This window comes from Mastigoproctus giganteus, chromosome 6, assembly GCF_048544385.1.
Source record: "Mastigoproctus giganteus isolate SK-2022 chromosome 6, ASM4854438v1, whole genome shotgun sequence".
NCBI classification, from domain to species: Eukaryota; Metazoa; Arthropoda; class Arachnida; order Uropygi; family Thelyphonidae; genus Mastigoproctus; species Mastigoproctus giganteus.
Window position 1 is genome coordinate 227,766,515 of NC_143580.1, and position 108,243 is coordinate 227,874,757.

The 108,243-nt window shown below is 37.6% G+C and overlaps 1 protein-coding gene across 1 annotated transcript; it reads left to right on the forward strand.

Annotated features, from left to right (window-relative positions):
* Positions 1-36,820: 36,820 nt before the first annotated feature.
* Positions 36,821-95,203, forward strand: LOC150085058 (selenoprotein N-like). The gene is made up of 9 exons (XM_090376451.1): positions 36,821-36,973; positions 56,780-56,965; positions 71,005-71,121; positions 72,633-72,973; positions 73,912-74,063; positions 79,490-79,725; positions 84,126-84,335; positions 87,769-87,947; positions 95,098-95,203. The coding sequence occupies exons 1-9, from the start codon at positions 36,821-36,823 to the stop codon at positions 95,201-95,203; spliced, it is 1,680 nt and encodes a 559-aa protein (XP_090232577.1).
* The last annotated feature ends 13,040 nt before the right edge of the window (positions 95,204-108,243 follow it).

Here is a 108,243-nt window from a genome sequence, read left to right on the forward strand (position 1 = left end):
CTGGAAATCCAGTTTTGTGTCACAGAGGAAGTTCTTAAGATTCTTAACTACCTCTTTGGCCATACCAATTCTGTTTATGATTTCTGTGCCTTGGTCATTATTATTTGTAAAGATCTTCCCTAAATATTTAAAACTACTCACTTGTTCAATGCGAGAGTTATCACAGCGTATTTTGATTCTAGGCAAGGTGTTTTTGCTTATGACCATAGCTTTGGTCTTTTTTTGACATTGATTGTTAAACGTATGTGGCTCATACCACTTACTTAATTACTTATAATCATTTATATACGAGGTGTGGCAATAAAATTCCCTGACTGATGCAATAAAAATAAGTCAAGCAGCTCAAAAATGGTTTTATTTTATGCAAAATAATCACCACCTGATTGAATCCACTTATTACACCTTTCTAAAAGGTTCCGAAAAATCTCAGCGTAGGCGTCCAAAGAAATGATATTCAGTTCGATGGTTACGTTTTTCCTTGTGTCCTTAACATCTTTAAATCTCTTTCCTTTGGCAGCAGTTGTCACCTGTTAAAAAAACACTTTTTTTTTTTTTTTGTCAACCAGTTATTTTTTCTCTTCCTTTTTTTAACCAGCACCACTGCCTTTTTTTCTTTTCATTTATTTATTTATTATTATTATTTATCCTAACTAGCACCAATGTTTTTTTTTTCTTTTAACAAACACTACTGACTTTTATTTTTAGTTATTTTTTAATTCTCTTTTCTTTCATAACTAGCACCATGTGTTGGGTTTCTTTTTTTGTTTTGTTTTTTATTTCTCTCTCTCTCTCTCTCTCTCTCTCTCTCTCTCTCTCTCTCTCTCTCTCTCTCTCTCTCTCTCTTTTCTTCTGGAATGGGTCCCCCAGAGGATCCTGGCCCACCTTTTGGCAACACTAGGTTGGTCAGAATCTCTTTTGAGACAATAACTGCTCTACTGGAACTGGCCTACCTTCCCGAGTACCCAGAATCATCTGTCCGGGTGACTGATGTTTCTGGGTAACCAAGAGCCCAAGAGGCCAGAACAACAGAACAACAGAACAGACACAGAATACACACCTTTTTACAGTTGATTCTGTTCTTCACAGAGACACGAGGCGGAGTTGAACAGACGTTCCAGATGCTGCCCTATACATATATGGCAGCATCTGGAACACGTGCAACATTCACCTTAAGAAAGGGGAAGCAGCCCTCTGGTACTAGATCGGAAGAGCTGGGATATAATTCGTCAGTATAGTGCCGTGTTTCGTGAGAAATGTCTTCACAACAAGTGGGGAACGTACGTGGGAATTGTCATGCAATAAGGACCAGCTGCCGTTTTTTTCGAAATTGCAGCCTCACCGGGAAGGGCACTTCGATAGTCTATGAAGCACCTGTATGTCGAAAGCAGCATTGACTCTCTCCAAATTCCTTGTGAATCACACCCTGTTTTTCGTAAAACGTGATCAGCATCGTCTTAATCCTGAACTTATGTAAACTAAACTTTTTCTGCCATGGTGATGATTTTGAAGTTCACTGCATGCTCTGACGTTTTGTCTCTAAGTCGTAGTGAAACACACAACTCTCATCTCCAGTGTCAGTACAGTCGAGGAAATTAGGATTGTCTTGAAAAGTCTGCATGAAGTCTTCGCACGATGACACTCTTCGTTGCATCTACTCATGCGTGAGGCTGTACGGCACAAATTTTACAACACCATTCTTTTTCCTAAATCTTCATGCAGAATTTGACAAATCGTCTCCTAATTCATATCCAAATCATCACCCATCATTCTGAAGGTCAAACGACGATCTGTTGCCAAAATTTCCCAAACTTTTGCAACTCTGTCGTCATAGTTAGATGAACGCTCACTTCTTAGGCCATCGGGAACATCTTCATGTCCGTCTTTGAACCACTTATAACATTCAAACACTGATACAACTTCGTCACCATAAACAATTTTTAACATTTCATACTGTTTCTGTTGCAGATTTTCCTAGTTTAAAGCAAAATTTTTAATCGTTCCTTGCTCAACTGCAAATTAGTGACGAGTTTACAGCTAATAACGAATTTGGTTGTTACTTGCAACCTGTCAGCTTACGGGACAATTTCTGTGCCACTATCTATTGAAGTACGTTGGAACAATAACATATTACTTCCGGTTATTTTAAAACTAGGCAAACGTGATTGCAATAGCACAACTATTGGAATATTTTTGTCATAAAGAACATAGACGTAATAAAGCTGCAATTGTCCCGATACGGCCAAAAGCTAGGGGCTCACATCAGAGTATATGCAGAGATCAAATGATGCTGGTAAACAAGATTATACCTAATTCCACAATACTAGATGTAAGTTTTTTCCAACAATCAACTATCCTCTGATTGGAAGCAAATTACCGCACATTTATTCTACAACCATCCTCAATTTAACTTTATATTCTCTGATGTCTGTTTCTGAGCAAGAGTAAAGATGCCATCAACATTTAGCTTACTCAGTACATTCAAAGCCTTAGATACCTTATTCCGATCTCCTCGTAGCTGTTTAGTTTCCAGAGGTTACATTTTGCTCCCCTTATTAATTGCTTCTTTACACCCGTTCCAAAAGATCCACGTCCTTCCTAAAACGAGTTTTGCAGACCTGTAAAAGATGTGGTCTAAACATTGCTTATAAAACCGAATAATCATCTTCTTATCCCAACTGCGAAAATCCCTGTATACCATTGACAAAATACCACGAGCTCTCCTAGCAGCTCGTCTGTACTGCTCAGGGAATTTTATGTCTGTCTGTCTATACAATTACCCATTCTTTTCCCTTCTCCTCTACCTTAAGTACAGTACAACATTGTTGGCACGTCAATCTCGGATTACTGGTACCCGTTGTGCAGTACTTTGCATTTATCAAAGTTGCCATTTCTCATCCCATTTACCTAATTTTTGTAGATCCTGTTGCAGTAGCATACGATCATTACTGTCATTAACCACCCTGCCAACCTTTGTATCATCTGCAAACTTAAACATTAAGTCTGATGTACCTTCATGAATATCATTATAAATATGGAAAACAATAATGGACCAGCCACTGAACCTTGGGGGACTTCATTAATAACATTAGCCCACAAAGAGCGGTGTCCATTAATAACCACTCTCTGTCTTCTCCCACTCAACCATCCCATTATCCACTGCAGTAAAGTGCCCTTAATGCTACACTGCTCCAATTTGTACAGCAGTCTTTTATGTGAAACAGTATCAAAAGCTTTTCTGAAACCAAGTATATGATATCATATAGAAAATGGCGCATCATGGTCTAAGTCGCTGGCTTCCCTAAAAAACCCAACAACAACAACTTCCACACATAACATTTCAAATCGTCGCCTTTGACCTTACCACACCACCTGTCTTCGAGGGTGGCACAATGATTATAATCACTGTCCTCCCCACAACGGGTGGAAGAGGCGCTGGCTCTAATCTTCAATGACGCGAGCTAGTTTTATGGGCGTTTTTCACTCCATGGCTGAGTTAGGCGCTTCAGACCACGATAGCAAGGTACCTTCCCGGAAATTCGGATTTGTCGGGGGAAAACAAATTGCATGTGTTCTCTGGTAGATTTTCCAGCAAAACAGGCAGACCGATCAAAGAACACTTGCAATTTATTGACGAAATACGCACAGGTAGATGAGACAATTCTCGGGTGAGCCTAATATGACAGTTTACCATTCCACCTCCTGGTGTTATGTAATTTGTAAATGTTTCCTCAATCATGTCACAGAGGAAATTGCCAAACTCTGTTGTCCAGTTTATTGAACTGACTTCTTTGATATTTACTACAGGAGCGGTTAAGCTTATCAGAGGAGAATTGTCATAAGGGCCATTTGGTCTGGATCACAAGCTCCAAGGAGCCTTATATAGTTTTTAAAATAATTTTTTTTCCAACTAATGAGTGCATTTTCGAGTAAAAAAGTCTAGAAAAGTATTCGTTGAATAAAAAATCTCTGTGGTGTGTTAGTCGGTCTCAGGCATAGATAGCAAGTTCTCCCCCCCACACACAGAAACTGGAATTTTTTGTCTAGCAAAACAGGCAAATCGACACAATACGCATGGGTATATGAATTAACTTTCCGGGTGACTCTAATGTAATAGTTTGTTTGTTTTGTCCTTTCTGTATGGTTTTTTTTTTTTTTTTTTTTTGTAGTCACCCGGATTTGGGCAGCCTGGGTACAGGATTTTGCTGGCTACTACTGCTGTGGAAGCGGGATTTTGTGCATTGCTCACAGTCAGTTTAAAAGGCCAATGGTTACGACAGTATGGTGTTCAGGACTAGGGAACTGTGTACGGGGTCAATACTTCCAGTGGATGCAATAAGATACAGGAAACAGGTCCAGCCCCACGTGCCGAGGACGGGCACCGGGAGCAGTTAGTCTAGGTGATGGCAGCTCCCTGGTAGCAAAGAGGCCTGACTCTCCCAACACATACTACAGAACATTTATTAACACTTCACATACATTCATTGAACACAAGTCAGGCCCGTTTTAAAGAGTTTCTGTATTTCATCACAGTGGTACTAGGTGGAGATGGACATTATTCTGAGTGCCATCATAGACAGGGAACAGATACATAGTCTATAAGCGTCTGTGTCCATCAAGATTATTTATTTAACGAATTAACACTAAATTCAAAACAGCTGCAGTGACAATACCCTGAGGAATCTGTAATGGAAGCTGATACCCTCCCTCTCCCTATAGTCGAGATTTCGCTACTTTTATTTTTTTGTTTACGTTGTTTAATGAATGTTGTTTATTAAAAAAACAAATATTGTTGATGTAGTAGGGTTTTAGGAGCATCCGCACCTAAGGCTACATTGCTCCATGTACACTGTCTATAAATCCTGTGGTCGATTTTCTGTTTGCTGGACGAAAAACTAGAGTTTCCGGGAGAAAAAACCATGCTACCCTTGCCTGAGGCCAACCAACTCAGCCACGTTGCGAAAAAGACCCATAAAAATTCCTCGTCATCTACTGGATTCGAACTCAGATATTTTCCACCCGATGTGGGAGGACAGCGATCCTACCAACTGTGCTGCCCACGAGGATCTATCTGACACCTGAACAAATTTAATACAATATAGAATTTTTAGCATAAAAATTCTAGCAATCCTATCCGACATTTCAGAACAAAACGCATCTGATTTTAATGTTCACTCTCAAACTGGATAGCTGAGCGAGACAATTCGACACCTTTTCTATATAACATCTTACAAGAACCTTGGGATACCCACATGCCTTTAAATGCGACTCAATTCAAAGTGCTCCTTTTCCCCTTTCCTCATTGTCTGTTTTTTGGATAACAGAACGCAATGATGCAATAGGGCAGGCTTTATGTGATCATTCTGCAATTGTTAACACGTTATGGGGAAGATTTGCGTCATTTCATCCATAGTGATGCCCAGATTGTAGGGAAAGAACATAGGTGGCAACACAGAAAATGGTTAAAAAGTATGGTAATTAGAGATACGAAATACACTATAAGTAGGTTGGAAGCAGTTTCCACATCCTGCATGGAGAAACGGAATATAACAACATTGCTATTTCTGGACATCAGAAGTAGAGCGGACGGACAGCAAGAAGGAGAGCTATGCGACTGATGGAAACTGTGGCATGGGGTGGGATAGAGAGACAGTATTTCAGCAGCATCGGGCTGAATTTAAGTAGGATCAGGCTGAATTAGTTTTAAGATGCCATTGAAGACCACCACTTGAGTGGACGAATTTTTTAGCGTTCCCATAAAAATTTCTCGCATCATCGACGAGATTGGAACTCAGGTCTGTTTCACCCGACTTTTGGAGGACGGTGATGATACCAACTGTGCTACTCACGAGGGAAACGTTATTGTATTAAGGTGTCTGTTGTAGTATATTGCAGAAAACAATCAATTCAACCTGCAGAATAGTTGAATTTTTTGCTGCATTCTTTTCTAAAATGTATTTGTTTAATTGAACTCCAGGGAATCGAAAGAATCTGATAATAAGCACCCATTGAAAAAATTAAAATATACAGCTGAATCTGTTTATAGTGCCTAAACCACTTCTTCCTGGTATTGAAGCGAACACAACCTACGAAGTTTGTAAGTCTGCGATGGGTTTGAACAATTATTTATCCCCAATTAACCCTTCTGTGGGATGCAGTTTTGTAAAAATCGATTTTTAAAAGTCCGACGTTCAAATCCCCCCGATGATAGAGCAACATTACTTGCTGAGGATGAGCAAACAAGTGCACTTTAAAGAATTGCGTATAAGAACACCCAATTACCTGTCATCCCAACCCAAGATATCTTAATTGGCTATGGAGATAAGACACCACTGGGTGAATTACGTCATCTGTTTGGAATGTTCAGGTCTGTTATCTTTCAGAATTTCGGGAAATGAACTGAGCGATACTGAGAAGCGGTTGGGAGTCTCTGATGAATATACCGTTAAGGTTCACGGCTTACCTTGACCGTAACGGGAAAGCCCACGCGTTCAAGTGCCAGAAACCCGCAAGCATAGTACACGCGTAACACACAAAACATGAGCATGCGCAATTCGCATCGCCACGCACTGGTTGTCTGGCCTAGAGCGTTCGGGTAGACTGAACTTCCGTCTCTCTCCGCATAGTGTTTGTAGAGTATCCCCCGAAAGGCATTTCAACCATCTGTGGTGTTCCACGAACCCACTTACGGATCTTTTTATCACGTGACAAAGGCAACTACTGGACTTTCCCAATACAATGAAAAATAACGCTGTGAACCTTGTCACTAGACACAGACAGTCTTCCTGAATTATAACAGAGTTATATAATATTTCATAATAATCTTATGTAAAAATTGAGAATTGTTCTGCTTTCCAGAATAAACATTTCCAGAATTTAGTTGAGTTGGGCTTTTTAGAACACCCATGTAGCAACCATGGTCATAAAGATGAAGTACAATCTGTGAATTGCGTTTTTGCAGTGGCATATTTGTGGGATGAAAACCCGAGTTTTGGGGAGGTATGAGCACCCGAGAAAAACTATTACGGATTACAAAACTCAGAACCTACTCCTGTCCACTGAAATCGAGTCCAATCCCAAGGTGTCTTTTTTTGACATCTCCTGGATTCCTGTGGGCAATATCATATATAAGTACATGTGCTTTGAGTGACAGGGGTTCAAGCCAGTGACTGCCAAATACGGTGCTGTTTCTTGTATTCTCTGTATCTTGTAAACCTCTCTGACTGTGTGGCCAGAGAAGGTTGCAGATATACTACGGCTGTTTGAATTTTAAAAAATTGCTCTAGTTTTCTATGAAACAACCTACTATTTTTAAAGTTATTTCTTTCGCATTTTTATATAAAAATCAACATCAACATTAAGATAATTGAGGTTGAAATGTTTCAGTTTAATTTTCTTAAAAGTAAGATCAGCGAAGGAAAATTTATTAATTTATTTTCCCTAAATTGATTTCCTCGAAAATGGTTCCATAAGCAAATTATAAAGTACTGATTTATTGTAAATTGTTATTAATCAACACTCAATTAACAAAATATAAACTCTTGTGTGTACCATAGTTAGTAGAGTCGCCTTTCTCCCCACACCGGGTGGAAAAGACCAGAGTTCGAGTCCAGTCTATAACATGAAGAGTTTTTCCGGACCTTTATCACAACGTGGCTGTGTCAGTCGGTCTCAGACAAGGCTAGCATGGTTTTTTTCTCCAGGAAAATTGGGGGTTTTCATCCAGAAAACAGAAAATAAACCACAGAACGCACGCAATTTACAGACAGTATAGATGGAGTAATATGGGGTTAGCTGCTGATGTCCTAAAACCCTACAACAACAACAAAATACGTATTAGCAAGAAACACAGAAAAGTCATTCAGCATGACTCAATTTTGTTTTTTCTGGATGAGAGGATCTGTATTTAATGCATATATTAATGAATTTTCCAATCGGTTTTCATAACGTGAAACCCAATATTGATTTTGATCAAAATCAGACTCTTCTTATATCTGAATTTCTATTTAAAAATTTGCCATAAGTATTCAAGGTAGTCATCCCTATCACAGACAAGGATATCCAGATACATTCAGATTTTCGTTTACCACCTCTTTTAAACACAGCTGAAATTTGGGCGTCGGCCGCTCCCTCTACAATTAAACCAATCTTTGAATTGGAATTCTGACTGATCAAATGGGCTATTTGAAAGAACAAACTTCCTTCCCAGTGCAGAACACAGCAATGACTCAAACCCTGCCAAAGGCTACCAACAATTATCAACCTATGCAGGCTCGCAGCCATGGTTAAGGTGCTTATTGACAAAATTTCCACGCCATCCTTCTGGGATATGTATTATTGACGAGTCCCGCCACCAGCTCTTAAGCTTTGCTACCATAAAACTCGACTTCAGCTTTCAGATAATTTTCTGCCAGCTCAGATCCATCCACTTGCCCAAGGTTTGGATGCCGACTTCAACATATTTGTGGAGAACAAAATGCTGTATATGGAAAACTCATCCTGTATCGCGATTTTCTTGAAGAGGGTCCTCCTTAATCGTTGGTTGCCACCAGCTGTGCCATTTTCATGGGTCAGATATTTTTCTCAACATACACAATGTTATCATTTGTGGACCTACAAGAAGATGAAACGTCGCCGATCGACTCAATTCGAGGCAGTGTAATTCTCTCGCGATGTCGACTTCCTTATCATAATATGGGGCTCCATCTTACTATTTCTCATAAAACCCGTGACCTTTTGGCTGTGAAGTGTCGAATTGCTAACTACTAATTAACCCCTAAGAAGATGATGGTTTGTCGAAGTTTCTTGAGTCATCGAAGTAACATGCACATAAGCAAAAGGGTAGGGGGAAAAACTGTCATATTAGGGCTATCCGTGAAGAACACATCCACCCATGTGTATTATGTCCATAAATTTAGTGGATTCTATGGTCCAGCCGCCTGATTTTCTGTACAAAAAAAAGAACAGTTTCCGGAAAAAACCCTTACTGTCTACGCTTGAGACCAGTTAACTCTGCCACGGACTAGAAAGTTCCTTCCGTTATTGAGGGAATTCGAACTCGTGCCTTTTCCACCCGGCCTGAGGAGGATGGTGAGTATAATCACTGAGTTACCTACCTGCGAAGACTGCAGGAAGGTACAGCCATCGCGAGGAGCACTGTGGATATAATCACAGTCCTCCCGAACTGGGTAGAAAATTCCAGGTTTGCATCACATCAATGACACTAGGATCTTCTATGGCCTTTTATTCACGAAGTGACTGAGTTAATCAGTCTCAAATGAGTGTTGCATAGTTCTCAAGGAAACTCAATTTTTCGTCCAGAAAACAAGACAAAGGACCATACAATAGACGCAATTTAGAGACAGAATGTACGTAGTGGTTCAGGGGGTTCCATGAACTTTCACCACTGGGTGGGCGGCGAAGGTTTCTCCACAGAGCAAAAGAAAGTAAAATTAAAACATTTCTGTCTTACACCCACCGTGTATGTTGTTGTTGTAGTAGGGTTTTAGGAGTATCAGTGACTAAGGCCATATTGCTCCATATATACTGTCTATAAATTGCATGTGTTCTGAGGTCAATTTTCTGTTTTGTTGGATGAAAGACCACAGCACTCTCTCCTGAGACCGACTAACTCAGCCACGTTGTGAAAAAGGCCCGTAAAAATTGCTCTCGTCATCGACGGGACTCGAAGTCTTTTTAACCCGATGTGGGGAGGACAGCGATCCTACCAACTGTGGCCCATCTGTTTGTTGGAACGCGACAGAAATTACAATTCGAATTTGCCAAAATTATCAAGCTCCACACTTCAAAAGAAAAAGAAAAAAGAAAAGCAGATGACTTACCCTGCTCATAGCTGTTCTGTCGACGATCAACGACCCTAGACAGGGAGGTGGGGAGAGAAAAAAATATCCCCGTTCACACAGAAACACACACATACATAAAATATTCCTCTGCCACTTCAGCTGGCTGGAAGAACACACAGTAATATTGAAGCGCACGTGCGACCGACTACGCGTCTCAGAGTACTGTCGGAGGTTAGGCGACCAGGAAGCAAAACTGCATGTCGTCCGCTACTCGGGTGCAAGTTTTATTTCTCCGTCCGCATGACGACCGTTACCTTGCTGCCCTACTTGCAGATCGGCTATCGTCAGATGGCGCTTCGAACACAGTCAGTCGGAAATGATAAAAATAAAATAAAAGGAGGGAAAAAGCGACTCGGAGTGAGTGACCTGTGAAGGAAAGTTACGTAGCTCGTAAAGCGCTCGATCTGTGTCTGTAGTCAGTCCAGTGATCCGTCGTTTGGGGGTTCTTGACTCTGTCCGAGCCATGTGACCCACTTCATGTACAGACCCCTTCTCTCTTTCTCTCTAATCGCTCAGAGTTCATTATACAGTCCCTCTGTTAAACACCCTCCTGTATCTTAATTCTCGGGACGATTGACGTGGGGTGTTTCTTAGGGAAGGATTCTAAAAAAAATTGAAAATGGAGGTAAAAAAAAAGAAGCAAAATCACTCAAAGGTGGAAAATGTAGTAGAGGATATATTGATGAATTCTTTTTACGATATTATTCAGATGAGAGATTTACAATATTATCCAAGGTTCCAAACAAGGAGGCATCTAGTAAGATGCCTTCTTGTTTGGAAGTGATTCCAGGCCAATTCGATTGCGAATCTGTTGGAAGAATTTTTAGGCCATCGCATTATTTCAAAAATCTCCACCGAATAGATGGATGGCCATGGGAACCTCATAGATCTCAAGGTCATCCATGCAGTTTGCTTTTCCCAGTCGGCATGGTGTGAGATACTGACACTGGCCATTTGTGGGACTACGATGTCTGATGCGGACTCCATACCATAGGGATCCTTTCCCTTGTTCTTTCATTCCTATCACCAGAGGTGGTTGTGTTTCTTTCCCCCACTATGGTGGTCCCTATCCCAAATTCGCCTGGTGGCTGACCCCACCATTTTCTGAGCTCTTCCAGGAAGGCTTCGCTATTTCAAAAAGATTATAGCCCCCACGTTTTCTCCGATTTTCCACCTCTGGATTATTTTGTTCCGGGGAAAGTTAAGTATGATTGTGAACTGTGCAAGGGGATCACGTGAGACACAACAGTCATAATGTGGACAGAAGAGGCCAACCTGTTTGCCAAGGACATCCGTCGGATACCTCGATCCTGTCTATCGCGATGTTTCTGGAAGGCTCCGTACCAAGTCTTAGAGCATATATGGCTTCCTCTTCTCCCTGAGTCCGACATCCATAAACTATATACCCCTCGCCAAACTCGTTCAGAATAACATTCCAGCGTATCATTCACCGACTATCCATCATCTCTCGAAGTCCATCAGTAGGACAAAAAATAATAATTTCTTTCACTGTAGAATCTATTTACAAATAACGTTATATCTCATTTAATTCTAATCGGAAAAATTCCCTGAAAATTTATTCTTATATATTTCCGCATAGTCAGCTGATGGACTTGGAGAGAGGATGGATAGTCAGTGACGAGAGAGTGGAATGTCCAAAATATTGTTGAACGAGGTGAAAACTTTCGAAGTCTAAGACCAAATAATAATTTTGGACTAAAAATAAAGTTCGATTATTACTATACTGTTGTCCAAAAGTATAACAACCATAAGGTCTATGATACCAATAAATAAATGTACTCAATATTAATATTCGTAATGTGCTTATACAAACACCATGAGCACTATAAGCATATTCAATTCAATAAAAATCGAACCGGTTTCATTTAGTATCCAACAGCATTTCAATAGATGTTTTCATATTGCCAATGCTTCCATCACTTTCCTGTTCAATTAAACTTCAACACGGTCGTTAACGTTTTCCCGGGAAACATTTCTCGCTGTCCCAGTAGGTCGCACGTAGGTCATCACTGCGTTCCATATTGATATGAGACAAGAGAAAAAGTAACGGCGATTTTCCTGCCTTTCTCTGCAATATTTCTAACCTTGGCTGCAACAGGCGTCCAGCTTTCGTCTGAAAAACGGGGAGAGTCTAACCTAAATAGCCTGTCCTACTTTTCGACCCCCCCTTCTCCTCCCAGCAAACAACTATATTTAGCACTCCTACGTGATTTCATAACACACACTTCTCTTCAGTCCGGAATAACTCTCTTTAAGAATGATGTATGCTGCATCCAAAGATGAAAGGACCATTAATAAAATATAGAGGACGCCTAAGGACACTTCCTTCTGGGTATCAATGCTTAAATATAACCTCTCTTGGAAAGATATCAAGTGAAAATATTTCTACATTTAAAAACTGCAGAACAATATTATGTGACATCCTATCCATTCTTTTAAAATATAATTCGATATATATATTACTTCGAGGGAGGTCCCTTGCTAAGCCATATTCCTATTCCAGCAGTTCTGACATGATTGAGGCATTTCTTGAATCCCTGCAGAGTACTGTTACGTTTTCATCCTGAGGAATTGTATGACCTTACTTGGAAGTGCATAAAACGGGGAGTCCAGAAACTTGAGTAGTACTTCTTAAGTTGTTGTTGTTATTGTAGTAAGGTTTTAGGAGCATCAGCAACTAAGGCCACATTGCTTCGTGCATATTGGCTGTAAATTGCGGGTGTTCTGAGATCGATCTTCTGTTTGATGGACAAAAAAAATCCGAGTTTCCGGGAGAAAAAACCATCCTACTCTCGTCTGAGATCGATTAAATAGTTGCACAGAGAGAGAGAGATGAGTGGATGGGTTTCCTGGTTTGATTTATCATGATACAGCCATCAATTCTCCAGCGCGCCATTTTCCTGGATAGTTTTTCTTGGATTTTCTGTTTGTTCATCAAACAGAAAATCCAGGTTTCCGGGAGAGAAAACCATGTTACCCTTGCCTGAGACCGACGAACCATGCATTGTGCAAAAAGGTCCATAAAATTCCTCCGGTCCTCGACTGGACTCGAATGCAGGTCTTTTCCACGTGGTGTTGATAGCGATCCTACCAACTGCACTACACATGAGGGCCCACATCCTGTAATATTTAAGATAATTCCTTATGAAAGCTCAAATTGAAAAAAGAGAAATATGTCCGAGGACAATATTTCTCACCTGGATTTCAAGTAATTTCCATAACATTGTAACTTACTTGCTATACAAACTTTGATGACGTTGTTAATGATTTTTTTAACAAAAAAGTTGAAGAAATAATTTATCTTCGAAATGTGTGTTCCAAAATTAGTTTGTAGGATTTTATGGTTTGAATAAAATAGTTGCATTCTGTTTTTTCGCAGGCCCTAGGCACAGTTTCTATAGTGACCAATGAGGGAAAAAAACTGCCCTAATCAAGATATTACGAGCTGAAAGTTATTTTTTAGCTAGAAAGATATTTTGCATCTTTCTCTCTCTCTCTCAATTTTCTTATCAGACTGGTTTCTCAGTACCACTGGTGGATTGGTTTAGAATTTTTGTGCAAATTCTAAAACAGCCGAACCCAATCAGCTCTCAATTTCTGAAGTCTAATGAGGTAAAAAACTGCATCCATAATCGCATGTGACTGATTCTACATAAAAATAAGTTAAACCATATTAATGGTTTAACTTGTCTGAACAGTTAATTACTCTTAATTATCAAGCTGACAATTCTGAAGATTTTCACTTCTTCAAAAGAATGCAGAATGCGAATGTTTGCTCTGAATGTGTCATCATTACATGAAAACCTTCTTTGTTTTTCATCACAGGTATCCCAAAACATCTTTCTTCTGTTTGCATGAGGGATTGAACCATTCAAAGATCCGTAACCCGGGGCTCATAAAGAGCCTCGGGGCTCTTCAAGTCCCAGTTTTGTAACGGCATTTATCGTCTCCTCCGAGAAGCCAGCTGAACGACATCAGCAGCGTGAGACTAAGCTTCAGAGTGAGGATGACCTACATTTGCGGCTAGGTCATTGCCACAGGCACGTTGTCGGAACGCTACGCACTGCGGAGGACTGTGAAAACACAACGGGAGAAGTTGACGGTATGCCTTTACTACGGCGACAGGTGAGGCGTAGCCTTAGTAGCCTTTAGGGGCAAAGGAGATCCATCAGGTGTTTACACTTCCGGTAGCCTAACATTGTTCGCGCGTCAGAGAACTCTAGTTGCATTGCCCTTTAGTCGGAGACTAAAAGGTTCACTCTATCGGGAAGTCAGTGTCGTTTCAATTACTTCCTCCCTCACCGCATATTTAACACACCATGTTTGTTGAAACTGTGGGATGGCTTCCATGAACAGGAGCAAATTTATACACAGGCGCTAGGATTGGCAGAACGTGGAAAACTGCCAAGGGAATAGTTCGAAAACAACTTAAGGAGACATTTAGAGAAGAACACCTATTGGCCTTTGCGCTTCCAGACCATTTTTTTGTCTCAGCCAGGTTCGGTTCAAATTTTTCTCAAGTGGTTCGGTTCAGTCAACTATATCGTCTGAAATAATTCGCATAGTTTCTTAGTTCTTTACATAAAAGTAAATTAAATTAATATGTCCTCCATTAACCTTGAGCCTAAACAACTCCTCTTATCAGTCAAAGTGACCTTTAATGTCGAAAAGGATCTTTCTACACTTGCAGGAACTGCCAAGATTACTTTGGCTAGCTGATAAAGCTCTGGGTGACTAAACTCTTTTGCTTTCCAATATCCTAAGACGCTTGTTTTTGTTGGTACCCTTTCGATATCGTCAAAATTGTTCAGATGAGCCATTAAGTCGAATTTCTTTGTTTCCACTATCTGTCTCTTTTTCATTTGTTTCAAATAACAGCTTTTCGATGTCATCCATCATGGTTTCATCCGTTACAGTAATATGGTGCAATTTCATCTGAACTTTTCTTTTCAGGATTTTTTTTTTCTGTGGACTCTAAAGCATAAGAGGCGAGGCTGAAGAAGATTCGAAATGGAAGAAATACCGCGCTTAGCAGATTGGTCCGTCCTGGCAAACAAAGATGCTAAGTAGAAATTTTCTAAAGGAAGTTCCTCTAACTATTGTCCTGAGGAATAATAATAATTTGCTAAAAAGAATCCCTTAAGAGGCAATCGGTGTTCCTAAAAACCCTTGACTTTGTACAAAATAGTAATTAAAAATGGAATGAGTACTCTATGGTGATTGTAAGAGCGGTCCCTAGACCATAAATGAATAGAAATTTTGTTGTGTGGTGAATAATAGCTTGGATTTACTAAGAATAATTGCTCGTATAATTTTAGATCTTCCATTAGCAGTCAGAGGCCCTAAATCAAACACTGATTAAGGTAGGAAATATTGGCTTTAGCTAACTAAATTTTTAGCAATAGTCTTTAGCAGAGAGAAAAAGAGAACGCCTACACTAGTAAATTATTATATAAGTTTTGGAACCCGTTAGGGTAGCATACATTTGCATGCTACCCTAACGGGTTCCAAAACTTCTATAATATTTTCAATCTTTTGCCACACACACTGGCTGACAAATGCAATTCCTTTATGGGCACAGATAAATCGATGCAAAAATTTTTTAGCTCCACAAGATGTTGTAACATATTAACATGGAATTCCATCTGGTTTCGTAGTCAATTATTGGTTTCCTACACTTTTCTTTTTTAATGTATATAAGGATAGAAGAAGTTCGCAGCTTTTTCACCACTGCTCGTGCTTTAGCCAAGGGAAGTTTCAATTCATCAAGTTTCAGAACATCTTTAACAGCACAACGAACCGATACCATAATACCATGAACACGTACATCATGGAAATTTTCTTTACATACATTTGTATCACTAGAGTCTATAATCTCAGATTTTTCAATATCTTCAGTATCATTATCTTCCTATGGCAGATATAAACTAGTCTGTAATTAAGTCACAAAGGAGGTTAGACAGGCGAAGGCAGATTACGAGAAATCCTTGGCAAAGGATGCAAAGAAAAACAGCAAAGAGTTCTTTACTTATGTAAACTCTAGAAGGAAAGGGATGAATGAGATTGGACCACTTAACATAGATGGGTTGACTATTGATGACCATGCTCAGGTAGCTGATAAACTGAATGAGCACTTAAAAAAACTCAAACTCCTCGAATAGGCGACCCTTCCCCAGTAGAGAAGACTGTTGTTATATATCCTTGGAACCTCCAGGCAGCATAAGGTTCCCCTGGTGACCGTTTCAGGGATATTTGGCCCTCCTTCACAGAGAAGATACCCTGGTCATGCGATGATGGCAAAACAGTTATGAAATATAACTCCACAATATGAGAAATGCCTGATGGTGTATAAAGTGAATTAGACTGAAGCACTATATTAAGATTAAGCATGCTTAGATATACTGAAGATTCTCTGTAATTCAGTGTATGAGTTTCTCATCATTACGAAATAAAATAAAAATTCATCCGATACAAATGAGAATTTCCAGGAGTTATTATAATTTAATTAATAAGTAAAGGTTACAATATAATAGATAGAGGCCTCCGTAGCCAAGTGGTCAGGAGCGGGGTGCAGTAGCACACGCTCTTTGAGTAGACCGGGGTTCAAGCTCCCTGAATACGGTCGACCTGCCAACTCGCACTGGACCAGAGATTATGGTCCATTTATCTCAGCATGAATTATTGAGGAGGCTTCCATCCTGCAGTGGGTTGATAATGGCTGCACCTTACCTTTTATTTGATACATATACACTTACCGAAGACGCTTCTTTTGGGAATCCTTCCTCCAATTCTTCCAGCCGAAGTGCACTATGCCAGAGCGGAAACAGGAATGATGAACCCTCAGGATAAAACCTCAGAAACTAAACATGATAATCTTTTCAAAGAAAAACGCTAATGAGTGATTCTCAGTACTACGCCATTTCACTTCCTTATCACTGATTTGATCGGTGGTCTTCTGCATCGAGATCGTCCCTTCTCACGCACCCCACTACAGAGCTTCTATTCATATAGCTCAGCAGGGACCCATTTCTTCATCAAAGCGAAAAAAATTCTTTCCCTACCCCTGAGATGGGCTGCTGCTCTGATGGAGTGCTTTTCACGTCTTCTTAGTAATCATTCTAGAAGCCTAGCCATGAACAATGGAAAAAGAAAGAGGAAGGAGTATATGTTTCCTACTCATTGGATTTCCCTATTTTCCCGTAGGCAGTAGTCGATGTTTGAACCAAAAACTGAACCACTTTTACAAAAATTGTTGTTCGGTTCGCAGTTCAGAAAAAAATCTGTTCAGTGGTTTCGGTTCGATTCACGGTTCAGAAAAATGGGTGCGATTCGGTTCGCGGTAAGTGTAAGTGTAAGTGTAAGTGTGTGTTGTTGTCTTACGGCACCAGGGGTTTCCCCCATCTCCGCGTTGCTTTCATTGTGGTGAACCAGTTCACTGGGAAATGCCAGAGATTTAAAAGTGTGTGGGAAGTGTTCATGTGTTGTGTTCTGTACCGTTGTTCATCTGGTCATTTAGCCGTTGGACCCCTATTGAGGCCCAACGTTGTCCCACTTACGCCCCGTGGAGGCAGACCAGGAACCCAGTAGCTGTAGATTCACTCTGGCGGTATGGTTCGGTTCGGTTTGCAGCTCTGCGTATGGCCCATGCAGCTAGCCTGGCACAGTGGCTACGATCACTATACCATTTCTTCACGAGGAGATGGGGGAAACCCCTGGTACCGCTTGACCCTAAACACACTTTACACTTTACACCATTTCTTCAACCGCCTGTGAAAGAAGCCTGGGTTTGAACCTTTTAAGAATTTTTATGGTTTTATTCTCGATAACTCGAGTTTTTCATCCATCAAAAGAAACAAATCAATCATAGAATATACACAATTTAATAACCTAATGCTTTCTATTTTATGTTACTAATATTTTAACGTCATCACCAGTAAAATGCTTATTATATATAATAAGTATTCTAGTAAACAAAAAAAAATAATAAAATAGAACATTATACTTCTTTTTCCAAATATTAAAGTTAAAATTTGGAGTCTCTCAGTATAGGTAATACCTCCCGTTTTACAAAAGGGGCAATCTACTCCCTCATTATATAACGCTTATCTAAGGGCTTGTATTATTTAAGGAAGTAATGCATGTCATAAGAACGTTTGAACTTCCTTGACCTTCTCGATGTCAGGCGGAAATCGCTGTCTAATGTTCACAAACCCTTAGTAACACATATATGTGTCTATATCCGGTTAGAAGAGAAGAATTTGAATACAGAAAGAAGGGAGAAAGGAAGCAGAAAAAAAATTGAGACCTCAAAATCAGCAGAAGTCTGGAAAACTTTCCAGATATTACAACGCCTGGTGTCACAAGTGATGAGCATCGCAATATGAATTTTATTTAATCACCGAGAATCTCACCAAGTTTTGTCGGGAGCAGAAATTTTGAACCGAGTTGCGAATGACTTCATTACCATTTTTTCACGGATACAATTGGAACTTCCAATAACTACCTTCGATCCCTTCCTGCCTTAACTACTAATGAAGTTTTTAAAACAAATAACCACTCTCTGCAAACAGAATCTGCATTGTTTAGCATATAGTCAGTGTCAGTTCTATACGATAGTGGGTCCAATTTCTTTCACACAGATCAACAAATAACAATTCCACCTCTTGGAAAAAAGTCCCTTTCCATCTTGGTTGCCTGACGAATGCCAATTTGGCTACGTTAAGAGATACCTTTCTCCCAATCTCAACTTCAGATATAGCAGAGCAATATAGACTTAGTCGCTGATGTTCCTAAAATCCTACAACAACAACAACAGCATTCAGATTTAGTGGAAGACTGATCGAAACCCTTTTTTTCGTATAAAGATGTGTGAAATTAACCTATAAATGATATATTAAGGATATATTGCTCGGTGTATATTGTCTGTGGTCAATTTTCGTGTTCTGTGGTCAATTTTCTGTTTCCTGGACGAAAAACTCAAGTTTTCAGGCACGTTATACCCTTATGGGACTCAAGGCAAAATGGAATTTGGGGGCCCCATCTAAAGAAAAAACTAAAAAAGACATTTTCGATTTCATTTTATTGTGACTACAAAACAAATTATATGACATAAAAACTAAATATAAAATTTCATCAAAATTGGTAAGACCATTTTTGAAGAAAAAAAATCGTATTTTCAAATTAATCTTCGAGTAAAATTCAATTGACCTTGAAAGATAGAAAGTTCAGTTTCGATGAAAATCACTTAAAAAATTAGTAAACAACAGAAAATAAAATCAAATCGAATTATTATACAGTGGCGGACAAAAAAACTGCATCACCTTAAAAAAAGTAACATTTGTATTGAAACGTATAAGATATTATTTGATTATAGTCATTTTGTTTGTCGCAAAGCAAAGGTATTGCGCCAGATAACGCTTCTATTGCATCAGACAGAAATTGCAAGCTATTGCATCAGCCGTTTCTATAAATACGGTGTCGGAAGGGTATACACACTCATTAGTATCCTGTTTTGCAGAGGTGTAAGCATGGCTCCATATGTTCAGTTGACACTAAGAAAAAAAAGTGTAGCTGTTGCTCTATCCCAGGAAGGGCTTTCTATGCGTGCTATCGCTGATAAAATAGGCTGCCACCAGTCAACAGTATCCCGGATGCTGAAATTAAAGCGTGATGTGAAGAGAAGACCTGGATGAGGCCGTAAGAGAGTGACTACGCCTTCCCAAGATCGATATTTGAAACAGCTATGCCTTCGTAATCGCCATGCTAATGCTCCTGATCTAAAACTGGACTTTCAGATGGCCTCCGGTGTTGTTGCACTAGTTTGAACACCAGGTAGCCTCTGGTGTTGAAACAAGTGCACGAACTATCAAAGACGAATGTGGTCTGCATGCCTATCGGTCGAAGAAGAAGCCTTTGTTCACCCAACAAATGAGGAAAAGCGACTTGCTTGGGCTAAAACGCATGTTTCATGAACAAAAGAGCAATGGGACACCGTAATCTTTTCTGATGAATCGAAATTCAACCTGCATGGCTCGGATGGGAAGCGATATGTCAGAAGACAAAAATCGGAGGCATACCATCCTGACTGCATAACACCGCCTGTTAAGTTCTCCGCCGGTCAGATGGTCTGGAAATGCATAACAAGCAAAGGGGTGGGGCGAATTAAGTTTATTAACGGAACAGTGAATGCAGAAACCTACATTGCTATATTGGAGGAGTGCCTGAAATCTGTTATTAGGGATCACTACACAGACGTTCAAAACTGCATTTTTTAACAGGACTTAACACCTTGCCACACAGAAAAATTGGTAGGTTTTATACTATTTAGATTTAATGATGAGTTTGTCTTCTTGTCTCACAAGGCTTAAAACATATTTCTAAATAGGCCTACAAGGCTGGGACAATTCATATTGAACAATTAGACTTTACACCAGCCGGTATTCAAATAAACAAATTCCAATTCTGCAACTAAAACACTTTATTTACAATAAAATAAAATACGAGAGTAGAAAATGAAATAAAATATATAGTAGTCTAAAACTGATGTGATTTAATTTACAATAAAATACAAAAATATAAAATATAATGATAAAAGCGATAAAAACAATTAATAAAATACTATAACAACTGTAGCTTTCGGAGATAGCGATCTCCTTTCTCAACAGCATATTTCTGCTGTGTGGCACATCCTTAAATAGCAGATCCACGGCACTCGTCACATGGTTCCTCGGGAGTAAGGCCGGAATTTCCCATTTATGCACCGAACCGGAAATGGCTCGGGAGCGCGCTAGCTGAAACTGTTCATCTCGCCCAAGAACCACGGTTTCCAAGAGGGGATGTAAGCGTGCACCCTTGTCTCTATTAATGGAATTGCTAGCTGCCGCAATACGTAAACTCTCAAGCCATTTACGGTCCCAGAACCCCTGTGCATGATCCGTGATGACAGCATCCTCCGGGAGATTTGATGTTGCTTCTCCCAAAAATATTCTGCCACGGCAGACTTCCCATAATTTGCGGACTTTATTGCATTCATATGCTCCCCCAGACGGTCTTTCAGTCGTCGCCCCGTCTCACCTACATAACACACCCCACAATCCGGGCATTTAATCTCGTATACCACCCCACTGTTGGCTTCTTTCGTTATGGGGTCTTTGGCACAAGATATCACTGTGAACAACCTCCGTCCCGGGAGTTGCACACAGCGTATCTGGCACCCCCGAATTACTCGTGCAATGTGGTCTGAAAGGTCCGGATAGTAGGGAATGTATGCAGTGCTCACAGGAGCGAACGGCTCAGTACGGGTGGACTCCGCTCCTCTAATAATTCTGTCCAACACCCTCTGGGGGTAGCCGCATTTCTTGAGGTCTGCCGTGACACGAATAATTTCATTATCTCTGTCCTCAGAAGTGCTACAGTGGGAACACACCCTATCTACTAAAGCCTTGACAACACTACCCTTGTGTTGGCTGGCTTCTGCCGAGGTATAATGAGTATATTGACCTCGGCACATGGGCTTTCTAAACACCTTGGTCTTGAACCTACAACCATCCCTAATAACCAACACGTCAAGGAATGGTAGGGTTCCCTCTGCTTCCACCCCCGAAGTAAATTTAATAAAAGGGGAGAAGCTATTAAGTACTTAATGTACTTAATAGCTATTAAGTACTTGATTTAATAAAAGAGGAGAAGCTATTAAGTACTTGATGTACTTAATAGCTATTAAGTACTTGATTTAATAAAAGAGGAGAAGCTATTAAGTACTTGATGTACTTAATAGCTATTAAGTACTTGATTTAATAAAAGAGGAGAAGCTATTAAGTACTTGATGTACTTAATAGCTATTAAGTACATCAAGTACTTAATAGCTTCTCCCCTTTTATTAAATTTACTTCGGAGGTGGAAGCAGAGGGAACCCTACCATTCCTTAACGTGTTGATTATTGTTGGTTCGCTTCTTCTGTTGCTCAGAAGAAGCGAACAAGTAAGATTCAGCTGCAGGAGAGCATTGTAACGGCGTGGTACCACGAAATTAGGCAACCGTATATCCAGAAGTTGATTAACTCTATGCCACATCGTTGCAAGGCTGTAATTGCAGCTCGAGGAGGAACAACAAAATATTCAGGACTTATTTTGCTGATTTACAGTACACAATACTGTTACGTTAATTTGTCATTTCAGTTTGTACACGTAAATGCAATAAAATTTATGTTTGGTTGTCATGACTGCCATTTGAATGATTTCTCATATTTCCATTAATTATGCATATTGCCCTTTGGGAAGATATTTATGGCAATTAGGTGTATCAGGTGGAGTATTTTATTGAATTTCATTCACAGAGATATATATCCCATCTAACAAATGCATTTCGAACATTTCTGCAACCCACAATGCAGCGCAAAACACATTATTTGCAAAATTCACAAGTGATGCAGTTTTTTGTCCGCCACTGCATTAGGGGAACCATAATTGATTACATTAACCGTATTTGTAGCTGTAAATTGCGTGTGTTCTCTGGTCGATTTGCCTGTTTTGCTAGACGAAAAAAACCCAGTTTCTGGTGAAAAAAACCTTACTATCTACACCTGAGACCGACTAACGCAGCTACGGAGTGAAAAAAGCCCATTGAAGTTCCCCGTCATCGACGGGATGGGAACTCGGGCCTTTTCCACCCGGTGTGGAGAGGACGGTGACGATACCACTGTGCTACCCGCTCAGACAGCAATGACTTTTTGAAACAGTGATTTTGACCACCCCCTTCTCTATGATCGGGTCCTAGGCAGATGTCTTATTTGCTTATAATGTGCCGCTGCTCATTATAAGCAAAAAATACCCATGCTCATATACCCATGCCACCCTCGCCTGAGACCGACTAACTCAGCCACGTACCAGATATTAATGGTTATGGCATCATGGGGCATTAAAGTGTGTTCTTGTAGGTAGCACGATGGTTATAATCATCACCCTCCCACACCAGGAAGAAAAAGCTTGTACAAATCCCATTAGTGACGTGAAGAATTTTCATGGAGTTATATCATGACGTGGCTGAGTTAGTCGGTCTCAGGCAAGGGTAGCATGATTTTTTCCTTCGGGAAACTCGGATTTTCATTCCAGAAAATGGCTGACCGAAGAATACATACATTTGCAGGCATAATATAAGGACGCAAATTAACCTTATTTTCTTTGGCGCTAAGCACACACCTAACAGCATTTAGGTGTGGTTGTCCCGAAACTTTGATTTGTCACCCCTATCTTCCTAATTTCTCTCTGTAGGGGAGAATTGAAATCTTCTTTTTACTAAAGCAGAGCTTGTGCTGTTAGTTAATCGAAAGATAACATTCGTAGAATGCAGGAATTAAACGCTTCAGCAAATAACTCTTAGTTTGGACATGTGAACAAACATGTATAAATGATTACCAAGAATTTAGTTAAAAAATTAACGTAAACATTGTATCCAAGTTAATCTGTAATTAAATTAAGTTCCACACGGTAAATTAACTTTCCTATGGTACATCCTTTGTAACGCCCTGTTTGATAAATTAGTTTTTACTACATAACGTCAATGAGGCTTCCCTCACACCAGGAAGTATTCAGAGTGAGGTCGCATAACTCAAATAAGGAAGCCGAAGACAGGAATGTGGGTGTACGAGAAATTGTTTGGAACAAATCCGCGATAACGTTAGGTTTATATCAGACTCACTTGTTTGGGCTGAAGTTTAAAATTAATCTGTAAGGTAGTCGCCATTACTCTTTCATTATGGCGAATAACAGGTATTCGCCATAACGAAAGAATTTATTAATAGCTTTTAAAAGCTCTAAGACAGAGCTTTCAAAGCTGTTAATAAATGAATAAATTAATATAAGTAAATAAATAAAATTATAAAAAATAATAAACAAATTTAAATTAATTAATTAAAATTCTACATATGGCCTTACTGTTAATAAACGGAAATTTATTTGCTTATTTATTTAAAATCAAATTAGAGGAAAATTTATTTTCGTTTAATATAATTTTATATAAATAAGAAACAAACGCAAAAACTCGTTTATTATCATTATTATTATTATTATTATTATTATTATTAAATTTATTATTTATTTATTTAAACTTAAATTACTGGCCAGCGAATATTACAATCACGGCAAAACACACAGTGTCACACAGTGTTGTCAGCACCATCTCTTGACGAGGAATTTAACTAGCTCTAAACACATACATCTTTAGGTTGATAGCCGTAGCCAGTAAATAATTACAAAGCTGTTTTTATTAACTAAATGAATGAAGTTAAAATTAATAATGTATAATTTTGTTAATATAACGTGGTAAACACAAGAACATTTTACATAAAACGTTGTGGTGCGTGAAAGTCGTAATAAGGACTCAATATAAACTTATTGACATCGTGTGGTACGCTTTTCGTGCCTATGAGCAAGCAAGCAAAGTAAGCCTTTTATAATTATTAATTAATTAATAAAATAGAGTATAAAATATTTTATTTTCACCCCATTATAAGGAACAACATTCAAAGTTGAATGCACAATATGCATATTTTAAAATAGTGGATCAACCCTTATGCGTTCCATGTATTGATTCAACATTTTGAGATTGTAATCTTTATTTCACCATGCATTGTAATTAATGTTATGGAGAAATAAAAAAAAAAAAACATTGTAATAAAAGTACACATTAAATTACGAAGATATAAAAATACAATGAGTATGTGGTAAATACTGTACAAAGAGAGACTAAGAGACTACAGCAATTTGTAACAATTTAAATTTAAATAAATTTTTTAAAATTTGAAGTAAAATTTTTTTAAATTTATAGTAGTGTACTATAAAATTTAAATTTTATAGTACACTACTATAAAATTTAAATAGCTATTTAACATTTTTTATGAGAATTAAGAAATGATTAGACTGAAAGTAGTCAACCTACCATGCATTTGCAGGTGACCGTACCAAAACTGGGGAGTTATCAGGTTCACAAACTCGCAACATCCGGTTTCGTTTATACGCAACTTCCGGTTTCGCGTATTTGCTCAATTACTGCAAAGTGCTGTTTTCAAAGTTTAAAGCAATAAAGTGCAATGCTTATTTTTAACATTAACAAATGTTGATGTTAAATATTATACCAATAATAAAATTAGTTATTATTAGACTTCGGACCCATTTCAACTGGTTACCTGGTTATATAATCAAACTTGAAACGTAGACTTTTTTTGAGCAGCTCAATTGGAGAGATGAAAAAAGCTGAATTACAAATTTAAACCATGCTTGGAGGCATAGAAGAAAAAAATACGAAGACCATACAATAATGTTTTAGAAAAGTACTCAGGATTTCATACTTTAAGGAAAATAGATGAATTTATAAATGGGAGAGGATTTATAAATGGGACCTAGTGCGTATTTTAGTCATATTTGACCTAGTGCATATAACCTGATGTCTAGTTATTACCAAACTCTAATACTACATCGTACTGTATTTTTTTTACTTTTAGACTGATGCAAATGACGAGCAGGTTGGCAGATGGAAATCAAGACGTAAAGAAGGTCTATAAAAAAAGTGTCTTCATAAATTTCTATTAAAAATCTGCATTGCTCATAGAACTTCATATTCGATTGCACAATTACCTCCAGGTCTTTTTCATTTTCCACTACCCTGAGTGTAATACCACACACTTGGTTTATTACTCTGGGGTTACTGCTACCCATATGCAATACTCTGCATTTGTCAATGTTAAACTTCAATTAAATAATATTCATTAATTATGTAATTTTATTATGCTTTCTTTCATTAGATAAATATTGGGATTTTAGTAATTTTAAGAAATAAATTACAAAATACCCATTTTTCATTTATCATTCCATATAAGTCGATTTTACTTGCGATGAATATTCATTGCAACGCTGAGCTGAAGTCCCCCAGCTTTAGATTTTCGCAAACTATATCAGTAAAATAAGAACTAAATGTGCCTGTTATGTTATTATTCTAGTTATTTCCATAAATGCACTTCAGTCCATCGGTTCGTTCTGTTTCCATTACCCCGACCCGGTATATAATTAATTCACCACACCCACAGATTATAGAGCGTGACCGGTGTCGAATCTCGAAAACTTACTTCAGAATTGCTCATTTGCTGGAACAAATTTAAGATAAAAATGCCTTGTGTATTCGATTTTAACTGTTTTGCTAATGCGGTTGCCTCATTAGCCAGATTTTGATAAAATTAACCAATTCGTAGCATGATTATCGAACCGTTACTTCATGATTTAACCGCTTTAGTAAGCTTCGTTGGAAATAGAACACAAGTAGAAACTATTTAGATAAAATATACGTATTTCATAATGTATTGCTAAGGTAGAAACAACAAAATCTGTATTATGTCGCATACAGCGACCTCTGAGAAAAAGTAAAGAATAAGGCACTTAGTATTAGCAATGGCCACAGGTTGCAAGGAAGCCTATGTCTTATGCTGCACCAGCCAAAATAAATAAATAAATATACAAAATAAATAAAGAAGAAAATTTTAAAAAATAATCGATAAAAGAAAAGGGAATAGACAATCTATGCGTTTCCCTCCTCCCGTAGGTAAATCCAGCTGACCTTTGAATTTCCCCAAACTGTCAGCCTCTATCACCCATGTAGGTAACTTATTCCATAATTTAAACTCGCGCTAAAATAAAACTTCCTTCAATTCAGTATGCCTCTCAGAGCCTTAAACACCTCAATAAAGTCTCCTCTGAGGTGCCTAGTTTCCAAGCTCTGCAATTCACATATTCGAAGTCTTGCCTCATATGGACGCCTTTTTGCCGATCTCACCAGGCGAGTTATCTGGCTTTGGACCCTTTCAAGAAGCTTGATGTCTTTCTTTAGGTGCGGTCTCCATACCTGAATACAGTATTCCAAGTGTGGTCTGACGATAGTCTTATTTAATGGGATTATGACGTCCTTATCTTTACTAGCAAATATTCAATAACTCATCGATAGGACACCTTGCAACCTCTCTGCAATGCTCGGAGAACTTCATGTCTGACCATATCGTAACTCCAAGTCCCTTTCTTCCACTACTGGTTTTAATTCGACCCCACCAAGTGCATAAGTTGGAATTACTGTTTCCCAGGTGTAATACTTTACACTTTTCTACATTAAAGCATAGCTACCATTTTTCTGACCATCCCTGAAGTCTGTCTAGGTCACTCTGAAGAAGCTCTGCTTGGCGGTGATCATTAACTACTCTACCAATCTTTACATAATCTGCAAATTTAGACATCACGCCCTCTATCCCTTCATCGATGTCATTTATGAAAATCAAAAACAACAGTGGTTCTAATACTGATCCTTGGGGAACCCCACCTTCTTACATCAACCCAATCTGAGGAATAACCATTTATCAGAACCCTCTACCTCATGCCCTGAAGCCATCCTGCTATCCATCTAAGGATTTATCCTGTGATTCCAATCTGTTCCAGCTTATAAAGTAACCGCTCATGTCATCAAAAACTTTGTAAATAAAAATGCAAAAAAAAGTGAAATTAATAAAAACCAAAACAAAAAAAAATTCCAATCTTTTCATTTTATTCCACTTATAAATCATCTTATAAAATCATAATTAATTACTGGGACAATAATTTAAGTACGGAAATATAAATGTACCAAAAATAATAAATAAAATAAAAGCTAATCTTTTATTTTGTGATTTTTTTGTCCCTAATAAAATTTTAACGCGAAAACTTTCTTATGGATTCAGTGCTACATCCTTTCAAAAATAGTTTAAACTAACAACCGGTAGCGCCATCTACCTTTGAAAATAAACTGTACACTTACTAATCATGAAAATGAGTATAAAATGCTAATCTTAAACAAGAAAAATTATAAAATAAAATAAAATATAGGCGATAAAATCACAGAACAGGTTTCACAACTCGGGCGATTAATTTAAGCAATAATGTTTTTGTTTTGTTTTTTTGTGACCCAGCTAGTATTTATTTATTTTTTTATGGAAGTTTTTTTTTTGCTACATCCACTACAGAATTGCTTATATTTTTCATAATGTATGACCAATTATTTTCAGTGAAAAATTCTCTTCTTTATGACAATAAACTTGGTGTTTCTTCCAGTCGATAAAGGTCGACGCACTGTTATTTTAAATAGAGCACATTATGACTGCAAAGCTCTTTATCTCCTCGAAGATCAATCCGTTTATGCAAGGGTGGACGAACAGCGTGTAAAATCTTTTAAAAAACTAGATAATGGAGTTAACGAACTACTGCTCACATGGTTGAACCTAAAGAAGATTGATACTGTTCTGTCTGCCCACTTAATGCGAAGGAGTAATGACTTCCGCAATTCTATGCATTTCTTAAACTTCATAAACTGGGATTTCCATTAAGATCTGTTGTGGCCTCTGTGACATCCCCATTTTTTTTTTTTTATGAAAACCCCAAACACGAGAGGTTTTAGAACCTATAGTACTTAGTACCGTGCATGGGCTGAAGGTTCAGAAGATGAAAGAAGATACTTGTTGACATTAAGCTTGAATTTCTATAGATTGTAATTTTCAGGAAATATTTATGACGGAAGGGTGCTTCAGAAAACTGAAATTGAATGAATGAGGAAGAAGAAAAGTTGGTTCTGTGAGTTTGAAGTTGGACAGTAAAAGTACATTGATTGATTGCGGCATGTGTTCGGACTGCTTTGGAAGAGAGAGCGGGAATTGCAGAAGCCAATTCAGAAGAACAGTGCCCATCGAAGAATCTATAGAAAAGAAATGCAGCAGAAACAGAGCGTCTATGAGACAAAGTGGAGAAACTGGATTAGAGATTAGTCATTAATTAGTCTAACTACCCAATTTTGAATGGAATCTAGAAGTATGAGAAAGGTTTTGGGAACAGTGTTCCACGGTAGGGCCGGTTTGCGATTTTTACAAAATGAACAGCTCTTTGGAAGAAAAGTAACGTCGAGAAAACCCAGTTTTTTTAGATGCAAGGGAAGAAATATTTCCCAAGAGAGAGATTAGAAGTCAGGGTAACCCCCAATAGAGTTATATGACCATGCCTGGAAACCGGAGTGTCATCGAAGATAAGCATAAGAGCAGAAGTATCCTTTTTGCGAAATATAAGATAGGACTGAATTTTAGAAGGATTGAAGTCAACGAAGTTATTTTTAAGGCCTCCGTAGCCGAGTGGTCATGAGCGGCTGTGCAGTAGCACACGCTCCTTAAGTAGACCGGGGTTCAAGCCCCTGACTGCTAAATATGGTCGATCTGCCAACCCGCACTGGACCAGCGTGGCAGATTATGGTTCCATTTTCCCTCAACATGAATTGTTGAGGGAAAATGGAATCCTGCAGTGGGTTGATAATGGCTGCAGTTTACCTTTTTTAAGTTATTTTTGCCCCACTGGAGAATTACCTGAAGATCAGCATTTAAGGAATTGGTAGCGGATATTCGAGAAGTTGAAGCGTCTGTGCAGGGCAAGGTTTCTTAAACTAGAAGAAATGTGATATAAACAGCAAAACTAAGGATAGGATTTTCGGTCAATGGAAGAAGGTCATTAATATACAAGAGGAAAAGAATGGGAGAAAGAACTGAACCGTGGGGAACACCAGAATTAATGGAGAAGTTAGAAGACAGAGCCATCTACCATCACACTCAGTGAGCGATGGACGTCTTCCGACGTCTAGTGGAGTCAATGCCTAGGCGAATAGTGGCTTTATCTATGCGAACAGTGGCCCAACATGATATTACGAAGGTGGTCATAATTCATCGATCACCCAGTGTAAATATTAGCTTTGTATTAAAAGGGGAAAATCTCACACACTGAACTATAACTATTGTTTTGCTTAAGGAAATCAGGGAATGTAAGGTGCAGGTAAGAACTGCTATGAGTACAAAGAAGTGTTTGTTAATGATAAGAAGAAAAGCTGCTTATAGGAAAAGCAGTATCAAAGTTTCGGAAATAGTATATTGAGAGATGCTGATTACTGATATCCTTATGTCTGTATTCCTAACTTGTTTTTAGCTTCACAGATGCTTTCATGTTTTTAGCATTTCCTTCTTCCTAGACACCTGTTTTTTACTTCCTTATCTTTAGGCATCTCTAATCCTTCCCCTGTTACAGAAATCTGCTGCTCATTATAATTTGCTTTGAGCTAGACACAGTATTGATTAATGTTTTCTCCAGATGCTGATTACTGATATCCTTATGTCTGTATTCCTAACTTGTTTTTAGTTTCACAGATGCTTTCATGTTTTTAGCATTTCCTTCTTCCTACACACCTGTTTTCTACTTCCTGAACTTTAGGCATCTCTAATCCTTCCACTGTTACAGAAATTTGCTGCTAATTATAATTTTCTTTGAGCTAGACACAGTATTGATTAATGTTTTCTCCAGCCATAAAACTTCAAATTCACCTTTCTTTACGTGTTAAGTAAATTTAGCTTGTTACTTGAACTTCAGATTCTTTTTGGTGCAGCTGATGTGATTTTAGCTTCGTGTTATTACAGAGGCTTACTACTAAAAGGAACTTGTTTTATCTACAGAGGTATAACATCTAAGAGCATATCGGAATAACTGAAATGAGAACCCAAAAGAACTCTAATTTTACCTAAAGGATATCCAATTTTGGTTGGAAGACAGAGAAGAGTAATTATACAAATCTTTAAACACAATTTATTTATAATTTAGAGATATATTTAGTCAATGAATATATTAACCAATGACAATTTCCTCGAACATAAAGCTAAACTTAAAAGACTGGAGTGTTTTGAAGAATATTTCGAAATGAAGTCTATTTTTATCATGGCATTATGTAACTAAAAGGAACTTCGACACTTGCAAAACGAAACAGTCTAATAACCTTTCTAACTGTGAGTAGATAGCAATTCCAGTTACATCTGTATTTGTGCATGTTGGGTCAGTTTAGGATAAGCGTATGTGCTAAGCGCCAAGGCAGCTAACGATATGAGGTGTCAGTGTATTGTGTCTGCAATTGCACGTATGTTTCAGTCGATTTGCTGTGTGTAGGATGAATAATAGAAAATCCTCTTCTTTATCTCCTTTTCCTCAAAATCTCCATATTGTATTCTTCACCCTCATAGGGCAAAGAATTTTCCTTTGAACCTTGACCTTTTCCATTATATGGAAAAGGTCAAGGTTCAAAAAAAAAAAAAAAAACTCCCGCATTTTAAGAAATGTGGTCCTCAAGCTTCTTTTAAGATCCATTGATATGTAACTTATCCAACGATCCCGGCAGCATACCTAGAAGACCAGAATATGGAACAGGAACCTTAACTGGGACCTCTTGATTGACCAAAGCTGCCTACCAGTAAGCAGAACACCTAATACAGTTATTGATAGGAGAGACTGCTTCTACAGGGATGGGACACACTTAAATAGAATGTATGCAAGGAGATTTCCTGATGTATCGAGACATCGTTAGGAAGGTCAGAAAATTGCTAGCTTGGAGGGACTACACAGACTAATAAATTAACTAGAGCTGCAAGCAGAGATAAAAGTGATTCTTGCATGGCTTCTATTGGAACATGCTGTTGTTGGTGTTGTGATAGGATTTTAGGAGCATCGGCAACTAAGGCCATATTGCCCTGTGTGTATTGTTTGTAAATTGCGCGTATTCTGAGGTCGATTTTCTGCTTACTGGATGAAAAACCAGAGTTTCAGGCAGAAAAAAAATCATGTTACTCTCGCTTGAGACTGACTAACTCAGCCACGTTGTTAAAAATGTCCGTAAAAATTCCTCACGTCATCGATGGAGCTCAAACTCAAGTCTTTTTCATCCGGTGTGGGGAAGACTGCAATTGTGCTACCCACGAGGGCATTGGAATATGCGACAGTCTGGAAAGCAAGGTATCGGAGATTTCAATGCCTGTTGTGCTTCATCATGGAACAAGTAAATACATGGGTTGTGTTAGAGTAACTACACTGGTGTGCAATTTTTAAGGACCAGTCAGGTTTTTACCTATAGCTTCTCATAGGAGTGGCCTGGATATGAGAAAGGCATAGAAACTTTATTTATTTAGATGCAGAGTTTGAATATGAAGAGTACAATATGCACAAAAAAGGACAATAAAAGTGTCATATTACAGTTACCCGAAAACAAATTCATCTTCCCATGGGTTTTATATCAATAGATTTTTATCTCCTATTGCTGGTCGGTTTGCCTGTTTTACTGTGTTAAAAATCCGAGTTTTGCCCTTGCAGTTAGCACAACTGATATAATCACAGTCCTCTCCACACTCAGTGGATAAATAAAAACGAAAAATTAACAAAAATATAAAGATTATACATTTTATTGATTTCTCTTTTTTATTTTATGCCATTCCTGTGTATTTTTATCTCCTTTATTTCTTATTTTTATGGATGTATGTTTAGTAATAATAGTAGTAGCGGCAAATGATGCAAGAAAGCAAGCTTATACACTGAGTGATCACTGAATTATGACCACCTACCTAATACCTCGTAGGTCCTCCTTTTGCCCTCAATACAGTAGCTATCCGACGTGGCATTGATTCAACAAGATGTCGGAAGCGTTCGGGAGGTATAGCCAATCAAGCTGTGTGTAATGCGGTTAGCAATGCAGGTGTGGAGGTGAAGGTGTATCCAGACGCCTGATATCAATATCAATCCCAGAAGTGGGATTGATATTGAGGGAGTTCGGAGGCCAATCGATATGCTGGAAGTCAGAACTGTGTTCCTCAAACCATTCCTGCACAACAAGTGCCTGATGGCTCGGCGCATTGTCATCTTGGAAGACACCATCGCTATTCGGGAAGAAGTGTAACATAGCGGGATGTACACAGTCAGCAAGCAGTTGACGATAGCGGAGACCACTGATACGTTGTTCCACATGCACCAGGGGTCCAAGTTGTTCCTGCCAGTGAAACGTGCCCCACACCATACAACTGCCTCCACCGACCTGCACTTTTGATACCATGCATGATGGATCAAGAGTCTCATGTTGTTCACGCAAAATCTGTACACGACCATCCACGGTGTGGAGTAAATGACGTGACTCATCCGACCAGCACACCTTCCAGTCTTCTAACGTCCAACTTGCATGCTCTTTGCACCAGGCGAGTCTTTTACGCCGATGAACCTTGGTTAGAGAGGATGCTGTAGGGGTTGTCTGCTGGTATAGCCCATACGTGTGAGCGTGCCACGCATGGTCATGCCAGATATTCTTCCACATTGACCCATGTTGTATTTGGTAGTCAACTCTTCAACAGTGCTGCTCCTATTCGCCTGTACGAGTCGTCGTACCCGACGCTCACCTCTGTCATCAACCTTTCGCTGACCTTTGCAGTTTTGACGTCAGGTCGTAGTTTGACCATTTTGACGCCAGTCCTGGTACACTTTAACTACAGCTGCTCTCGAACACCCTACCAGTTCAGCCGTTTGGAAATCGATGCACCAGCTCGTCGAGCACCCACAATCTGTCCTTTATCAAAGTCCGATAAATCCTTCCTTTTACCCATCACGCTCGGAATTTTACTACACACTGAACCACTGACACGTTATCTATGCTACGTAGGTCGACTAACTGCGCACGCTCATATCTCACGTGGTCAACGGGTCGCATTCAGTTTTCATAGGGGTGATCATAATTCAGTGATCACTCAGTGTATATCGTCAGCCAAAAAAAAAAAAAAAAACACTTCAGACTTCGCCCATCCTTGCTCTCCAAGATGTGAGCCTGGAGTGACATACCTTGATCAATATTGATAAATATTGGTCAAGATATGTCAAGTATATCAATTGATCAGGTGATCAGCACTGAACCCTGGGAAACTCCACTGATAACATTAGACTACGAAGAGCAGTGCCTATTGATAACTACTCTTTATCTCCTTTCACTTAAACATCTCTTTATCTATATCAGTAACTTGCCCTTAATGCCGCATTGCTCGAGTTTGTACAACAGTCTTTTATGTGCAATAGTATCAAAAACCCTCCTGAAATCAAAGTATATGATGTCAAAATTAATTTTTGCAGCATAGCAACCAATCAGATTGGATAAACAAGACTGTCCCTTAAATATCCATACTGTGATTACGGTATAATTGCATGCCTCTACAGTCTACAGATGGTCCTGTATTACTTCTTTAACCAATGATTCCATTATTTTCACTGTAACAGATGTTAAGATAAGAGGTCTGTAATTGCTTTTGTCACCTTTTGATATTGAGGATACATTCCCATTTGAATTGAGGATACTTTCCCACATTTCCAGTCGATAGCGACCTCCCCCAGTCCAAAGATGCTCTCATTATTATGGTTAAAGGTTTTCTTACCTCCTTTGCCGCCTCCCTTAATATAATTAGATCGATTCCGTCAACCCCAGCTACCTTTTTTTTATCCATCTTCAAGGTTTTCTCCTCCACTCTCCTTTCAGTTATCACAAAGTCACTTACCGTTGGAGTTTGATAAACTTCTGACCACCCCTTCCCCAAAGAATTCCTTATGTATGAATGTAGATGAAAAATATCTATTGCAATGTTATATGTTGTTTTTAACTAATTATTTCTTTTACTTAATCAGTGTGACTTAGTGTAAGAGTTTTATTATGATACTGTGATTCTTGACACTCAAGGTCTTTTGGGTAATTACAAAAATCATTACGCTGTCAGCATACGTTACAGGTTATTAGAAAACATACTTTTATCAGCTCTAATGATTATTTTTACCGAAAGTTCTGACTATGCATAATGCTATCTATAACCTTCGTTTTTCCTAGAAATTATGCAATTTTATTTTATGATATGTATTAGGCAACCTAGTAATAACTTCTGGTGTCAGGTCAGTGAGGTACCTTGTTTATTACCATTTCTAAGATATAAGGATAAAATAAGGATACTATAAGGATAAAATTCTACTAACATTCATAATAAATATAGACATTAACTGTCTATATTTGTTACTGTAAATTTTTGTGTCTTGAGTAAGTTCATTTTATGACATCCCAGCCGAAATGCTCAAATACCTGGGAACAAGAGGAAAACAACAGCTCCTCAATATTTTCAATAATATCCTCAATGAAGGGAAACTACTAGTTGACTTTCAGAGATCCATCTTTATTCCCATACGAAAACGGCAAGAGCAGCAAAATGTGTAGACCACCGTACAATAAGCCTCATAAGTCACTCCATGAAAGTCCTCTCGAAGGTGATTCTGCGCAGAATTGAAGGCAAGATTCAAGAACAAATTGGAAAAGACTAGATGGGTTTTAAAAAGGGGGTTAGCACAAGAGAAGCAATATTTGCTCTGAATATACTGGCAGTAAGAACAATTGAACACCAGCAGAAGCTGTTTGTCTGCTTCATTGACTTTATCAAAGCATTCGATTGATTGAAACATGATATCCTCTTCCAGCTCTTGAACGATCTCAACATCAATCCCAAGTAACTAAGGTTACTACGGTTACTATACCTTGAGCAAGAAGCGACAATCACTGTAGAGGGAGAAAACACATACTAGGTACAAATTCAGAAAGGATTGAGGCAAGGATGTGTGTTGACTCCTATGGTGTATAATCTCTATGCTGAAATCATTATAGATCTAATACAAGGTTCTGAAGAAGGAATTACTGTTAATGGTCCAGTTATCAGTAACTGCAATACGCAGACGATACTGCCCTCATTGCAACATCAGACGAAAAGCTAGAAACACTCCTCAACAAAGTGGTAACAGCCAGCGAACAGATAAGCTTAATAATTAATGCCAAAAAGACCAAAACTATGGTCATAAGCAAAAACACTTTGCCTGGAATCAAAATACGGTGCGGCAACTCCCCCGTCTGCGCGAATAGCACAGTGGTATCGTCATCGTCCTTCCCACACCGGGTAAAAAAGGCCCGGGTTCGAATCCAGTCGATGACGCGAGGAACTTTAATGGGCTTTTTCGCTCAGTGGTTGAGTTAGTTGGTCTCAGGCGTAGATAGCAAGATCCCCCCCAAAAAACTGGGGTTTTTCGTCCAGCAAAACAGGCAAATCGATCAGAAAACATACGCAATTTACAGACACAAATACGGGTTTATGTAATCAATTACGGATAATCCTAATATAATAATTTGGTTTGATTTATGGAAACTCCCCCATCGAACAAGAGAGTAGCTTTAAATATCTAGGGAAGATCTTTACAAATAATAATGACCAAGGCGCAGACATTAGAAGCAGAATCGGTATGGCCAAAGAGGTAGTTAAGAATCTTAAGAACTTCCTCTGTGACACGAACATGTATTTCCAGAAAAGATATCAAATGGCCAAATGCTACACATGGAGCACTCTCCTATGTGGATGTGAGCCCTGGGTCATGCGGAAGGCAGAAATCAGGAAACTGGAAGTTTTCGAGATGTGGACGCTCAGAAAAATGCTCAAAATTCTGTGGACGGATCAGGTCACCAATGAGCAGATCCTTAAGAGGGCAACCACAATGACACTACTAACTACAATTGCAAAGAGAAAGGCTGCCTACCTCTGGCATATAAGAGGCCCACAATATGACCTGCAGAGACTAATCCTGAAAGGGAGGATTAAAGGCAAAAGAGCAAAAAGAAGACAAAGAAAAAAGTGGCTTGATAACATCAAAGAAGGGACAAGGGTCTTACGACAAAAAACCCTACTAAACTATTATTTTTAGGCCACACGAATAAGTTCATCTGCCGTGCTGTGTGTCTTATGTCTGTTAATTGCGTGCATTCTATGGTCGATTTGGAGGACGGTGACGATACCACTGTGCACCCCGCGCAGACACTACTTTTCACACCAGAAAGTTCTTGAAGGTTCTCATGAATGGCGCAGCGAAGTTTGACTCTGAGAATAAAGAAGCATACTCTCAGAGTCAAACTTCGCTGCGCCATTCGTGAGAAATGCATTGTCTTGATGGAGAAACCACTTCACATTGAAAAGTCCTTGACGTTTCTCACGAATGGCGCGGCGAAGTTTGACTCAGAATAAGGAAGCATACTCTGAGGTTTTCAGAATCAAACTTCGCCACACCGTTCGTGAGAAAGGTCAAGAACTTTCCGATGTGGAGTGGTTTCTCGATCAAGTCAACGCCAAGCACCATACGGCTAATATTGTACAAGAAGTGATCACTGCCATAGGTGCCAAGCTTTTGCCATATTCTCCTTATTCACCGAACTTAGTCCCTTGTGATTTCTTCCTGTTTCCAGGTCTGAAAAAAGCTCTGAGAGGCAAGCGTTTAACGTCCGACAACGATGTTCGCGAAGCCACAACGGAAGCACTTCGCAGGCTTTCGAAAAATGGCTTGCGAGAAGCGTTTAATGCGCGGGTACGACGGATTGCGAAACTGTGTAAAGTTAAATGGAGAGTATTTCGAGAAGGAAAAATGCACAGAAGATTAAGATAAGATCTTGCACCTGTCCGCGAATTAAATGATCGCCCCTTAAATATTTTAAATTGCTATACAAAGGAAGTGAAGATATCCCTGAATGAGGAAAATATTGAATTTGGACGAATTATGGACATTATCTCCATTATTGAGGTACGAAACCGTGGAAAATATTAGGCATGAGAAGGTCTCAGGTGTAGATAAAATTATACCCAAAATCCCAATATTGGATGGAAACTAATCTCGTGGTGGCTGTTTCACATTATCCAGAAGTTGTTTTTCATCCTTATGGATAGCACAGTTGGTATAATCACTATCATCCTCACACTGGGTGGAAAAGACCTGAGATCGAATTCCGTCAATGACGTGAGGAATTTTTATGGACCTTTTATTGACTGAATTAGTCAGTCTCAGACGAGGGTTGCTTGGTTTTTCATATTGAACTTGGGTTTTTCATCCAGTAAATAGGAAATTGATCACAGAACACGCAATTTACTGTCATATTTTATATACTCAATATGGCCTAAGTTCCCGATGCGCCTAAAATCCTAGGACTAGTCGTTTTCCCCAAGGACAAATTCCAGATGTTGTAAAGGATTTTAGGAGCATCGGCGACCAAAGCCACATTTCTCCGTGTATACTGTCTATAAATTGTGTGTGTTCAGTGGTCGATTTTCTGTTTGCTGGACGAAAAACCGGAGTTTCTGGGAGAAATAAACATGCTACCCTCGCCTGAGACCGACTAACTCAGTCATATTTTGAAAAAGGCATATAAAATGTTTTCCCTCACTGACGGGGCTCCAACTCAGGTATTTTCCACCCGGTGCGGGGAGGGCGGCGATCCTACCAACTGTGCTACCACGAGGGTGAGGGCTAGCCAAGTTCCAGAAGATTGCTGCAAGACATTTTTGTCAAAATATAAAAGGGAGATAAAAATTTTGGAAATTGGCCTGGAATTTCAATCCGTGGTATACCATATGAAATCTGTGCAACTTAGAGAAGAGGTTTAGATGTATTGCTAACTGTAACTTTGGGGAAGAACATTTCTAATTTTAGTCCAAACACAGAATGTAACAATCATATATTCACACTAAAACAAATCATAGAACAGTCATTGGAACATAATAAGAAATTCTAGGAATTTGTCGATTTTAAACAAGATATGCTACAAGGCGTATAAATGTTTCCAAATTTTAAGAAAATGGTGCATGAAGGATAAACTTTTAAGGGGAGTGAGCATAGGAAAAGAGTTTCAGATTAAATTTGGTGACTTAAAATTTAACCGTTGACAGAAAGAAGATTTTTTTTCTGTATCAGCCAAATAAAAATAATAAAGTAGAATTCCGTATTATTCCCATCCCTACGAGGTAGCCATCCAGTTACACTTTAAACTTCGTCAGACTCACTAGTTCTGGCACTTTGGGAGGAAACTTGTTCTAGTGATCAAATGTTCATTGCGAATTTCATGAGAACCGGTCTTCTGTTATTCTCTGAGATTTTATATTTTTGATTGAAATTTTATGTTGTAGGTGAGACAAGAAAGTTATTGTCTCACCTACAGAGAACAGACCTTCCTCATTCATTTTAATTATCTCTTCAGTGCCTTACACATCTCAATCAGATCTCCTCTTAGATGTCTATTTGTCAAACTTTGCAGTCGTCCTTCATATGTGCAACCATTTGCACTCATCACTAACCATGTAGCTCTTTGTACCCTCTCCAGAAGCTCCGTGTGTTTTTTTTCAGATGCAGTCTCCAAACAAAGCAATATTCCAAATGCGGTGTAATAATTGACTTGTATAGATGGATAATAATATCCTTCTCCTTGCTAGCAAAGGTCTTATAAATCATGGACCAAACACAATGTGCCCATCTAACCGCTTGTTTACACTGCATGCAAAATTTCATATCAGATAGAATCGTAATACTTAAGTCTTTATAAAGTCTAAGTCTACATAAGTCTAGATCTTAAACCAATTCTACTTCCTCTCCCTAGATTACTATTATTCACTTATTGTCCACTTGGAATATGAATAAATAATAAGAAGAATCAGCATTGCTTATCCGTGTGAGTAGCATAGTTGGTATAATCACTCTCCTTCCCACACCAGATGGAAAAGAACTGAGTTCGAATCACATTAATGACAGGAGGAATTTTTATGAGTCTTTTCACAACGTGGCTGATTTACTCTGTTTCAGGCAAGGCTAGTGTGGTTTTTTCTCCCGGAAACTACTGTTCTTCATCCATAAAAACAGCATCGATCATAGAACACACAATTTGCAGACATATTATATTCGGCTCAATGTGGCCTAAAATGGTACAATTACAACTACAGCATTGCCTGAAAGAATCTGGAGAAACAGAATTGCAGAATCCTTTAGGCGTTAATTTCAGCAAGAAAGATACAGAAGTACTTACTCTGGAACGAATACCTGAAATCAGTTGTTAACAAATCATCAGCAATAGCGTAGGAAAACCCTGGATCCTTCTAATCTATCGGGTAAGCCAGCACGTTTCATCAATTTACTCGTATAGTAGATGGAAGTTTTCTGAAATGTTTTTACTGTAGGTCTATATAACAACATGTGAACTAAATAAATACCCGTACGTTGTGATAAATTCTTGAAAATAGTCTTGATTATACAACGTTCAGCTATCTAGGATTTGCAGAGCAATAAAATCCATCCTCGATTTTGATGGAGAAGGAACTGGTTTTGGAGTATTTAAAAATACAAATAAAGATAGTTTTATTATTTTCACTATAACTTTAAGAGGAAATTGCATACTTATATTATTATTATTTTTTTTTCAATAATAACACACTTATGGGAGTACAACAGGCTAGTTCATTTAGGATGCAGTGTGCTGGTAGTCGATGCCGTTAATGGGTGCTACAGACTGGTAAACCGAAGATAACAAAAACTTTTTAAAAATAATATTTAATGGTAAAATTAAATGAGTTTAATGCCCAAATCATGGAGGACGTCATACAAGATCCTCTAATCCATATCAACACAAATTGTGGATTAATGTCAACTGCTAGTCAACATGAATCATGGTTCTACTGACTGATAATTAACTCACATTGATATGAGTATAAAATAATTGTCAGATTAAAACCACCAAAGACCGAACTTATAAGCCCATATGTATTATGTGTTGCGGAGCAACGGACCACCTTTATTTTCTTTTAACATAAATCCTAATTTCGACTAGTTATGAAAGACATTAATGGAACGTAAAACCTGCTGTATAAAAATTCGTGCTCAAAGTAACCTCAAGGTAGTAGCATTAGCATTAGCATTAGCATTAGTAGAGGCATTTGATGCAAGAAAGCAAGCTTATGCAGCATCAGCCAAAAAAAAAAAAGAAAAAAAAAGTAACATAAATAAATAAAAATAACCACTTCCACTTCACCCCTCTGTTCGTTCGAAATACCTGTCCAGCTGAGCCTTAAACTTATTTAGGCTATCAACTTCCACGACAAGGGATGGAAGTCTGTTCCACCCACCAACCACCCGCTGGCTAAAGGCAAATTTCCGCACATCTATCCTACATCTGTCTTTCCTCAATTTGAATTTATGCCCTCTCAGGTGATTTTTCTGAGCTAGAGGAAGAATCCCATCAGCATTGAGCATGCTCAAACCATTCAAGGCTTTGTACACCTCTATCAGATCACCCCGCTGGTGCCTAGTTTCCAGACACTGTAATTTGCAAAACTTAAGCCTTTCTTCGTAAGAGAACCCCTTTGTCCCATTCACCAATCTAGTTGCCCTTCTCTGTACTCGTTCCAGCAGCTCTACATCCTTCCTGAAATGAGGCCTCCAGGCCTGTATACAGTACTCTAGGTGTGGCCTGACCATTGCCTTATACAAGGGAATAATCACCTCCTTATCCCTGCTAGAAAAATTCCTATATATCATTGACAATACACCATGAGCTACTCTTGCAGCTCGTCTGCACTGCTCAGAGAACTTCATATCTGCCTGCACCACCACCCCCAGGTCCCTTTCATTCTCTACCACTGTCAGTGTAGTACCACAGAGTTGATACGTTGCTCTGGGGTTGCTGTTTCCCATATGTAGTACTTTACATTTGTCAATGTTAAACTTCATTTGCCACCTCGAAGCCCATCTGCTCAACCTTTCCAGATCCTATTGCAGCAGCATAGTGTCAGTAGTGTCCTTGACAACCCTGCCAACCTTCGTATCGTCTGCAAACTTGGACATTAAGCCTGATATACCATCATCAATATCATTTATAAATACAGAAAACAATAAAGGCCCCAATACTGAACCCTGAGGGACTCCACTAATAACATTAGTCCACGATGAGCAGTGTCCATTGATTACCACTCTCTGTCTTCTCCCCCTCAACCACCCCTTTATCCATAGCAGCAACTTGCCTCCAATGCCACACTGCTCCAATTTGTGCAGCAGTCTTCCATGTGCAACAGTATCAAAAGCCTTTCTAAGATCCAAGTATATAATATCAAAGTTATTCCCTGCATCCAGTTCTTTTGTGACTGCATCATAGTATCCAATCAAATTGGTCAGGCAAGACTTCCCCTTAACAAAACCATGCTGTGTCCTAGCTATAACTGAAGTCTTGTCTAGATGATCCTGCAGTGCTTCTTTCACCAGTGCCTCCATTAATTTTCCGGGAACAGAAGTTAAACTCACAGGTCTATAATTACTTGTGTCAGCCTTTGATCCCCCTTTGTGAATTGGGGTCACATTTGCACATCTCCAGTCAATGGGTACCTCCCCTGAGTCCAAGGAAGCTCTCATAATTATGGCTAAGGGTTTGCTTACCTCCTTTGCTGCCTCCTTTAATATAACTGGATAGATCCCATCCACCCCAGGTGCCTTTCTTGTGTTTATCTTCAACAATTTCTCCTCCACTTTGCTCTCAGTTATTACAAGATTCTCTAGCTTACTGCTAGAGTTGAATACACCTCTGGCATTCCCCTCGCTGAATAACTCCTCATGTGTGAATGTCGATGCAAAATATTCATTTAGTTTGTTAGCTACCCGAGCAGGGTCATCAACAGTTGACCCATCGATCTCAAGTGGACCAATCTGATTCATCCCCTTCCTTCTAGAGTTTACATAAGTAAAGAACTCTTTGCTGTTTTTCTTCGCATCCCTTGCCAAGGATCTCTCGTAATCTGCCTTCGCCTGCCTAACCTCCTTTGTAACTTGGTTACAGATCAACTTGTATCTATCATAGGCGTCCGTGTCACGTGTTAATTTGTATGTATCCCATGCATTTTTCTTCTCTGCCATATGCCTCATTAGTTCATCTGACAACCATTTAGGCCTAAACCTTGAACAATATTTCTTAGTTGGTATGTAAAGCCTAGTAGCTTCCACGATAAGTTCTTTGAATGCTTCCCATTTTGAATTTGCTGTTGGCAATATCATCAGTTGATCCCACTGTATAGAATTTAAATACTGTCTCAGTCCATTGTAGTCGCCTTTACGAAAGCAATACCCCTTCCCTTTACCCCTAATGGTAGTTACCTCTTTGAGTAACTCCCACTTCAGCACACTGTGATCACTGCCACCAAGTGGTTCATTTATCTGCAGATTCTTAATGCATGAAGAATCACTACTGATAATCAAATCAAGAGTATTACTCCCTCTAGTTGCCTCCCGAACATGCTGATGTAGAAAACAATCATCCAATAAATCCACAAAAGCCTTGCTACTGTGTGAGTGACCAGCCCCCAAATTCCAGTCAATATCTGGGAAATTAAAATCCCCCATTATAAGACTCTCTGATTTACTGGCCCACTCTATTTCTCCGAACAGTTTCTTATTATACTCATCAGAGTCATTAGGCCTATAGCACACTCCTACTCTCAATTTTGATCTCCCAATGCTTATGTCACACCAAACTGACTCGACACTGCACTGTCCAGCGATGTCGACTGGCTTCACTTCCTTGGATTTTATGTGTTTTTTAACTAATAGCATAACCCCTCCTCCCTTCCTATCCTGTCTATCCTTTCTGTAGACATTGTACTCCCCAAATTCCAGTTCTGCATTTCTTATATCTGTGTGACACCACGTCTCTGAAATCCCCACAATATCTGCCTTTGATGTTTTGAGCAATACCTCAAATTCATCAAATTTATTTACTAAACTCCTAGCATTGGTGTACACACAAGTATACATGCACCTGTTCTTTTTCTTAGCTACCCTAACACAACCCATGTGTTTACTTGTACCCCAATGATTCCCAGCAGTCTCTGAAATATCCTGCATCTTATTTTCCAGGCTGCGGCTCATTCCAATAGAAGCAGTGCAAGAATCACTTTCACCTCTGCCAGTGGCTACTGTTAATCTATTAGGCCTTGTATCCCCCCAATCTAGCAGTTTTCCGACCCACCTAACATTGCCTCGATAGCATCAGCAAACATTCTTGCACCCTTTCTATTTAAGTGTATCCCATCCCTGTAGAAGCAGTCTCTCCTGTTAACAAATACAGACCAGGCTGAAAAAAATTCTACCCCTTGAGCCCTGCACAATCTTTCCAGGGCCGAATTGATTGACAGGGCTCTCATCATATACTCCCTCCTATCGTGTCTGGGCAGAATTGCAGACACTTTCAATTTCAACCCTAATTCACGGCTTTTTTTCATCAGTGACCTGTACTTGTCAAGTAATTCCGCCGGTCTCCTACTCTTAATGTCATTAGTAATCAGTATTTCACTGATTTTAGTTCTCCCTTTTCAAAATTCTTGGTGTATCGCGTTTCCCATTGAAGATTCAGTCAGCGTAAGGAATGAGATCAAATCCCGTCGATGACGTGAGGAATTTTTATGGGTCTTTTTCATAACGTGGCCTCTCTGTGTACTTCCTTAGTTAATATCCGACTGCTAGTAAAGGAATGCAACCATGAATAAGGTTAATGAATACAAATAAGGTCAGGATCTATCTGAAAGAAGACAGTAATAAGAACATTTAGATTTTTTGGGTATTTGTGGGGCCTAGGGTTCGAACGGGGAAGAACCACTTCGGGCGGTAAAGCAACACAAACACACCTTAAAGATCCGACTCCGCAAGGAAGGGGTTCACTCTTCTAATAGGGAGGGGATCCGTCCTTCATTCCACTGTGAATTCACTAGCACCTAATTACGGATATGGTCACACTTCAAGCTTAGCCAAGCATGCCACCTATCGCATTGGTCGTAAAAGCAATAATTACACCCCAGTACCTGTAACATATGTCCATAAATTGTGTGTGTGTTCTTTGGTTAATTTATCTGTTTCGCTGGACGAAAAACCATAGTTTCATGGATTAAAACCTTGCTGTCCACGCCTGAGACCAACTAACTCAGCGACGGAATGAAAAAAGTCGATAAAAATTCCTCGTGTTATTGACAGGATTCGAATACGGGCCTTTTCCACCCTGTGTGGGGATGATAGTGATTATAAACTGTGCTACTCCCGCGAACTAATGGTAGTAATGATACAGAATATCAGGCAGCAATGATTTCCAGTGGTTCAGGGAAGCACTTCTAAATTCATGGAATGGTTCTGGAACCCACTGGAGATAATCAATACTCAGTCTTGAAGAGCAGGGTGTTAATTGACTTGCACTAAAAAGGAAACGAAAGTGGTGTACTACAGACCATACGATTCTGAGGAATGTGACAATAATTTCTTTAGGCCATCTGTATGGGAAAGCAGGTGTGATTGTCTCGTTATGGGCGACTTCAAACTGAATTATCTCTTATAGATTGTAAATACTGAGTGGCTGTGTACCATGTGGAAACAGTATTTTGAACCAGCAGATTATTACTCATTCTAGCATGTCAGAGAAAGTACAAGGGGCCTTAAATCCTTGGCTCAGTTCTCATCAAGGATACAAACACTTTAAAAACTTCACAGTGATGAAATCAATAGTGGATAGGGACCACAATGTCAAAAAATAGGTAGTGTCCAAAGAAGTTTCTGTTGTCAAAGGAAAAAGTTCTGGCTTCACTTTCAACAAAAGGAACTGATGTGCACCGGAGGTATTTCTTGGACTGTATTAACCGGGAAGTATTCAAAGGATTTATGGATGTTACTTAATAGAGTTACCCGAGAGAACCAGCTCATTCTCCCCAGCAATCTCATTGGACACTGTCCATATTTTGACATTGTAGTCACTACTCGATATCGGTTACTACACCGTGATGTTTTTGATGGCGTTTAGATCTTTGTTGAGAACTGGGCCATGGATATTCAAGTCCCTTGTATTATGTCTGTATATTGCGTGTAACCAAAGAGCCATTTCAGAATGCAAAATTCGCAGTATCTTGTCACATATTGGGTATTATCGCAGCTGATGATCAAATCCGGATCAGCTGACAGGAGGATCTTTAATGGGCATTTTTCACTCGTGACTGAGTTAGTTCTCCCCAGAAACAGGTTTTTTTGTCCAGCCAAGCAGGTAAATTGACCAGAGAACAATTTACAGACACAATACACATAACTGAGGTAATCAGTTACGAGTAACCCTAATAAATAATTTTTTTGTTGTTTTTTATTTATTTTATTTTATTTTTATGTTAACAATGCAAGTCTGCGCAGTAGTACAGTGGTATCGTCACCATCCTTCCTATTCCGGATGGAAAAGGTCCTGGTTCGAATCCTGTCGATGACGCGAGGAACTATAATGGACATTGGATGAGTTAGTCGGTCTCACGCTTAGATGGCAAGATTTTTTGCCCAGAAACAGGTTTTATCGTCCAGCAAAGCAGGCAAATCGACCGGAGAACATGTGCAATTTACAGACACAATACACATGGGTATATGGAAGAAATTACCGGGTGACCCTAATATAATAGTTTGATTTGGTTGGGGTTTTTTTCAACAATACAAGCTGGTGCTGTACATTCGGACCCCTTGACACCTGTGGAGAAATATTTGGATACCACGGATTTTCTGAAAATTGTTTCTGACGAGGCGCATCCCACTATGGCTGCACACTATCTAGATAAACAAATAATTTCCAGCCAACAGCAATCGTGTGGTCCTAGAAATAGGTTCTTCCAATCTGTTTGAAATAACGGGTTGGAGGATCCTACTTTTCCAATTAGAATAATGCGTTATGTTGCACTTTGAACTCATATGTACTGATCGGATATTATTCATCTTTGTAGTCTTTGCGGGTTAGCATAGTGGTTGTAATCGCCATCTTCCTCACATTAGGTGGAAAAGGCCCGGGTTCGAATGACATGAGGAACTTTTAATGGCTCTTTTTCACTCAGTGGCTGAATTAGTCATTGTCAGGCAAAAATAGAGAGGTCACCTCCCTGAAACTTGGGTGTTTCTCCCAGCAAATTGAGCAACTCCGATCAAAGAATACACAGAATTAACGTTCATAATACATATGGGTTGATGAGATGATTATCGGGTGACCGTAATATGACAATTTTTCTTTATTCATATTTGTAATGATCACTCGGATTTAGTTCGTCTACTTTTGCACTTCTAAAGGAGTAATAAATAAAATCCTTCTGTTGTTTGCAATGTACTCTGTCATCGCAACAGACAGCGCAGGAAGATGCTAAAAATGTTATGCAGGAATGGAATGCCATGCAGACATGAATTTGTCACGTAGTTCCTTGAGATTCGACAGAGGTGTAGGCCTGCAGCGAACAGCCCTTTCCTTCTCATCCCAAAGATGTTCAATAGGATTGAGATCCGTGGACTGAGCGGGTCACTACAGAAAAGAAAAGTCATTGTCATGTTTCTGGAACCATTCCATAGTGATTCAGGCTTTGTGCACCGGCGCGTTATCCTGCTGGAAGTAACCATCTGACTGAGGATAAACTGTCAACATGAACGGATACACTTGGTCAGCAACGATGTTTAGGTACGATGTGGCATTCGGACGTGTCTATGGGTATCAATGGACCCAACGTGTGCCAAGAAAACATTTCAGCACCATAACACGCCCCACCACCTTGCACAGTAGTCGTCAGACATGATGGGTCCATGGATTCATGTTGTTTTCGCCAACTTCTGAGCCATCAACTTGATGCACCAGAAACTTCGACTCGTCAGACCAAACAACTGTTTTCTAATCCTCGATAGACCAGTGCTGGTGTTGTTGTGCCCACCGGAGGCGTGCTCCCTTGTTCTTCATTGATAACAAAGTTACGCGATGTGGCCGTCGGCTGTTGTAGCCCATTTGCGGCAAAGGGCGAGTAGTGGTCCGTTGCGATATTTTGTATTCTGACGTGATGTGCGACACTGTGGCCCGTCTGTTTGCTTGCACAATTCTAGCCATCCTCCTCTGACCTCTCTCATCAACAAGCGATTTTTTTCCACAGGAGATCCGTTGAGAGGATGTTTTCTGTTCGTTGCACCATTTTCGATACACCCTTGAAACTGTGGTGCGTGAAATTTTAAGGAGAACTGCCGTTTCAGAAATGCTTTGTCCAGCACGTCTTGCACCTACTACCATGCCACGTTCGAAGTCCGTTAGATCACTCCTGTTCCCCATTCTTGCTACGGTTTATACTCTTAACTGTTGCTAGAAAGGTTGTTCTGCTACATTTATATCCACAACTGTGGTCATGTGACTTGCAACGTTGTGGGACAGACCATTTGTTCGCACAGCAGGGGTGTACCTAATAAAGTGGCAGCACAGTGTATATTTATTTCTGTCAGGATTAAAGTTTGGATGAACACTGTATGGTTGCTTTGGCGAAGAAACTATTGCAACCACCGTATGGGAGATTAAAAGGATGAAAATAAAGATCGGAATCCCGACATATTTTCCAAATGGAATTGCATCAACACTCAAAGCGCTACATGCTCTGATGGTGGAAACCCCTTGTGCCTCTAGACATAATACACTTTACACTTACCTAAACATCATTGCTGACCAAGTTCACCCTTTCATAGCAACGGTTTTCTTCTCTGGCGGTGCTGTTTTTGAACAAGATAATGCACCATGCCACACCTCCGCCGGATTGTTCGAGACTGGTTCGCGGATCATGAGGAAGACTTCCAGGTATTTCCCTGGCCTCCAAATTCCGCAGACATCAATCCCATCGAGCATCTGTGGTTAGTGTTGGAACAGCAACTCCGATCTGCAGTGTCTCAACCATGGACCTCACAGGAGTTAAAGGATCTGCTGGTTATGTGTTGGTACCAGATACCAAAAGACACATTTCGAAATCTTGTAGCGTCCATGCCTCGCTAGGTACGAGCTGCTTTGACTGCACGTGGAGGACCAACATCATATTAGATAAGTGGTCATAATGTTTCGGCTCATCGGTGTACAACTATACAACACAGGCAGTTCTCACTTTACGAGTTCCCGGGTTTACAAGTTTTCGAGTTTACAAGTTCTCACTTTACGAGTTCACGGGTTTACAAGTTCTCACTTTACGAGTTCCCGGGTTTACAAGGTGGAGGGCCGCCCCGGGCGGCACTTGAACCGAGTGGACGATTTTTCTAACAGAAAAGCAAGAAAAATAACACTTTAGAATGTTGGAATTAAATTTTACTTCAAAAATAAACATACTGTTTTAATTTATTTCCCTATACGTCGTTTTGACTTTTTGTAGTATCTTTGGTGTGTATTGAGAGGGGCGACAAACTCATTGACCGCCCCGGGCGGCAAAAGCTCTACGTACAGTACAGAACCCAATAACACAGTTTTTTGGTAATTCGTTCCACGATCTCGGAAGTTGAAATTTTCACTATGTAACTCTCTAAAAGGTCGTTTTTATAGTGCAAATTGTATTAGTTACGAAATCAAATCATTGAAATGCACTGCACTTTCATCGTTATCATATGTTCTGTTATAAGAACCAGTTTTGAACACCTTTGTGACATTTTTCTAAAACACATTTCTGGAAGTCACGACCATAAAACAATAAAAACAATTTGCACTTACCGGTTTATTGGGCTTTTCTATTACTGCAAGCAATTATAAATGGGTAGTAAACTCGATGTTATTGCGTTTTCAAAAGTACCGATAGTTGCAATTAGTAGTAGTGGCATGTGATGCAATAAAGCAGTGTACGAGCTTATGCAACATCAGCCAAAAAAAAAGAAAAATTCACACAACCATTCCCTCTAAATATTTGTCCAGTTCCCCCTTAAATTAATTTAACCTATCAACATCCACAACGACAGATAGAAGTTTGTTCCAGCAATTACGCACCCGCTGGCTAAAGGCAAATTTCCGCACATCTATTCTACATCTGTCATTCCTTAGTTGGAATTTATGCCCCCTTATTTACATAATCTGAACCAGTGGAAGAATCCCATCAGAATTCAGCATGTGCAACCCATTCAAGGCCTTATACACCTCAATCAGATCAACGCGCAGGTGCCTAGTCTCCAGCCATTACAATTTGAAGAACTTAAGCCTCTCTCGGGAAGAGGATCCCTTCATTCTCCTCACCAATCTTGTTGCCCTTCTCTGTATACGCTCAAGCAAATCTATATCTTTCCTAAAATGAGACCTCAGGAACTGTACGCAGTACTCAAGGCGTGGCCTGACCATTGCCTTATACAGAGGGACAATCACCTCCTTTCCATGCTAGCAAAATTCCTACATATCATTGACAAAACCCCATGACCTGCCCTGGCAGCCAGTCTACACTGCTCAGAAAACTTAATATCTGACTGCACAATTACTCCCAGGTCTTTTTCATTTTCTACCACCTTAAGTGTAGTACCACACAGTTGGTACGTTTCACTGGGGTTACTGCTACTCATATGCAATACTTTGCATTTGTCAAGGTTAAACTTCAATTGCCACTTCGTAGCCCATCTGCCTAAATTTTCTAGATCCTGTTGCAGTAGCACACTGCCATTACTGTTATTAACAACCCTGCCAACCTTTATATCATCTGCAAATTTCGACACTAATCCTGATATACTTTCATCAATATCATTGATAAATATACAAAACAACAGTGGACCCAACACCAAACCTATGGAACTCCACTGATAACATTATCCACGAAGAGCAGCACCCATTGATTACCACCCTCTGTCTTCTCCCACTCAACCATCCTGTTATCCATTGTAGCAATTGACCCTTAATACCATTCTACTCCAATTCGTACAGCAGTCTTCCATGAGCAACAGTGCCAAAAGCTTTCCAGAAATCCAAGTATTGATATCAAAATTATTTTTTGCATCCAGTTCCTTTGTAACTACATCATAATAACCAATCAAATTTTTCAGACAAGACTTTCCCTTAACAAACCCATGCTGTGTCTGAATTATTGCAGTCTTGTCTAGATGATCCTGCAATGCATCTTTAACCAGCGACTCCATTATTTTACCCGGAACAGAAGTTAAACTAACTGGTCTCTAATTAGTCGTGTTACCCTTCGATCTCCCTTTGTGAATTAGGGATACATTTCCACATCTCCAGTCTATGGGTATCTCCCCTAAATCCAAAGAAGCTCTCATAATTGTGGCTAAGGGTTTGCTTACTTCCTTTGCCGCCTCCTTTAATATAACTGGATAGATCCCATCCGCCCCAGGTGCCTTTCTTATGTTTAACTTCAACAATTTCTCCTGCACTTTGCTCTCAGTTATTACAAAATAATTAAGAACCTTGCTACAATTTGATAATCTGGCATTTTCAAACCTTAATAACTCCCCATGTGTGAATGTAGATGCAAAATACTCATTCCGTTTGTATGCTATCTGAGCAGGATCATCAACAGTCGAACCATCTATGTCAAGTGGACCAATCAGATTCATCCCCTTCCTTTTAGAGTTTATATAAGTAAAGAAATCCTTGCTGTTTTACTTAGCATCCTTTGCCAAAAATTTCTCGTAATCTACCTTCGCCTACCTAACCTCCTTTGTGACTTGATTACAGACTAGCTTATATCTGCCATAGGCTTCTGAGTCGCTTGATAATTTATATGCATCCCATGCATTTTTCTTCTCTGTCACGAGTCTCATTAGTTCATTTGATAACCATTTAGGCCTAAACCTTGAACAATATTTCTTAATAGGTATGAAACTTTTAGTAGCTTCCACGATTAATTCCTTGAGTGCTTCCCACTTAGAATTTACTGTTGGTAACATCGTCAGTTGATCCCACTGTACAGAATTTAAAAACTGTCTGAGACCACTGTGCTCACCTTTACGGAAGCAAAAATCCTTTCCTTTACCCCTGATGTTAATTATATCTTTAAGTAAATCCTACATCAGTACACTGTGATTACTGCCACCTAGTGGGTCCTTTATCTGCAAATTCTTAATACACGAATGATCACTGCTGATAACCAGATCAAGAGTATTACCCTCTCTGGTTGCCTCTCGAACATGTTGCTGCAGAAAACAATTATCCAATAAATCCACGAAAGTATTACTAGTGTGTGAGTGACCAACCCACAAGTTTCAGTCAATATCTGGGAAGTTAAAATCCCCCATTATAAGACATTCTGATTTACTAGCCCACTCTATTTCTCTGTACAATTGTTCATTGTACTCATTCGAGTCATTAGGCCTATAACACACTCCTACTCTTATTTTTGCTTTCACAGTGCTTATGTCACACCAAACTAACTCAACAGTGCACTGTTCATCTATATGAACTGGATGCACTTCTTTTGATTTTATGTTTTTCTTAATTAACAGCATAACACCTCCCTTCCTATCCTTTCTGTACAGATTGTACTCCCCAAATTCCAATTCTGCATTCCTAATATCTCTGACACCACGTCTCTGATATCCCAACAATATCCGCCTTTGATGTCTTGACCAACATTTCAAATTCATCAAATTTATTTACTATACTTCTAGCATTGGTATACATGCAAGTATACATGTACCTATTCTTATTATTAGTTACCCTAACACATCCCATATACCCACCTGTTTCACGATGACTGCCATCAGTCCCTGAAACCCCCAGCACCCCTCGCTCCAGGCTGCTGCTTATTCTAATAGAAGTATTGCAAGAACTGTGTGGTTTTTAAGTTATTATGCTGAAATGTGTTTCCTCTTTACTGAAATCTTCAATCGTATATAAAACATAAATAAATTTTCAGAATATTCTCTTCATTCCTTTTTTTTTAAGCTTCGCAAACTTGTTACTCCGCGTAAATGGGGTTAGTTGGAATTGTGCGTTCCGTTAAAAAATGCTTATGCGTCTCTTGAAATTTATAAAGAAAATAGATTACCTTGGAAACTAACACCTCTTGAAGCATTTCTGAAGAAGACGATTCCTTGTGCAACAAACCAACGAGTGCCGAGCCAATAATAAGTGATCAACGAGTGTGCATTTAGTCGATGATAAAGAATAACCATTCTTTAAAATTTGCAAGTCATAAAAAATTTCTTTGTTATTATTATTATTTGCTTTATTTTGCAGTCTACGTTTTAATTTCTTTGGATAAATCAATCATTGTTTAAACATAAACTAATTTCATTATTATTATTATTATTATTATTGCTGATCTTATATTATTTCTCCCTGATTGGGGGTTCCACCTCGTGACGGGTATTGCTACCAAGTACACAGGGTGGTTTTTGTTATGTCTGATGTTACTGTTGGTCGAGGAATTTTCTGACTACTCCTACAGGTGTTCAGGATTGTGACTTTCTTGAGTTCCTTGTAGGTTTTCGCTGTTATCTAGGGTCTTTGGCACCATACCTGTGGTTGACACGATGATTGGGATGGTCGTTACTTGTTGCATATGCCACATCTCTTTGATCTCCTGTCTAAGGTTCGCGTACTTCCTGATTTTTTCCCCATGGGTTTTCTGCAGGTTACCAGGGTTGGGTCAATCAGATAGGTAGCCTTTTCCTTCTTGTCCACAAGGGTTATGTCCGGTCTGTTGTGCGAGATTGTCCTATCCGTTATTATGGCGCAGTCTCAGTACAGCTTGTGGGTTGGGGTCTCTAGTACTGCCTGGGGTTCGTACTTGTAGTACAGTACACTTTCTTCGATCAACTGGTATTTCCTTGCTAGCTTCTGATGTGTTATCCTGGCTACCTGGTCGTGTCTATGAGTGTACTCAGTCTGGATGAACATCTTGCATCCCGTGGTGATGTGTTGGATCGTTTCTGAGGCCAGGTGGCATTGTCGACATCTGTCATCGAATACTCCGGGCTTCTTGGCGATGTATTTTCTATAGTTCCTGGTGTTGATTACCTGGTCTTGGATGGCGAGCATGAATCCTTCAGTGTCGTGGAAGACCGTCCCTCTCGTGAGCCATGCATTGGAAGCAATTTTATCTATGTGACCTTGATGGAAATCATTGTAGTGTCTGCTATGGAATGTCTTCTCTGCCCGTCTTTGTAGCTTTGTTTGTACCTCCTGGTTGGGGGGAATCTTCGCTTAGATTGAGTGGGGTATACCACTTGTCTACTTTATGGCCTGGTGAAGTGCTGCTGTGTGTGTCTGGAAGTACTCTTTCAGGTTAACTACCGCTGTCTTCTGTTGCTCAATGAGGTCTATCAGGCCTCTTCCTCCTTCTTCCCGGGCAATTGTCAGTCTCTCCGCGGCAGCTTTCGGGTGGTGTTGGTGGCTCTTGGTTATCATTGTCCTTGTCTTTCTCATGATATCATCCAGCTCGGTGTTAGTCCAATCTATGACCCCGAAGGAGTATGTTAGCACTGGGGCTGCATAGGTGTTTATGCCTCTAACTGTGTTCCCACCATTCCGCTTTGCTTTCAGCTGGCTTCTGAGTCTCTAATGGTATTTTTCGGCCAGGCAGGCCTTAATTTCCTTGTGCTGTAACTGCTGAGCCTGTATCATCTCCATCCCTCTGCCATGGCTTCGATCTCTTTACTAGTCTGCAGCTGGTAGTTTCGGTTGACTAATTTTCCCTGCCGCAGTCCTTATGTCTTGCATTTGTCTAGACCAAATTCCATCCTAATATCCTTGCTGAATTCTTCGGTGATCTGGAGTAGTTGCTGAAGGTGCTTCTCAGTTCCCGCCTAGAGCTTGATGTCATTCATATACATCAGGTGGGTGAGGGTGTACAGGTTCTTCCTTCCTTCTTTGAGGTTATATCCGTACTTACTACTGTTGAGCATGGTGGATAGCGGGTTAAGTGCTAGACAGAATCACAATGGGCTCAGGGAATCTCCCTGAAAGATTACTCTCCTGATGGGGATTGGCCTGGTTGTGATGTTTTCGACCATCATGGTGGTACTCCATTTCGCCATCGTTTCTCCAAGGAAGTTTGTCACTATCCGATTGACTTTGTAGATTTTCAGCGCCTCTATTAGCCAGCTATGAGGCACGGAGTCGAAGGCCTTGCGGTAATCGATGTAGGCTGTGTACATGTTGCGGCGCTTCTTGTATGCTTGGTCCATAACCGCAGCATCTATGGTTAATTGCTCCTTGCATCCTTTGCTCAGCCGCTTGCATCCTTTCTGCTGTTCGGCCATTATGCTCTGGCTCTCCAAGTGTTCTGTTTTCTTCCTGGTTATGCAGCTGGTCAGGAGCTTGTACATTGTTGGGAGGCAGGTGATTGGCCTATATTTCGCCGAGTTTCTTGTATCTTCGTCTTTAGGCTTCAGATATTGATTCCTTGAGTGAGAAACTTCGGGATTGTCTCTGGGTGCCTTATCATTTGGGTGAACTGCTCTGCCAGGTGCTTGTGTGTGCAAGTGAGCTTCTTGTACCAGTAGTTGTGGACGTTATCTATTCCTGGAGTTCGCCAGTTGTGAGAGTTCTTGATCGTCTGTTTTACTTCTTTTTCCCGAATCTCCCATCCTCTCATTTCTTGTACGACCTTAGTTTTCTTGCGATCTAGTTCTATCGAGATGGCTCGGCTGTTATGTTTTACTTCCCTGCTCCATATGTTTCCCCAGAAATCCTCAATCGTCTCCTTCTCGGGTGGTCCGTTCCCTTGTTTCCCGTCTTCCGAGATTCCTGTAGAAACCTCTTTGGTCCTCATCGAAGATTTGGTTGTTTATTTTCCTCTTGGAGCTCTCTTTGTATCGGCGTAGTCTCTTGCTGAGTGCAAGGAGGTTCTGCTTCAATGTGTCCAAGTACTCTCTTATTCTCTGATTTTTTGTCTCATGTTTGCTGTGGACGCTGTCTCTCTTGAGGATGCTCTTCCCTTTTCCAATTAATTTCTTACTCCTATTGCCCCGTTGGTACTGGGTCAATTGGCCTATCTTCACTCTTAATTCTTCTGTCTTCTGCTGAAGTCTTCTTTCCCAAGCTGGTGGTGCCTTCTGTTTTCGGTTCTTCTGCTTCTGGTCTCTCGCTTCTCTTCCATTAATCCTCGTGGCTGCTACCGCAGCACAATACACGGCTGTATCGATGGCCTCCAGTATTGCACCATTGCTGTCGAGGTAATGCGGTATTATGTGCCGATGCAGGTGGTCTGTGACTCTCTACAAGGTTCTATTCGGCCTCTGCTTCGGTATCACGTGAGTCTTTGTAGGGTCCATTCCTTCAAATTCTGTTAGTGCCTTCTTCCACTCATCCTCTATTCTGGATATCATGCCCTTGTCTGTTTCCACTTCAGTTGCTGCGGGTTGTATTTCCTCTTGCTCTTCTGCCTCTGGTTCGGCCATGGTATGTTCTTCCTCCTCTGGTTATTATAATTATTATTATTATTAGCCATATGGTACAAGGAAGCCTGAGGCTTATGCTGCACCTGGCAAAAAAAAAAAAAAAAAAAAAAAAAAAAATATTCTGAATTACCCAGAGAGAGAGAAGGGAATCACCAAGAAAGAGAAGAATGATGATATCCAGCTCAGGACGCTGGGTGTGCCAAGCCCATACTCACCAGATGTGAGCGCCTGGGGTTTGGTTGAGAACGAAACCCCTATTTTTAACATTATGTCTATGGGATTTAATTCTCGCTTTATGTGTTTTCGCTTTACGAGCGCGCGCTAGGAACGAATTAACTCGTAAAGTCGAGAACGTCTACCCCAGGGGCTCACATCTGGTGAGGGGCTTGGCACACCCAGGGCTCCGAGCTGAATATCATCATTTTTCTCTACTTGGTGATTCCCTTCTACTTTTGACTCTCTCTCTCTCTCTCTCTCTCTCTCTCTCTCTCTCTCTCTCTCAGGGTAACTCGAGAATTTTTTTTTTTTTTTTTTTTTTGGCTGGTGCAGCATGAGCCTCAGGCTTCCTTGCACCATATAGCTAATAATAATAATAATAATAATAATAATAATAATAACTACCTGTATATGATTTTTTTGTTCAACTGATTAAAAACTCCCGTAAATTTTAAATTATCGATTCCCTACTTTAGATTTTCGACAGTAGAGGTCGTTCAGGTGTTTATTTATGTGTACAGCGGGTAGTTGAACGTGTGTACGTAGTTTTGTATTGCCATTTATGTTGAACTGTTCCGTTTAACTTTAGTTTTAATGAAATCAGCTTCGAAAGCAGCAAAGGATTTGAACGATACAATCGAACAGCTAGCTAAGCCGATATCACCACCTGAAAAAAATAAATCAAGTAAAGTTTCGCTTAATTTATGTGCGTATCGATGCGCAATTGTAGCAATTATTTGGTCTTCAGTTTCTATTCCAGTGGCAGTTTTGATTCTGTTTCAGTTAGCACACGAAGATAATTTTCAGGAACCACTTCTAAACAGTTTACAACATACAGATGCAGAACTGTTTGAAGAATTGGATTCTGACCATGACGGGAAATTAAATTTATCTGAATTTTCGTCGTTTGTGAACAATTATACTTATAATTTATTGCTATGGGGAAGAGGTCGAAACTCGGAGTCTTTGGTAAGCCGAACATCTACAAAAACCAATAACCTAAAAAAAAAAAATGAATGAATTTGATTATATTACTAGAAATAAACCGTATTTAGCAACAATTTCAGGAATAAATGCTTTATCTTCCAACAAATAAGTGTGTCATTTACTATTATACTCCAGTTAGTATTGTTTTTCATATGTGATATCAAAAGTTTATTTTCGTGAACGGATTTGCATGTTGTGCAGGCCGAAAAACCTTGATTAACTCAAGTAGGAACAAACTTTTTTTCTTCACACAAGTTCGATTAACTAAGCCATGACTCAAGAGACTTATTTTTTATGAATTGTTTCATTCTCCAATGGGATTTAGACTCAGACCCCCTCTGTTCCTAAATGAGTGACAGCAAAACAACTGGACTGTCATCAGGTCACTTGTTTTTGTAGAGAATTTCTATTTAAAGAACCCTTCCAAACTGAAGTCTGTTGCTTGACTCCGGATGTTCCAATGAAAATCAGTCTCCATCTTAAGAATTCATTTTGTCATGTAATTCTAGTTATTTTAAAGTATTATCAGGACCGGATTTACACATAAGCTAAACAAGCTACAGCTTAGGGCCTTGCTTAGGGCTGCCATCCGTCTTCATTTTCCTGGACATGTCCTCATTTTTTGTGTGTCATGGACTGTCCGGAAGGAATTTGTAAAATTTTGAAAATATCCGGAATTTTGGCTCTTAAAATTTGGAAATCTTCTGATCCTTATCATTGGTAAAATTTCTAAGGCATACACCAATCAGCCTTGCGGAAGTAATTCCAAGAACTCCACTTCCGGCTGTAAGCAACACAGATTGAGGAGTTTGACATTTTGTTCGTGCAGTTTGACTTTTTCACTCCATTTTTTTTTTATTCTCTTTTACATTCTTGGTGAGTAGACAACTCGAAATAAATTTTCTCTCGTTATTTATTTTACCTGAAATTCATTCTAATTAAGTGAATTTATTCTGAGTTAAAATTACCATTCCACATTTTTTTAATTAAGAGATCTCACTTTTTCTGTTCTTCTTTGAGTAGTTCGCATAAACAATAATTTGATTCATCCAGCTTCAATTCGTTGTATTTATTTACAAGTAAGCATAGTTTTTGTATGCGATATTTCATAATTATCAGTTGATAAAGTAATCAGTCACTTCTTCAAATCATTTTTTATTTCTACTATTTAAATTAAAATAATTCCTTAATTTACATAAATTCAGGAATACCCATTATGCCAAAAAGGAAGTGCAAGTTTACGGACGACTTGACGATGAAATATCCAGGTTTTCAAAAGGAAGGAGTAGATGAGGAGGTGGAATGCATCGTTTGCAGTCCAGAAAGCTACATCTCAGTTGCTAACAAGGGATCAGGTGATTTGAACATCCACATGAATTCAGAGAAACATAAGAAGAACATTAGATTCAGAAAATGTTGCAGCAAGGTAACGGACTTTTTATTAATCGCCCCTAAAAGGCTTGATGCAAGAGTTTGTTGCTGAAGGAACCCTTGCCTTTCATATAGTGGCGCATCACCACAGCTATAAATCGATGTCTTGTACAGCAGAATTATTAAAGTCGATATGCTCTGATTCAAATATTGTTAGGAGGTTATCTTTTGCAAAAACAAAGACTGATGCTATAATTAATTCTGTCTTATCAGTCCATTCAGTTGAAGATGTTAAGTCCCTTCAGAATGTACAGTTTTTTGGAGTTTCCACTGATGCCACTAATCATGGATTTTTGAAAATTTTCCCTATTCTTGTGCATCATTTTGACTTGGTAAATGGTGGCTCAAAGGTTAAGCTAATAGAATTAAATAGCAAGTCAGATGAGACTGCAGTTACTATTTCTTGTGTGAGACCTTGTGTAAAAGTGGCCTGGATAAGAAAAATATTGCATTTGGTGGAGATAATTGTAACACCATGTTTGGAGGAGTGTGGAGATAATTGAAACACCATGTTTGGAGGAGTATGGAGATAATTGTAACACCATGTTTGGAGGAGTGTGGAGATACAATGGGAATAATGTATTTTCAAATTTACAAAGATTATTTGGTCGATCGCTAATAGGAGTGGGTTGCCCTACCCACATTCTGCATAACTGTATCCAGCATGGAGCAGACACAATTGATGTAGATATTGACTTCATTGTTCTTAAGATTTCTAATCATTTCAGTGTTTACACTATACGTGTTGAAAACCTAAAAAAATTATGTGAACTTACAGAGGTTACCCATAAAAAAACTTCTGTATCATAGCAGAACATGCTGGCTTTCTCTATTACCTGCAATTGAAAGGATTATAAGTATTTATCCAGCCCTAAAGTCTTTCTTTTTGTCTCAAGAAACCCCCCAAAATTTTAAAACTTTTCTTTGAAGATGAGTTTAGTTTTTTTTTTTTTTTTTTGTAGTTGTTGGCGCATAGGCTTCTGTGGCCATAATGCACCTCCCAAGGTTTTTGCAGTACGATGATCCAAGCCCGAGGCAGGAATCGAACCCGCGACCTTTGGGTTGCCAGGCAGGCACTTTACCCACCCGGCTAGCCCGGTCGGCAATGTGAGTTGTTTGTTTGTTATTTGGTTTTTAGGAGCGTTAGCAACTAAGGCCATATTGCTCCGGGATATGCGGTGGTCATTCCCTGACCTTTCCACATCCTCCGTATTTGGTGATGACGGGCTCAAACCCCGGTCTAATCAAGAAGCGTGTACTACGCAGTGCTGCTCCTTCCCACCTGGCTACGGAGGCGCGCGCAATGTGAGTTTAGTGAAACTTCTCTTGTTCATTGCTGAACTGTAATGTCATTCTTCAATTCACATATAATGAGCATTGAAAGGAATGACAATTCTTTGACAGAAGTTATTGAGGCTCTTGCTTCCATAAGGGATATTCTGTCAGAAAGAAGTAAATGTCAGTTAATTTCCCTCAGAGTGAAGGAAATGTTGGAGAAGAGGCAAGAAGAAGGCTAAAACAGAGAAATATGGAGTTTTCAGAAGAAATATCCAGAACTTATATTCATCATGTACTGAATACTTGGACATGTGGTTGAAACCACTGGAAAAAGTTTCTTCATTCAGGTGGATGTCTTTAAGAGAGCCACTTGAATGAGATTGTGTGGTTTCAACAATTTAGGTACCTTCATACAAAAGGAGTGTGTGCGTGGATGATGTGAAGTGATTTGATCAGTTTTGTAATTTAAAAAAAATTCGTAGCCGAAATTAGGGATACTGACATTTCTGTTCCTTGTAATGTAAGATGGGCTAATTATTTTAGCCACTGTAAGAATAAAGAATTTTTCACAGAGCTGTTAATAATTGCTCAATTTTTCTTTTCCATACCATCACATAATGCATTTATCGAAAGTCTGTTTTCAATGATGTAGATGCAGTGATTTAAGGATAGAAATTCGTTTAGTGTGGATTCAATTAAGGGACTAATGCTTATAAAATTCAATTTCAGTGACATGCTGTGTAAAGATTTACATTCATATTTATCCAAAAACACAGATTTACAGAGAAAAATTGCATCAGTGCCAAAATATAAAAGAATGTAGAGAACAGCAAATAAATTACGCTGAGAAAAAAAAAGTATTTTTTTCATTCATACCATAATTAAATTTTTTGTGTATCATTTTTTAAGAATTAAGCAATTCACATAAGAATGGTAAGTGTGAATTCTGTTAATTTAAGGGATTTGAGCTATTCGATTAAAATATTTAACATGTTATTACTTTGCCAGTGACTGTGCTATTACCCTATTATCATAATAAACAGTTATTAAAGGCTTAGGCATTTTTGAAAAGACTGTAAGAGAATGTAAGCTTTTTTTTGGTAAAATAGGGAAAGGCATCCTCAAAAGTCCCGATTTTTCTGCCCAAATGTCCTCATTTTTGAGGTTAGAGAGGTGGCAGCCCTAGCCTTGCTCTATCCTAAAAAATCCTTTTTTAATATTGTCACAGGTGAACTGTAAGCGAGAAGGGCCTCATACATGTTATAGCTTAGGGCCACAACAAGTTTAAATCTGGCCCTGAGTATTATCATGCATGAAGCAGATTATTATCGTTACTCAAGAAGGGCCTTCAGAACTGAAATGTATAGCCACTTTATTTCAAATTATTTTAAAACAATTTTCTAAATTTGTATTAAAGTGGATCCATGCAAGAGCACGGTTTTATGTTAACCATCTTTCAAGTTTAACTGTTTGCATAATGTATACACTCCTGCCTAAAAGTTTAATCACATTTCATTTTTCTTAATTTTCAAAGTTTTTATTAAAATAGGACGATCTGTTTGCCAATTTTATTGATATATTTTTTCTGTTATATATAAAAATCAAAAAAATTAAATAATATTTAAGGAATTTCTAGAATATTCAAGAATATTATAGATGATTCTAGAATATTCTAGAAAGTGGTGGTATTGTTTCAATATTATAGAAAATTGTGCATGATTCTAGAGTGTTTGCAGTAATATAAATGGAGGAGTAAGAACTGTAACTTATAAATCAAACACCCATCATTCAGAAAAGTGTTTTTATGAGTTTTATGTGTTATGGCAAGAAATAAGGAACTGAGTGTTGAAAAGAGAAATTCTATTATAACTCTGTATAAAGAAATGAGAAGTGTTGGCAAAAAATCTAAGTACTCCATTTAAAGGAGTACAAATTATCATTCAATGATTCAAGGAGACTGGCAGTTTAAAGGACAAACCATGATCAAGATGACTGCACATAACAGTGAAAGCACAAGTTGAGACCATAATGCTGATTTCTAAATGCAATCGACCACTTACTGTACCTGAAATCCAAGCAGAGTTCAATAGGAGCAGAGAAACTCTCGTAGCTACATCCACCATAAAACTCTGGATTAAACAAGCAGGACTTGTGGTCATGTAGCTGTCCGAAAACCTTTATTGAAACTGCAATATTGAAAGAAATGGTTGGCTTGGACTAAGAGCCATCAATGTTGAACAATTGAACAGTGGAAAATTGTAAAATGGATGAATCCAAATTTGAAATTTTTGAATCGAATCATAGAGTTTGTGAGACAATCAACCGAAGTAAAAATGCCACATTGTTTAGTGCCTACAGTCAAGCACAGTGGTGGTTCCATCATGATCTGTGGTTATCTGTTTTTCTGGAGTGGATAATCTCATCAGAATAGAATGAATTTTAAGAAAATAAGACTATAAAAACATTCTTGAACATAATGTATAATCCCTTTGTGAAAGAAATTTTATATTACAACAAGACAATGACCTGAAGCATAGTTATAAGCTGTGCAGGGACTTTCTAGCAACTAGACAACAGGAGGGGATATTGAAAATTATGATGTGGCCACTCCAGTTACCTGCTCTAAACCCAACAGAGCTTTTATGGGATCATCTAGACCAGTGGTGTACAACCCTTTCCTGCACAGGGACCATAAATCAAAGATCATTTCATTTCATGGGCTGCACTGAGTGATTTGATAAAAATTAGTGAAAATTACATTTTCAATGAAGTGTACTGTGTGAACACTTTTGTGCACCCACCAAGATCAAGCAGAAGGCATGCCATAATTGGAGTCCTGCAACATTTTGATAGCACCTTGTATATACACATGCTTCTGGTTGGGTATGCGCATATTTTATACAAAACATAGATAAAAGAAACAGAATTGATGACACATGGCTTCATAACTTCCAATGCTCTCACATATTTGCCGCAACAGGCACCAGCCCTCGTGGGTAGCACAATTGATAAAATTGCCACCCTCCCCACACTGGGTAGAAAAGACCTCAGTTCGAATCCCGTCGATGACATGAGGAATTTTTATAGGCCTTTTTCACAACAACGTGGCTGAGTTAGTTGGTCTTGGGCGAGAGTAGTATGGGTTTTTTCCCCCTGGAAACTCGGGGTTTTTTAACCAGCAAACAGAAAATTGATCACAGAACACACAATTTACGGAGCAATATAGCTTTAGTTGCTGATGCTCCTAAAAACCCTACTACAACAACCAACACCTCGGTCTTTTAAATTCATTTATTTCCACTTATTTTAGCATCAAATGTACATGGTTCTTGAAATAATTAACAAAATTTAAAATGCTGTTTTAGTTCACTTTTTGCTCGGGCTGCATAAAAATTATTTGCTGGCTGGATGCGTCCCGCGGGCCGTAGGTTGGACACCATTAATCTAGACCACGGATTCCCAACTTGTGTTCTGCAAACCCTAGGGTTCTGCCAATAACATTTGAGGTTCCGCATTAAAATTAGTTTTTGAGTTCAAATTAATAAAATAAAAATTTATTTAAATAAAGTTTCAAAAATTATTAATATTCCATAGGGAGAGGGGACCTGCGAGGCGCACATTTGTGGAAAATAAAATCTGGTTAGTCTAACGGTGGATGAAAGAATCAAATACTTGCATTCGATTCTCCCACCACTAGTTGAGTCAATCCCTGATGAAATCATCTGTAGTGAGGTGGGGCACAGTGGTACCACATACGAGCTGGCATATCAGTCATAGATCGGTGGTGTTTTGCACTGCAATCATTTTGTGATGTCTTATGTACTTTTCATATAAAAAATAAAGTGGGCATCGTATTAATTTATAATATTACGATTGTGTATATCCCAAATTAAAATAGCATGCATCGTTTTTTAAGAGGAGTTTTAAAAACAAGTGTAGCAAGCAGTTCAGCTAAGTCATAAAAAAACGTAAATATGACTCAAGTTATTTATTACTCAGATTCACGACCACAGGAAATTCCGAGGCCCCAGATGCATTATGTATATTATACAATAAGATCTTATCAAATAGTTCATTAGCACCATCTAAATTGCACAGACATTTTGAAACGAACTATTCAGAATATAAAAATAAAGATGTCAAATTTTTTGAAAGAAAACTTGAGTCTCTTGACAAAACTAAACATTTTATGTCGAAAATGTTGTTGGATAACGAAAGGGTAATAATAGCTTCCTACAAAGTAAGCTACCATATAGCCCTCACAGGTGAAGCACATACAATTTCTGAAACTCTAATAAAATCATTCATCAAAGATGTTCAGTGTATGTTTGACGATCCTGTCAACAAATTCATAAAATTTCTTTCTCAAATAATACAGTTTCACGCAGAATTCGTGATATGGCTGAGGATATTGAGCAGGAACTTATTTTAAGACTTCAGTCATGTGATGAGTACTTTTACAATTAGATGAAACAGAGTACAGAGTATTTTCGGGTCTAACAGCACCAGGGATTTACACCATCTCCACATATGTTCTTTGTATCGAGGAACATATTCTGTCAAGGCCAGAAGTTTAAAAGTGTGTGGGTCATGTGTTGTACCCCTTGTTCATCTGGCTTGTTAGCCACCAAGCCCCTAATGGGACCCAATGTTTATGTACTCCGTCACGGGGAGGCCAGCCAGGTGTTCCCTTAAAGTTTGCTCTGGCAGGTCCTGCCACCTACTTTCCTGAGATTTCAGTAGCTAGGACCTTATTAGATGAGACAACGGACATTGCAAACCTATCAATTTTATTAGCATTAGCAGAGGCATACGATGCAAGAAAGCAAGCTTATGCAGCATCAGCCAAAAAAATTCTCTCTCATTTCATCCCTCCATTCATTCCAAATGCCTGTCCAGCTCAGCCTTAAATTTATTTAGGCTATCAACTTCCACAACAAAAGATGGAAGTCTGTTCCACCAATCAACTACTCACTGGCTAAAGACAAATTTCTGCACATCTATTCTACAACTGTCTTTCCTCAGTTTGAAACTGTGTTCCCTCAGGTTCTTAATCTGAGCAAGAGGAAGAATCCCATCAGCATTCAAATTGCTCAACCCATTCAAGGTCTTATACACCTCAATCAAGTCACCTTGCATGTGCTGCAATTTGCAGAACTTAAGCCTTTCTTGGTAAGAGCAACCCTTTGTTCCCCTCACCAATCTTGTCCTTCTTTTTATTCATTCTAGCAACTCTACATCCTTCCTAAAATGAGGCCTCCAGACCTGTACACACTACTCTAGGTGTGGCCTGACCATTGCCGTGTATAACGGGATAATCACCTCCCTGTCCCTGCTAGCAAAATTCCTATATATCATTGACAAGATTCCATGACCTGCCCTGGCAGCCCATCTGCACTGCTCAGCGAACTTCATATTTGACTGCACAATTACCCCCAGGTCTTTTTCACTTTCCACTTCCCTGAGTGTGCTGCCACACAGTTAGTATGTTTCTTTGCATCCTTTGTCAAAGATTTCTCGTAATCTGCCTTCGCCCGCCTAACTTCCTTTGTGACTTGATTACAGACTAGTTTATATCTGCCATAGGCTTCTGTGTCAGAAGCCTATGGCAGATATAAACAAAATATTCCCGAGTTACCCTGGAGAGAGAGAGAGAGAGAGAGAGAGAGAGAGAGAGAGAGAAGTAGAAAGTAATCACCAAGAAAGAGAAGAATGATAATATCCAGCTGAGGATCCTGGGTGTGCCAAGCCCATACTCACCAGATGTGAACCCCTGGAGTTAGATCTGTGTGACACCACATCTCAGATATCCTAACAATATCTGCCTTTGATGCCTTGACTAGCACTTTAAGCTCATCAAATTTATTAACTATACTCCTAGCATTGGTGTACATGCAAGTATACATGCACCTGTTCCTACTCTTAGTTACCCTAACACAGCTCATGTATTTACTTGTTCCACTATGACTCCCAGCAGGCTTGGAAATCTCTATTACCTTGCTTTCCAGGAAATCTCTATTATCTTGCTTTCAAGAGCAGATTTTTGCTCCACAGTGCAACAAAAACAAAATACAGAAGTAAGTTGGATGCCACTTCTGATATTAGAATTGAGCTGTCCACAATTAAACCATATTTTGAAAGAATATTGAAATAAAAGAAGACGTTTAATCCTTCACATTAATTACCAGTTTGAATTAATAATATTTGCTTTTCCATTATTAATCTGTTTTTTTCTTTTGTATTTTCAATAAATTATTTTTGATTTGTTGTTTTATTTATAATCAGTGAAAATTTTCAGGGTTCCAAAATTTTTTATCCATGTAAAAAGGGTTCCACGATTAAAATAAGTTGGAAACTGCTGATCTAGACCATCAAGTCCATGAAGTCTGCCTATCATCACAAAACTTATGGAAAACCTTGCAGATTTCTTGGAATAATGTTAGTCAGTACACTATTATAAAATGAGCTGCCAGTCAATGATAAAATCTCGTGGAGGATATTTTGATGAAAAATCAGTATAATTGTTAATGTTAATCATTTCAATATTTTTTGCGGCATTGAAAAATCTAAAAACATTTAGATTTTTCAATGCTTAATAAAAAAATTCAATCCTTGCATTGTCATAGCTAATTTCAAAAAAATTAACAAAACTGTTGCCATATGCTGTGATTCCAAACTTTCAGGAGAGGAGTGTATATACAGGGTGTTTCAGTTAAATGTTTCAGAACTTCTAAGAGGGGTAGGGTACATCCTGACAACTCGAAATCATATAGCAATGTGGGGTCGGAAATGCTTTCCTGAAGCGGTGTTGTACACAGAAGCACTATAAAAAGAAAAGAGACCGTAAGTGAGAAATCGTTTTAATAATACATGAAAAGAAGCAAAAGGTACATGGATTAAAGTAAGTGTTCGAAGTTTCTTCCACGGGCTACAATGCACGCCTCACATCTCCGACGCATGGACATCCGAACATTCTGGAATACTCCAGGCGAATTTCGAATTTCTTCGGCAGCTACTGCGATTCTTGCAACCAGCTCCTCAGCATTGTCAACAGGGGTGTCATAAACTAGCGATTTCATATGACCCCAGAAATAAAAATCAAGACATGATAGGTCGGGTGACCGAGCAGGCCAACGCATGGGACCACCACGTCCGATCCACTGTTGACCAAATGTGACATCCAGGTAGTTACGAACATCTCCGCTATAATGGGCAGGGACTCCATCGTGTTGGAACCACATTGTCTGTTGCGTCGATGCAGAAATCTGTTCATCTCTCAAAAGTTGTGGCAATACTTGCTGCAGAAAGATCAAGTAGATAGGTCCGGTTAGACGACACGGTAACAGGTAAGGTCCGATGAGGTGATCTCCCATAATACCGGCCCATACATTGACCGAAAATCGAATCTGTGCTGCACGACGTCGTATTGCATGCGGGTTCTCGACCGCCAAGATATGGTCGTTATGCGTGTTGAAAATTCCTTCCCTTGTGAAGGATGCCTCATCGGAAAACAACACTTCAGCAGGAAAAAGGGGATTTGTAGCACATTTTCCAAGGTACCACTGTGCGAAAGCAATACGAGGTTGAAGAAACTTCGAACACTTACTTTAATCCATGTACCTTTTGCTTCTTTTCATGTATTATTAAAACGATTTCTCACTTACGGTCTCTTTTCTTTTTATGGTGCTTCTGTGTACAACACCGCTTCAGGAAAGCATTTCCGACCCCACATTGCTATATGATTTCGAGTTGTCAGGATGTACCCTACCCCCTCTTAGAAGTTCTGAAACGTTTAACTGAAACACCCTGTATATGTATGTTTTTCACATGTGGGACCTGAGGAATAGGTATACATTATCAAGGTTGTTTCAATCCATTTATGCAAGAATTGACTTAATCTTCCAGTAACTGCTCTCTCTCTTATCACTTTCCAAGTAATTGTAGACAATTTATAATAGATGACACATGAAACCGTTTAAAATCAAAGGAGAAGATTGCATCTATCAATTCTTCTTTGGATTTGAAAGCCAGAATTCTCTGGACTTCAGATACAGAAGTTGAGGAAATTGATACATAAATTTGAACAATAATATTTCCTACATCTATTTTTTTTATCAAATAGATCTAGATGGTATTATGGCATCAAAACAAGAACTCATCTTTTTACACAACTTGCTTCACTGTTGCAGTTTTCATGAATTAATGCGAAGTTGGCTTAACCTTAACAGTGCTGGTGGGGAACCTTACAGGTGCCCTCTGAAAGTAATGTTCTCATGTTAGCCATTAATCAATGATTAAAAATCTGAAATTTCTTCTACCTTCCTAGATACAGTCACTTTCCCTGCAGTTGTTTCTGAAGTGATTTTCTTATAGTTTTCACATATAAATTGAATGTGAGAGCCTGTTAGGTATCCCACCATCTTTTTTACAACAATTTGGATCTTGCATGAAGAATGGCATGGTACCAGACAAGTGCTGATGCTGTGTTTGTGTAAAGTTTCAGGTCACTAGCAAAACAGTGACTTCCCTATTTGTAGCAAAAATGTGGGTAATTGTTCTTGCTTATGCTATGATATTCATATTTTTTTCTCTTTGTGTTTTCTTATTTATTATGTTTTCCCTTTTTATGCTTTTTAATTTCTGGAAAACATTTAGGTTTTTTATTTATTTTTATTTTTTAATTCTACTTGAACACTGCTAATGTTTCATCTTTTCTTAATGGATTGCAATATTTATTGTTGTAGCTTTTTTAAACTTTAAAAAAGTATTACAGTTTTTAAAACAGTGTGTTTTACACATTTTATTTTAAAAAAATAACAAATAAATAAATAAATTTCAATACTTTTATTTTTGAACCATATTTATTTCAACCTTATTTCATTCATATCATTTTGAACCTTTTATTTCAATCATATAAATGGACATATTACTAACAGTAGTATTGTTGGAAATGAACCTGCAAGATGCTTCTTAAGGAATTTAAGTACTTTGATTTAAGTAAACTTTGCATTAATTCATGCAGAATGCAACAGGTAGTTAAGATAAGTTGCATAAAAGGAATTCCAACTGTTTTTTTAGCATCCCCATGTGATAATTTGTCTAATTCTTCCTTAAATTTATTCTAGTTGCTGACTTCCATAACTTTAGATGGAAGTTTGTCTCAACAATTAATCACTCTCTAACCGAAAGCAAATTTTTGCACATCTGTCCTACAGCCATCCTTTTTCAGTTTATTTCCCCTTGTTTCTGTTGTGAAAGAAAGAGTCAGGATGCCATCAGCATTCTTTACTCAGTCCATTTAAAGCCTTAAACATTTCAATCAAGTCTCCTTTGAGGTGCTTAGTTCCAAGTGCTGCAGTTACAGTTTACAGAACTGAAGTCTTTTAGATATCTTAAACTGTAACTATCCTATTAATAAAAAAGTAATGAGTTTTTAAATTTTTTAGTAAATAAAAAATTGTTCTCCACCAGTGCTCACTGATGGTGGAAACTAACATCCCAAGGCCGCTGTAATTATATTTAAAATCAAATGACTCCTCTTCTACCCTGTTAAAGGGAAAAAACTTAATGCCAAAATTGTTATTGCTGATAACAAAATCTACCAAATATACTTACTGAGGTGAAACCTCAATAAGCATCTTATTTGGTAGACTTGCAATAATAAGAAAACATTAGATACGAGTTGTCTTTATTTGTTTTATAATCATCAATGTGAATATATTGACCATCAGGTGCATCTCAACATAGAATAGTGTGTTGATTAAATCTCAGCATTGGGTTCATTGTGGAGCAGTCATGCATGACCAGTCTGGTGAATTATGGTTTAGTCATAAAACAGTTGGATACAGGTAACAATTTTGACATTACATATCTAGACTATTAAAGATTTTGATACCATTTGTCACGGAAGGCTTATGTATAAACTGGAAGAAGTTGGAGTTGTTGGTAAAACCTGTGCTGCATTGTAGAATGGTTAAATGATAGGAGACAGGTGGTTGTGATAAATGGTCAATTTCAGGGTGTACCAGTTTGGTCCCCTCAAGGTTTGATGTTGGTTCCCTTCCTATTTATAATATTCATAAATGAAATTGATGAGAGGGAAGCTGTCAAAGGAATTTTATGATTTGAAGATGGATTTGGTGATGATTGGAAGGATGGTTAACTGCTCAAGTTAACAATTCGGGATACTTCAAAAATACGAATATCGGTTGCATGAATGGTGTGAAAAATGACTACTAAAGTTTAATGCTTCTAATTGTAAGCATTTAGGGAACAGAAATCCTGAAGTCACATATAAGCTAGGGAGAGAGATGGACTAAAAGTAGTTAAAAATGAAAAAGACTTAGATGTTATTGTTATAATTCACCCTGATATAATATTTTCCATGCAGTGTAAACAGGTAGCTGAGAAGGCACATATTGTCCTCTTTGTGATTTATAGGACCTTTGCTAGTAGGGAAAAGGAAGTCTTTATTATTATTATTATAAGCTAGATGGTGCAAGGAAGCCTGAGGCTTATGCTGCACCAGCCAAAAAAAAAAAAAATCCCGAGTTACCCTAAGAGAGAGAGAGAGAGAGACAAAAGTAGAAGGGAATCACCAAGAAAGAGAAGAATGATGATATCCAGGTCAGGGCCCTGGGCTTGGCACACCCAGGATCCTGATCTGGATATCATCACTTTATTCCTCTATATGAGACAACAATGGTTAGACTCCATTTTGAATATTGTATTCAGGTATGTAGACCACACCTAAAAAAGTGACATTCTGGAGAGGGTTCAATCAAGTGCAACCAGATTACTGATGAATGCAAATCAATGAACATATAAGAATGCTTAGAAGGTGTGGACTGCAAACAGCTAGGCATCTATGGAGGGGTGGGTATATTATGAATAATCTGTTTTGTTATTTTATTTTATATTATTATTTTTATTTTATTGTTTTATTTATTTTATTTTTTTTTGACTGTTTTAGAAAATCCCAAGTGATGCTTCCCTGCATCTACTAATATAACAGATACTCATTGTATAATTTCAGTGAAATTTGGTATACAAATTGAATAAAAGTTAAAGCTGTATATGAATTTTTGATTCCTGTAGAAGATTTAGAGCTTCTTTATTTAAAAATATTTTATCATTATACCATAGCTAAATTATTGTTGTATGAAATGCACATGCTTAAATCTATGCTTTCATTATACTTTTCCTTAGCTTACATTTTATTTCTTCATTCAGATTTGTGCTTTATCTCTGAGGAAGAGTAATCGACCTGTATTCCATCAGTTTATTTGCTAAACTGCTTTCTTTGTGTTTAGATCCAACATGATATCAATCTTTCTTTTCTTCCTGAGGATGAGGTAATTACAGTTAAAGCAATTCTTGAACCACTTGTATTAGAATCTCTAACAAAAGATGTAATCGGTGTTCCTATTGTAAGTATTAATTTTGAAATAATGTCACATAATGATGTACTGAAGCAAATTTTAAGTTTTAGAAATATTATTTCCAATGTCTTGAAATGGCTAATTATAAATAATCTATTTGTTATTGCGAGATAGCAATTACATTCTGATGCAGTTAAAATGAAATCTCATGTTTAATAATACTGTATATTTTCTTATATTTTTTAAAATTAATGCCAAAAAAATTTATTCTTGTTTCTGAATACATTGAATTGTTGAATGAGAATTTAATCATTCTCAATCTATGTTGCAGCTTTATATTTTAAAATTTCATTTTCTCTTGTGTTCACTTGAATCAACTTTTTTTTTTTTTTTACCTTATCAAGTAAATAAAAAATAAATGTATTTAACCAAAAAGTAATGGACTGTTAGAATAAATTTCCACCTAGAGTTGTGTGGAGATGGGAAGTTTATCTAAATTGAAAGTGCAGTTGGGAAATGAATTTGCACAGATAATCGAAATGCTGGATAATCCACAGAACAAAATAAAATCTTGTAAATGTTGACAGAAACATAAATTTATATACATATATTCTGTATTCATATTTATAAAAGTATACTTTTATAAATATGACATAAATTTTGGCATAAAATTTAATAAATTTAATATGTATATATTATTATTTGAAAAGGAAAAGAATGACACTTGTTTTTCTTTTTGCTTGACTTTGCTCAAATGTATGCATAAATTTTATCATTAATATGATTAAAACACAGACCAAAAAACAAGGAGACAAATGTTAAAATTAACTGTACAATACTACAACTGAAGGATTATTGGAATATGGTTAGATTGAGCTCCTGGACAGAAAGAAAAGGTGGAGATGCTACTTGAAATTCAAGGGAATACAGGAATATTAAAAATGCAAAATAAACAACATCTGTAATGGATCCTCTTTATTTCTTTTTTGTTATCCTACTTAGACCTTCATCAATTGTACTTATTGTTTTTCAATATTAACTTGGGAACTTTAAAAAAAAAAAACACTTTATTGGAGAATGATGGCTCTAGCCCTATTTGAAAATATTCAGTTTCTTTAAAAATTTATAATTTTAAAACAGTAATAGTTTACCACACATCTGTATGGCTAAAAATTTAGAATTATAATTTTCAGAATGATTACATACTGGAGACATACTTTCATAGCAAGTATTTGGGAAAACTGTTTTTATATAATATGGGATGAGAAAGTTCATTAATACCAGCTAAATACTGCAGACTACGATTAATCCAACAGTAATTTGTGTTGGCTATATCTGTTTTCACAGCTCATTTTTATAATGATTATTATAAAAACCTTACAAAAAGAATTATTATTATTGAATTTCTCCTTTTTTTCCTGTTTTCATGTTTGGCAAAAGTCTGTAAATAAAAAAATATATATTAATTATTAATCTTTAAATATTTAAGTAAAGAATCTTGTAATAGTTATAATATTTTGATGACTCTCAACTCATATATTTATAATATATTTTTTCAGAGTCAGAATGGAGCACTATATGGTTTGCTTATGTGGAAACATCCAGCCCAGAAATGGAAAAATTTTGCTGCTACTCACTTCTCCATCTTTCTTCCTCCAGCTAGTACAGCTTTCTCTCCTGGAACTATTTGGTGGATAGTGCCACCAAGCCTAGATAAAGAAACTGGACAGCTATCGAGTGCTCGCTATTATCCTCCTCTGCTAGATTCTAAGTATCATTCTCTGTTTTCTTTGTTGAGCATGTTTCATTCTCACCCTTTCCTTTCTTCTCGTTTTGCTCCTCAGGGAACTGTGGCAGTTCTCCGTGCATGTGGAATTCACTGGTTGGATATAATATTCAGGTCAGATTTTACAATATTAAATATTTATAAAACTTTGTTCACTTTACATATTCACTTTACATATAATAAAAGATGTTATTTGAGTTAACTGTCATATGCACTCAGGGACAGTCCTGCTTAAAAAAGAAATATTTTTATTTTAAATTCAAAACAGAAGAGACATCCATATGTACATCAAATGGTACTCAAACAGGGCAGTAATATGATTAAATACATAAAAAATACAGTACTTTTAAAAAATTAAAACAAATGCAAATATCACCATCTTGCAAAATCTAAATAAGTATCCATGTATAAATGAGTAAGATGGCTCAGTTTGTAAAAAGTTTATATATTAAATGTTTGCTCAGTAATGTGCATGTTGCACAGAATTGTTAAAGCACAAAGCAAGCTCCTCTGTGGAGCATGGCAATCCAATCAAAGGGCAGTAAGATGCTCATTCTCTAAAGAGTTTTTATATTAAATGTTTGTCCAATAATGTGCACATTGCACTGAAACATCTGCATAGTATGGGTATGTATATTTGCTCTGCAGTTAGTGCAGCTATTGATTAGAATGACTTGTGTTATAATTGGCAAATTTTGGCTTAAATCCTGAAACATCAGCTAAACAATTCTATCACATTTTTTGTCACAACCCTGTTTTCCTTATGCCGGATAAATTATAATAATGAATTTCAAAATTTTATTTAAATAGAAAAGAATATTCACAAAAATATGATTTTTTGTATCATATACCATAAGAGGATTTGTCCTTTTCAGCTATGTTGTCATTGCTGTCTAGTGAAGAAGGAATACCTCCCACAAACAAAGTGTACACAAAATCGCTATTCAAGATGAATGATCATTTATTTTTATATAATTAAACTTTTTTTTAGTTCTTGCTATAGATTTCAGTTTAAAAATTGCTGTTACATCTTTCTTCTATTTGGCTTTCAGAATGCATGCTGAGTTTCAGTTGAATGAACCTCCTAATTATCCTTTCTGGTTTACACCATCACAGTTTAAAGGCCGCATTATAATAAGCAGAACTGGTCATAGTGTTCATTATTTTCACTTGGAAGTACCAACAAATAGAAAACTTAATGTGGGTAAGAATAGTCTTCAAAATATGTATGCTCATTCATTGTAATATTTTATGATCTAATTGGATCTATATGATTTTTATGGTTGAGTGCTTTGATATACAAAGGTCACTCTAAAACTTTTGCCTCTAAATTTTTTTCCCATTCGTGTGGTGTTGCATACAAAATGTGACAGTGTCAGATGAAAATGAAAATTTAAATGTTACTATCAACATGGCACAAGTTTAAATATTTTGTCACAAGGTAAATAGTCTGAAAGGGCTATAAATAGTCTGAAAATGGAGGATGATATTAATGTATATTATTGAGTTGCCTGTAATGTTATTGAGTTCCTAAATGCAGAGAACTTTGATCTGCCACATTTGAAGAATGTCTATGGGGATATGAGTCAATATCACCATAGTTAGGCAGTGGGTCAAGCGTATCAGTGATGGCAGTAGTGGTTTAAAGGACATGCCAAGGTTAAGCTGTTCTTGAAATGGAGCAACAGCAGAAAATAAGGACAGAGTGAATAGAGAGAGAGAATAGAGACTTGTGCCAATCTTCTGTAGCAGTACAAGACCACTGATGATGATTTTCTTCATGTGAACTGGAGTCAAAGTGACAATCTACAGAATGGCAATACAAGAATGTAAAAAAAGGGAGGGGGAAGAAATTCAAGCTCAGTCATCTGCTGGAAAAATCATGTTAAATTTTTTGCAACAAGAAGGGAGGGTGTGCTGTGCATAGTATTAAGGTCAGGTGCCACCTGTGGTTTCCCACATCTGTGCCATATGTACACTGTGAAGAAATACAGAACACTGTAAATGCCAGAAAAGTGTTGTGTGTTGTATATGACATATTGCGTTAGGTTCTGTGTGTCCTGGCATTTGGTCGCAGGCCCCCCGGTGGTACCCCACGTTGCCTGCACACACCACTAGGAGGTAGCCAGGCTGCCCATTATTCTCTGGCTTGTCTCCACCAGAGCTTCCTGGACAAAGACGAAAAAAAAAAAAAAAAGGTAGAGTCGGGGAAGTACAGAGTGTACTCAAGAAAGGAGGATATAGCTAGAAATATGGAGGATGTAGGCGAAGGCATCTGCCAGGTTATCAATGGAGCAATAAGTGCCATCAGGTGAAAGGGGAACCTGGGGAGGGAGGATAAATAAGACATAGCAAGAGAGCTGCGTGTAAGTTGGCACTGACGAATCAGATGGCCTGTGGGCCAGTTAATCCTATCCAGGTTAAGATTGGTTGGCCAGTTAGGTTAGGATCAGATGTTTGGAGTGTTCCTATTCTGCGTTGGCAATAGGGTGCTCCGTCTTGTGAAGAGGGCTTGTGCAAACTTGGTAAACTCATAGTAGTAGTTTTCTTCTGTGATGAATAAGTGTTCATTTCCTTGAGGGTTGTCTTGTATACGCGTAAACAGGATGCTGCAGAGGTCCTCATAGTGTTGACAGATATATACTAGATAGTTCCAATCTTCTATTTCATCACATTTCCAGTAGGGATTGTCAATAATGCCCATGGATGTTAATTTGTGGTTTATTGATCTGTGTCCAGTAATGAGGTAGGTGGGATAAAGACCAGGAGATAACCAATTTGGAGGCTTGGGAAATATGGCATTCACATAAGGTATAAATTTCTCGGTGATTTGGCCCTTGTCGGTAGCAGTCCATTTGTACTGCCAAGTCTGAAATAGTAGGATGGCAATTTGTTTCTTTTCCTGCCTGATTTCATTCAGGTTATTGATGAAGTGTCCAAGAATAGTTGCTGGTATGCCCCCTTGATAGACAGTAGTGGAGGCTCTTCGAATAACCTCCAGATTAAGCGGAAGGATGCCTGCAAGAACCTGAAGGGTTGGGTTGCTAACTGTTGTTGTTTTTGGTTTTTAGGAGCATTAGCAACTATAAGGCTATATTGCTCCAGGGATATGCGGTGGTCATTCCCTGACCTTTCCGCATCCTCCATATTTGGTGGTCACAGGCTCAAACCCCGGTCTAATCAAGAAGCATGTGCTACGTACTGCTGCTCCTGCCCACTTGGCTACAGAGGTGCTGTTGCTAACTGTGCAGCATGCCCTTGTAATAGTAAGAAGGATGGTTCCTAGTTTACTTTTGTTATTGTAAAGAGTTGCTCTGCAAAACCAGACCCCATATGGGGTCTGGTTTCGCAGAGGATTGATTTGTACAGAACCTTAAGGGTGCGTCGATTCAATCCCCAATCATGACGACTCACCCGTGCAATGAGAGCAGTGTAGTTTCTTACTTTCGTGTGGAGGTGTGCAAGATGCGGAGGGAAAGTGAGCTTAGGGTCAAGTACTATTCCCAGTAGTTTTAATGTGGAAACTAGCTTAATGGTTTGTACCTGAAGCTTGATAGTGGGGTTTCTAATAGGCTGCAGTGATCCCTTCAGGAGAATGGATTGTGTCTTTTGGGGTGAGAGTCTTAGCTTGTGTAGGGCTGCCCAATCCTGAAGGATTTGAAGTGCCTGGTTTCCTCAGTGCTGTTATTCTTGTGGATATCCTGAAATAAGGACATGATCAATTCCATTCTCTGTGTGGAGACACTGAAGAAGTGAATTTCAAAAGAAGCCAGAGAAGAAAGGATGAGTTCTTCTTCAGTGTAACAATGCCAGACCCTATACCAGCATCCTGACAAGAGAGACCATTTCAGAATTTGGATGAACTGTTGTCACATCCTCCATATGGTCCCAATCTTGCACTCTCAGACTTTCAACTGTTTGGCCCTATGGCATATGACATTCACAAGGAACACTTTACTGATGATGCTGTTGCCATTGTGTCCATCAAGTAGTGGCCCGTGTAGGCTGATAGCAACTTTTGGTGAAAGGAGATGCAGGGTCTGGTTCAGTGGCAGAAAAAATACATATAAAGTGGTGGTGAATATGTAGAAAAATAAATCTAAGTACTTAAGTAAAAAACTTTAAATTAGCATATTTGCAGTAGCATCAAACAAAAATTTGGAAGCATTAGTTTTGGAGTACTCTTCTATTTTATTTGCCTAGCAGTACTGCAGAATTAAAATGATGAAGTATGCTCAATGTTACAATAAAAAAAATCTGAATTTTTAAGGAACGTAATGAAATACAGTAGTTTTATCAGTTTTTCATTATGTACATTTTGATTTTATAACAAACAAGTTTTGGACATAACCTTTTTTTAGAGGGCTCAGTGGAACTGGAGATGGCTAAATAGGGCGTGAAAGTTATGTTTGTTTGTTCCTTTTTTTTACATTAAAAAAAAAAAAGGTTGCATGAGCTAACTTTTTCTGGTTAATTTGTATTGTATAATAAAGAAGGCCTAATCCATTTATTTACATTTCTAATATCTGTATTTTTCAGTTATAGTGAAAATCAGCAGTATTGTTTCAAGTGAGAATATAAGGGGGACATTTGAAAAATTCCTGGCCTGAGTATGAAAGGGCAGTGGTAGAATGTTAAAGATTTCTGTACACGTAATGTATAACACTTAAAATAGTAATCCACCAAATTTCAACCAAGTTGTGGGAATGAGGAAAGATGGACAAAATCAGTTAATGGCACAGTCATCCAATATTCAAAAATAAAGGGACTAATTCTAAAGGCAATTCATGAAGATATTCATGAGGTTACAACATTAGGGGAAGATGCCCTTTCCTATTCTGTGGTTCAGAAGTGGGCAGCATAATTTAAATGAGGAAGGAAGAGCCTGGAAGATCACCCATGCTGTGGAAGACCAGCAACATCCATCACTCCAGTAGTTGTTGACAGTATGCATGATCTGGAGATGAGTGGTCAATGAGTAACAGTTTGATACATTGCCAGCATCTTGGGTATCTCATCTGAATCTGTGTACCATGTAATAACGGGTTCTTGCTGTGAAAAAGGTGTGCACACAATGTGTCCCAAAGTTGTTGACAGCAGATCAAAAACACACGAGTTGAAAGTTAAATGAACATTTGCATCATTTTCAAGAAAATCTAGCAAATTTCCCTGCAAAGTTTTTGTGACAAGACATGGGTCCATCACTTTCAGCCAGAGACAAAGGAGCAGTCCAAACAGTAGAAACACAGCTCTTTTCCCCTTCCAAAGAAAGTCAAGTCAATTCCTCCTGCAGGCAAGGTGATGGCATCAGCTTTTTGGGATGCCGATGGAGTGTTGTTAGTAGATTGCCTTCAGAAAGGCAAAACGGTCATGAGGGTATATTATGCAGACCTTGTGAAGTGTTTGTGTGAAGATATTAAAGACAAACACCAAAGAAGAAAACTCAGCAAAGGAGTCTTGTTCTACCAGAACAATGTTGTCTGCTCACAAGTGTGTCACTGCATGAGTGCAGTTTTGAAATCTTGAATTCTTCTCCCATATTCATCAGATCTAGCACTGGACTTTCACCTATTTTCTAATTTGAAAAAATACTTGGCTGGCATCTATTTTTCCACTGACAGTGATATCATTGCTGCAGTGAATGCATTCCTAGAGACCAATGAGAAAACTTTCTTTGCTGCAATGTGCTGGAATCAGTGCATTGCAGTATTGGTGACCAAAGTGTATTAACTCCATAGGGTCTATGTTGAAAAGTAACATGTTCTCAAATAAACCCTTCATACTCAGGCCAAAACTTTTCGGATGACCCTTGTAGCTTTTTTTTCCCTCAAGTTATTGTTTTTCATCTTCTGTCCTTTGTTAGCTGCATAATTGCAAATACATTCTCCCAGTTATTGCAGTAATTTTCATACCTACCCACTTTTGCAGTTTTTCCCAGATGGGAAAACTGCAAAAGTGGGCAGGTATGAAAATAAAACATTCCATAAAACTGAAAATAATAGTTAATATTTACAGTTTTATGGAATATGTTTTTCTTCCACATTTCAATAAAATTTTAAATATGAACCTCCCATATTTGTTGCTGTGGGTTTAAAGCTACTATTAGGCATCTATGGCTCTGTATTATTTATATAAATATCCAATAATTATCAAAGTTGTAATTAACTGATCTCAAAGAGAGTAGGGTTCTCCCTGTCAGTTATTCCAAATTTTTCAGCCTGCACAACACACATGCAAATCAGCCCATGAACACACACTGTTTAGACATGATGCACAACACTCCAATATGGTGCGAGTCGCTGATGTGCCTAAAATCCCACAGCAGCAGAAGGTTGAATGAATGAAATAAAATTTATTTAAAAAGTTGCATGTAGTACACACATGCAACTACATGCATAAACACTCACACAACTTTTTAAACTTTATTTCATTCATATATTTAGTACTTATTGGGATTCGGCCAACTTCTTATGTATTTCAAATTTTTCCCATACCCAAACAAGGTTGTAAAATGCTATTTTGATTAACTTGGATTGTATAACATCCTTAATATATTGTAATGTGTTTATGATAGATATTGTAATATGTTTATAAATGAGTTTGTTCATTGTTTATATACTGTTTCTTCAGACATGGAATGGTTAAATGAACCTCATGGAAAGGAAAATATGGAAGTGGATATTGGGTTTGTTCCACATATGGAATTAAAATCTACTGGCCCATCGTTGACCTCTGAAAACAAAGAGGAATTTTTATTTGGTACTACTGGTTATGAAAATATATTCCCATTGCTAGAATGGACTGAAGAAATACCACTAAATGATGCTATTGATGCCATAGACAAGGAAATGTATCCTTTTAAGCAGGTATATCTGTTATATTATTTACTTTTTGAACTTAACTATCAGAAATACTGAAAAACTAAAAAAAAAAAAGTTTATTTTATACTCAATTAATTAATATCCAGTGAAATTTAAACATCTTTATCATGTGTTGTGCATCATGTATAAGCAGCTTATTTATAAGTGACAAATAAGCTGTTATTTATGTTTGTATATAACAGGTAATGAACATTTGAAAATGAGTAAAAGTATCAAACACTGCAGTTAGTATGAAATGTACTATTTTAATCTGGCTACAACACTAGGTTGACTCTTAAAATAAGTAAAATCTACAGAAAAAAAGACTACACTGGTGTGCAAAATTTAAGGACCAGTCAGGTTTTCACCTGTAGCTTCTCATAGGAGTGGCCTGGATATGTGAAAAGCATACCAAAGGAACCTCTTGAGGCAGAAATGAAGGAAACAACACCGACACAACAACAGAAACAAAACGGTACAGAGGGACTTTATTGAAAAATGGCACCATAGCTCTGGCTGCCACGATACTGATGCATCACTGCCAAAGATGAAACAAAGGGAAGGGTAGTCCTCAGTAGGAGATATGGCTGCCCCTAATGCAGGCTTTGCACCGCCTGTCCATAATTAGAACAATCTTGTTGATAAGTTCTTGCAGTAATATCGTCCATTCCTCCATCAGCGGCATCTACAGCTGGTGAACATTTTCTGATGGATGTGTACATGCCGCTAGGCGTTTCCCCAGAGTGTCCCATATGTGTTAATGGGATTTAGATCGGTGGAATGGGCAGGCCAATCAATACGAACAATGTCCTCACTTTCCAAAAGCATATCAACAGCTGCAGTGTGATGGGGTGTGGTGTTATCATCCATAAACACAAACTTGGGGCCAATAGCACCTCGGAACAGATGCACATGGGGAAGGATTACCTCAGTACAGTAGCGTGCACCGGTTACAGTACTGCTTTCCAGTATCTGGAGTTGTGTACGTCCATCCAAGATAACGCCTCCCCAGACGAGAATACCTCGACCGCCATATCAATCCATTTCAGTGATGTTTGCAGGGTGATACCATGTGGCAACCTATCACCAGATTAGCTGACGTCCAGAATTGCTGCTGAGAGTTCTTTCAAGTATTGGGATTCTTGAGGATCATAGAGAATAACAGGGGGGGATTAACTGCGTGACTGTTGTCTGTCCTGGGTAATCTCTATCACTAACAATGGGAATGATAAGGTTTTCTTTGTGAATTGTGATATTGCCAAGTATAATGGGACTTTAGAATCATTGGAGTTGAGTCAGTGCTTTGTCTATTTTTTTGTTGAAATATGAGGAGTTTGAGTTTGTTTTTGACACATTTCTCAAGTTTGACAGTGGAGTTTTTCATTTTTGTATATACTTCTTGGTCATCATTCAGTTGTTCAAGTATTTTATTGCTGTAGTTATCTCTATCAATAATTACAGTGGTGCAGTGGTATTTTGTCTACTTTGGATATGATAATGCTCTGATCTTATTTAAGAAATTTTATACTTTTTGATTTTTGCCTAATGACTTGCATTTCATTTTAATTTGGAGAACTTTAGAGTAAACTTAGACTAATCAATGCTACATTATTTTTTCATTATTTAGTATATAGTTAATTTCCAAACCTGGAAAAAAAAAAAATACTTTGTGAGAACTTTAAATAATATACAGTGGATTCCGGTTATTTGGGGTAAATCTTAAAAAACAGAACCCAATCGAGAAAATAGCCAGGGTTTACTTCGCTTAATTGGGACAAAATGCCGTTTAATCGGGGCAGGAGACCGCAGCACTGGAGATCACCCTACGATTGTCTGGAGGTCAAAACCATAAAACAATTAGCGGTCACCTGTTTATTGGGCTTTTCTGTTAGTGCAATCTATCATAAACTGATAGTAAACTCAATCTTACTGAATTTGCGATAATACCGACAGCTGGAATTCTGTTGGTTATTATGGTAAAATGTGTTTACACTTCCATGTAATCTTCAATCATATAGAAAAATTAATTTTCAGATCTTCTCTTCATTCCTTTTTAAAGCTTTGTAACTCGTTACTTCGTTCTGACTTGCGCGTATCGTGTTACTTGCAATTTGTGTGTGCCAGGTCCCTTGTTATTGATTGCTTATCTTGTTACTGTTTTAAATTTTGACCCCCACCCACAAATGTCAGTGAACAGAAATGTCAACTAGTTAGTTAGGTACGCACATATTACAGTACATATTAATTATTCCGATTATCACGTATATTCTTCCGATTTTACGGTATCATTTAATTTTTTAATTGGTAAGGTAATAAAGGGTAAATTTGTGCTTAATATATCTTTGCTTTTATAGCCTGTGGATAATATTCCTCCTATTTTCGCTAATTAGAATCGCTGTTTAATAGAATTAAAATTCAATTCACAAACGTGATCACAATGACCGCCGCTTACTACACATCATATAGTGAACGGTACTTTACTATGGTGACTCCATCGTAACGTGATTTGATTTGATACACTCAACCAATTGTAAAAGGGGTGGGGGTACATTGTATTTTTAACTATTTACGTGAAACTTCAGATGATTGGGGCAGCCGCTTAATCGGGCCAAAATGCACTAGTCCTGATGTGTCCCAATTAACCAGAATCGACTGTATATATAAATACACCAATGAGTCAAAACAGCTTGTACCCGGCGATGCATGGATGCTACAAGATTTCTAAATGTGTCTTGTTGTATCTGGTACCAACATGTAACCAGCAGATCCTTTAACTCTGTAAATTCTGTGGTTTAGACCCAGCAGATCGGAGCTGCTGTTCCAACACAAACCACAGATGCTCGATGGGATTGATGTCTGGGAAATTTGGAGGCCACGGCAATACCTGAAAGTCTTCCTCATGTTCTGCAAACCAGTCTCAAATAATCCGGGAAGTGTGGCATGGCGCATTATCCTAGTGAAAGACTGCACCGCCAAAGAGGAAGACCATTGCCACAAAAGGGTGTACCTGGTCAGCAGTGATGTTTATGTAGGTGGTAGATGTCAGAGTGCCTGGCACCATGGATGACTGTACCGAGGGTATCCCAGCAGAACATCACCCAAAGCATGACACCGCTTCCACCGGCTTGTTTTCGCCCCATGGTGCATCCAGGCACCATCACTTCTCCAGGTAAATAACGCACATGTACCTGACTGTCCAAATGGCGCAACAGGAAACGTGATTCACTGGGCCAGACGACCTTCTTCCAATCACTCAAGGTCCAGTTTCGATGCTCGAGTGCCCATTGTAGGTGCAGTTGCCAGTGAACCGCGGTTAGCATGGGCACTTGGAGCAGCCTGCAGCTACACAGCCCCATTTTCAGCATGGTTCAGTATCTTGTGACACATTACTCCCGTCACCAGTCACCAGCATTCCAATTACCAGCGAGTTGCGCCACAGTCGCCCTTCTGTTGCCACGTACCATCCGAGGAGAACCTTTGTTCACCTTGAGCATCGATGAGCCGTGGTTGTCCAACTCCTCGCCAGCAATTCGTGGATTTTCCCTCCTCAGACCACTTTTGGTAGGTACTAACGATGGCTGACCATGAGCATCCCACCAGCCATGCCATTTCGGATATGTTCTTACCCAGTCGTCTGGCCATTACAATTTGGCCTTTGTCAAACTTGCTCAAGTCCACTGCCTTTTCCATCTGAATAACACTGATTAACAGAGCTCAGTATCAGGTGTTTTTCATACCGTGTCCCGATCCATGCACATGCTGTAGTTCACCTGCAGTTGCTTCAATTTGCATAACAACTCACTGGTCATAATGTTTTGGCTCATCAGTGTGTGTGTGTGTGTGTGTGTGTGTGTGTGTGTGTGTGTGTGTTAAGATTCTTAGCAAAGCTTATTATCTTAGTACTCGCCTCTAGATCCATATTGTTTAGGGTTAAATTTACATAAAGGAAAGTAAAGAGAGCTTAAGCTCTGCTAAGAATATTAATAGATAATCAACAGTACTTCAAACTTCAGCTGTAAAATTAGTCCTATATATATATATTTTTTTTTTTTATTTATTATTTATTTTTTTGTTGTTGTTATTGCTAAAAGCCTATTTGTTGGAAAGAAAATTGAACTCCAACACCATTTTAGTTATAAAATTGGAGAACAAGTGTATCAATTCTTACAAAAACAGCAGGTAATATGTAATATTAAGTACTGAAGGAAGCATATATCAATTTTGTCACAGTAAATATTTTAAATTAAGAGTCAGTGAGCCTGTTGGTCAAATTAAATTGTTTTGTGAGTTGCATGCATTACAAAAGTAATTTTTTTAAAGTGTTTTTCTAGAATATATATGATAATTTAGCTTTTCTTATTAAATAACTGGATTCAAGTTCTAATTGATATTTATCTTCATCATAGGTAAACTATTATAACCTGACAGAGGCTTTAAACAGGGCAAAATTAGAAAAAAAACTTATCCACACAGTGTTTCTCTGGGGAGCATTAGATGATCAGTCTTGCTGAGGTTCAGGGCGGACTTTGCGAGATGGAGCTCTTGCAAGTCCGCCTGTTATACAATTATTACAACAACATTTTATTAGTTCTTGGTCATTGGTTTTGGAATTGCAAGTAAGTGTGTGAGATATTTATGAAATATGGTAAATTTTATATATGAAGGCAGATGGGAAAGTTACTTTCATGAATATATTTTAGATAAGCATCCCCATTTACATTTGAATAGAGAACATGGCAACATAAACTAAGTGAATAGAGGTTTGTGTGAAGGCAGTAGATAGCAGCAGCTGCCTGCTGAGAGCCACAACAGCTGATTCAAAATGATAACAGATTCCTCATGGGTGGGGAAGTCATTAGCATCAAAAATGGAAACAAATGCACAGCAAGCATATTGATATGATTATGTATGCAAATTGACACTGAAGCTTCGAGAACTGTCTACAGAGCTGGGAAAAAATGCTTAATCATCCACAAGTTGTTTAAATATCAGAAAGTTCCAGCACAATAGAAACAGTTCTACCTGGTGTACTGCTAAGTGTCATACAGGGTAATTATGTAGAAAAGTGACTTTATCATCAAATATAATTATGAATTTGTAAAACGTTAGTTTTATGTTTAATTCTATGAGAAATAAATTTATAAAAATAATTATCCCTTTCTTTGTTGTGTAGCGCTTCCGTAGCCAGGTGGGCAGGAGCAGCAGTGCGTAGCACGCGCTTCTTGATTAGACCAGGGTTCGAGCCCATGACCACCGCATATCCCCGGAGCAATATGGCCTTAGTTGCTAATGCTCCTAAAAACCAAATAACAAACAACTGTTCTCTGTGAACATGTGGTGTATGTGTAGAAAAATAGTCTGTTTTACTCATTTTTTAGGCTTAATAATGGGAGTGTTTTAGAATATACAGTGATCTCTCACCAGCTGAAAGTGGGGGGGGGGGGGATACATTTCTGAAAAGTAGAACAGTTGACAAGTATGAAGTCCCACTGAAAATATAGGTGTTTGGAAAAAGCAAGTATGCCAATAAAGTATGGGGGGAAACACTTCCATGTGGGTTATTATTTCACAATAATAACCTACAATTATTATCACAAATTCAATAAGATCAAGTATAACCCACAATAATAACCCACTGTTGGTATTATCGCAAATTCAGTAAGATCAAGTTTACTATCCGTTTATGATATATTGCACTAACAGAAAAGCCCAATAAACAGGTGACTGCTAATTGTTTTATGGTTGTGACCGCCAGAAATCCGACCAAACCATGTGGTACAGTCGTAGACAATCGTAGGATAATCTCCACTGCTGCCATCTCCTGCCCCGATGATTAAATGACACGTTGTCCCAATTAAGCGAAGCAAACCCTGGCTATTTTATCGATTGGGTTCTGTTTTTTTAGGATTTGTCCCAAATAAACAGCTGCCCTGATTAACCGGTGGCCCAAATAACCGGAATCCACTGTATATATTTCAGAATGAAGTTTGAAATACGAGGTGTGATAATAAAGTTCCCAGACTGACGTTGCAGTCATGTTCAATGAGTTTGAAAATAAATAGAAGTGGTATGTTTTAGCTCAAACTTCCTCCTACAGATGGTGGTACAGAGATTTTCCAGTAGGCTGTCAAGTTGCAACTAACAACCAGTTTCATTAGTAGTGTTAATGTTCCATGTTACAATAAACAAATATCAAATTTTACTTTAAACTGGGAAAATCTGTGACAGAAATGTATGAAATTTAAAAAAGTGTTTATGATCAAACATTAAGTCATACTAGTGCGTTTGAATGATATAAGTGGTCCAAAGATGGACATGAGGATGTTCACATTGACCCAAAAATTGGGCGTTCATCAGCCCCTCAAAATGAGGACGGAGATTGTGGCAATAAATTGTAATTTGACCCTTAGAATGGTGAGTTGGATATGAAAAAGGAGATGATTTGTCAATTCTGTATGAAGATTTAGCAGAAGGAAGGGCTGTGCAAAATTTGTGCCACACATCGTGGATGAGCAGACAGAGTAAAGAATGTCATCATGCAAGGATTTTATCCAGACTTGTCGAGACAATCCTAATTTCCTCAACTGTATTGTCACTGGCAATGATTGCTTGATGTTTCAGTATGACCCAGAGACACAGCATCAGACCATGCAGTGGACTTCAAAATCATTACCAAGACTCAAAGATTGTTTACATAAGTCTAGGGTCAAGATGATGCTGATTATGTTTTTCGACAAACTGGGTGTGATCCATAAGTAATTTGTACCTGAAGGAGAGAGAGTCAGTGCTACATTCTACATACAGGTGCTTCAAAGACTACTGAAGTGCATTTCCTGGGTGAGGCTGCAATTTTGAGAGAAAGGCAGCTGGTTCTTGTTGCACGACAGTGCCTCTGCCCATTCTGCACTGGTTGTGAATACATTTGTGATGAAATGTGGAATTGTACAGATCAACCAACCTCCATATCTAGCACTAGCTTTCTCTTTCCAAAGGTAGAAACTGTCCTCAAAGGAAAGAGATTTCATGATGTTGGGGACATAAAGAAAAACATAACTGCCAAACTGAACATCATCTCTTTGAATACTTTTACTGACTCTTTTCAGAAACTTTTAGAACAGTATAATAAGTGCCTTCAATCAGGTGGTGATTACTTTGAATAAACAAAACCATTTTTGAGTTACTTTGTATTCTTTTTATTGCACCGCTCCAGGAACCATGTAAAATTTAAGATGTTCATATTGTTTTTTGAAAAAAGGAAAACACAAGTTCACTTCACTATGATTGGTACTGCTTAAATTTTGAATCATCTTATCAGCAAGAGCTGCATCTCATTGTTCCATGTTGGTGAATAGGGACTTGTTAAAGCTGACACTTTGGCAACATTTCCATTTTAACTGAAGAGCTGAATTTTTTATTCAACAGTAAGAAGGATCCTTTTCCATCTTACCATGATGGACACACTTGAATGCAAATTTAAAAAAAGAAAAAAAAAAAAGAAAAAACATTAAAACAAACTTTATTGCAATAAAACTGAATGATTACTAAATTTTGACTAGTGAGGCTAGTTGGTAGAAAGTAAAGGTAAGGATGAAGCATCTGAGAATTCGAGGGGACTTTTTTAAAGCAACTTTACTAAATGTAAACAAACACTTGTAACAGATTTCATGTATTTCTTTTTGTTATTTAACTTAAACTTCCCTGAGGTGTAGAGACCCCAGTTAATCTGCAACCTGGATAAGTCATGAATCTACTCTGTTTCTTGTGAAGGTGTCATTAAGAGAGTAGACTAAATAAATTCTCTTGCTGTTCTCTACCCATATACCCATTCCCTTGATTTTCATCATGTCCTTTTGTTTAAGGAGACTGGATTAAAACCTTGTATGTTTTAAAAAAAAATTATGTGTATTACAAAATTTTGACATGTAAATATAAAACATTATATCAAATCTGTGGGTGGGAAGAGATTAGTATACAAACTGTAATTTTAATATATTATTAGTTTATAATAATTTTATCGTACTTGCTGAATATATTTCTTTTTTTTTTTAGGCACTTAAAGACAGTGTAGATCCAGAACAAGCTAAAATAGCCACTTACTTACTTGAATATTACCATTTTCCTGTGGAGTCTCTCATTCTTCTTCCAAATGGAACTGTAATTCATAATATCAATGCAAACACCCTTCTTGACTTTGTTGAAGATACAATTGATCTTTCTCTAATAGATGGGTAACTTATATTCAGTTTATAAATTCCTTCCTGTGAATGATTTAAAACTTTAACATAATCACAGAGTTACTTTTTTGTTAATTATGTTTAGAAAATTGCAGTTTTAGTAGCAAATGATAAAATTGAACAACAAATTAAGATAATGCTAGTTTAAAATTTTTGCAAATGACAATATCGCCAATAACTAAAGAAACCTCATTATTTTACATATACTTTGAGCAAACTGGGTTTGCCATGTAGTGCATTGATCTCGTACTGTGAATACCTTTTGCCATGAGTTGCCTTGGTATTGCATTGCTCTAAATGAAAAGCGCGCCTTTCCTGTGAATTAAATATGATTGATCAAATCATATGATGTTTATCGCTTTTCATGTGTTATTTTTTTAGTTTTCTTTATGATTGAAAATTACTCTCAACATAATGCAAACATAATTATCACATGAAATGTTTACTAAACCAGAAATCAAATTCACCTTTGTGTAGTAGCATTGGTTGTGCATGCGGAATATAATGTTATTGTACTTTTGACAGTAGGCCTCAGCTATATTTTGCATTTGTGCTCTCTTTGCATATAGTCAAAAATTCAGAATTCAAAGCATTTAAATTTTTGACATTAGGCTACAGAGGTACTCTGCATCTAGTAGCTGAATTGAAATAATTATGTATACATATTGTGAAATGCAAGAAGCAAAATCCAAGCAGAGGTAAACTGAGAATACCTGTTAACCTGTAATATCAGCATACTTTGCTGTACGTGCATTTTACCCAGGAGGAAACTCCATATTCTTTTCTCTTAGTATATTTAGTCCAATTTCTTTGTTTGAATCAGTAGTAAAATGCTGCAAAAAAACTTTTTTGTTCTTTACAATATTTCTCATCTTACAGCAATCACATTTTCTAAGGATTTTGATTCTGCCAAAAGGAACCTGCATGATAAAATATGCTTTCTTTTGATGGGAATCAATCTCTCTCTTTTTTTTTTTTTTCTTCCCTATTTAAATTAACGTTTTCCTAATATTCTCTAAATTGAATATAAACTTAAATATTAAATGTTATATTTGTTAAATGTACTTAATATTGCACACAGAGCTTGTTTTAAGACTCGACTAATTGGTAAAGTATGTGATAATAATTTAATGATTAAATTGTATGCATACTTTACCTGTGAAAATGAATTCCTTAACATTTTTTTTTTTTTTTCTAATGATGTGTCAGCCAATTGCTGCACAAGATTAAACCAGAAATTTGACCATCTTATTGATGAAAATTGCTGATATGAAAACTCTAGATCATTAATATCAATATTCTAAACAATTTTTTTGTCACTGGCATCAGAGACAAAACTAAATGCACACACGCAGGTTGCACCTTTGCATTGAACATTTAAGCTAATAGTGAGCACTCCACTAATACATGCAGCTCGTTGTAGTCATCATATTTGGGGCCATAATAATGTCAGCTGTTTTAAAAATACATGAAAGTAACTTCTAATTTGTAATTGAACTCACCTGACTGGAGTATATTTATGAATATTTAACCAAAATGGGGCTTAAATCTACAACCTTTTAATTATATATTCGTGTAATTAGCCACTTTGAAAGTGTCGCTGGCCCAATGTAATAATCTGCTGCTGTTATTATAGGGTTTTAGGCATATCAGTGACTTAGACCATATTGCACCATCTCTCTCTCTCTCTCGACAAAAAATCTGAGTTTCTAAGCGAAAAAACCATGCAACATTGTAAAAAAAGCCCAGAAAAATGCCTTGGTGGAAATGAAATCAAAATATAGCCTTTTAGTGGATTAGCTGAGAGGAGTAAAGTCCATTAAAATTCTTAAAATCAAATAAATCTAAGAATTTAATTACAGGCTGGCCTCGATTAACGCAATTAATTCGTCCCGCGAGCGCATCGCGCAAAACAGAAACGCGTTAATCGAATATAATAATCAATAGGAAAAATTATAATTGGTCCTCCACCTTCTGGAATGTCCATAAAAAAATTTAAAAATACCTTTTAAATAACTTTTTAACTGTATACAATGTAAAAGATAATGAAAATAATTATGGAATTAAATGTTTATTTCATAAAACAGCGGTTCGTGCCGCAGAATATTTTAAATTTTTGAGGGAAACACAGTGATACTCGACATCTGTCAGACACTGCGCGAACTACTAGCTCGAGGTAGTTCACAGTTTCAGCATTTCTTATTAAGTTGTTAGGACCTAACTACTAAACGGAACTGTTAGGTACATGTATTTCTTTTGGTTTGGGTGTGCCTTGAAAAAATTACTGAGACACTAAGGGCGCCGTGAACCGAGAAAGTATGGGAACCTCTGACATAAAATACGCAATGAAGAAATGACTGTTGCGGAAATATTTGAACAGTGTTGACTCTCTCTTTTCATCAATCAATTTCCGATAGCCGACAACAATCTTCTCTGGGCCCTGGCGAAATAAATATCGCAGAAAACCTCAAACCTTTATCTGCAATACGAAAGATCATCTAATTCTTTTACCGTTATCTCCTTCGCGGTAACATTTTCATCTGACTCATTTAAAAATTTGAATTTTATGCAAGTGTGCATTGACTTTATTAGCAGGAGACAAACAAGTAACATGTCTACTTCCGATGGTTGATGGAACACACCGAGGCGGGCAGCAGGCAAACGTTTGTTTATTGACTGTATGACTCGTGGTAAGCTTAACGTGCGATTCAAATCTTTTTCAACTATCGCATAAAAAGAAGAGATCACGTTAACTGGAAATTTGCATTGTGTTTTTTTTAAATTGCGTTAACTGAAAATCACGTTAATCGAACTCGCGTTATGCGAGGCCTGGCTGTACTGAAAGACACTGCATGCTGTTTTAGAAGTTTTTACAATGAAGATACAATTTAGACCGTGTGTTAGATTTAAATTTTAGTTTCATTGAATTATACTTGTACAGTAAAGCTCTGAATCTACTTCTCTCAATTATCGAAACTTTTAAGGCTGCATTTTGGGTCTACCATGGAAATTTTCTTTGGGCCAATGGGGGTGAGGGCAGAGAGGCATCAACTGAATCCGTAACAATATGAGACAGATATCTGATGGCCTGCATACTTTCACTTATATTTTGTGTAAGTTCTCATAAAATGCAGACCACAAGACATTGTCTTGTGTTCTCGATGATTTCATCATCCATTTTCAATCCACTGCAGAATGAAGCCCTATTCAGCAACTTTCCAGTTCCTTCTGTTTTGTGCAATGGCCATCCATTTACTACCCCTGAACTCGTGAATTTCATCTGTCCATCTCCGTCTTTGTGTTCAAGGTTTTCTTCTAGCTCCTCTTGGGTACCATTCTGTTATTTTCTTAGTCCATCTTGTCGAGCTATGTGTCCTGTCCAGGACCATTTTAGTTCTTTAGTTTTGATAAGAATGCCCTTTACTTGAGTTTGCTGCCTAATCCATGTGTTTCTCTTCTTATCTAACAGTCTTATTCCTAATATAATTCGTTCCATTCTTCGCTCTGTAGTTCTCGGCTTCTCTTCCATTCTTTTGGTGAGTGCCCAAGTTTCACTTCTATAAGTCATGGTGGGGAGTATACATTAGTTCATTATTTTACGTTTCATACAAATTGGGATATTGCTCCTCAGTATGTGACTATATTTCCTGAACGCTATCCATCCAAGATTTATTCTTCTCTTGACTTCCAGCAATTTGTCATTATTACAGCTAATGACTTGTCCCAGTTAAGTATATGAATCCACCTTTTCAATTACTGCTCCTTCAATGATTATATCCCTTTCTGTGGCATACTTGTTCATCATTACTTTTGCTTTAGCCATATTCATCTTTAGTCCGAAATCCTTACTAACTCTGCATAACTGATTAAGATTTTCCTCTAATTCTTTGGGATCATGGCTTATGATCACAATGTCGTCTGCAAATCGTAAATGGTTTAGGCACTCTCCATTCACATTGACTCCTTTCTGTGATCATTCTAATCTTCTGAAAGCTTCCTCAAGTGCAGCAGTAAACAACTTTGGAGTTATTGTATTTCCTTTTCGAACTCCTTTCTCAATTTTAAATTTGCTACTGTCTTTGTCTAGTCTAATAAAGGAGGTAGTGTTCTCATATATTTTCTTCAAAATCATAATATATGGGGTATCTATGCCTTGTCTTTCCAGTGCCTAAAACATTGCCTTATGCTGTACGGAGTCAATTGCCATTTTTATAATCCACAAATGGGCATAATGGTGTTTTATATTCATTTGTTTTCTGCCTTAGCTGTGATATTACATGAAGGTGATCCATAGTTGAGAATCCTGTCCTAAAGCCAGCTTGCTCTTTTGGTTGATTCTCATCAAGTATTCTTTCTAATCTGTTAGTAATAACCCTTATGAACAACTTGTAGATGTGGGATAACAAGCTAATTGGTCTATAATTCCAATTTCTGATTTATCTCCTTTCTTTTATGCAGAAAAACTATGATTGCATTATTCCACTCCTTAGGCATCACACCTTTTCTAATGCATTTTATGAAGTCTTTCCAGTTTTTGTGTCATGTCTCTTCCTCCCAATTTTAACAACTCTACAGTAACTTCATCTTCTCCTGGGGCTTTCTGATTCTTCATTTTCTTCAACGCATGTTCTGCCTCATCAGGAAGGATATCAGGTATGTCGTATGTGTTACTAATTTGTGATCCATCTTCCCCACTGCTAGCATCATTCCCTCGCTCCTTGTATAATTCTCTATAGTAGTCTTCTGCTATTTATAAGTACACCATTGCTATTTTTCAGTTTCAGTATCATTTGTCTTTCTGTATTAGTGTACATCTTACCATTCTGTGATCACTTCCAACATTTAACTTGTTCAGGATGGTAACATCATTATGATATATCTTCTGTTAGTGAGGATGAAGTGATTGATGATTTATTCATTGTCAAAGGATCTTCCAAACTCCTCATTTGCCTGAAGAATGGTTCCATGGTGTAGCCAAAATGTTAAAAATCTTAAAAGGTTTTAGCAGTTGAGAGGTATCAGGCTCCTGTCTTCCAAATACAATTCAGGAAAGCTAAATTTATATCCAATATGCGAGTTAATTATTATTATTTTTGCTCTTATATTATTTCTACTTGATTGGGGGTTTCACCTTGTGATGGGTATTGCTACCAAGTACACAGGGTGGTTATTATGTCTCGTGTTACTGTTGATCAAGGAACTCTGAATATCCTACAGGTGCTCAGGATTGTGACTGTCTGAAGTTTTTTGTAGGTGTTCGCTGGGAGTCCTATTGCTCCTAGGTTGTTATGTAGGGTCTTTGACATTATACCGGAGGTTGACATGATGATTGGGATGGTCGTTACTTTGTTGCATATGCCACATCTCTTTAATCTCCTGTCTTAGGTTCATGTACTTCCTGATTTTTCCTAATGAGTTTCTGGAGGTTGCCAGTGTTGGGCACTGCTATATCAATCAGATATGTAGCCTTTTCCTTCTTGTCCACAAGGGTTATGTCTGGTCTATTGTGTGGGATTGTGTTATTCATTATTATGGCACAGTCCCAGTACAGCATGTGGGAAGGGGTCTCTAGGACTGCCTAGGGTTCATAAATATCAGTAATTGTTTGTTGATCAAAGAAAGTGTAACATACACTTTCTTTGATGAGCTGGTATTTCCTCGCTAACTTCTGTTGTATTATCCTGACTACCTGGTCATGTCTGCGAGTGTACTCTGTCTGGGTGATCACCTTGCATCCCATAGTGATATGTTGGATTGTTTCTGAGGCCAGGTGGAATTGTTGACATGTCATCTGACACTCCACACTCCTTGGCAATGTATTTTCTATAGTTTCTGGTGTTGATTACCTGGTCTTGGATGACGAGCATGTATCCTTCAGTCTCGGGGTATTATTATTACTACTATTATTAAAGGCCAAAGGATGTAAGGAATTTAGGCTTCGGCTACATCAGTTAAAGAAAAAATAATAAAAAATCATAAAAACTTCATATAAAAAAGGACAATCCTCATTCCTCTTATAGTCGTCCTGCTAAGAGAAGATACCAGTACAGTTGCCTCTTAAACCTCACCAAACTGTCAACTGCAACTGCCCAAGAGGTGCAGTTTATTTCATTGATCAACAACATGCTGACAAAACAAAATTTGTTTGGTCCAGTCTATTAGCTTCCTTCAATAGTTTAAATTAATTGTTAGGATCATTTAAATTTTATAAATATTTTGAATTATTTTGATTGATAAGGGTTAAGTATTCATGTTGTTGTTGTTGTTTGGTTTTTAGGAACATTAGCAACTCAGGCCATATTGCTCCGGGAATATGCGGTGGTCATTCCCTGACCTTTCCGCATCCTCCGTATTTGGTGGTGACGGGCTCAGTATTCATGTGAAGCAATAATTAATGTAATCTCAGAGCTGAATAAACTCCCTTTAAATTTTTAGATAATTAACAAAAAGAAAAAATAACACTGATATTTTAATAAAATTTCAGCTCCAGACCATATGAAAATCCTTTCTAATAAGATGAGATGTTGCTGGAAAATGGCTTTCAATATATCAGTAATTGATTTTTATTGCCATAAACATTACTAATGCAATATCTTAAAATGAACAGTTTCTGACTAGCTAATGGTTGTTTAGAAATAAGGTGGGTGGTTTAACATTGTTTGTTAAACAGAAATTTTACTGGTCATCATTCAGTAATTCTTATTGATAAAATGATTTTAAAAGCTGACTTATGCATATTTTTGGTAGTCATAGCTGGCAGTTGTTTTTCAAGCACAGTAGTAATTTGGCTAAATTGATGAAATTTGAGAAAACTGGACTGTAGACTGATCAGTTTAAAAAAAATGAATTCTCCAGTGTGATTAAATCATCCCCCATTTTTGCAAAATAATAATACAGGCTTTAATTTCAAACTTTAACATATTTTAAAATATTGGTCCATATTTTTTGATTAACTATAACCACCATTTAAGATTGGTAATCTACTTCTGGAACTTAACATATGTATATGGAGAGATTCTTCAATACAGTGCAATATTTTATTCATTTAGAAAATTTTGTACAGTTATAAATAGTTTGGTTTATTCCTGTTCATACTAATTTAACTATTAATTATTTTTTTTTTTTCTTTTTTTTTTAATTTTAGATTCAGAGATCCTGTAGAAAAAAGTTATCTCACATTTCTGAAAGAAGGTCTTCGAAAAGCTGAACAGTTGAAAATTACTGCAACAACAGAAAAACAAGAGCTGTAATTATAAGTATTGATATTTTATAAGAAATTTTTAAATAAATAATGCTAATTTAGTCCAAAGTCATACAAAATGACAGTGACTTTTTTTGCAGAACAACTTTATAAAGATATTTAATGGTTCAGTGTTTGTGTAGATAGTTTTCATTCAAATAATTAAATAGTGAAATCATTTTACTAAGTGGCTCAGGTTTGATCTTCCTCAGTTTGGAATCATTGATCAGAAGGGAGCTAGTTAGTGGCATCATCTTAACAAGATTAATAATTTATTATTATAATTTGACCACTGACTAAATGTGTAGGCATTTATTTATGGCATAATGCTGTTCATAATTGCGATTTGTGAATCTTCATTTATATCATAGCGTGCTAGGCCCAGTGATCCCATGGTGTTAAGACTAATTATATGCAGTTCAGAAATGTGTTAGGATAGCACTGTTAGATAGAATATAAAAAAAGCAGCATGGGCACCCTGTATGCATGAAAGATATTTTATTTTGTGTGAAAACATCTATGGCGTCACTAGAGTAAAACCGTTTAAATTTTTGAACAGTTTGATTAAAACTTACTTACTTACGCTACTTAGAAGGTTGATGTTGATCAAAATCTTGAGAAGCAGATTTTATTAACGTCTACATTTTTTTTTGTTCTCTATGTTTTTGAACTCGTTCCTTTTCGACATGAGAGGATTCTTTGGTAGCTTTGAAGCTTTTATTCTTGCATAATATTACTACCTGCTGCTTACTCTACTGAATCAACGTTAGTGACTGAGTTGGTGTCATTTAGGAAGTGATGTCATTTCTTCGTATGAACTTACTCTACTGAATCAACTACTTACTCTACCAAATCAACATTAGTGACTGAGTTAGCATCTTTAGCACCATTTAGGAAGTGATGTCATTTGCATCATTTAAAAATTAACGGCCACCTAATGGGAAGTGGCATCAATTGCATAATTTTGTAAAAAATTTCAATAACAATCAATTTTACTCCAGTGCCATCATAGATGTTTTCACATCAAAAGAAGGAATATAGTACTTTTGACTTATGTGAAATGTAACTGTCTTAGCAAAAAGGCCTTGTGCATTAGCAATAAGCATACCGAAATAAATTTTGCAACTATCAACAAAACATAAGAAATAGAACTATTAAAATATAGTGAAAAAAATATAAATATAAGCTAAAACATAGATAGAAATAAAAATATATAGACATACCAAAAAGTAATAAAAGTGATAAAAACAGAATATGTACCAAGAAGCAGTGCTTTGTTCTCAACTTTCAAGACAAGTATAAAATACAGTTCTCGCTTTAGGAGTTCCCGGGTTAATTTTTTTCCCAAGTATCAACAAAATCGAAAATATGAACATTAATTGCAAAAAATGAATGTTAAACATTCATAAATACCGCTTACCAAACCACGTGTGTAGCTATACTATACGGTGTACACTGCTTTATGATATTAATCAGTTCCAGAGACACCATCATATCGTTTAAATATCGTAATGTGAATCGAATAACACATTGTTTTTCGATTGACCCCTGTTCGTGACCCCTGTCAGTTCGGTCACGGCAAACATCGTGATGGAGGAGTTAGAGGGACGTGCGTTTACACACGCACCAGATCACATCGCCTTTTGGTGTCGCTATGTAGACGATGTGTTCGTAGTTATCCCTAGAGACTCAGGTCAGCGAATCCTAACCCACCTCAACACACTATCGCCCTTCATAAAATTCACGATTGAGCTGGAGTCGAACAACACCATACCATACCTAGATACCCTCGTCCGGCGCTAAGACACATGCTTGAAGACGACAGTTTATCAATCTATGTGTGCTGGCCAATTTACCAACTTCCGGTCAGCACACGCACGGGGTCACCTCCTCACCACTGCCCGAACCTTGCTAACTCGCGCCTGGACACACTCTAGCTCTGTAGGTGAAAGACGCACAGAGATCACCAGGGTCAAAGCGGACCTTGCGAGGTGTGGCTATCCCATCGACACCCTTGACAGGTGTGACCTACAGGCACGCGACAACGTAGCGACCAACAGTAGCATCAACAGTGGTGAGTCATCCACGAGGGCATTTATCCCATACTACCCCAACCTGTCGCAATGGATCAGTAGAATCCTAAAATCACATGGGATAAAGTGCATCCAACTCCCAGGCAGGAAACTACGTTCTCCCATTTCCAACGTGAAAACACCTGTCCCCACCCTTCTGCAGAGCGGTTTGGTCTATCGCATCTCGTGCCGTGACTGCACTAGCTGCTACTTTGGAGAGACTGGACGTCGGCTCAAGAAACGCCTCTCAGAACATAAAAGGGCGATCCGTTTGGCAGATGTGGAGCACTCAGCTATTGCCGAGCACGTCTGGACAACCCACCACGACATTGACCCACACCGCGATGTCGTGGTTGTGGACAGGTCCCACCATTACCTACGGCGCACCTGGTTGGAATCGTTAAACATAAAATGCTCGGATACCTCTTTGAACAGGAACAGTGGTTGTCAAGTTAACCCCATCACAGAAGCAATAATTCTGTTCATAGACAAACGCTGGCCGCGCCACCACCATACGTCACAGCCACAAACTTCAACCTCAAACAATTAGCCACGCGCCTCATGCACCAGTTTGGCAGTGCACATCTCCATTCTAACTGTCATTTAATATTTTTCTGTTTAACTGAAGAAGGCTGTCTACTCAGCCGAAAGTTTTTTGTATATTAAACCGTTCTTTGTATGTGTGTTCTAAGTATATTAAACCGCTCTGAGGAACTATAATTTTCGTTTTAATAACATTGTTTTTCGGTAATTCGTTTCAAGATCTCAGAAGTTGAAATTTTCGCTGTATAACTAAGCTATTTATCTCTCTAAAATGTCATTTTTAAAGGTCACAAGTGTGACTTTAAGACCATATAAAAGGTCGTGAGCGTGGTTTGTAAATTGTATTAGTTACCAATTGAAATCATTAAAATGCACTACACTTTCATCGTTATCATATGTTCCGTTATAAGAATCAATTATGCCTTTGTGATATTTTTCTAAAGCACATTTCCGGAGGTCACGATCATAAAACAATAAAAACAATTTGCACTTCTCCGATTTATTGGGCTTTTCTGTTACTGAAAGCAATTATAAATGGGTAGTAAACTCGATCTTCTTGCATTTGGAAAAATACCGATAGCTGGAATTGTGTGGTTTTTTACGTTATTATGGTGAAATGTGTTTCCCCCTTTACTGAAATCTTCAATCGTATAAAAAACAAATAAATTTTCAGAATTTTCTCTTCATTCCTTTTTTTTTAAGCTTTGTAAACTTGTTACTCTTGTTAGTTGCAATTTGTGTGTGCCGTTAAAAAATGCTTATGCATGCAATCATGAAATTTATAATTAAAAGAGAAGATTATCTTTGAAACAAATGCCTTTTGAAACACTTCTGAAGAAGACGACTCCTTGTGCAACAAACCAGCGAGTGCCGAACCAATAATGAGTGATCGAGTGTGCATTTAGTCGATGATGAAGAATAAACATTCTTTAACATTTGTAAGTCGTAAATGATTTCTCTTTTATTATAATAATTTGCTTGATTTTACAGGCTACATTTTAATTTCTTTGGATAAGTCAATCATTGTTTAAACAAACTAATTAAGTAACTAATTTCATTGTTGAGAATGTAACCCCTATTTTTAACCTTATGTCTATGGGAAATAAATTCCCACTTTACGAGCGCACGCTAGGAATGAATTAACTCGTAAAGTCGAGCGCTACCTGTATAGTGAATATTTATATAAATATAATGAATATAAATATTTATATTTTTTTCACTATATTTTAATACTTGTCTTGAAAGTAGTAGTGCATATCATCATTACATTTCAGAACCAGAGAACATATCACACATGCAACAGCTCAGTTCAGATCGTGAACAAAAGTTTTATTTCTTAAGTTTGTTACTAGTTGTAAGTTAGTGTGTAAATATCTGTTTATTTCCAATTGGAAATTATATAGATGGTAATCATGTTTCGTGATATGTTCTTATTACTTTATCAGACATTGCTACTTTGCCATTACAAAGAATGGAATGGCTATGGGTTTCGACATATTTCAAAATTTATGTAATTATTAAATAATTACACAAATTTTAAACTCTGTACCTTATGTTTATTCTTAAATTTATAAACAAATGGCATATAAAGAAGATGTAAACTTATTTTGGAGATTTTTGGATGTCCTAGTGTTCTGTTCACCCAATCTGCTCCCATCAGGCTTTACATCTGTTAGACATTGTGGATAAATGAAGGGCATGCAGTTATCAGATTTCTGCATGAAGGAACTAAGCCCACAGAAATTCATCAGCAACTGTCAGCTACATTTAGTCAAAAGGTCACATCTAAGAAACAAACAGAAAGGAAGGGTCCATTTTATGCATGATAGTGCAACACCCTTCTTTGTCATCTGCACATGACTGTGGTTACATTTGTGGATGGGTACTTGCCCCTCCACAAAATGGTTCAGTCCTGGCACCTGACTTTTATCAGTTTAGGATTTTGGAAGAACATTTGCCTGGGAACTGATTTGGTAATGATGATGAAGTTAAATAGTATATTGAAATCTGATTGGATGGGACTGGTTCTGAATTTTAAATAATTTCATTCTTGACACCATAGATCAAGTGCCTGAATATGATGGTGTTTAATTGGTCTGTGATTAAATGTCTTTTCAAAAAAGACACCTGTATTACTTTTTTCATATAGCTTTTTTTTTTTTAAATGTTCTACCTCTACCACTTTGTAACTAAATCAAAGAGAAGTGCTCTGAAAATTGGTAGTAAGGATGTTATAGAAACTCTCCACTATGATATAACTTTGCTGTGACCAATCAAAACACTATCCTAGCCCTGTCAATGTTTGCAAGATATTTTGTTTAGACACAGACTTAGTTTCCACTTTGTACAATATTTTTATTTGTTTCAATGTTAATATTAGAAGAGTTTTGTGAAATATTTTTTTATATGATTTTTTTTTAATGAATGAAAAGGCTGAAAACCAAGACATAATCATCATGGTTAATAATTTGTGATGAGCAGTATTTTGTTACCCCACATCAAAAGGTATAGAATCCTATAAATTAAGGTACAAAATGTAAATATTAAAAACATTTTTTCTTTTAATGAATCCTTTTTATTATTCTTTTAAACTTCATGAAATGGATTTCATGCAATAAATGCTATTTCTAGAATGTTATTGCACGTGAAATAATAATCCCATAACATAAATTTTTGATTTTGCAGTGTGCATTTTCTTGTAAATACAAAATAGGTTTATTGTTTAAAAAATCAAAAATAGCAAATATGTAAAATTTTCTATAAATGCTAGCAATATTTTGTATAGAGAATCAAATAATTTGAGTTATTTTTTAATTAACAGATAATTAACACAACCACAATGTTGGAAAGAGAATGCAGCATGTGGAGGAAAATCAAACACAAAAACTAGCAAAGTGTGGGCAGAGAGAGAGAGAGAGAGAGAGAGAGAGTCCAGTCATAAACACCATAAATAATGGCTTGTGATTCAGTGATATAGAAATCTCCGTGAAAGAGCTTTGTAAAAATCATGAAGAAGCAGTCAGATCATATCAGATGTTTCTTGTAATGTCTTTGAATGAGAAATTAAAAAAATAGAGAAAAATGTAGAACCAAGAGAGAAACATTGCAGGAAACACTGCTGTTAATTGCAGTGTAAATGAAATGTGATAGTGACCATGTTGCAGCTAGGCTGCAGATGCATTGTAAAATCAATTGTTGGCAAAGAAACAAGACGGGTATGAAATAAAAAAGTTGGAAAGTTGCAAGAAATGCTACTATGTGCAAGAGGAATTGGATTTGAATTTCTCTCAAACTTGTTACAGAGATTGAAGTCAGGTGAATTGTTTTTTTTTTTTTTTTTTTTTTTTGAAATAAACCCAGCTATCCATAATTTTTTCTTTTGATGGCTAAGTTGTGGAAATTTTAACATAAATTCTTCATTAAACTCTTATCTTCATTTAAAAGTGAATTTAAAGACCTTTTTTTATATTAAAAATTTTCCAATCTGGTCATTAATAACAGTGGTAATTGGCCTGACTTGAGTTAATTCTTGAAAGCTGAAAATTATTCATTGTGACTTAATCGCTCACTCTGCTTTAAACTTTTGTGAATCAAGTACCACCTGACTGGGTCTTTGGTGGTTTTTTTTTTTTTTTTTTTTTAATTCCTGAATTTGGGAGTGGGAATATCCTCAAAAAATTGTTTTGGTTCATTGCAGATTACAAAATAATTATTTGAGTATCTCTCACAGTTAGTGCAATGGTTACAATTGATGTCCTTCCATACTGTGTAGCTTAGTACACTATGGCCTTACATGTTACTGTACTGTAAACATCTGTCTGTCCATCAGAACTGTGTTGAAAAGGCCTGAGTTCAAATCCTTTGATGGAGGGAACTTTTATCAGTCCTCTCCCCCCCCCAACTCAATGTGGCCAAGTTAGTTGCAACTGTGAACAAGATAAAGCCATACAACTTCAGGCAAGGGTTGCATGGTTTTATCTTCAGAAATTTGGACTTTTTTTGTCCAGCTAACAGGCAAGCTGACCAAAGGATACATGCTGTTTTGCAATATAGTGTTGCGACATAGCCTTAATTGCTTTTTGTGCTTAATGTGTATACACACACCCTGATGGATGGATGGACGGACCTCTATAGATTGGGTTCTCTTAAATTGAAATTTCTTATATCGATTGTATTATTATGAATTTTTCCTTCTGTTTTAAACTATAAACAAGCCAGAGAATAGACGGAAGCTGGGTTATAATAGAAGAATGAGCAGAAAAACAAACAAATGCAGCCTTTTAAGCAGTGAAGAATGAAATAAATACAAAAGTTTCCAATTCAGCAAAAAAAAAAAAAAATCTAATTGTATAATGAAATCAGAAATAGACTAACAGATGCTGTATCTAATGACTAAGGATTAATAACATGTTTTCCTGAAATTCTAATCCAGTTTCCCTTATATATGCTAACACTTCTAATAGTTCTCAGTAGTCTCACGATTTCCATTGCAATACTGCCAATCAGTTAACACTTCATGGTTCATGTGATGATATGACTTCCAGATGCCATCTGTTAATTGTGTTATCCTTTGCTTTTGTTTCATCTCGTCTCAGTGGGTTTTTTTTTTTTTTTTTTAATTATTATATTTGCCTTCAATAAAGAAGGTTCAACTCACTAGAAATGACTAGTGCCGTTTATTCAGCATGCGGAAAATTTTGTCACGTGACTGTTTCTTATATGATGTATATAAAATTTTAAAGTAGATGTTCATTCATAATCTGCTTTAGAACTGGATTGAATCATTCATACATGATCCACACTAACAGCTCTTTCCAGCACATAATGATGGTGTTATACTTTCTTTACTAAGTTATATTTTCTAGAAATTTTATGCCCTAGTTTGCGAAATATGCCTATCCTGATAAACGTGTTTAGCAGTCCTTGTTCACTGTGATATTATCATTGTCTGCATAATTTATTTATTGTACTTATTAAAATGTTTATGATGTGCAAGTAATAGCCCTTTATATTGGCTAGCATCTGTTGTTGAAGTGTGTTACATTTGTAGTTTTATTACAGGTATTTATTGTCTAAATCATAGGTAACTTGTTCCCTGGCCCTCATTGTTAACAACTGTTAATATATTTTTATCATTATAATACATGCTCAATTATCGAAGGTAATGGAGGAGAAACAGATAATATATATCGAAATGTTATTCATAGCACACATAATAATGTGCACTAATTCCATTTAAAGGAATCCTGCAACAATTTTTTTTCTGTACAATATTCTGTTTTGAATTGAAATATCAGTCTTGGGGCAAGGCGAGCAAGGCCCTGTACTCCAAATGGAAAAAAAAAGTTATTCAGTTTTTCATATAAAATATTAAGTTTTTCTTATTATTTTATGTATATTTCATTGAAGTGAATAGAAAATTATATTTCATTGCTGGTACAGTTTACAATGTGCTGCATATAATTGTTTTGTAATGCAAATGCATTGCTACCGTTCATGATCCATAAATTGCTTTGCTATTACTTAATGTTGCTCTCAGAATTCTTTGACTTTTCCTGTCACTGCAGCATCTGGAAAGGAGTTTTTTTTTTTTAACTAAAACTTTTATAAAGACTTGTGCGAGGTCAGTGATGCTTTGTGAACAGGTTAACACTTGGCTATTCCATAGAATTATACTTTTAGTAATGACCACTCTTATACTACATGATTATTAAGATAGTTTATTCAGTTAAAACTGAATTCCTATACATTAAGGCAGCGATTTCCAAACTGGGAGGCACGAACTAGTGCAAAAGGAGGCGCAAAAAGTTTAACAGAAATGTAATTTTCATAACATAACATATATAAATAAAAAAATATATACATGAGTTTAATAAACAAAAGCAAACCTTCAAAAAAATAGTTTCTGTTCCATCAAATGCATTGCTAGCGTCGTACCAAGTTTCTTACACAATCGCGAAATGTAAAAAAACCACACACAATAGGAGAAACTCTAGTTTTGCCGAAGAACTAGAAATTGCATAATTATGGATATTTTACTTCAAGGGAGGCGCCAGGAAAATTTTACAGGTCAAGGGAGGCGTGGGCTCAGAAAGTTTGGGAAACGCTGCATTAAGGTGACATTTCGGGAACCTTGCCAGTACTCATCATTAGACTGTACATTGGCTGTTGTCAGGAACCCCCCCCCCCTCCCGCTTGTCGAATGTCTCAATCCCTACTGTGCATTCGCCAAGCAGTAGGCAATGTACTGACAGGGTTCCCGAAATGTCACCTTATGGTATAGGAATTTAGTTATTAACTGAATAAACTATCTTAATATTCACGTAGTATAAGAGTGGTCATTACTAAAAGTGTAACTTGGCTATGGTTTTTATTGAAAATGACATTACTGGAAAATTCGACTATGTTGGAAATTATAGATGATTTTTTGTTATTTTTATACGTGCCAGTTTTAAAGGTATTACTTAATAAATAAATAAATAAATATATATATATATAGAGTTTGTGTTTTTTTGGAATTAGTAATTCGTTATTCTGCTGTGACCTTTGGCTAAACCTGAAATTTTTCGCTCATTTTAAACCAGATTTTTTGGAAAAAAAAAAAAAAATGGACAAATAGTCCTCCACTGCAAGTGGTATGGTTTGACAAACTGTAACACCCATCATATGGGCCCTGCTGTCAGCATGCTGCATTGAGCCCTGCAAACTGTAATGCCAAGCCTGAAACCAGGCACATTCTATTTGCACTCTGCTTATTGAGCTATTCAGCTATATCCTTTTATTCATCTCATAGCTGATGTCAGTGGACTTAATTGTTTTTCCCTTATGTTTTATATTCTGCAGTATTCTTACTATTAACACGTTTACTGCTATGAGACATGACAGTTGTTTCTCAGCCTTTTTTGGTTTGACAAGTCTGAGACCTGCCTTCCATGTCATGTGTTTATTTGTCTAAGTTGTCTGAGACAGCAGCTGGTTCTCATTATGCATTGCATTACATGGATATTTCAAGTGGCCTAGGAAGTTCAAATATGATTTTTCTCTACGGTTAGATGAAGCTATCCAATATATAATTAGGACGCTTTATTTAATTTTTTTTGTTTATTTTATTATTTTCTAGAAGTATAAGAGATTTGAAAAATACAGCAATGCAGATATAAAAAAAAAAACATTTTTAAAATGTAAGGAACATTCTCATGTGATTAAAGAACAAAAATGTATAAAAGCATTCGTACTCACAACTAAATACTCATATGATATGGTTGTATTTTTATGTTGGAAAATTTTAAAAATACTGTGTTACCCCTGTCAAAGACCTCGGAGGAACTTTTGTGGATATATTAATACTTTTTTGGTTTCTACTTATCACAAACTTTTCAAATAACAATTCAGATGCTCTGATTCACACTCTGAGACATATTTTATGACTCTTGCCGATCATTGTAGCAGCTAACCTTAAATACAACTACTATAGATTTCATTGTTGGAACTTCCCTCTTTTTGAATTGTCACTATTGTTTATTTATATATAATAGTAAATAAAAATTAAATGTACATAATACTAAAGTATTATGTTCTTAGGTAGGCAATAAATGTCAACTATGAAAATAGTACAAATATTTCGGATTCCTTCGATCATGGCAGCACTAATATCTATAGCTAAGATAATTTTTCCTACAGATAATTGAGTGTGGAGTCTTCATATTTTTGATACTAATGTTATGAACTGCTATTTGTGCATCAACTGGAGATAAAGAATGTATTAATGGTATACCTATGAAGCTGGCACTTTAAAAGCTTTATGCAGAAGTGTAGCTGATGTTAAATGCCATTACTTTCTTTCTATCTCTTTTTGTTGTGCTGAAAAATTTTTCAAAAATAACTTATGATATAGGCAACATTTTATAAGATTCAGAATGATGGTGAAGGTGTAAAGTCTTATTAGTTCAGTAACTATTTAGTGTAATTATGTTGCTAAATAATAAAGTTTTCCAAATTACAATCAGGTTCTGGTGTCATCACTTATATAGAAACTGTAATACACATGGAAAATATTTTGCCAAAACTTTCTGAGAAGTAAAGATTAATACTGAAGTAACCTCTTCCTCAGCTCTCTTCAGTGCTAGCTAAGGTGTCAGTGGGACAGTCTTGATAATAAAATTAGCAAAAATGATATAGTTAATACATATAACTCTATCAGCCTTTAAAAAAATTATAATTATTGCACAAAAATTATCGTCCTAGAAACTGCTACGTAAAGTTGTCTGTGAGCAAAAATGCCAACTTCATTGAAAGTCCGACCCCAAGATTTGTTGATTGTGATGACAAAAGCTAAGAAACTGTCTTCTCTTCAAAGTAAATGGCAAATTAGTTTCTGCAAATCTTACATCCATTTTAGTCTAAGCCTGGAACTGCATTTCTTAGTTGGTATGAAAATCCTAATAGCTTCTACAGTTACTACACATTTACATTGTGCTGTTTGCAGCATCATCAGGTGATCCCACTATAGAATTTTATAATTGTCCAAGACCGCTGTAGTCAGAAAGCAAAAGCATTTCCCTTTACCCTTGACAGTTATATATTTAAGTAAATCCCACATCAGCACTCTGTGACTAGAGAGTCTACCCACAGGTTCTTAAAACATTAAGGATCACCACTTGTTTCCTCTTGTTAATTCTCTAACATGCTGCTGTAGAAAACAGTCATCCAATAAATTCATGGAAGCCTTGCTAGTGTGCGAGTAACCAACCACAAGTTCCAGTCGATATCTGGAAATTTAAAATCCCCATCATAAGACATTCTGATTTACTGGGCCACTATTTCTCTATACAGTTGTTCATTGTACTCATCACAGTCATTACGCCTGTAATATACTCCTACTCTCATTTTCCCAGTGCTTATGTTACAGCTAATTGTCTCAACATTACACTGGCCAGTGATTTTGATTCGATCCACTGCCTTAGGTTTAATATGCTTCTTACTAACAGCATAACCCCTTCCTTCCTGTGTTGTCACCTTTCTGTACACAGTACTCCTCATATTCAAATTCTGCATAAGTCTGAGTGGTACTATGTCTCTGATATATCTAAAACAAAATCTGCATTTGATGGCAATGTCTGGGCAGAATTGCAAACACTTTCAAATTTAAGACTTTTTCCAAACATTGCCCTGTACTTGTTAAGTAAGTTCTCACATCTACTCTTAATAACATTAGTGCCAACATGTGCAATATCCCCTTTTGCTTTCTGAAAAATATTTGCTCTACAATGTCATCTGCTTTTTTCCCTGGCAAGCATACTTTATCCTTTCCTTTTTGCACAATATATTTCCCTGACAATGTGCTCATTGACATTAATTACCTGTTGCGAAACAGGTAATTAATGTCAATGACCACATTGTCATTCTGCCCTGGACGTTGCCATCTTGTTGCATGCTGCCTAAGCAGGGCCGTGAAAATGGAGGTGCAGTGGATGGCCACACCAGGGACACCAATTGAGGGAGAATTTTTTGTCTCGACATAAATAAATGAGCCCCTTTAACTCCTTTTGCATCCGTGCCCCCAAGTACCTTTGCAAAGCCCTGTGCTTAAGTGTAAGCGCTGGTGTTGAGATTGGTAGCTGAGAGCTTGATGGGGACCACATTTTAATTCCTTTAAGGACATCTTCAAGCTCTCATAAATGTCCATTAGAATGCCGTGTTTGTGCCCAATTTCCTCATACCCTGCACTGAACACATGCACACACGGTGACATCCTCCTTGGCCATATATCCATTCCAGATGGTCCCTAAAAATTGCACAAACAGCACATTTTCTAAGGTTATAGATCTGCCCCTTCAGGTCTCCCTTGAACCACAGCACTCTGACTACTTTGAGCCCATTGCTTTACTGCCTTAGTCCGAAGCACAATTCCCATTTAAATTCAATTTAATTTGAGAATACTACAGTAAATTGATAGATATCTAAAGGCGATAACATATAATTATGCTATCATGTTTACAATATATGTATTATGCTATGCAGTTATGTCTGTAGAGTTTTAAATTAGTTATAACTTTACTAAAATTAAATTTCTTAACTAAAACAAAAAAATTACAACCTGCATGAGTAGAACCTTTAGTGGAGCCAATTCAGATTTCCAATTTGCACTGCATGAACCTATCCACTAGAGAAAAGTACCAATAGTGGCATATGATGCAAAAAGAGCAAACGTATGGAGCACCAGCCAAAAAAAAAAAAAATTAGCCACCTCACCCTTTCCATCCCCTCCAAGGATTTGTCTCGTTCTTCCTTAAATTTATTCATACCACTCACTTCCATAACAACAGATGGAAGTTTATTCCAACAGTTGACCACCCACTGGCTGAAGGCAGACCACCCATCTCTCCTGCAACCATCCTTCCTCAATTTGAGTTTGTCCTATCATGTGCATATGCTC